This window comes from Dunckerocampus dactyliophorus, chromosome 1, assembly GCF_027744805.1.
Source record: "Dunckerocampus dactyliophorus isolate RoL2022-P2 chromosome 1, RoL_Ddac_1.1, whole genome shotgun sequence".
Classification (NCBI taxonomy): Eukaryota; Metazoa; Chordata; class Actinopteri; order Syngnathiformes; family Syngnathidae; genus Dunckerocampus; species Dunckerocampus dactyliophorus.
This window is the reverse complement of record NC_072819.1, coordinates 25,399,613-25,513,781: the sequence shown is the minus strand read 5'-3', so window position 1 is coordinate 25,513,781 and position 114,169 is coordinate 25,399,613. Positions and strand designations below refer to the sequence as shown.

Genomic DNA, 114,169 nt, shown 5'->3' with positions numbered 1-114,169 from the left:
TGAGATTTTTCTGTCCTGGAGGACCGTACATGTGAGTTTTTGTTTTAAATCGGACACTGTAGAAAAACAATGCATGAAAATCAATATTGCTGACCTACCTTGGGGCCTAATAATAATAATAATAATAATAATAAGCAAATACTCCTTGAACTGTGTTTTTTGTTTTTTCATTTAAGACAGCGGTGGTGGTAACCATACTTGCCTTTAAAAGGTTAAACACCAAAATGTTGTTCATATTTACCAGTAATATGATTTTTTTCTAGTTAAAGGTGGAAAAGAAAGCTGGTATTTTTTGCCATTCATTCGAAGGAACTCCTCAGGGTTTTCTCATATACAGGTATGTGGATTACAGCACATTGGTTTTAACTGAACATCCTCAAGGATTACAGTGAGAACAGGCTCCTCTGGTTTATAGGAGCAATATGGGTGTGTAGCACAAAGTAAAGCGATGATGAAATGATTGAATCACAGCAAACTTTGACCCGATGCCACTGTGGAATTACACTACACTGTCATCCAGCCTTGTCTGTGTCAATGCGGGCAATGCCTTATTTAAAGGTCAAACTGGAGTTCGCTTATCCTAATGGAGATATTCAGTCCTGACGAAAACAAAACACAAGTACCAGATATGCTCCAGGAGCTTGCACTGTGAGTCACAGGCTGTTTTTTAAATGAGTCAACCACCAGTTCACCACTAAGACACAACCCCCGCCTCCCACCCCGTCACCCCACTCCCTCTCAGCCGGGCACGCGCAGCCTATTTTTATTTTTTTTTACCTCACCATGGCATCACTTCCTGCCTCTTAAACCAGCAAGGACACATCTTCAAACAGCCCAGAACGATGGAACTTTATTTTCCTAGTCACGTGACAACAAAAAGCATCGTCAAATTCTACTCACTTGTATACGAGAGAGAGGTTATCTAAAAAGATGGATCTTTTGAATGTTAAGCTGTTACATTTTCCAGTCACATGCTGCTGGGCAAGTGGTGACGTGTGTTGACTTTTCTGCTGAATTAATAGTATAATAATAGTTGTGGCTAGTGGTGAGTCAGCAGGAAATGATGGAGAGGGAGTAAGTAAGGAACTGGAGGAGAGTGGAAGAAAGAAAGGAGAAATACATGGACAAGGGGACTCTCATATCCCAGAATTGTGAACTATGTGCTTGGGAGTGACACATACAGTACATGAAATTATACCATAGTTGCAGTGAAATCACAGACGGTGCCGTCATTTTTCTCCACAATAGAGACATGACACGCTTGTATTAAATAATACGTTGAACCCGACATCCTGAATGATGGTGTGTGTGTAAGTAAAACAGACTTTGACCCAAGAACAAGCTGTAAAAACAAAAGCACAAGCAAATATTGACCATCTGACTGGAAAATATCCCATGGCTTCTTTGAATATGTGGTGGGTCAGTTAAATGTGTTATTTCTCATGGTAAAATCTACTCTAATGTACAGCAGGGATGGGGGGATTCATCCAAATATCGATAGTATCAATATCAGTGGTATCAGTATCAGACAAAGATCTTTTTCAGTTCCCTTCTATGTTTATTTTCACAAATATCTCTTTTTGTTGTGTTGTTCATATTGTTACATTGTTGTATTGTTTACAAACTCAGGGAATGAGTTCTTGGAGGCTTTGCGGGGCAAAAAGCTAAATGGTTTGAGAACTAATAGTCAGTTTTGCTTTTGTTTATGTTTTATTTTGCACTATTGACTATTTTGCTCAAACGAGTGTATGTAATAAAAGGGAATCATTTTATTTTCTTGGTATTGTTACATTGTCTAATATTATATTTGTATATGGTTATTGTTCACAAATAAGTATTTTGTTTGCCTAAAGTCTTTGCCCTGTGTTTTATTCAGACTATAATCATGATCAACAAAGTCAATGATTTTAAAACATTTTCAAGTAAAAAGTATTGGTATCGGCTAAACTGGGTCTGTATTTTCCTACAGTATCGGATGGAGTCATCGTATCGATGACTCTATTGCCATCTTTTAGGGATTACTTGTTCATGTCAGAAAAACAATATCACACATTTTTAGGATTTGTCATCTAAGATGGTTGCCATAGCTGAAGTCTCAGGTCAGCCAGTCTGTTCGGCAAACTTTCAAATATTAGTTTGGATATGATTGATATTTAATGTCATCCAGTTATCTTGGTCAGACATCACATCAATACAGCGGAACCTCCGAAAGTCAGATAATTTGGACTTCAGCCAAGATTTACTGGGACGCTTCAAAGGTCTCTTTTTTTTGTGTGTTTTTCTTTGACTTTTTAGTGATATCACCACAGAAGCACTGCAATTGATTGTCAAAGAGGAAAACTATAACCATTGAACCAGAAAGAGAACTTATTATGATATAAGAACGATCTGGCTGCAATAATTGTGCTAAGCAATTAAATATTAAATTGTATACACAAGCGGATGCTAACATAAGTAGCATGTAATTAAATTGTATACACAAGCGGATGCTAACATAAGTAGCATGTAGCTGAAAGCATAATGGCTAACGACCAGATGACCAGAAATTACATTTTTATTATCAACGACTATCCATTTCCTGTCTTCAAAGAATGCTTAGGTTTATGTTTGTGTATGTCTGGCTCCCAGATGAAGAGACAGAGGACACTGGACTAGCAAGAAGGTCTTTAAATGTAACGCACGCAGAGCAGCAAAAACACAGAAAACAGACTCAAACCAGGATTCACAGAATGAGAGGGCTCGCCATCAAGCTTAAAGCCCCAACTCTCAACTCAATGTCCAGCGCGACTGTTAAGGTGTCAAGAAACGAGGTTTACCAGCGTACTTTCACATAGTTGCGCCAGCTGGCATCCGTTACACTCGCTCCCCTAAATGTCATTCTCATCTGGATCACGGCACCAATGTAATCCACCTGGTTCAGCCAGCTTGGACCAGGACCAGACAAATTGCATTGAAATGGAAAAAAGTAGGACAACTAGACTACAGTAGACATGCAGCTGAAAGCAGAAAACAGGGCATGATAAGAAGCACAAATAATGAATGAAGGAAAATGGACACGAGGACAAAAACTAGTCCATAAGAAAGTGCTACTGGAGGTGCGATGGAGTGCAAGGTAGCCGAGACATCCTGTCACGGGTGACCTAGGCCGGTGTATAGGATTCCACAGTGCAGAGGCGAGTCAATCCGCTACTAAATAACACAAAGCGCTGCTAGCAGGAAAACAATACAACGAGAACAAAACGTGCTGCTGAAAAAAAACAAGAATAGCTTAAGGCACTGCCGAAAACCAGGCAGGCACAAGGTACCATACAAGAACAAAAAGGCACTGCTGAAAACCACGGCAGGCACGGCTAGAGCAAAAATGCAACAAAACTACACCGCTGAACAATGTACTCACAACACCCATTAATAGTGGACCAGAAAGCAAGGAACGAGAAGTCATACGAAGCAGGAAGTAGGGAACACTCTGGCAAGGTGTACAGCAAACAGTACAGCTAAAATAGTCCAGCGATAACTGGCTGCAGGTGTGTACAGGTAGCTCCTCCCAGACCAGTCAGCAGTGTGCTACGACAGATTACAGACAGGCGGCAGCAAAGCAGAACCACAGATCATGACACAGACACTGGAGTGTGGAATACAGTCGTCCCTCATTTATCGGGATTAATTGGTTCCAGACCTGACCGCGATAAGTGAATTTCCACGAAGCAGGAATCCATATTAATAAATGGAATATTTTCTGAATTAGAGCATAATTGGTTATGGCTTTCTAAATACAGTTTTTACCATTATTAGAGCTCTGTAGACATAAAATAACACCCCTAGAGTCACCTTTACACTCCTATTATTCTTTGTTTACACCACATTGCACAACACTGATGGATCACAGGATCACTGCATGGACACAAGAGAGGGCCGCCTTTTATAGCATATAGCAAGATACCGAGCTAACTAGTTAGTCTCTGTATTTATTCTAAACTTAAGAAAAGGTTTCAAAGTGAGTGGGGAAGAATGACAAAGTAAGAAGACAAAAAAATTACCACTTCCACACAGAAAGGGAGAACTTTTTTCACTCTATCATGTTGGACATGCCATGGCTGACTCCATGCAGTGTGATAGTAATGTAATCTAAGGTGATGTCTCATCAATGTAACATTACTGGCACCTAATTACCAGAATATTACATATAACTTGTCTTTCACTGTTTTTTGACTAATAATAGGCCACAGTCAACCACAAAATTCCTTCATTTTTTAAATACCACGATAGACTGATGGAGCAGTATATTTGAACCGCAATGTAGCGAGGGACGACTGCAATACTAAAGGAACAATGTGGGCTCTTAAGTACTTAAGACAAGCACTAAGCATCTGGGGAGGAACCACAAAACAGATAGGCAAGAAATACAAAATAAAAGATAGGAAGAAGAAATGTGGTTTTGCTTTATTTTAGTCTCATTGTACAGTGGCCAGCTTCTCTTTAGGCATGTTCTTTTGTTTCTTACTTTCATCACTGGATCACAATTATTTTCTCTACTAATTAGAAAATGGTGACCCATAAACACAAGAAGTGAACACATCTTTGCAAAAACTACTATTGACTACTATTGATCTCATTCAGATCGTTTGACTTTTTGGCGCAAAGCCCTCCTGTGTGCAATGACTTGTAAGCGATATATAAATATATACAATATGTTTGAATAACACAACTAAAACACACAGACATTTGTGAAAATAATCATAATAATCATAATCATAACCATGTTTGACAGTTGGGAATATTCAAATATGGCTTCAGACGTGCCTATAGAGCCCTGTGATTGGATGACGACCAGTCCAGGCTGTGGTCTGCCTTTTTGCATACAGTCAGCTGAGATAGGCTGCAGCAGTGTAAAATGAATTTGGACTTCCCATTAAGCTAGCAATCAAACGCAAACATCAATCTTCAGCCAGTCCACCTCTGCCTCTTCCTCCTCCTGGTGGCGTTTGATTGTTAGATGACTGAGCTGTATCCCCTCACCAGACGAGGTCAGAGGTCGTGTTGCGAGGCCCACTCAGACATCCGAGGAGGCCGATTCCTTCCTGCTGCCTCCAACTTGCCACGGCCAACCGCAAATCAATTGGAGGATAAAGGATGAAACAATGTTGTGTTTTTCAAATGACGCTTAACTGCCATCAAGAGCAACAACACTGAGAGACTTCTCTGTAGCTTATACTGTAGGGGAAAAGGACAGTGTACTTTGAATAAAGTCACTAAACATTATCGTTCAATGTCAGGCTTAAGGAAGTGGTGGGTGGGAGCACAGCGATAGAAAAAAAGTTGAACATAAGAGTTTCTCTAGTAGGGTTGGATGACGGCACACCTCTAGTTTCACCATTTTAATGCTCACCAGTCACATGACTCATCCACTCAAAGAATAGGTTTATTCACTTTTTTGACTTACACTTATACTTACTTATACTTACTTTTTTTCAAGCATGTCATGTAAGTTCAACCACATGAACAGAGGATTGGGGGGGAATTTGAGAATAGCAGGTACATAGACCACTCTGGCTGTAATTGCTATTACATGTTTGTACACAGCTGGTTCCGCTATAAGTCTATTCCCTGTGACACTGTGTCAGCAAATATACAGACAAAGATGTATTTAACATAGTGAATGTATGTTAACACAAACATTTCTTTACTTCCCCTTGAGATGGAAGGATAATGGACTGGCAATTTGAATGGAAATAGGCATAATCTGTTCCAGGGTCAAACTTGCCATTCAAGATCATGTATTAACTATACAGGCGATGTTTTAAGTAAGACTTTTGCATTCTAACTTAAAGTCCTGCACAGCTGAGGGCCACATGAAAAGGGCCGACAGAAGTGAAGGCACAATCTTTCGTAACATGCACAATTATTAGGAATTTGAAATAATAACAGTCAACTAAAAGTATGTTTGAAAATAAATGCAACTACAAAGAACACTTTTTCCACCACGAAATAATAGCAAAAATAGCATAATAATGTCAAATAATCTGTTCCAAGGTCAAACATGTAACCTTTATTAACTGTACAGGATTGTTTTAACGTTAGTTTATTTCAAGTCTAAACACAAGTTAACCATTTTTGAAGTGTGAAAAGAAGTTAGTAACTGTCATATGAGTGTGAAACAATTAACCATCGTTAACAATATGATGTAAAAACAACACAGCTTTAATGACAGAGGTGTGATGTGAATGTGACTGGCACTTTTGGATATTTTTTTCTTGTCACCCAAGTGTTAAGAGAAGTTAAAAACTGTCATCCAAGTTAAAAATAATTAGAATTATTAATTTAAAAGAAACTATACTGCTTTTATGACAAAGGTATAACGCAAAGGTGATTGCCACTTTTTAACATCCCTTCTTGTCACACAAGTGGAAAAAGAAGTAAAGCAATAAAAAGGTTAAATTAAAGGCAAATGAAAAGGTAAAACAGGTAAAACAACTGTTCAACTCCATACGGTAGGCTGGAGTTTTACTACACTCTATGTATATTCTTCTCTTTGGCCCGTATTTTGGAATACGTGTCACAAAAAGCCAAAGAAAAAGCAAAAAGCCAAAGAAAAAGCAAAATATGTGATTTACGAAATGTTATGTAATGATTTTAGAATTATTTTATGATATGATTTTACTCGTCTTTTCTGTAAAGCACTTTGAATTACCTTGTGTACGAATAGAAATAAGTCTAGAAATAAACTTGCCTTGCCCTACAAAAGTTCATCCTTTATGCTCAATGAATTTGTTCTGAACATGTTGATTGAATTATATGACCTCTTGAGTGTTTGACTTACAACTATGTATAGAATATTTATTAAGTCAACTATCTACAGAATATTTCAAAATATCATCAACAAAAAAAATGCAATTCCAAAATACTAAGCATAAACAAATTTACAGTAGAACATACTGTATATAGCCATGTTTTGACCTCAAGTACCTGAACTAAAAGGTTTCAGAGGTTTGAGGTCCCCAGAATGTTTATGTTCATCAGGCCAAAAAGGAAAAACAGAAAAAGTAACTGTATTAACTCTCTAATCCAGTAGATGGCACGGAAAGGCCCTCGGAAAATATGATTATCAGAGCCAACATTTCGTTGACTGTTCATCTGATGTACTGAAGTTCTGAAACTACGCCCAGCGCTGGGGTTCTTAGAAATGAATACATTACCCTGGAACTATTATAAGTTATACATATTTAACAGTAATGGTCCTCCAAAAGCTCCTGGCATCAAAGTTGTATCATAGCAAACCCCAGATACCAGATTCAGTTAAATATTTTGGAAATGTATGTCACTCATCTTAAACGAGATGCCCTTAAAATGTTTTCTTTGTAGAATAAAATGAATGCGAATGCAGCTGCAAGCCTCTAATTCCAATTCTTGAAAACAATTATTAGTTTTGTTACAGCAACTCCTTCCTTCATGCCTCATATCTCTGAAAGAAAGCACACGAACGAAGGCTTACAAATGTGGGAGTTGGGTTTCTGACTGAACTGACAGCTGTGAGGGACGGAGGGGCTCTCAGAGCAGGAAATGACTTGACCTAACCCCCCCGGACCCCCTGTGAGAGATTGGCCCACCCTGAGAACAACCCCCACAGCTCTGAGCATCCCAGGTCACCACAGCAGGCGCCCACAGAGCAAATGTGCTAGTCTATGTCTCGTGATGGCCTCAGATAACTTGGAAATCCAGATGCCAGACGCTCTGTTAGCCTTCCAAAACACACTTTGACTTTTATTTTTTAGAATGTCATGATTCAGAACAGTCTGTCTAAGGCAGTGCTTCTCAAATAGTGGGGCGGGTTCCCCTGGGGGGGGCGCAGTGAACTGTCAGGGGTGTGAGGCAGGGAAGGCTTTCAATATTAGTGCAGATCATGTCTGAATTTGTCATACTCGGCATTGCAATTTCACTCTTGAATATGCTTGTATGCATCACTGTGTCAGGATTGTGTGCTGCGGTACTGCCTTCTACTGCTTCTCTGTTGCAGCACACTCCTGAGCACCCTGATTGCTGATCATCTTCACCTGTGCCTGATTAGTTGTTCTATTTAAGCTGTGTGCTTACTCACATCCAGTGCCAGATTGTCCCTTTGCTACACCCTGTTCAGCTCCTTCCAGCTTGTCCTTGTGCATTGTGTTTTGGCTTTCTGACCCTCGCTCGGCTTCCCTGTAAGTACCTACCTGCCTGCTTGACGTCTTCAGCAGTAGCTGTATTTTTGGTACTTTCTGCTAGTTTTTTGTTAGCAGCTCTTTTCGTTACTTGTTCGTATTTTTCCCTGCTCAGCTCACCTTGCAAGCAGTGTTTTTTGTTACTATTTCCCGCGACTAGGTCCGGATGTATTTTTGTTGTACTTTGTTTCTTGTGTTGTTTTTGGTACCCTTTTGTTGTCCATTTTTGTATTAAAGACTTTTTCTGTTTCACTTATCCGACTCTGCATTTTTGGATTCCTGTCTCACGGCCTTGGCCGTTCATAACACACTGATCTCCATTTTGTTGCATTTAGTTGGTTTCAGTTTCGAGTTCAGTCTGTACAGATTAAAAAATACATCTTATCCGTTTCTCAATAGTATTTCAAATCAGGGGGTGCGCAAATACATTTCTGTCCCCGAGTGGGGACCTGACAGAAAATAATTGAGAGCCAATGGTGTAAGGCAAGGGGGGAATAGTCTCCCACCACATGGCACTGTGAATTATATTTAATACAGATTCAATGTTTGATTCAAATTTACCTCATGTGTCTGTCTGACTGAAGTATAAATACTGTATAACTGTATAATGTTAATGTTAATCCATCCATCCATTTTCTATGCTGCTTATCGTAATTAGGGTCGCGTGGGTATGCTGGAGCCTATCCCTGCTAACTTCGGGCGAGAGGCGGGGTACACCCTGGAGTGGTCGCCAGCCAATCGCAGGGCACATATAGACAAACAACCATTCACACTCACATTCATACCTATGGACAATTTAGAGTCGCCAATTAACCTAACATGCATGTTTTTGGAATGTGGGAGGAAACCGGAGTACCCGGAAAAAACCCACACACGCACGGGGAGAACATGCAAACTCCACACAGAAATGCCCAACGGAGATTCGAAACCAGGTCTTCCCGATCTCCTGACCATGTGGCCAACATGCTAACCACAAATTAATGTTAATGTTAATGTTAATAGAAATAATCTGTCTCAGGGTCAAATTGTGGCCATCACAAAACAGTCAGTTACCTTCAGGATAATGTTTTAAACAATACTAGAACCTTCTTAACTGCCATATACCTGTAGTGACTGAATGTTGGATATTAATTAAATTTAAAGTATGTCAGACTTCCTGTTCCTGTTCCTGTTGCCGGCATATGCTTATATTTTGCATTGGCCTATGTGACACAAATTCTGCCTAGCAACAGCAATCTGCAGTTTTCCTGGTATAAAGCCTACCTAATATTTTTCCCTGAAGAAACGTGATTGAAAAGCATTTGATGACACAACAGGAAGTGAATGAAATAGCATGTTTGACAAAGTAGAGTAGTAGGAGTGGGATAGTGGGTGATTGCAGCAATAGAAGGACAATACATGTTGTGTTTTACAGGATGCACGTGGGCATAAACCACTCCTTGTTTTATACGTCTTCCTATATGATTTCCTTTTATTGCAGCAGAAAAGTAAAACAAAAATGAATGGAGCAACTGCGTCATTCAGCATAGTTTTGGTTGATGTATTTAATCTGCATTTTAGCGAACACGTGTATAGCACTCTCAGCAAAAGGGCCTGTGTCACCTCGAGCCTTTCATTGTGGAGGCTGCACGCTCTCCTTGTGCTTGTACGGGTTCTCTTCTAGTATTCCAGTGTCCTCTGCACAGTTCAACAGCAATCAGTGTTTGTTTACCTGGGTGAGTAATGAGAACGCCTGTTTTTAAACAATTCCTCATCTAATTAAGTGTACTGATGTACTGATGTAAAGTGACATCACGTGGAATGTAGCTGGTGACGTTTCTAAAGTCAATATAGGCGAACTGAAAACAAGGAGTGTTTGTTGAATGGATGAAGAGAATCGATGCCGATGTGTCATGGCAGCATGTCACCAGTCAGTCACGTACCCAAGCCTCTTATCAAAATACAGATAGTCTTTTCTTTATAGTTGTCCACTGCGCTCCCTTTAAAACCCTCCCACACACACTCTCCACCCACAAAGGTAAAAGCAAACGTATTTAACTTCCTGATGAAGAGGCAATTTCCCCACAACCATTTCACAAGCATCATTGCTCACCTTGTGCACAAGAAACTGTAAACAGAAAGTGGCATTTTCATTGATGAAAACATCTGCATTGTTAATCTTCTGCTCAAAACTGTATGGCTGTGTTTGGATTTGTGTACTTCTGTACTTATACTTATATATATACAGTCGTCCCTCACCACTTCACTGTTTGAATTTCACGGCTTCATTCTATCACATTTTTTCAAAAATACTGTATAATATTCATAAATCATGCTGTTTCGTGGTTGAGTACAGCCTATTATTTGTCAAAACACACCTAAGCCAAAGTTATGTATTTTTCCCTAAATTAAGCATTTAGAAGCATAAAAATGGCTAAATCAACTAAAAGACAAATATAAGGCATTCAAAAGACGCATTCAAAGATGTTGACGTAATATTCTACTAGTCACTAGGTGTCATTAGTAATGTTACTGTCATGTTTGGTGAGACACACAATCACCAGATTTGATTGCCGGAACAACGGACTTTTATTGCAGGTTCCAAATATCTCACAGCAGGCACACTAATCCATAATAAAAATCCCTAACACACTTAAAAACCCGGGATATTTTTGCAGCCGTAACCCACGACAAGAAAATCAAATCTGAAACCCAGATGTCACCTCCAGTCCGCCACTCACTCTACCTACGCAACACATTGATAGCAACACATATAAGTTTTATTTGTCTTCAATGGCTTATTTACTCTTATTATGTCTACAACAGGGTTTGCACGGTGACCTAGTGGTTAGCGTGTGCGTGCTTGGGTTTTCTCTGGGTACTCCGGTTTCCTCCCACATTCCAAAAACATGCATGTTAGGTTAATTGGAGACTCTAAATGGTCCATAGGTATGAATGTGAGCCTGAATGGTTGTTTGGCTATATGTGCCCTGCGATTGACCGGTGATCAGTTCAGGATATACCCCGCCTCTCGCCCGAAGTCAGGCCTGAAGTCTGCTGGGATAGGCTCCAGGATACCCGAGACCCTAGTGAGGATAAGCGGCATAGAACATGTTTGGATGGATGTCTACTATATTGGGTAATTGGGTGTTAGTTCATGGCTGTAATAATGTTTCAAAAAGTATTTAGAAGATTGTAAACAGGTTTTCTATGCTCTAACAACAAAAATATTCAATTTATAAATAAGGAATCCTACTTACTATCCTACCACAGAAATTCACTTATCACTGTCAGGTCTAGACCCAATTAACTGCAAAAAAAGAGGGATTTTACTGTACTATGTACACTGCGTACGTACATCGTTCCAATGTTGTCATTGTAATGCTATCTCAAATCCATTACTGTCATTGGGCACTTACCAGAAATACTGTAACAATCACAATATTTATTTACTTCCTCTTTGTATTCTTCTCTCCTTTTTAATTGTGTATTAGAACCACTGGAGTTAGTCCCTCCCCTTCCGCTACGTAGCCACGATGGCAATGACAACAGCAACCTTTTGGAGAGTGTGGAGTGCAACATCCGAGTACTGATAGCACACTGCATTCTACCTTAAACGTCTCAGTCTGAACACACTCAAAATGGGAAGAGGAAGTGCATGAACGGAAACAGCCCATTTGTGTTTCGTGTATACGGTATTAGCATGTTTTGCTGGCTTAGGGTTAGAGGCATTATATGTAAACAAACAAATATAAGTAATATTTGTTTCAACAAGTGCGGCCAATATTAGTGGGTGTTTGTCCTATGATGTTCATTTTCAACTTCCATAGTGATGGCTTTTCTTTTCCTTGGCACATTTTCACCAGAAGAGCCTGCTTTATGCTTGGGAGATAGGGGTGTCACAAGCTCTCGTGTCACAAGATTTCTCATTTAGAAAAAAATTGTCTTGTGGGAACTGGGCCTGGGACGATAATAAATTAATTAATTAGTTAATCACACAATAAATGAAAGCAAATTCGATAATTTTGCTGGCCTCAATACATTGCCATGTGCATGCGTGTCTGTTTTCCTCGTCTCCAGCCTCCAAACAGTCAGGAAGAGAGTTCACTCCGTGCATTGGTTTCAGCGCCTTGGCGGGTTTGTTCCATCGAATAATGGCATGAACAGAGTGAGCCCTTTTGTCAGTCATACAGTCTCTTTATGCCGGTGTGTGGAGGCGGGGCCGATAGCTTACACACAGAGTGCAACGTGGTAGAAACATAATAGAAATTATATTAATAGACTGCAATGTATTGTCATATATTTTTTAATTGCACTTTTTTTAAAAGCAAAGTTAACCTCTTGTTTTGCCGCATTCTCGTAGAGCCAATCTCGCGTCTCGTCTCCTGACACCCCTATTGGGAGACATAATGAAGTATATATATATATACCTATATATATATATAAGATAATTAATAAACATGTTATCCACGCCGTGTAGCTGTGTATGAGGCACACGAGGCGCATGAGACGAGGCACTGAATCCTTACAGCAAGCTGATCAGACAAGACAAGTTACGCTCACAACGGCTGACTGAGGAGGAGAAATTGACATGCCTCCTCGACAAGTGTAAACATTGTTGTACGCGGAGTCTTTAAATTTAAATGGGTGCCTTTCCCTTTAAGAAGTCGCTGGGCGGGTTTGGAGGGCACGGAGTACATTTATAAGGAGACATGCGTCACTCGGAAAAGCCACATTAAAGTGACTTCAGGCTGGTATTTACACACATGATGGTGCACATGGTTCGGTTCTCGTTCTAGAATGCTGAGTGGGAAGCCTTGTACTACTACAGCAAGTAATCGATAGGCCAAGATGGACGCACTGTTGGTAAGACTGACACACATAAATGGAAAGTTTCAAGAAGTATACATTTGTTTCGAAGTTGGGATTTAAATTATATTACTTTACCCAACTCTAAGTTAAAATGAATCAAACTCAGATTTCTTCGATGTGGTATTTAATTGTGAGTGCTCGGGTTCAGTTAGTCTGTGTGAGTACTGCAATCTGAGTGCTGTTAGCGGGAGATTACTCTCTTGAACCGCTACACGAACGCCTTATATCCGCTAGCCACCCTGTATCAATCCATCTGTCTAGCCACCTATCTGTTCATCTATCGATCGATCGATCTATCTATCTACTGTATCTATCTATCTACTGCAGTGGTTCCCAAACTTTTTACAGTCGCATACCAATTCACACATTTTAGCTGAATCCATGTACCTTCTGCTCCTGGACATTTAAAAAAACAAACCTTTTTATCTTAATTAACTTGAAATATTGAACATAGTTAATTGGTTAATTTATTTGATAGTAATTCCGGGTCAAAAATGTCTTGTGCATGGTCACATTTTGATAAAGTTTCACATGAGTAGTGGTAAATATAGCTAAGTAATCATCCTATATATCTTTTATTCCAGAGTGACGTTGCATCATTCTGTTTGAATGGGTTGAATTTTTTTGTCCACTCACGATAGTCTGGATATTAATTTAATATCAAGTTGAAGGGGAAAGTTTAACAATAATGATAAAGCAGTATCCAAAGAACGAAAATACATCCATAAATACATACATGAAGCCTCATTTTCGGGGGGAATCCCCTCAGTGACAGGTTTTCACCGCTACACGGTGAAATCGGAACGCAAATATTAATAATAATAATAAATTTATAATAATACTAAATGAAATCTTCAATATTAAACACTCTTAATGCACAAAATAATCATCAAACTCGCATATTTGTTCATATAATGCACACAGAGAAATGAACAGCTTCATGCTCTCGCTCTCTCCTTTTTGCTTTCTGCTCCGGTCCCCCTGGCGCCGTGAGGCGTCGAAATTGTGAGTGTTAGACGCCAATTGTTTCGTTTTTAATCATGTACCCACTGTTACAATTGGTGTAAACCCGGGGGTACGCGTGTCCCACTTCGGGAACATCGGATGTATTGCAATTCTTTAGCAGTCTGGCTATCGATCTACAGCAGGGGTGCTCACACTTTTTCAGCCTGCGAGCTCCTTTTAAAATGACTAAGTCCCAAAGATCTACCTTCTATTCTCTATATATTTTCAATAGAGGACATGTATATTTAGTATATTAATAAATGAGTATTTATGTACATGGTACATCTACTGTGTATCGGGGTGCACACACTTTTTCAGCATGCAAGTTACAAGTCACAATGATCTACCTCTTACTATAAAACATGTAACACATACATAACATCTACTATACAAAATACTAATGATTAGTATTTGACATTCAGTTTACAGGTCATCAAAATAGCTGAGATCATTCAATAAAAATAAAAGTCCTCTGTTTAAAGTGAAACACGTCATTTTCATATTAACACTAAACGTATTTAGAAGATTGTAAACAGTCTTTTTATGCCGTAGCTATGAAAATATTCTATTTATAAAGAAATAGGGGTGTAATGATTCATTCACTACATCGATGCATTGATTTATATTCCTGTGATTCAGCTACATTGATCTGGGTTCTCAAGTTTCCATTCAGGACGACATATATATCGATTAAACATTGTTTAAAAGGTAATCAATCGATTGATACTAGGAAATGAAGCATTGGATTTAAGAACGGCAGGCTTTATATGGATGTGTTCTTCTTTAGCACTTTTAATGTTAAAGATGTTAAACGTTACAGTCTGCCTGTCGGTGACGTCATTGTCTTCCAGGTATGTGGTGGTCGTGGGAGTTGTCGGTGTCCGGTGAAATACAGTTGATTCGCTGCTTCTTCTTTTGGTCGGGTTATTAGCTTCTTTCAGTTTCATATTTAACTCATCTGCCCTTATTTGAAACTCCTCTTAAGTGACATTTATGGGGACAATATGCAAAGTAAGGACGTTTTGTATGCCTCTGGATGGTAGTTTACGGTCCAGTAGCAATGATGCTAAGTGACGTCATCATCCAGCGCGGCGTGTCCAGATCAAAACACATATATGTAGGAATGTTACAGATACAATCCCCGTATTTTAGCAATGCAAAAAATTTACATTCGTACACACAAAAATGAAGTCCAACTTTCAGCCTCAAACTCATGGATCTGAGCTTCAGGACAAGATAGGAAGTATGTAGGGTATACATTTGCTTTCATATCTATCTGCAGATGAAATTTCATTCAAATCTGATGGTGCGAAATATGTTCATTTTGTCACGGAATTACTCTGTGTACAAGCAATTTTTGTAGTGTGGCGTGGAAACGAATCCAGCGTGCTGCTGTAGCATTATGACACTTGATTTTCTTCCGTGGACTTTTTGATTATTAAAAAAAATGTAAGGCTACTCTGACTTTTAAAAGACATGTCACAGCCTAAGATATTATATATTTTGTAGTACGGTTGTACTTGCCAAGGTCAGTGGGTCGATCACAGCTTTTGTCTTGACGCATTGTTAAAGCAACGAGAACCAAAGGCACTATTTCCCGCTATGAAATTTGCTTTAACTTCTTAAATACTTGGGGTACAGAAGTGAATGAGGTATCAAATTACAGTTCAAGTCATATTTTATCAGACAGAATTGATCACAGACTTGATTTTACATATTTCAAAATGTTGTAACATTCCTAACATATGTGCACTGCAAAACGTCTCTGATCAGGAGGATTATCAGCCCAAAAAAGCCACTGTTTCCATCGGCCGCACAGGTGAGGAAGTTTCAACACCTTGTTGAACATACCATACCTCATTAATTTGCTGAGGAATTTGCATAATGTCCCTCATTGGGTGCAAAGCGCTGTTTTGGATTGCACTATTTAAAGTAAATAATTCATCATGGAAAGCTATACCACCCTCTGTTCATCCTGATTTTGTATTTTTAACTCATTTTTTTTGTACTCATTGCTATTTTATTCATAAGTTTGTCAGCATTATTAATAATTTATACCTGACTTACAAAAAAAAACGGGAACCTCGGAAACTTCACCTGCACTGTCCAGTTTCCAGTTATTTGTTTCACAGTCCTGGTTGAATTTTTTTGACCAAAAAGTTACTGAATCGCTTTGGATTGTGTCATTCTAAACGAATCAATATCGTCCTTGAATCGTATCGGCAACCACAAATCAGATCGTTATTAAAACGAATCCTTACACCCCTGTAAAGAAGCAATCCTACTTTGTGGAAATTCACTTATCGCGGTGGAGACTGGAACCAATTAACTGCCATAAACGAGGGATTACTGTACTGTATTTGTATTTTAGTTCATTCATCTATTTTATGCATGAAAAAGCTAAATTTGGGCAAAAAATACACACTATTTGCTTAAATATGCATATTTTTTGATTAATAAAACAAACGACGATTATTTATTATTTGAAACTCGCGATAGAGTGAGGGAGCGATGTTCGAATCACGATGTAGCAAGGGACAACTCTATATTTGTGGGTGAAAAGAACAATCATAGCCAACATCCTTAAGACGTAAGAATGGAACGTCCATTTACAACAATTTAGACAATGTCATTGACATGCAATTCATGAATTAAAAATAATTGTCTGAGTAGCGAAAAATCTGTTTTTAAATAGTCAGAGATCCACCACAGTGGCGTTTGTTTTTTTTTCAATGCCTCTGAGAAGAACCAAAGCAGATTTCATTTAAACACACATTAATATATTCCCAACAGAGCGGTGGAAAGTTAATGTTATTCGTTAGACCCGATGCTTCTGCTAGTGACAGCTATTAGCATGTAGCATCCTCTTTATCAACACAGCTAACGAGCTGAAATGACCACAACTCTTTTGGAAGCACACAGCATTTGGCCCAACATCGAATTAAAAAGGGTATGTAAACTGGGACGTCACATAGGATTGTGAAAAATTGAGTTAACGAAACTATGTCGGGAATCTGACTGTTTTAGAGCATGTCAATGTAGTGAGTTAGCCTCCCCTCAGATGATATGAAAAGTGATTTTTGTGGCGCATATTTTCTTGAATTGTTTGCTCACCCCAGACTGTTTTCAATCAAATAATTAATTTAGTCTTTGACTAGGGCCTTTTATAAAATCCATTTTATTTTTTCCCAAATTCCATTTTTTCTGTTTTAATTTTTTTGGATTCCGTTTTTTTACCTTTTACACGTATTTTACCAGCATAGAGTGTGTGCTTTTTGGGTTAGTGAATAAAATGTCCGTTAATTAAATGGAAAAATCCTTACATTTATTGATGCAATACATCATTGGCCAGTTTTGCCAAGTAATTGAGAAATGGATGTAGCTTGGCTAACGTTTCTCAAAGGATGTCATCTCTCTGCACTCTGTGTGAGCTCCTGGGCGGCCCCTCTTCGTGCATGCAAGAGGAGGGAGGAGGGGTGTTCAGTCGAGCAACAGCGTCTGCGGTGGAAGCGTTAGTCAGTATGTGGCCGTAGTACTCCGTCGTAGCTCAGTAATTTGGAGGTACTTCAAATTCAGAGCATAAAAATCTTTTTCACCAACCAATATGAGGAATGTGTGGGGCTGTGCGCCAGCTACACAACTCCTGCCAGAACACAAAGTGGTGTCCTATCACGTTGCTAAAAATATGGTCCCCATTGCAACAGTAGAAAAATGTATTTAAAAGCCTGCTGAAAACAGATTTGCGATGTCCAGCGAGCTTCGCAGTCACAATTATTTAGCACGACAAGCTCTACCGCAAATGTACAAAGAAGTTAGACAGTTGCTAAGCCTGATGCGCTTGACAGGTTGGTGTTCCTGGCACAAAATAAGGAATGTTTCCCTAAAAAATAATACTGTTCAATTTAAAGTATTTTTGAGTTCCTGGACATTTTAAAACTTCCTCTTAAACCGGGCAGTCCTTCATATTTTGTTCTTTGTGCTTTTTTGTTACTAGCTGAGGATTTGACCATAGTTAAAGGTTTCTTATAAAAAAGATTATATTTGACTTTTTCTATATTTATTTAAAAAAAGAGAATGGCCTACTTTATTTTAGCGGCTATATTTATTTATTTATTTATTTATTTATTTATTACTATTATTTTTTTTTACCTCTGTCCTGTCCAGCCTTTAAAGCAGATAGAATTGTAGATCTAAATGCTGTCAAGTGCTCAACAGATTTACTCTGCCAGGGAGAAGTGTGATACAGAACTTATTTGACTTTGATGCTTGTTATTAAGCAATTAGCGGCTATTTTTAGATACAATTTCTTTTTTTTTATGTGCATCTTGCATGAAGTTTTAAAACTTCAAAAAACATCCTCATGTTAAGTATTTATTTGAATAAAACAACTTCATCTTGGCTTTGATTTTGTCTAAATTCACTTTGCAGAAAAAATATTGAGATGTATATTGATATTCAACGTAAATGTATCGGGATATGAGTTTTGTTCCATATCGCCCTACTTGTGATGAAGGAAGATGTGGTCAACGATGTCATTCCAATCGCGTTATTAAAGTAAGATATTTTTATATTGTTTACACAATTAGACACGATGGCGAACAGTGCTCTTATTTTGAAAGCTGGAAGTGTATTGTGTGTGTTGAGAATTTGTCTTGACAGACGAGCTAGGTGCAAGAATAAACGTGCCTCTCTCGTCTTTTTAACCAAGAACCTGCACGTCGTTAGCGGGCATTGTAAAACGCTAGCTTACATTAAAGCAGTAAAACATAACGCGGTATAAACACTCATCCAGCCTGAGTCGCACACATATAGCCCTTGCTATCTGCTAAACTAAGCTAATCCCGCTAGCTTCCATTCACGCTCCGTAAGAGAGGACTTTCCAAGTTTTTTGCTGCCGTTTTGAGCAGGGTTAGTGTTTGTGATGAGATCTGCCACGGTTGAGCGCTCCGCCGAGGAAATACTTCCCCACACGAAATTAATTTCATTCACATTATTTCACTTTCCGTGAGATTCCGTGTTTAACAGTAAATTCTGTTTTTATTTATTGAAAATCACAGGGCCCTATTTGACATAAATGAAGTTAGCTTAGCAGGTTTGAAAGAGATCAGTGTTTACCCTACCGTGTATCAGGGTTTATCCTCCGTCCTCCCAGGAAGGGCAAGTTTATTTGAGACTTTTTTTTTTCTTTGGGATTGGTTAAAGGAGCAAGTCTGCTGTGGCAAACCAAAGACTTAGGAAGAACTTGAAGAGTGAATATGACAAAGTTATGCCTGTCTTCCCACAAGAGTTCCTGGTCACATCAGTTGACACAATTCCTGAGCGGCTTGAGGTTCTGGTAACAAATTCTAGTGTTCATATGGAATTTTAAATAAAACCTCATTCTAAAAGCTTTCCCCTCCTATCCATTTATAGTTAATAAATAAATTTAAAGTATTTTAAAATCAGGAGTTACTTTTCAATCACCCTGTGCGCACCAGATCACAACAGAAGTAATTGAAGGATACCGTTCATATAGAAAATGCATACCTTGTCTTTTTTATGAAACAAACTGAATTGTCTTATTTTTTAATGTTACTTACAGGACAGTATCTCCTTTCTGTCTCAACATGGTCACCCGTTTACAATTTCTCGTCTGGTGTCTGTATCATGCATGGAGGAGCAATGACAATTAAACGACATGTCTTTATTTTGACTTTGTAGATTATTTTGCTCTTGCTTTTTATTATGAAAGGTGGTGGTTATCAAACGTAACCGTCAAGTAGTGATGACAATACAGCTGTAATAGTTTGGTTTTATATATTGGTAGTTGTCACTCAGAAACTCATCACTTTTACATCACTAGAACAAACTGTTTTTCCTGCCCTCTTATTTGTCATTGTAACGCTGCCAGGCCACGTATCCTCCTCGTTAGTACCTTGGCAGTGTGTGGCGGTCTCCATGGTGTCTCCCCTTGTGCCTTCCTCATGGGAGAGTTCATTAGCATCCTGAGACCTCCGGCTTCACTGCAGTGTCACAAAGGCCCATTTTATAGTTGAGTGGCTCCATTCATGCTCGCTGGCGGTACAATTCCTCCATCTCTGACGCTCACGGGGGGGATTTGACAACACAGTGGCTTTTGGAAGGACGACATGAATATTCCAGTAAATGTATGGGAGTCTGTTTTGTGTCTTGTAGGGTGTTTGTCTTGTATTCTATTCTAATATACTGTATGCGTCGTATGGGTGGAAGTCATTGAGTAAATCATATTATAATGACACTGTTGCACAGTATGACAATACAGTCGTTCTGCAATAGCAGTACAGAACATCACATCAGAGGAAAAAGTTATTGTAGACAGTGATTTATTTAATGACTTCAAATATTTTTGAACTTGAATGGTACAATAGTTAATTTATTACTATAAGTATTGCTTTTATTGAGAGTACATAGTTCGAATCATTTATCACAAACACAGAAATACAAAACAAAATACAGCTTTCTCATCACACTGGCACGTGAAACATTTTGAAACTTTGAAAAACTTTATTTTGAGGAGTTCATGGATGTGCCTCAATTATAGTTGACCAAAAACAAACATCTCAGGTGGACATTATTTGTTTAGCACACAGCTGTTTTTCTTCATGTCCAAAACTTTATGTTACAAAATTTGTGTACATTTTACACTGCTCATGATTCCGTTTATGTTAATCTACTGTATATAAATAAACATCATTGCAAAGTCATTGTAGTGTTGTTTTGTAGTGATTTCCTTAAAGGGATAGTTTGTATTTTTTGACATGAAGTTGTATGACATCCCCATCAGCAGTGTAGTCCAATAACAGCAACTTACCCCCCAGTTGGTCTCCTAAGTCCAGTTCTGGTCGGATTTCCATGATAAAGAACGTCGTTCCGCTTAGTTGCTGAGGACATTTAAGGAAAGAGTTTGGCTTCTCAAAACAATATGCGTTCAAAAGAGTAATACATTTGCGTCACAAACATGCCTCCTCAAAAAAATCAGACCTCACAAAACACTCAACCTTATATACTGTATGTCTCTCGCCGTATCCCTGCGCTCTGTCGCCTGTGCATTCATGTGTATTTGATGAAGACACTTGCATCTTCTTCCGCTGTGGGAACACATACGTAAACAAGATGGCCGCGGCACTCCGTCACGGAAGGAGAATGGCATCACCATGAGTGTGTTCATCACATACACATGAATGCACATGCAAGAGTGCGCAGGGATGCGTCGGGAGACGGGATAAAGATGCTATCCTTGAACAGGTGAAAGGATCTGCTCCTATGAAATGGACAGTGATAACTAAGCAGCGAAGTGCTCGCACTATTCAGACTTCCTGCTTCCAATAAGCTTGTTCTCCCTCCCTTGCATTGCCCCTTCCAGTGTGCAAGACAACCACAGGGATAACTGTAAGGAATTGTTTGTTGTTTTTGTTTTTTTAAATTGTTGTATTCAATCTTTTTTTTTGTGTATTGTATGTGTCCTTGTGTTCTGTATACTGTACAGTGCGAGAGACTTTGGTGTTAAAGTGTAAGTTCCGACTTATACTAAAGCTTGATTTGCATCACAGTACGTAGAAATAGAACTCTTACGTAGATCACTTGTATAAATCAACTATACAACTGCCTGAGTCATGTCAAATGTCAGGACCAGGACTTCAGGTGCAGGAATGAATGAGTGTGTGTGTGTGTGTGTGGGGGGGGTGCTTTGGATGTACATTGTTAGTGGTACATCTTATCATTGAGCATCACAGGAATGCTACACAATCAGCCATTGTTGAGGGCGGATACTGCACGCTTTCATGGTGTGGAGGAAGGAGGGCGGTGCCGCCTGTTCTTGGTCCTCCTGCATCTGACCGGGAGGTTGTGCAATTGCCCGCTCGGTTTTTGTTTTTGAGGTAGACAATCCGATGTTATTGGTGTCTTCTATACTTGCATAAGCATGTTGCACTTTAAGAGTGGCTAAAATATACTACATAACTGAATATATTGTTTATGCTAGTGTTTTCACATCAAATAATAAATGACTAACTCCTTAGTTTTGTCTTCTCACGTCCGTATAATTCTGCTGTATCTAATTTTCACACAGTGTCAACACATTAAACTGAGAATCATTACATCCTGAAGGTTTAGTCTGCACACACCCACACTTTTTGTTGTCAAGTGTGTTGCTGTGCTATTGTCTACACCGCGGGCACCAGGTAGCCCCCCTCGACCACATGAGGTGCCCGCAAGCCTGCTTTTCATTCAGGTTTTCAGTTAATAATGTGAGAACACTAGAAAGAAATGTATTCTGAAACATAAAATGTGAGTTGTGGACACCAGCATTTTGTTAGCATATTTGATCTGTTTGGGTTGAAATAAGCTATGAAAATCATTTCTACAAAAGTTTAAGACCATCGCTCAAAAAATAACAAAAAACTCTCCAAACCAGAACAAAAAATGTTCTCAGTAGGACTCAGTAATGAGTAGCTCCACCGTTCTTGATAATCACTTCAAAAATTGGTTTGGGCATGCTTGATGTGAGTGTTTCCAGGAGGCTAGTGGGAACATTGCTCCAAGTGGTGAAGATGGCTTCACGAAGGGCATCAACTGTCTGGAACTGATGGCCATTTTTATAAACTTCCCTTGCCATCCATCCCCAAATGTTCTCTGTGGGATTTAAATGAGGGGAACATGCAGGATGGTCCAAAAGAGTGATATTATTCTCCCTGAAGAAGTCCTTGGTCAAGCGAGCATTGTGAACTGCAGCGTTGTCCTGTTGAAAAACCCAGCTGTTACCACACAGACGAGGGCCCTCAGTTATGAGGGATGCCCGCTGCAACTCACTGAATGGAAAAAGCACCCCAGATCATGATGGACCCCCCTCCACTGTGCCGGGTAGAAAACATCTCAGGTGGGATCTCCTTGTCATGCCAGTAACGTTGGAAGCCATCTGGACCGTCAAGGTTACATTTTTTCTCATCAGAGAATAAAACTTTTTTCCACCTTTCAATGTCCCATGTTTGATGCTCCCTGGCAAAGTCTAAACAGGCAGTTTTGTGGCGTTGAAGGAGACGAGGTCTTTGAATTAGTTTTTTGTTTTTTAAACCCTTTTCCCACAGATGCCATCTGATGGTTATTGTGCTGCAGTCAGCACCAGTAAGGGCCTTAATGTGGGTGGAAGGCCGCCCTGTGTCTTGATGGACAGCCAATCAGATCCTCCGGCTCAGTGCAGGTGTGATTTTTTTTTTTTTTTTTTTTTTTTTTTTTTTTTTGGGTCTACCACTTGACTTTTTTGTTCCATAATGCTCAGGATCTTTCAAAAAATGTAGAATGACTGTCTTACTGCACCCAACCAGCAGCAATGGCACGCTGCGAGAGGCCTTGCTTATGCAGCTCGACAATCCGACCACGTTCAAAAAGAGAAAGCTTCTTAGCTTTAGCCATCAGGAGGGCATGACAGTGTGAATGCCTGACAGAAAATGAAAATTTTGAGCAGATTTTGGCTTTTATAGCCTGTGGGCTTAAACTTTTGATCAGGTGATAAACAACCTATTTCAGTTTTTTTTTTTTTTTTTTTGGTTTAAATTACAAGTTCCAAATGTTTTTTGTCTCACTACCCCTTCTTGTTTTTGCATATTGTAGCGCTGCTTAAAACCTCATTAAGATCCAAATGTGCAAAATGCAAATTCTAGCAATTTTTCAGCTGGTCTTAAGATTTTGATCAGGTCTGTACATCGGTGTAGTGCACAATTGTAAACAGGCGTGTGTGGGGGTGGGAGTTGGGGGGGGGTTAGCGGGATTGTGTAAAAAAAACAAAAACAAAAAAAAACAAATAGGGACAGTCGCGTCGGAATGTGTGTCAGGAAATAAACTTCTAATAGCGGAGAAGGCAGCAGTGGTGTTCCTGCTGTAAATAACGATGGCTAACGATTAGCTTGTTGAGTATCGTGGAGATGGGGATCGGACCATTTCTGAGCCTGGTGATGTCATCATATGCAAATTAGATGAGTGAATTTACTGCCGTCACAAACGTTGGGTTGTACTGATGATTTTGTTTCTCAATTACAGAATGCCTTTAGCCACAACTGTTTGAAATAGTAATATCAAAACTGAATTTTTCTTGGGTTCATTCAGATGTACAATTTGCTACATTGAAGTATGCTGGAAATTACCATAAATTACATGATGTCTTTGAACACAACCCTTCATTGCTCCTAATAACACGGTGTAAAGTGTGATTCAAATGTTCTGTTACGATTAAAGAGACTGGGGTTCAACAAATAGATTTTTTGGACTTGTGTGGTATCTTTTAGCTTGATTGACATATTCACTTCACTTAATACACACAATACTGTATATATCATTCTGTCCTGTCATTGATCTTTCTCTTCATGAAGTACAGTCAAAATGGGTATATTTCACACGTAGTTGCTAATTGTGATGAATCATGATTAGTTTAAAAATTGCGATTCATCTGATTTAAAATTTGTAATCATTTGACAGCTGCAATATATACTGTATATGTTTCCCAACAGTTTGCCACAGATTACGAGGAAGCCATAATGGGTTGAATGGCAAGACCTTCATGCTTTTTAAGAAATCAAGCACCGTGCGGACGCTACGACGACATGAGTCATAACCGCTATTGGGGACAACATGACCTGAGCAGGTACTTCTCTACCATTGCAAACAAAGCATAACATGCAGTATATGACACAGCCAGAGCGCACGACGCTGACATGTAATGACTCACTCATGACAGGTTACCTGCAGAAATGATTGACACACGTGCACAACTGTGTGTCCGTTTTTCCAACCTACGCTGTTTTTGCAGAGTGTGCTTGGGTCTGCCCAGTGGCGACGTGGAACACAACCTGACGGAGCTTCAGCAGCGGCAACAGGACAGAGAATGCAACTGTGAGTCTACTTATCCTTGTTTACGTCTTGCTGGCCTGCATCACGTTTGGATGAATACATCCTTGCTTCAAACACAATTTCTTCTTAACCTGTTCATGCATTCATATTTTTAAAACGGTTCGACTTTGTAATGTGGCATTTTCAAGGTTAGAAAGGGGGGGAAAAAATAGCCTACTGGTTTTAGTTCAAAACAAATGTCTGACTTAGAGGCTTCCTGGTTAGGTGGATAAATAATTACCTTTCCTTTAATTGCACACTCCTTTCTATTTTAATGTTTGTTTTAATTGAAGTAGTTTGTCTTTTATTGGTTTATAGCCTAATACGATTTCTTTTACCGTGAATTTTTAAATATTTATTTTGTTTTATTTTTATATTTAAGATATATATTTGATGAATACAATTTCAAGTATGCACATGTTGTAAGTACAGTTGCATTAAACATTTCAGCCCCTCCCATTTTAAATCACATTTATTTGCAAAGTGTACAAACTTTCAGTTGATGGCCAATAAAAAAATAGTGCCAGTTTGTAAAATTAAAGGTGTTGAGCCACTGCATTTTTATTTGTTTGGTTTATTGTAAACAAATGCACAAACCTTACAAATAAGTCTACTTTACAATGGGGATTTGACTGAATCACATTGAGTGCAACTGTACTTAACTGAACCCAGGAGCTACTTCAACTTTTTAAATAATGATGATAATACACCTAAGCTGTATAAAACCATTGCATTTTGGTAGTTTTCTCTCTTTGCTAATTGGCTGGAAGGAATCCCATTGTTCTACTGCTTTGAATTGAAGTATGGCATCAAGTTACCAGATATTATATGGTTCCCAGTAAACATCTAATGATGATGGCGTGTTATTATAAACGACGATAAAGCCTACTTTATTGTCCTGAACACATATTTACATGTGCTGGCTGATTGGGAAGCTGTGGTTTAGTGTGAAAGTCCTGTAGGCAGGGTTTGGATGGACTAAGCTGTCTAGCAGAGGAGGACCAGAGCGGATGGGAGCCTATCAGCCCCCCTCCCAGGTCACCAGCTGTTCCTGCAGTCTGGGCCACGTCGGATGTTTTCCACAGAGAAAGTTATGGGAAGCTCTGTTAAGATAGTGTCCATTCTGTGTTAATCAGGGTTGTTGTGGCTGATGTTTGACAAAAAGGGTGACAGGTTAAGCGGTTGTTTTCTGTGCCTGCTGGGTCCTCCTCCATCACCTACTCCCCCGAGTGTTTTTGCCCCTCCTGACCAATCATTACACTCTTGATAGTGCTTTTTTTTCCATTGCAGTGCATCTTGTTTTCCACGCTTCTTCGTGTGAGATCTGCTTCCTGCTGTGACGGAAACAACACTGATAGGAAGACCTTGTACTGATAGGTTCTCCATCATTTGGACAATGACATCAATTTGAATCATGTTTCCCCGAACACCACCACAGTAGATTTAAAAGTGAAACAACATTGATTTGATAAACTGACTGATTTAAAGGTCCCGTATTATTGTGTGTTTTCAACAATTTGACAAAGTATTCAAAGTGTGTCGCCCAAAATCTAGCCTTGATGCTGGAATTGACACTACAGCCGTCCTGGGAACACGCAGTTTTGTGTCTGGAGCTTCAACGCTAATGAGTTGTGTTAGCCCATGCCTGTCTCTGACGGTCTGCTTTATTTTTTTTACATACACTGTAGCTGTGAACTTGTCCAATGTAATAGATGGCATATATCACATAGAACAACGTAATATTAAGGAGTGGGGCAGGACGACACAAACGTCACTACACTGCTATAGTCTTTACAGTCGGATGTAAATAGCAACAGTAGCTAGGTTAGCCTGATTGTGGAAGGAATACAAAATGGCCAAACTTACAGCTCCCACATGTGCAGTGTTTGTTGTTTATTGTTGTTGTTGTTGGGTCAGGTTCCTTGTAGCTTGTAGGAAGGAGCTTTCTTTCATGAAGTGGTGAAAACCCGGAACATGACAAAAATCATTTTGGATGATAGGGCACCATTTAAAGACGGTGTTAAAATTGCCAAAAAAAAAAGGTCAATACAGTGAAGTCGGCCATCATAACTATATTTTATCATATAAAAACACTGCTTGGTTTAATTTTTTTTTTCCTTTTCCTTTCCCAGCTAGCATCTTAACACCACAGTCTCCTTGCTACCCCGACTCGTACCACCTCTCCTTGGACAAGACCCTGCGACCTCATGAAGGAGACCAGGTGGTTCCATATTCTGCTACCCAGAGAAGGACCTTGTTTTGGGGCCAGCAGAGAGATTCCAAACCTCTACCGCCATTACCCGGCACGGAGGAGCTCATGTCAGACGAGGCGGCCGACGGTGAGGTGGAGTTCTTCACCAGCGAGCGACGCCCCCTTTTGCCCAAAAGCTGCCCTAAGACTGTGTCCAGAAGCAGAGGTCAGGTAAATCCTGCCTATCACGGTGGTTCATTGCAGCCTGAGAGTGGCGTCCTGGCATTCTCCTGGCCCGGAGGAGAGGACAGACCGGCTATTAAAGGAGCTGATGGCTGGCCACCAATTATATACAGTAAACCTCCAGACTATTCATCCAGCGTCCACCCTGAGAAACCTCAAATTCCTCCCCGCATTCCAATACCGCTAAAAACTACAGATACCGAGGATAAGCCGCCCAAAATCCCTCCGAGGGTCCCACTAGTACCACCCTGCCCGCCCCGCTCTCCGAGCCCCAAAAGCCTACCTATCTACATCAATGGTGTGATGCCGGCCACGCAGAGTTTTGCCACTAACCCGCAATACGTGAGCAAGGCGATACTGAGCGACAGATCGCCACCCACTGAGCAGTCCTCTTCTTGCATCGTTCCCATTTTGAAGGATGGCAGGCAGGCCAGCGCCACGCACTACATCCTCCTTCCACCACGCCAAAGGACCGACAGGCAAGGACGACTCTTGAGTGAACCTACCAGGATGGGAAACCAGTGGCAGAACAGATAATTAAAAAAAAAAGACAAAGAAACAGAGGACAGAACTGTGCATCAAATCATTCCTTTCGACCTGTCCATTAGCGAAGGACTTTAGTTGAATTTAAAATGTAAAAAATCCTTTTGACACCCCATACCAAGTACACCTAAGTTTCCACTCTCTAAAGGTATTTTAGAAGTGTATAAAACATTTCTAATTTAAATTAAATATAAAAATATATATTTTAATTTAAATTAAAAAATATTGTGATCTACCGTTGCAAGTTATTTTTCAGGAATTTTTAAATGAGAAAATATCAATACTTATTAAGCATACAGTATTTGACTATTTTAATCCTTTTAAATCGTCAAATACTGCAGACATAACACTTGTAGGATAGAGGAAAGACTGCTCATAGTGTCACCGGCCTTATCTTTTTCAATGACTGGTTGGTCTTCCCCCCCCAACATCCAATAATATTGACACTGGGAGTGTGTTCCTAACTTAATATTACCAGTGAGTATTAGTGCAGTATTTGCTACAGGTCAACCTGGAAATCCTCTTAACATTCCAGTGTTGTCTTCTCATTCGTTGCAGTGTTAGGTAGCTGCCTTTTTGGGTCTCGAGGAACTTCCTGTTTTCCTTCAGGGCCAGTATTTCATGACTGGGTAATGACAGACATGGTGCAAGCCAAGCAGAGCTGATAGTAGAATGTATCACACGATATGTCATACATTGTGAGCATTGAATTGCTGTAGAAAACAAGCTGGACTTGTGTCAGTCTCCTCATTCCATGTGTAAGTTTTTCAAGATGCTGCTCAACGTTCACAGGGGTTGTTTTTGTGTGTTTTTTTTAAAATTGTAGTTCTGGTTATGCTCTGTGAACTACATGACCAGTTATGTCGTTTTAACAGCTCATATTCTTCTGTGAGAAAATAAACCTGTGAAATGTTCATTTCCAACATGACCTTACAATAGATCACATGACTAAAGGCAATTTTCTCCTGCAAAGTTTAGACTGAAAATGTAATCTTTAATGTATTTCATTCAGATCATTTTCTAGAAAGAAAACATCAGCTTAATGACAATACAGTGTGTTTATGTATGTATGCTTTGGATGTGTTACATTTCCTCTGAGGCTCAGTGCTGTTTACATCCGCTGTTACACTGACAACTTTGACATTCTACACAAGGTTCCACTTTATCCACAGTGAACACTGGAAGTTCAGGAGCTTGTAGTCTTTTGCTTAAAAAGTGATCTTGATCTATTTATAAATAACTTATTAATTTCATTTGTGTGTTGTTCTTTTTTCCCCATCCACGGGCAACAAATACTTAATCACGAATCAAACATTTCCCGGAACTGAAACTTTCAAACTACAGATTTACATAAATATTTGTGAAAATGACAGTGAACTCTGAGTAAAAACCCACATACAAACAATAACCCCTTCTCCACCAACATTTCCAGGAACTTGTATTACCTGGGTAAATGAATTCCAGGTAACGTGTGGTTTGGTTTGCTTTCCCACCGCACCGCAAGTTCATGTAATCTCTAGCAGTGGTTCTCAACTGGTTTGGCGGCGGGGCCCAACCATCACCCCTCAACGACAAGCAGCAACCCAAACTTCTCAAATGCTTAAAGGGACTTTTTGCAACAGTTACGTGGCTGCCTAGGAACGTGTAGCAAGCAAATAACAGACCCCATGATGTTTTTTTCCCCCAAATAACTGCAACCCACCAGTTGAGAATGAGTGATGTAGAGTATATTAGGCTGGTGACATATGGGAGAATGGCACCTCCCTACCAGGTCATTTTGGTGGAAACACGGCAGTGTTTTTCAAACTCCCAGGTAAATGAGAAAAGTCCCTGCGGTACAAAGGGGGCTATTATTGACTACCATGAATAAAAGTTAGTGAACAGGATGAGTCACCACATCCACCCACACTTAGCAGCCGCAGTTCATTTCATCAAATGTTGCTGAGGGCCCACAGTACAAACTGCAAATCTGTGGTGTCACAGGAAATCCTCTGACTCACCGCCATATTTATTATTACTCTGTCAAACAGTTCAATCAACAACAAAAAAAAAGAAATTCAAGTAGTTTCAATTTGTTAGTCACATGTCAACTGTTTCATTCAAACATGGCACAAATACGATGACTTCTCTATGACTTCACTCCTTTTTGCCTGCAAATAAGTTAAACGCATAAAACCTTTATTAATCTTTCTTTTAACACCCATAAACCCCACCATGCAACCCTGCAGTTCCTTACGGGTCTATTTGACCTCTCTGTCTCTTGTGGTCAAATGTGCAGCATCCAGGCTGTCAACAGACGGGTGGGACGCTGACTGACTGCTTTACCGCCACGCCCTATTAAGCAGTTTCACTTCCGCTAGGCGCTTGCTGATCATTGTGGCAAAGAAGAGTGCGAAGAGGACGCTGCTGATCAGCATGTAGTCGTAGTCGTCTTTCAGCACATCGAATTGCTTGGAGGGGTAGACGCGTGTCTGGTAGATGTCCAGTCCATAAGCCACCACCTGGAAGGGGACGGCAAAGTTTAAGTTAATGGTGCCTTGAAACAAATGACTGCACTTTAAGAACCAATGATAAACTGACCAGACATGTGGACTCCAGTCCAGAAGGGGCAGTATAAATTCCTCGGACCCTCGAAACGGTTTGATTGTAGTTGATAAACCACTCAGTGCGGATGAGCAACTCAGGAGCATAAGGGATTAGGTTTTCCTCCCTGGTCATTACAACAAAATATGAAAGGTAGAAATGCAAAGTTCTTCTGGATTTGTACATTCATTCCAATACACAAGTGGATTAAAGCACAGCTAGCGCAAAGGTTTTCAAAATGTGGAAGAATGAACCTTCCCTCAAAGAATATAAAGTGGTTGGAGCCTCCCCAAGTCCCCGAAAATAACAGATTTCCTGGAGTATATTTTGTGGAGTTTTCTTCTCATCTTAGACACTTTACTCTTTCACTGTTGGAACTAAAAATTAATTTTGTTTTAAACACAACGGAAATTAGCTTAACAGGCATAAAAACTGTCATTTTTCTCAAACTGCAGCACTCCCTTGAAATCCATCCATCTTCTATGCCGATGATCCTCACTAGGGACGCGGGTATCCTGGGGCCTATCCCAGCTGACTTCGGGTGAGAGGCGGGGTACACCCTAACTGGTCGCCAGCCAATCGAAGGGCAACAACCATTCACACTCCTCTAAAACCACAATAGTAAAATAGTTTTGTTGACACATCAAACCTTTGGCACAAATATAAGTTTCAAAAAAAGTAATAAATAGCAGAAGACACAATTTTTGGCCAGTTATAAGATTTTAACTGGTGAGGCAAAAATTCAAATGACAGTGACCTATTTCAGTGCCAACCATTGGACAATTTTTTTTTTTTTTTTTTTTAAAAAGGAGTGTACACCTGATTAAAATGTGACGAGATTTCTTGTTCAGAAAAAAAAAAGAAAAAGTCTTGTGCACTTGGCCTGGGACAATAATAAATTAATTAATCGCAAAAAAAAAGGCAACTGAATTTTGAAATACACTGCCATGTGAATGTGTGTCCGTTTTCCTGGCTCCAAACAGGCAGGAAGCGGATTCACTCTGTGCATTGGCTCATTTGTTCCATAGAACAATGGCATGAGCGGAGTGAGCCCTTTTGTCAGTCATACAGGCTCTTTGTGGAGGTGGGGCTGGTAGCATACACAGAGTGTAAAAGAGTGTAACGTAGTAGAAATTAAATTAGATTGCAATATAGTCATATTTTAAATCTTTTTTCATTGTATTTTTCTTAAAAGTAATGTTAAAATCTTGTCATGTCCTTGTAGACCAATGTCTTAAAAAGGGGGACCGGAGGGTGTGTTCCAACTATCGTGGAATCACACTCCTCAGCCTTCCTGGTAAGGGGTTCTGGAGAGAAGGCTGCGCCGGGTAGCTGAATCTCGGATTCAGGAGGAGCAGTGTGGTTTTCGTCGTGGTCGTGGAACTGTGGACCAGCTCTACACTCTCGGCAGGGTGTGTTTTGTGGACTTGGAGAAGGCATTCGACCGTGTTCCTCGATGAATTCTGTGGGGAGTACTCAGAGAGTATGGGGTATCGGACCAGCTAATTCAGGGTGTTGGTTCCCTGTATGACCGGTGTCAAAGTTTGGTTCGCATTGCCAGCAATATGTCGGGCCCGTTTCCAGTGAGACTATGTCTCCCAACTGGCCTGGGAACGCCTGGGGATCTGCCGGGAGGAGCTGGACAAAGTGGCCGGGGAGAGGGAAGTCTGGGCCTCCCTGCTTAGGCTGTTCTCGCGACCCAATCTCGGAAGAACGGTAGAAGATGGATGGATGGATGGAAGTCTCTCCACTTTGCAGAGGTCCCTTTTTTCCCCTTTGTAGGTGCTCTCAGTCTCCTCTTGAATTAAATTTATTTTTTTTAATTTTTTTGTCCTGTCCAGCAATTAGGTCAGATAGTACTGCTGATCTAAATGCCCTTACGTGCTCAACACATCTGCTCTGCCAGGTAAAAGTGTAAGACACTCTTAACCTGTTCCATGGATTTTATTTGATGTTTATTGTTATGCAACTTTGGAGCGGCCAGACCGGAGCAGGGGAGAGAAAAGACAGAGAGGCGAGTGCGAGGACAATAGAGAGATACAAGTACAACAGCAACAACAACAATTGCAATGACAATAACAAAACAACAGAAACAAACAGGACTACATCAGCAAATGTCTGACTGCCATAAAGACCGTAATGGAAATGATACGATAATATCAACAGCCACAGTGATAATACTGTATTGAAACAGTCATAGTTATTAGTGGTAATAGTAGTAATTAAAATATTAACCATAATAGTGAAAAAAATGACAGTAAGTGTAATGCACACAATTGTAATACACTATAAGTAAGTACTATAATCTTATTGCTGACATTACCACCATTGTAATAAAACACTGAGAATGTATGAAAAGAGAGGGACTGCCTCCCACCACCAGGCAAGCCCCGCCCCACACAGCCAGGCTGAGCCCCCACCACCAGAGAGCCGCCAGCCACACGGGGTCGAGCAGAGCCAAGAATGGTCCCCCCAAGAGCGAGCCCACAGAGCCCCCAGGGAAAACAGCAAGGGGCCGCAGAGAGGCAACCCCGACCAGAAACAGGGCGCCGGCAGACCTGGAGGACAGCCAACCCCCGAGACCGGCGAGAGACCACACCCACACCCACACCAGCCCCCTACGGCCAACACAGGATCGTTCCCCACCCCATGGTGGCAGCAGAGGTGGAACACCCAGCACCCGCTCCCATGGCGTCCAGCCCAGTGAACCCCAATAAAAAAAATAAATAAGTAAAGTAAAGTAATAAATAAATGAAAATATATAAATAGATAAAAATAAAGAAATAAATGCACACACACACCAACATCGTGGTCGCCCCCCCGACACCAGGAAGCCGTGTCGCGACACACAGCACAGGGCACCCGAGGCACATAGGGCGTAGGGGACTGGGGTGGGGGAAATAACCAATTCTTAGATGCATTGCGATGTGGACATTGACGATTATTAATCGAGTCATAAATGTCAATCAGTACCAGGGGTGGGAAGCTATGGCCACCTCACCATTCGATGCAATTACGATTCAGAGGCCTGCGATTAGATGATAAAACGATTCTCGATGCATCTGTTATTGTGTCAGTTTGTCAGTTTTTTCATAGTTTTTCATGCATAACTTTTTTCTTTAATTTCTTTTTACTCACTGTGTACTGCTAAAACAAAGCATATTTGTAATGATAATTTACTTCCATTATCTTTTAATAATTGGAAAGTTACATCTACCAACATATTTCCCATTGCACGGAACCAGCTGGAAAAGTAAAGTGCACCAGTAGCAGCATGGATAAAATTAACAAACTTCAGCATATTTTGAGTAATCAACATTAAAAAATCTGCCATTCACAAATAAATAACAGACTTCTGAATTCAAACTAAAATCCTGAGCATAGAATCTGACAAAATAATATTTTTGCTGTATAGCAAAGTCAAAAACAGCTTTCATACAATCTAGATTTTGTACCAGCGGCTCTCATACAAGAAGAATGCTTGTCAGTACATTATGAATAACCAAAAAAACTAGCCTGCCCTTATTCACAATTGCAGTGTCAGCGAAATAACGTTCCGATAGGACAATTGTATCTGGGTTCCAAAGTGCGCCACTAGGAGACCGAGCACCAGAGCCGGGAAGGTGAGACCAGCAACCGGGAGCCAGACCACCCCCGGCCCCAAAACCAACCGTGCACCACGGACGCACCGGAGCGACACCCCCGACAAGGCCGCAGACAGACCGGGGAAAGGCAAAGACAAGGAAAACAGCCCATCAAAGAACTAAGACAGGCATCAACAAACGCCCAAGCACCCAGCCGAGCACCACGCCACCGGCAGACCCGGACCCAAGGCACACCCTCCCCACTCCCCACTCCCCACCCCCCTCCCGCCACACAGGCCCATGGTCCCCGTGAGCGAGACCAGGCCCCGCCCCACCACACAGCCCAGCCCCCCCAGCAGCCACCGCAGTGCAGCAACCCCAACCCACCATTGGGTCATGTAGACCACCAGCAGCACGGATCCCGCACCCCAGAGACTGCCGGACCTAACCCAGGTCAGTCCAAGGGAAGCACCGCTAACCGCTCCCCCGGCGCAAGCCTCAGCATCAACCAGCACCAGCGGGCCCCCCGGGAAGGGCAGGCAAGCCAGACAAAAACATCCCACAAGCCAGGCCACCTCGAGTGAGCCACCGCGCCCCGGTGGTCAGCGGACAGGCCCATAACCGCAGGTCCAGCCCCACCCGGTGGACAGGCGCCACGGAATAGGCAGGAGGCGCCCCGATCCAGCCCGCTCCACCCGTGTGTTATGAGATGGGATTGTGTCTATTATGCAATTAAAAAATAAGTAAATGAAAGAGGACAGCTCTGGAGGGCTGTCCTCTATGTGTCTGAGGGGTGTATGTACAGGGTATATGGTTGGGACATATGTGAGTGATAGCTAATGAGGCAATTACAATTGGGGGACAGCTGAGGTGTGGTGGACCCCTCACCTTCCCAGTCCCCCCATAAAATGAAATTTATAAATACAGCAGACACTCGTTCTCTATTGTCAACTCCGTTGCCCGCGTGTCTAACTGAAGGACTCACCTGCTCTGCTCAGAGATTATCTCAGGTCTCCGAGGGTCGAGGAACATTTTGGGCAGTGACAAAATTCCTCCCGAAGGCAAGCCAACTGGGTAACAGGAAAGAAATGTGTTCAAAAGTTAGAAGTTTCAACCACAAGACTATGGTCATGTGAAAAAAGTGGTGTAACTCTTCTACTCCTGAACCGCTACACACAAAACTGTGACAATTTGCTAAAACATGCACCTGTACTGTGTTGCTTGTAAGATTATTTTCTGACAGTTAGACCAAGGTTTGAGCCCACAAGTCGGATTGACTTGAAATATCTCACAAAGCCTGATGCGCGCTACAAAACACTCACTGTATTCACCACAAAATTGAAAAAAAAAACCTCACAAGGAGCTTGTCAACCCATTGGAAATCGCAAGAGGTCATTACACAAAATAATAGTCTGACTCACTGTGTCATCTTACAAAGAATGCGAAAGTCATCACACAGCAACTTACCTTAAGGTATACCTTATAAATATACAAACATGTACCAATATGAGTTGGGGGGAAAAATGGGGGGAAAACCCCAACATTTTCAAGTTTTCCTGTAATGCATTTCATTTGAGCAAAGCATTTCATTGGAGGACAAGCAGCATAGAAAATGGGATGGATGCACTGCAATGCTGCCTCTGTCCGCCAGAGGAGCCCGGAGCCCGTACAGAGGCTGACGTCATTGCAGCGCCCCAATGAATGCGTTGCTCAGAAGCAATGCATGATGGAAAAACTTTAAGAGGTGTTTTTTCAATTTAAACTCATAGTGGTACATGTTTGTATATTTGTCAGGTATAACTTTTGAGTGTTAAGATGCTGTGTGCTGAATTTAGTGTTCTAAGTAAGATGACACCGTGTGTCAGACTGATATATTGTTATACTGTTATATATAAATGACCTGCAATTTCCAGTAGGTTGACAAGCTCCTTGTGAGTGCTCTAATAGCTCGTGATTGGCTCCTGCCAAAGAAAGAGCTACCGTTTCCTCACTGACTCGCAAGCGGCACAGTATTTAAATAATTAGTAGTAGTAGTTATGAAGTAAAAGATTTCACAAGTTTAGAATTTAGCCATCATTGCGTCGCGCCACTGTATAAGCCGCAGGATTCAAAGTTAAAAAAAAAAAAGTAGCAGCTTATAACCGGAATTTACGGTGGTTGTAGTTAAGTAAGCAAATCATTAAATAAGACTCACTAAGCAGGTGGCGGCTGGTGATGCCCTTCTCGGTCAGAGTGGCTTCCATGGTAGAGATGGCCGAAGGGAAAATGTAAGACTGCTGGAGCACCTGAGGGGCATGCGGCCGATCCAGAGAGCTGAACACGGTGCTGTTGTACAGCTCCATGCCCTCGTACAGTTCAATCACAGAGAACTCATTCCTGCGAGACTTGGTGCTCCAATACTCATACTGCAAATAGACAAAGAGACAATCAATGGTGACAGAACACCATGTGGACAATTAAAAAATACAAGTTAGGACTTACCACCACCCAGTTTTCAGAGTGCACAACACGAACCGGTCCTCTGGTCTTCCTCTGAACGGCCTCATGGATAATTCGACCAGTCACACCATCAATCAGCAAGATGCCAATAAAGCTTCGCTCTTGGTGCAAATCTGTGCTCTCAGTCACAACAGCCAGTAGATTGGGATTCAGGTACTATGTGATGTATGGGGAAACAGGCTTTAGTTAGGGTTCCATATTGCTGGAATATAACCCTTGTCAGTGTTTAATACACACGCTCAGTACTTTATCCTATGAGACTCCTGCTATTTTCTACAAGTACTTGCATTCAGAAAAAAGAATCCAGACAGGTAGCGTTTGGCCCCTCTCCACTATACAGTAGATACTCAGCTAGCCACTCACTTTTGACGCATTTTCACTGGAAATTTCAGGCGCTTATATAATGTGTGTGTTTTTTTTTTTTTTATTGTTAATTTTTTTTAGGCTGCACAGTGGTCTAGTGGTTAGCACGTTGGCCAACACAGTAACAGCTTGGAGATCGGGAAGACCTGGGTTCGATTCTCCCTTGGGCATTTCTGTGTGGAGTTTGCATGTTCTCCCCGTGTGCGTGTGGGTTTTCTCCGGGTACTCCGGCTTCCTCCCACATTCCAAAAACATGCAGGTGAGGTTAATTGGCGACTCTAAATTGCCCATAGGTATGAATGTGAGTGTGAATGGTTGTTTGTCTATATATGCCCTGCGATTGGCTGGCGACCAGTCCAGGGTGTACGCCTGTCGCCCGAAGTCAGCTGGGATAGGCACCAGCATACCCCCGTGACCCTAATGAGGAAGAAGCGGTATAGAAAATGGATGGATGGATGGTTAATTTTTTTAAATTAAAAAATAAAGTACTGTTTCTAGTATCACTGTCATAAGATTGTCACATTTTAAGACACACTGCTAAAATGACATTCGAGTAAGAACAATTAAAGACTCAGGGAGTTTTTGTAGTTCATCCAGTAGTTTACAATACTGAACTTTTTGACATAATCACCAAAATGAATAAGAAATTAAGAAATATAATAAAATTGAACTACTAAACTATTCAAAAATATTCAAATTTATTGAGATGTACCTGTATTTTTTTATTTATAAGTGACCACCCCAAACTGAGGTGTGTAGCGCCAAGTAGGTACTGTGCAGTGAAAAACTGAGTTCCCAAGCTAATATTGAGAGTAGCATTGACTAACTTTATTTGGATTTATGGTCAAGACTGAATGCTTTGTGGTGGAATTCATGGCACTTAAGCAGATCCTGGGTTATTGCTTTCAAAAAGATTGAGAAGGGTTTATGGAGATTCTGTACCTTATAGAGCACACTGCGATCTCCCATTACTCGGCCCTGCGAGTGCACATGCTCGTTTGGCCTTTTCCCTTTGACAGAGACAATTTTCTGAACCTCTGTGGGGATGACTACCTCCCAAATCAGCTCAGTAGACAAATCCTAAAAAGGACACAAAATGATTGGAGTGCCACAATGTTATCAGGAACACAGTGGTTCGCCTTTGTAAACAATTCTTAGCACAGAACTAATGCAGCTATAACACTTGCCGTTCGGAGCCTGTATCCACACAGTCTCCCATGGCTAGAGTCCACAAGGTAAAAGAATATAGATGAGGCCACTTCCTGGAGCTGCTGCAGGACATTCTTTGTGGAGGGGAAGGCAGACACCTGTGGCAAAAAAAAACAAACAGTTTGAATTCACTTTGAATTGACTGCAAATATTCAGCCAGCCTGCACTGACCTTATACTGGTCATCAACAAGAAGCAAGACTTTAGTATAATCCTGGTCCATGAGGGGAAGCATGAGCGACTGAAGTATTGGTTGAGGCAGAGAAGGTGGGGTGACATGGCTCTTCTTCCCAAAGATGGGGTTAAATACATGGAGTGTGGTTAAGCCCGTGTCCTGGTGGGGAAAAACAAAACACTATTGTCAGAAATGACACTTAGTGATCTATTTTACTAAAAGAATTTCTTGTGGGTGAATACCTTGTCTTTGATGAGGAGTGTGCACTGAGGCGGGTGAGGGAAGTGTGCAGTGGTCCGTTGCACCATGAGTTTGAAGGCTGCATTGGATGGGATGTTATCAAGATAGTGCCTCCACAAAATAGTGCCAGTCTTGCTGTCAATGCCAAAGAGCTGAAGAGACACAAATGAGGAAATGTGAGTCAAAATAATTCTTCACAGCAGTGGTCATCAACCTTTTTGAGACCAAGATCCCTGGCTATATAAATATAAAAACATACACACTGTATACATATACACGCACACGCGCGCACGCACAGTACGTATATACAGTATATCAATCCATTTTCCTCCGGTTATCCAAGCCCAGGTTGCGAGGGCAGCAGTCTCAGTAGGAAAGCCCAGACTTCTCAGTCCCCGGCCACCTTCTCCAGTTCCACCGGGAGGACACCAAGGCGTTCCCAGGCCAGCTGTGACACACAATCCTTCCAGTGTGTCCTAGGTCTGCCCCGGGACCTTCCCCAGCTGGGCATGCCCGGCACACCTCACCAGGGAGGCGTCCGGAAAGCATACGGACTAGATGCCCTAGCCCCCTCGACTGGCTCCTCTCAAAGTGAAGGAGCAGCGACTCTACTCTGAGCCCCTCCCGGATGACCGAGCTCCTCACCCTATCTCTTAGGGTGAGTCCAGCCACCGTACGAAAGAAATTCATTTCAGCCACCTGTATCCGCAATCTTGTTCTTTCGGTCACAACCCAAAGCTCATGACCATAGGGGAGGGTGGGAGGGAGCAATCCACCCTTTTTTGACTGAGAACCACGGCCTCCAATTGGGAGGCGCTGAGCCTCATCCCAGAAGCTTCACACTCATATGCAAACCGCCCAAGTAAAAGCTGAAAGTCACAGCCTGATGAGGCCATCAGGACCACATAATCTGCAAATAGCAGAGAGGAGATCCTAAGGCCCCCGAACTGGAGTCCCTCGACGCCTTGCCTGCACCTAGAAATTCAGTCCATGAAAATTATGAACAGAATTGGTGACAAAGGCAGCCTTGGCGGAGGTCAACATTCACTGGAAACAGGCTCGACTTACTGCTGGCAATGCGAACCAGGCTCCTGCTCCGGTTGTAAAAGGACCGAATGGCATGTAGTAGGGCACCACCAATCCTGTACTCCCGGAGCACCCCCCAAGGACACAGCGAGGGACACGGTCGAATGCCTTTTCCAAGTCCACAAACCACATTTAGACCAGCTGGGCAGACTAACATGTACCCTCCAGCACCCTTGCAAGGCTGTAGAGCTGGTCCAGTGTTCCGCGACCGGGACAAAAACCACATTGCACCTCCTGTAGCCGAGGTTCGACGAACGGTCGTACCCTTCTCTCCAGCACCCTGGAATAGACTTTCCCAGGGAGGCTGAGGAGTGTGATCTCCCTATAGTTGGAACACACCCTCCGGTCACCCTTCTTGAAAAAAAGGACCACCACCCCGGTCTGCCAATCAAGAGATGGGGGAGGGCACTGATGTAATAAATAATTTTTTTTCCTAATATTCTCGTGATCGACCGGCAATGTCTCATAGATCGACCAGTAGATCGCGATTGACGGGTTTGTGACCCCTGCTTCACAGAATACTTGCTCATATTGTCCATTTTAACAGTCAAGACTCTTTTAAAAAGCAAAGTATTTATGCACTTTTCATACTATTGCCTGGTTAAGACCACAATGCCTCTCCCTGTGCCACCGTGGCCTGCACTCACACTGCTCCACAGCATTCAGATCCCGTTTACGTGTACCATCGCTGCATAATAGAACACTGTATTATTACAACTTTGCTGACTTTGTGGGTTATTTCGAGTTGTTTGAAATAACAATTTTTTGATTGTTCCAGTATTTCTCTTCATTTCTAATATACAAGGTACAGTTAATAAATGGCAGGAGGAGCAATCACATTAATTATGTGACATGTACATTAAGTTGTGAGTGCATGAGCCTGTACATGAACCAATACACCATGGGATTTGACTTTATAAATCATTGTGAATCTTGCTACTTATTTCTATTATGTAGTGTGGTGGTTATCATTAATAACTGGCAGGGGGAGCACTTAATTATATGACACATCAAAGTTGTTTATGTGCCTGTGCATGAGCGAGCATACCGTTGGCTTAAATTATGTGGATTATTTTGAGTCTTTATAGCTATTTCTATTATGCAAGGTGGTAGTTAATAGTAACTGACAGGAAGAACAATCACATTGATTGGATTGCCTAGTGTGAGTGCACCCTTCTTAAAAGACCACAGCAAAGCCTTTTAAGCATGTACCTTGCCAGATGCAGTAACCATGACCATCATTTTCTGCAAGTTGAATTCGTCTCTGGACAGGGTCTCAATGGTCACTTCGTTTTTAACTTGACTGTGAGGTTTGCGTGCATCGTAGAAGAGCTTCCACAGGTGAGCGATCCAGGCCTGGAGCAGGATAAGTTGAGAGGAGAGGCGCTTCAACACCATGGACATCAGGCCGTCTGGACAGAGCACAGTGAGAACACAGATGGTGTTTAATGGCTCCCCCCTTAAGACCCTCAGTCACAAACACATGTGTGCCTAATCACATGAGCAGGCACTATGTTTTAACATACTGACTAAAGCAGGACAACTCTAGCAATAGGAGAAACTGACTACACGACGGGCTACAGAAAGGTTGTACCAATCAGAAGACGTTTGTTACCTTGAATGGCTGAATCCAAGCATGGCAATAAAAAAAGGAAAAAAGAAAAAGTGAAGCTAAGAAGCAACAAAGTGATTTAGGAACACTGTCGTGTCATGCTGTTTAATACTTAGAAACATTTCACTACAGGGTTCAGTGCTTCAAAGCAGGCAACAGCGTTGACATTTACCAGCCTTTTTGCCAAACTCCCCCTCCAGTTCCGCCTGCGTTCCAGTGAGGGGCAGATCCACCATTTCCATGGTTACCACGTCTGAAAGGGACTCCTCTCTGGTCCACATGACACGTGCTGAAAACAAACACACCCACGGTTGCGCGTCAAAAGGGATGAAAAGCAGCGGTCAAATGTTGGCTGTACTCCTCGAGCTGTGGAATATACAGTACACTCACTGGCCACAAAATTTGGTACACCTATACAATATAACATCTTCCAAAACAAAAAAATCCACCTTCACAGAGATGTTTATGTTTGAGTTTGAATTGACACTGGCAGGAGACGTTCAACTTGTCCGTGGTGGTGATGATGAACAACAGATGTACAGTATCACTGTGGTTGTAGTTTACAGTTACAGCGGATCATTCAGATATGTTAATATTTTTTCACTTTTAGTAGCTATTAACGCAAGTAAAATATTCAAAACACATCTCAGTGTGCTGTAAAGTGGTTCTTGTCCATGTCAAAGTATATATGCATACATTGATACATCTGACAATTTTTTTAGGTAACTGTACGTACAGTAAGCAGTGAAATGTTTAAAAACACCCTCTCATTCAATAGCATCATAAAGTATGTCCAACCTTTCAATTGGTCCTGTGCAAGACTCCCAGCATAGGAAATGAGGTATAAACTGCTTATATAATATGATATATTTGTATTTCCATTAGCTTGTCCGTCGTAACAAAACAGAAGATACAGCATTAGGGCAAACAACAGTAGCCTATGTACTCTTGAAAGCAACAACCATGAGTCATGTATACCTGGCTGCTGTATGAAGCTCAGTGTATGGTCCTCAGTCTGCACCATGACCCTGTAGCCAACAGAGTCGTCTTTCTTCAGGAACGACTGCACATGCATCTGAAAGATAGAATATAAAATCAATAATGCCAACATATTTGAAAAAGTATCATCCAAAAAGTACCAACTGTCAATAAGCACAGATGACTAATAAAAGACTTTTAAGTCAGACTTTCTTGGCTAGACGCTTGCTGGGTAGGGACTCACCAGAACAACATACTACTCACCTTCTCTGCTTTCCCACCATTAGGGTCCATATTATAAATCAAGGTGGTGTCAAGAAGTCTTCGTCCAGTTTCCGCACTGAACAGATTAAGGCTGCAGGCCTAAAATAAGAAAGACAAAGTCATCATTTTAAGTTTCCTCTGTCAAATTTCATGCATATTGTTTTATTATGAAAAAATAGAATATATTGCATATTCCTATGTTACATTAACTCACTGTTTTATTCTTGGGTGACATAACAACAGCAACAGTCTTGTCTCCAGTGGTGGAAAATGAAGCCAACATAGCCTATTATTCAAGACAAAGGTGTCAGCAAAATAGTTTGAGTTTTGTCTTGTGATGCATATTTAATATTGTGTGTCTGTTGGATACGTACAGGCTTGAAGTCTCTCAGTGTCACTATCTGACCATTGTTCAGCTGGAGAAGCTGATAATGATCAGGACTGAGCTGAAGAAAGAACTCCGAAAGAGGGTGCCGGGTCGGATTAGGCTGGGTGGACACCAACACTGGATGGAAGTCAGGTGAAACTTCAAGTCCTAGTAACTGAGAAAGGGAAAGATGTTTTTAACAAAAATTGATTTTGTGCACCAGGAATATAGAGTTTTTTTAATGTAGGTGAATACCTGTAAAGGGATTTGGGTCATCTGTGACTGTGCATGAACATCAACTGTGTAGAGAGATGCTGAGGCAGCATCCACACATGTTAATATTCCCTGCCCAACTACAGCACAGCTAGCCTGTATGTTGGACAGCCAGGGGGCTTCAGCTGAAATCTGAATACAACACAAATAAAGAATCAATCACAAAGGCAAACAACATAGTACATACCTATTCCTCGCATACAGCTTATTTACGAATTCCGTATAGCCTTTACGCTGTATATGAGATATCACTATTGCATAATTGAGGATACCTGCTTGATTATCTCTCCATCTTCCACACTGTATGTGACAATAGCAATGTGGGAATGAGGCAGGACTCCCAGGACATACACTTCCCCATTTCCTCCAGAATACACAAACTGGTAATCCACAGTCTCACTGTAAAGACAAATAAAGAGACAGGTTTTACTTTCCATATTGCCGTCTGTCTTTGTGAGCAAAAACTTTCCTCTTGATATTGCCTGATTCACGTTACTTTAGCGAGGTTAGTTTTAAATAATGCATTATTGGCCGTCATAAAAATATCAATGATTTTGGTGTTTACCTGTCTGGAAGATTCTCAATCCATTTTTGATGACCATTAGAAAGATAATGGAGAGACAAGGCAGTTTTCTTCAGAACAGCCACCTGTTTCACTGTGTCGTGCTGGCCAACTAAACATGCAGCCTGGAAACTGTAATGTTTAACAAAAACTCCATGTTTAGACCAAATTAATGATAAATATATTAATAGACAACTGACCACTCACCTGCCAGAGTCCAGCACAATCTCCCAGTTCAAACCACCAACACTTATATCCCAGCAGCGCAGAATGCGGCCATTCCCCACCACCAGCACCGCATCTAGGAGACAAAAACATTTCTAATGAAAATAATACATCACTACACACACTTGGGAGCTCTGTGTGCCCAACTGGCTTAACAAACTCACCTTGTCCATGATGCAGAAGAGCATCGATGTGTCCCTCTGGCCCAGCCTTATCTACATGTCGCCAAACTGGAACAAGATATTAAATGAAGCCATGATTGAATTTCAACCATTTAGGAGAGCTCAAAAAGGCATGTACAATCCTTGTTAATATATGGTGCAGATATACACTCAACAAAAATGGTCTAATGCACACCTGTGCACTAATCATGGTGTCTAATCAGCATCTTGTTATGGCAAATCTGTGAGGTGGAATGGATTATCTCAGCAAAGGAGAAGTGCTCACTATCACACAGATGTAGACAGATTTGTGAACAATATTTGAGAAAAATGGTGATATTGTGGATGTGGAAAACGTTCTAGATCTTTGAGTTTATCTCATAGAAAATGGGAGCAAAAACAAAAGTGCGTTTATATTTTTGTTGAGTGTATATACAGTGGTGTGAAAGTGTTTGACCCCTTCCTGATTTCTTATTTGTTTGCATGTTTGTCACACTTACATATTTCAGATCATCAAATAATTTTAAATATTAGTCAATGACGACACAACTGAACACAAAATGCAGTTTTTAAATTAGACTTTTTATTATTATTATTATTATTATTTAAAAAAAATCAAAATCTACATGGCCCTGCATGAAAAAGTGATTGCCCTCTACCTCCCTCCCAGAAAGAAAGATCTATCAGTCTGTAAAAGGTTACAAAAGCAATCTCCAAAGCTTTGAAACTCCAGCGAACCACAGTGAGAGCAATTATCCACAAATGGTGAAAACATGGAATTGTGGTGAACCTTACGAGGAGTGGCCGGCCAACCCAATTTACCCCAAGAGTGCAGCAACGACCCATCCAAAAGGTCACAAAAGACCCCACAACATCCAAAGAACTGCAGGCCTCACTTGCCTCAGTTATGGTCAGTGTTGATGACGCCACCATAAGAGACACACTGGGCAAAAACGGCCTGCATGGCAGTTCCAAGACCAAAACTAATGCTGCACAAAAACAACATTAAAGCTCGTCTCAACTTTGCCAGAAAACATCTTGATGAAAATACTCTGTGGTCTGATGAGGCAAATGTTGAACTTTTTGGAAGGTGTGTGTCTCATTACATCTTGTGTAAAAGTAACACCGCATTTCAGAAAAAGAATATCATACCAACAGTAAAATATGGTGGCACTAGTGTGATGGTGCCAAGAGCTAGCTTCTGCAACCAGCTCACCCAGCCACTCTGCACCCAACTCTATTGGCCCCTCTCACAAGTGGAGAGCTCATGGGAGTGAGAAGCCATGTTACTTCTTCGGGCTGTACTCAGCACGCCCGGCCGCCAGACACTCGCCATCGTGCCCCACCTCCAGGCCTGGCTCCAGAGGGGGGCCCCGGTGACCCGCGTCCGGGTGAGGGAAATCTTGGTCCAAAGTTGTGTCTCTTCATTGGGCATGTGATGTGTGATGGTGTGGGGCTGTTTTGCTGCTTCAGGACCTGGAAGACTTGCTGTGATAAAAGGAACAATGAATTCTGCTGTCTACCAAAAAATCCTGAAGTCCGGCCATCTGTTCATCACCACAAGCTGAAACAAACTTGGGTTCTGCAGCAGGAAAATGATCCAAAACACACCAGCAAGTCCACCTCTGAATGGCTGAAGAAAAACAAATGAAGACTTTGGAGTGGCCTAGTCAAAGTCCTGATCTGAATCCTTTTGATTAAAAAGGCAGTTCATGCTGGAAAATCCTCCAATGGCCGGTACTGAAGGGGTTGTCTTTTGAAAAAATGGCTGGGATTGAATGAGTTCAGCGTGACAAATGTAAAAAAAAAAAAATCAGGAAGGGGACAAACACTTTTTCACGCCACTGTGTCTACAGTACATATAATACTTACATAGTTCTCCGGTCCTGGTATTCACTGCAGCAAAGACATTCTTCTCAGTTGCCAGAATCACCTTTTTGGACGACTGCATGTGAGCATCAAAATGGGCAAAGTGGACCTTGCCAACATATTGCTGCCTCCTGTTAATAAAAAAATACAGTCTAATGGGGAACTTTATAAAATTGAAAACACAGTAAAACAATAACAAAAAGTGGATCAAATGCTAGTTTTACAAAAATATATAGTTACGATTTGATTATAGCATATAAAATCAATTGCAGAAATTCAGTACAAAATTAATGGATACTCTAGATACTATAGCTCACTAAACGCTAAAATTTATGGATGCAATTTAAAATTAGGCTGCAAATAATAAATCAGACATTGTGTCCTTTTTCTTCCGCACACCCAGATCACAGCTAACTGGAGCACCATGACAGGTGTTAGCATTAGCATATCCAGTATGGAGGCATTTGATTAAGTACGTCTTTCACCCTTTGCAGGATTTTTTTCCTTACCAGTCAAATTTTCCAACCTGATCCTCAAACACAGCGTCGACGGCGAAGCATACAATATTCAATTTTATGAACTGCAGAATTAGCTTTGCCATTGCAACAGTAGACCTGTCTTGTACACGCAGGGAAAACCGGAAGTTAGATGTAGTCTTTTCCGTTTAAGGTCGTGAGAAGTGCTGCCTCCTGTAGGTTGGGGATGTGCTACTGCTTCATTCCGTTGAAAAAAACTTTTTAAATGGCGGCATTTCAAAACTTAGAATTGCATACACACAAATGAAAACATTGTAAACAGATATAAGTGAGTTTACTGAAAATACCACACAAACGTCAACGACTGCGAATAGCACTTTCGCTTTTCTCGTCCGTTAATGACGTCGACTACAAATGATGACGTGTGGGGTCGTAGTCTTTTGTAATCCTATATTTCAAAAACACTCACAGACAGTAACTTCCTTTAGATTATTAATTTCCCTTTACTTGTCTTCGCGTATAAATTACTGAAGTTATTTATTTGTGACTTGACCCTTTCCCCTTGTAGTTGATAAGCGTTGCTTACATAGCAACAACATGTTGGCAATAAAATAACAAAAATGTAACCTAAGGTTTAAGGGTGGGGCAAAATAAATATTTTAAAAATTAGCCCTAGTAACGCTTGAAGGGCTCAAGGTGAGAGAGGGGTAAGAAATACGATTAGGTTTGTGCAAAATGATCTTAATTAGTTGTGTTTAAGGTTTTTCCTGGGCCAAGAGCGCCCCCTGTGAATTTACGCACTCACTTTCTTCTTGCCGTGACTAGCTTTTTCTATGAGATTTCAAGATGGCGTCTAGCGGAGGAAATGGGGAACACGAATGGACAGCGGCAGTGCGGCCGCTTTTATCAGCTTCGTACACCGCATTCGAAACGAAAGAGCTACCTCATCTTATCGGATCCATTATTAACAGGTAACCGACTGCGTGTCAGCGAGTTGCGGGTCTGTGTTTTCTCGATCCACCCAATGAGTGCACTGGCTTGCTAACATGCTAACGTAGCTTGGCTAGTTGGATGGGGAACGTCACCCGCTTTAGCATTAGCTTTGCTAGCATTAGCGTCGAAGCGGCTATTTGAGCTTACTTGCTGTGGCAGCGAGTCAGCTGCTGGCGTTAGCTAACATGCTAACATAACTACTCTAAATGCTATTAAACGTAACCTTACCTAGTATTTGCACACTGTTTTAATCAAATCACAACACCAAATTGTTGGAAACTATATATTAATGTTTGTGGTAGTTGGCACTTTTGTAACATTATGGTGAAATGTTACAAAAATCTGCTTCATCATTAGCTAGCTAACCCAAACATTTGTAATCAAGCTAGCAAATGGGCCCTCTAAACATAAGGAGCAAAAGTCTAAATACATGACAATGTTCGTAGTAAGAGATTCTAATTGAATGCATACTTACTTTAACGTGTCTGGGTGTAACCGGGTGCCATTTAAGCATGTTATCGTTTCTGTCAGCAATTATCCAAGATTGGCTTGATGGTAGGCGTGCACCCTATACTCTGTACTTTCTGGGCCAAATCATCTTTATTATGATTCACTGGTACATCTTAATTCAGTCCGAATTGCTACATAGATCTGGCTAAACTGATATGCGTCACACAATAGCAATTGAAACAACATTTAACTGGTTAACATTACATGGCGTAGAAAATAATGTTAAGAGAGGGTAATAAACAATGCATTACGCTAATTTCACCACACACACACACACACACACACACACCACAATGGACATTATATGTCACAGTAGTAGTCAGGTTGTCATTTGATAACTTTGTTTGGTGGTCGCCTCAAGTTTCATTAGCAAGTGCATGTTTGTTTTGTGGACTAGTATGTTAATATTATATGTTTGTAGTAGCTGTGTTGTACACCTGGCACGTCATTGGCACTGCTTTGGGCATTGTCTCTGTTTATTATGATATAGCCATACTTTTCCTCTTATTTCTGTCGTCCCTATGTAATTATTGGGCTCATTCTATGTCATACCAGGTTGAAAAAAAAATAAACGCAGCAAACCATCAAAACCATCATCCACAAACCTTATAAGAGACATGAACACACATGACTTTCTCTTTTCTGTGCATTCTAAACATATAAAAGAGGCAGCTAATTAATGCTCGGACACAATGATGCCGCCTACAAAGCCCGCTATTAAAACGCCTCCGACAACGTTTTATCTTTCACATACATGCAGTTACCATGTAGTAACAGGCACATTCATGATGCCATGTAATAGTACAGTATTTTCCCGTATTTTGGTCATTTTAAGCATTACCAAGCAGGGTTGGGCGTCAAGTCTCACGCATTGATGGGAACCAAGAGTAACACTGTGATTCCGTTCAAATGGTTTTATTTAAATTCCTAGTTTCGATGCCCACTTCGCTGACCAGAAGAAATAGCCGCGAACACTGACGAAGAAGAGGCTGGTGACCACCAGCGAAGAAGCGGCTAAAAAGTTTGGCTTAAGTTGGTAAAAAAGAGCGGGGCAATGTTTGCAACACAATGATATCATGCAAAGGAGGTTGCACGATCAACATGATTAATGCTCACATATGCATCCATATTCTGTGCCGCTTATCCTCACAAGGGTTGCGGGTTATGCTGGAGCCAGCTCACTTCGGGCAACAGGTGGGGTACACCCTGGACTGGTCGCCAGCCAATCAAAGGGCACACATAGGCGACTGGTCGCCAGTCAGTCAAAGGGCACAAGCAGACAACCATTCACACTCACATTCATACCTATGGACAATTTAGAGTCGCCAATTAACCTAACATGCATGTTTTTGGAATGTGGGAAGAAACCGGAGTACCCGGAGAAAACCCACGCACGCACGAGGAGAACATGCAAACTCCACACAGAGATGCCCAGTGGAGATTTGAACTCAGATGTTCCAGATCTCCTGACTGTGTGGACCTGTTCACTCATTCATGGTGTAGAAATGAGTACCTCATCCTTGATGTGCTACATCGGACTTTACTCTAAGCAGTCAGAATCAGGGAAGTCAATAAATCCCGTCTGTCTCATGCCAATGTAACTGAGGGTTTCAGGATGCTGATGATGTAGAAGTTCCGTGTATATAAAGGGCGGGAGCTACAGCTAGGCAAGTTTATCATTTACACAGTCCATCTCTGTTAGCAACAGTCAAGGGAGCTTCTCAACTCACACAACACACTTCCAGCCTTCAAAATAAGAGCACTTTTTGCTGTATTGTGTTTACCTGTGTTCACAAACAAGGGCGTCATAAAAAACAAGTTTACAACAACAACGTTTAACTAAAAGATTGAGCATCTTTTAGTTTACTATTTAAAGTGTACTCCTGTAAAAAGAAACTACATAACATTTATATTCATATTGAATGGTTTGATATTTATATACTGGTTGAACATAGCCCTGTGAGAAATTCATAGTCAAGTTGATAAAAAGCTCATGTCATTAAACAATTCATGGAGAAGTTCAGACATTTCATCTAAAGAGAACTCTGGTTAGCACCCTCATTTAAACCGTGCAAACTTTTATGACCGTGCCTTTAACAAAAGCATCAGCGCATTAATTTCTCATAGCAACATGGAAACGAACGCCTACACCTAGCGTTAACTTTTCCAAACTCAAAAACACAGCAGCGGTGGCAGCAGCTCTAATATGTAGTGTTACCTTTCGGTGGTGGCATGAGGCATTGTGAATGCGGCGCTGATGCACTGTGAGCGAGTGTGTGCTGAAGCTAGTGGCTAGCCAACTAGTAGCTAGCCGGTGGGATGTGGCGAGGTGTCACTATGGCAGTAAAGTAGTTCTTTGGCGTAACAATGTTAATAACAAGAATAGTAATGTCCCTGTAGTTTGGTTAATATGCAGTTCACATTATGTAAATGGAGCATTGTTGGCGGTTTTTGGAGTATTTTTTCCAGGAGGCTTTATAGGCGGAATAGGTGCATCTCATCACATGCATTCTTAACTGTCTCTTTTTATACCTTTTAGAACGCACAGAAAGAGAAAGATGTGTGTTCATGTCTGACTGACATAAGGATTGTGGATGATGGGCAAAATTCCACAAAGAAGTGCAGTTTTCCTTTTAGACAAAACACTTTTACTATAGAACAATTATAGTTTTACATGCAGAAAACAATGCGAAATGCATTTAAATGATGAATGAAAGGGATAAATTAGAGATGGTTGAATGGGTGATGATGTCCCATGAAGCTTTGAGGCTTTCCTTCAACTGGCACCGGAACAGATACAGCTTTTTCAGTGAAAGCAATGTTAGCGACATCTGGTGGAAGAGTGAAGGCAAAGCAACCTGTGTCACTAAACAGTGAAACATTGGTCGTCATTACTAACTACAAAAAAACGTGATGCTCTCCTTACAAGCCCTCATTATTCAATAGCTTGTTGGTTAGTGTATACACAAGTCAGTTTCAAGCTGTCAATACGCGCTGTGACATATGACCCTTCCAGTGTAGGTCACATGATATTTTTAGAATGATAACAAAGCACTATTTTAAAGCAGTGTGATCCAGGAAGTCTGACACAAGCTTTGAGGTTTCGGGTGCATTTTACCATCTATAGGATAAAAGAATATTTAATGTCACTTTTACCTTGATTGAAGACTTTTGAGCTATCTTCACACTGCAGGTCAATTCCAATTTTTTTTTGTTCATATGTGACCTGTATCTGATTTTTTTCATGTCGGTGTGAGCAGCACAATTCCGCTTTTTTCAAATGTGACTCAGGCCTCATTCATATGTAGATACAAATCTGATATGTACGCGATGCAACTGCAGCCTCAATGGTCAGGTTGCGTATATGCGACCTATACGTCATTGAAAGGCGTGTGTCGCCCTGCTTACCGAGACTTGGATAAAACTCACCGATGTAGGCAAAAGCTCATCCCAAAATTATTTTTAAGGAGTGTCAGTGAAGCAGCTCACGGCAATGTCCCAGCACCGACGTTGGAACAGACGTCACAGCAACTTCTCCACAACCTGCCATAGTCAAAATTCTTGCCGTCTTTCTTTTTAATCTGCTATGCAGAATAATTTTGTGAAGAAAATATTGACTCCCGTTGCACAAAATCGTTGAAATTGTGATGTGCTTTTGCACATGCACGTTACTTCCCGAAGGCCTTGCATTCACATTGACTAGTCTATTTTTTTTGGTAATATGAACGACCACATAAAAAAAAAGATTTTGTGTTAAAATTGTGCATCATACCCTGCAGTGAGAATGTAGCCTTATTGACGCGAACGGGAGAGGGAGCAGGGGAGAGGAGAGCCACACAGACACTTGAATTCAATAGGGTTTCCCACCTTCTTAATCGAAGTGCTGGCACTTGCTACTTTGGCCCCATGGTGGCTTGTTGTGAAGCCGTACTCAATAAAACAGACTTGTTAGTTAGCAAAGAACTACGGAGTCAACCAGTGATTACATCATAAAAGGGTGATGGAGCTGGGGGAGAATGACTTCTGGGTGGGAGTTGAGGGCACATTTTGTACTAAAGACATGTTAGGAACACAGTTGGATATTAACACGACAAGACTGCGCCACCAACATGTGGTATTCTTCGTTTGGCCACTCGAGTCTCCACAAAGAATGTGCCTTTCAGAAAACCTAGTGTTGTGTAAACTAAGTACTGCAAGATTTGGTGTTGGGTGTGTAATCCAAGATGGCTGAATAAACAAGCAATGCTTGGACTAGTCCATCCACATCTTTAGTAATACCATAATATTCAACCTGCCAAGGAGTAAAATACAACAGTTTGTTACGGGCAATATTTTACGATTACCATACAGTGTACAAGAACTAAGGCAAGATTTTTGGCAGAACTTTTTATTGAAAACAGGGGCGTTCAAAAACTGAATTTCCACTGTTTTGAGTTATTTCACTTGTCATTTGCAGTGAATCGGACATTCTTCATCATGACAAACAGTATGAGCCGTTCTACTCGTCATTCGTGGCGCTCTCTGCACATTACATCACCACAGTATGTGGACAAAGTAAGTAACCAAGTTTTATAATGCAGTGGTTACTACCCTGTATTTACTGTACCGCATTCCTTAACTTATTTGGACAAAAAAAGATTGTTACATTATAATTATTTTTGCTCTCTTCCAGTACCAAGAAATCAGTTGCTCTCAGTTGCCGCGGCATGCAAAGTTTTGATTGAGTTCTCTTTGCTGCGGCTGGAGAACCCAGATGAAGCATGTGCAGTGTCACAGGTGACAATTGTAATTCATTCACTACCAAGACAAAATATTATTGTTTCCACATCATTTGTGGTGTAGATGGATTCTTCTTTAATTCAACCCTCGATTTAAAACAAATGACGCAATAGTTTTTTTTTTTTTTGTCAGAAACACCTGATTCTTCTAATAAAAGGACTTTGCACTGGCAGTAGCAGACTAGACCGCACAGAAATTATTACTTTCACTGCAATGATGAAGTCTGCGAAGCTGCCTCAAACTATTAAGACCCTCTCTGACGGTAAGTATGTTGCAAAACAACTTGTATTTCAACTTGTACATCATTTTCTTCTTTTCATCTGAATTCGGTAATATATTTGGTAATTGTCTTCATTGGGGCTTTAGAAGAAGGGCAATATAATCCCATGGAACAATGTGGAACAAATGATATTGTGCTCTTGTTAAATAGTGGAAGATCAGAAGGAGGTGCCCAGTGCTGTGAACCCAGAGCTGCGACACAAAGAAGTACAGATGAACTTCTTTAATCAGCTGACTTCGGTTTTTAACCCTGACCTTACCACCATATTGGCCTCACCTTCACTGCACGTGCAGGTAACGTTCAAGTATCTCACATAGTTGTATATTGAAAAATGTCTATCTGCTTGGGTAGAAAAGTTGTAGAAAATGGATGTACAGTGTCTTAAACAGTTGGTGGATGCTTGGTGGTTTACATTATGATCATTTATTGCCATGCATTTCTCTTGCTGAATCTGATGTTCTTGTCTTCATAGACTGAGAGTGATTGTGAGGACCAGACCTCTGATCAAGCTGTTCAGGCCAAAATGAAGAATGCTTTTGTCTCTCAGAATGTGTCAAGCTTACAAGAACTGGGTGAGTTTTGATCGAAATGTTTATGAAGCCACAAACAAATAATTAAACTTGGGGTGCACAATATTTATCGGGTCAATATGAGGGAATTATGACATCATACTGATAAATCTGATAACATTAACAGCTCTGATAACTGATAATTTAAAAAAAGAGGTGAGATTATCTGTACTGTGTAGGTGAGCAAATCAAGTATTTTTTTTTTCCCCTGTCTGTGACGTTAACAGTCTGTCGTAACTTCCCCTGAGCTCACTTGTAAGCAAACATTCACTTTCCGAGGAAGACATTTTGCGTCCTTGTTGTACCAAATGCTCTGCGATGAGGGGGGGAAAAAAAATCCATAGAGCACAAAAAAAAGCTTATCAGCCACCTGAAACACCAGCGCCGCGGCATTTGAGAAGTGCGAAAGGCTTGCCAGAGACCTCTGTGGCATCACACTGGCTGCTCGGAGCATGTGCCCGAATACAGTGCACCTTGCTGGGCCACACCAGGTGGCTCCTTCCGCTCTATACTCCGGTTCTCCTGACCTCTGTAGTGGCACACTGGCTGCTCGGAGCGTGTGTCCGACTATAGTGCACTTTGCTGGGCCCAACAGGTGGCTCCCTCCACTCTGTACTTTGGTTCTCCTAATAGTAGTGATGTAGTAGTAGTAGTAGTAATGTCATATTTGATTAGGAGAAATCTACAGGTACAGTTGGTCAAATCCAAATTTGTTCGAGTCCTTATTACCGCCAGGTGTGCACAAACCACAGTTAAATCTAAATTTTAAAAAAGTAAAAAAAAGAAATTGTTATCAGTACCATATTGGTAAGCAGAACGTTATCGGTATTGGTTTGGAAAAAAAGAGAGTGCATCTCTAAATGAAACGTTCTTTACAAATTATTAATCTGTGCAATACAATGTTGTCTTCTCAGGTGGGTCTGAGAAGTTGCTGCGAGTGTGTCTCAACCTGCCCTATTTCCTACGTTACATTAACCGTTTCCAAGATGCCGTGTCAGCAAACTCTTTCTTCATCATGCCCGCCACTGTCGCTGATGCCACGGCTGTCCGCAATGGGTGGGTTGTGTTGTGTATTATTTTAACATTTACGCTCTTAAGTTCATTTCAGTTTCCTGGTGTAAAGTGGCTCCTTAATGTTCTAACGTCCCCCTATGTAGATTTCATTCTCTGGTGATTGACGTAACCATGGCTTTGGACACACTCTCTCTTCCTGTACTGGAGCCATTGACACCAGGCAGACTACTAGATATGACTGTCCTGGCTTTGAGCTGTCTGTATGCTGGTAGGTTGATCTTTCACATGACAAATTGTGACAGCACAATTTAGAAGACACAAGTCATTTGCAAATATCATTTGTTTCTGTTCTCGTTCAGGGCTGTTTTGTTAGCACACGCTGCATATTGATTCCTTCCTCCCTTAATAATGCATACAAGTATAAAGACGTGAATGAAAACAAATGTGTGTTCAGGTGTGAGCGTGGCCACCTGCATGGCCATTCTGCAGGTAGGAAGCGGCCTGCAGCTTCGCTCTGCCTCCACTGGGACTAAAGAGGAGGACTATGAAAATGATGCCGCAACAATAGTGCAGAAATGTGTGAGTATTATTCCTACAATATTTGATTCTTTTGTTGTATGGAGTTTCTGTGGGAAAATAAATGTATATTTTGACTTTGATTCATGTGTTTTGAGTACAAAAATGTGTATTTACTACAGTTGGAGATCTATGAAATGATTGGGCAAGCCATCAGCAATTCTCGTCGAGCTGGAGGGGAGGTGAGAGCAATGCTGTAATTTCGACAGTGCCACTTAAGTAAAGACTAAAGTTTTACTCATTTATTGCTATTGATGTTTTGTCTCATGTAGCATTATCAGAACTTCCAGCTGCTTGGAGCATGGTGCCTTTTAAACAGTCTGTACCTGATTCTTAACTTGAGCCCCACAGCCCTGGCGGACAAGGGCAAAGAGAAGGATCCCTTGGCTGCTTTACGTGTCCGAGATATTACCGTGCGCACCAAGGATGGTGCGGGGTCCCCTAAATTGGGTCCTGGCAAAGGGTAAATAATGACTAGATATGATAGGGTTTTAGATCAGTGTTTCTCAACAGGTGTGGAGCCGTTTTCAGTGGGTTGCGGGGTCCTTGCCAAAATAAAAAGGGTAATGACCCGATGTCCGTAAACGCACCTTGACCGGTGCTATTCCCTTGCTACGCCACCACAAGGTGCATGCTATGTTAATGGCCGACTTGGTCAAGTTTGAGCAGGAGGGGAAAGGACATTGAGTGTGGACTTGAGCGTACTGTCCGTCTGACACACAGATAGCTAGATATCAGCTAGAGGAGAGCGTGATATAAAGCAAAAGCGCATGTATATGGGGGAATTCCGCTCACAGTATGACGGTACTGGTTAATTCTATCTATTGACCCAGGCAGAGGGGTGGTCTATAGAAGGCATGGTCCTCTTATTAATATTAAACGTGCCTACTGGATGTTGAATCAGAGTAACAGGACACACTCGATTTTTAACTTTTTGTTTGGCTTCTCATCCACGTCCATGTGCTAATACCCTGATTCAACTCCCCAGATATAACATGTACTGAAAACCTTTGCACATACTTTTTTAAAAATAATTTATGAATTTGTGGATAAAAACATTGTTGCTGAACTGATCATGAAACACACAGTGTTATTTTGCACTACCTCAAATTCAAACTGCACTTCAGTGTTTTTTCATCCATCGATTCATCCATTTAAGGGGCAATTTGCAGCTGAGTCTAAATGATACCACCAGCACTTAGCAAAGGTGCACATGTGTCTGCTACCTGGGGCGCAGCTTACATGCTTGCAGCAGGAACAGGGTGGGATATAATGCTGGTAATACGTTCAAAGGTTTGCACCGTTTAAGCAGCCATTTAACATTTAAAATTGAGATAAATGTAATTTATTACAGAAATAATATATTTGAGAAGCTTACGTAAAAAAATTCCACAATTTCGGTCGCAACTTGCCATTAAAGGGTGATGATGGGTCCCTGAGCCAAACCTGTTGAGAACCACTGGTTTAGATAGAGTACATGAAAACGAGGGCGGATAATAGTCCGCCGTCATAGCAGTCCACAAGAGTGGCTAAAGTGCATTTTTCATTGTTCATGTAGATATTTAAATGTTTTTTTTGTTGTTTTTTTAAGACATCAAGGTTTTGGAGTTTTGTCAGTAATCTTGGCCAACCACGCCATCAAGCTTTTAACATCGCTCTTCCAAGATTTGCAAGTTGAGGCTTTGCATAGAGTAAGTCGAGAAACAAAGTTGCTTTCATGTCAATGCATGATGCTTTTGTCATGAATATTTAATGTGAACTTCAACCCATTTTCATCATTCACCTATAGGGTTGGGCGAGTGATGGACCACCAGCTGAGCTCAACATCATGGCACAGAGTACTTCCATCCAGAGGGTCCAAAGACTTATTGATTCTGTACCACTGACCAGCCTGCTCTTCACCCTCCTCTCCACTGCCTATAAGAAGGTATTGTCACTGTTGCCTGCCATTCAGGCTCATGATTATGTCAACAGAGCTAATAGAAATATGCTCCTGTGTTTTTTGGCCAAAAAGACAATGAGGGTTTTAAAAAAATGAAGTCAAAGGAGAGGAGTGTTCAGCTGGCTGTTTATCCTCGAAACATGACATTTCTTTTGGCTTGTGTTAGGCTTGTGTTCTCCAGCGTCAGAGAAAAGGCTCAGTCAGCAGTGATGCCAGTGCGTCCACTGATTCCAACACCTACTATGAGGATGACTTCAGCAGCACTGAGGAGGACAGCAGCCAAGGTAGGGAATTGGTTGTGACAAAGCAGTAAGCCTCAGCACTGACACATCCTGCATATCATGTTTCAGGTTTGTAATGCAACAGAAGATGATACCTTTGGCTATTATATTATCTCAGTTAAAATGCTGACAAACCATACAGTATGCCCTGTGCACCTTTTTATTAAAGTTGTATGAAAGTAGTTATTGCGACATTCAAAGAAAAAAGTGTCTGTATGCAGATTCTAATGGAAATGGACATGGGCGTTTAGGTTGCATTTAAAAAAAAAAAAAAAAAAAAAAAATCAGTTTGGGAAATGCTATAAGGTTTTACAGACAGTATTTCAAAAGCTAGCCTCCAACACAGATAATACCGTGCAAAAAGCAAAGTAATCGCCAGGTTTAGTCTTGGAGTTAGTGTCAGTAGGGCAGTCACGTTCATACAAACAGCAGTGAAAAGGGCAAACGCGCAGCACACTCACAAAAATGTCATTAACATTTTTGTCCAGTCATCCTATATGATAGCTCAGTTGACAGTGTCTACTATCTCAGCAGAGAGAAGACAGGAGAAGACATGTGCAGCTTGTGTCTCAGGTCAGCAGTTTTCTGTCCTCAGGTTAAAGACTTGGTGTACACTTCACTGTCCCGCACTCATTTTGTTATTGTATGTCTCACTATGTAGGCTATGAGCTACAGCCACATTAGCTAAGAAAAGAGCCACAGAGGAAGGAGCTTTGGCAAAATGTCAGTTCTATGGAAGGTGCCTTTTTTTCCTGATTGGCTTAATTAAAGTAACCATTTTTGTCAAAGAGGTTCATCTGTGGTTCCGTGTGCTTCAAAGGATAATACCAGTGGTCTTATTATGTGGGTCCTCCATACAGTGTTTCATTTTTTATTATATGCTCACTGAGTGCTGAATGGAAAAGTACGGTACTTCTGATTTATAAGGTCAATGTCTTTCACTGTTAGGAAACTATTGGTAGTGCATTTAAGGTAAGTTATATCGCAGTAACAAGCTATTTTCGTGACACAATCCTGCTTAAGCATATTCCTTATTTTCTTTTGCAAGCAAAAGAAACGTGTGGTAATAGTACCCAATTGTGTCTTCACTATTTGGTCATGGTATATTTTTTTACATGCCTTGTATTATGGGTCATAAATGTCTAAAATGTTGATTGCAAAAACAATAGAACCCACTTGAAATCAGTGGTATTATTCTTGAATATGATAAATTCAAGTTGTGCTTGTACTGTGCGCTTAGGCATACTGTGTTATGTCTCGCTGTCACCTGACAATATATAGTTTTTCTATGTTGCATGCAAATGTGAGTATCTATTTTAACGATGAGTTTGATATGGGCTAGTAGCTATTAAAACATGTTTGTAATTTATCTGTGGACGTATCATCTACTACGCTGAGAAACACATTTTTTCACACTATTGGTCCATTTATAATCCAGTTAGGAGGGACTAAATATTATAAACAGTGGGTCTATAGGACGGATGCTTCATTAAACACACTGAGTCAGTCTTCACCAGATGTGCTGTAGCTATTGTCTGGCAGCTTTCTAGGTCAATTCTAAGAGCCGAACATTGATTTGTGCTGATGCATGTTACTGATGCATGAAAGTAGAATTTGCATTGTTTGCAACACTTTCTGCATAGTGATGCTTGTTATTTTAATTTTATTTGATTTAGCATTTTTGAAACACATTTTATCATACTGGAAGTGGGCATCAATAGTGTTTGTGTCATTTGCCTCTTTTACACAGATTGTGTTACATTGTCTTAAGCGGGTACACCATGTTCTCATGCATGTTTTCATATTAATGCCTGTTAAATATTAACACCGGCATAGCGATACTCAAGCATGTGGATTCATATGGTTATCTGACTTCTTGTAACATTGTCATTTTACAGCGCCATAGACACAGTGCTACTGCTACCTCCTGTATTATGAACATTGCATCAGTGTTAAGTTGCGTTAGACCAGTCAGTTACTGTGCACTTTGAATGTGGAACATTACAGCCTATGTTTTTCATAAATTAGGGCAAGGATAAAATATTCATTAAGAAAATTTTCATTAAATGAATTAATGTTGAAGGCAAATGCTTTCTGAATGCCAGTATTGTAATATTTTTCATCAAGTGATGTTCATCTATAGGAAACCGGTATACAGTGTGTTGAATTATGTTACATTTTGTTGTCCGTGTTGTAAGCGTTAGTAAAGTTTGATGAGTCCACCACAGCCATAAATACAGTACTTGGGGAATCACTGTGAAACACTGTCTCACATCTCATTATAAAATGGTCATACGTAGATGAATGTGTGTTCCGTTGCAGATGATGACAGTGAGCCCATCCTGGGACTTTGGTTTGAAGAGACTATTTCACCTACCAAGGACAAAGTAGCTCCCCCTCCACCTCCACCACCTCCTCCCCTGGAGACCTCTCCCAGACTGAAGAGCCCCAGCAAGCAGAATCCAAGCGAAAATGGCAACATTTTGGCGGGTCGTAAAGATCCAGAGCTTGTAAGTACATATTATTTGCATATAGGGTTTTAAAGTCACAGAGCATATTAACTCTCAATTGCTCCTGTAGTTCCTCAGTTTGGCCTCCAGTATTTTGAACTTGATTACCACCTCCATGCTGAAGTCCAGGAACAACTTCATCCGCAACTACTTGAGTGTATCTCTGACAGAGCAACACATGGCAACGTTGGCCAGCATCATCAAAGATGTGGACAAAGATGTGAAAGGTATACCACGTACATACAGACCCTTTCCAAAAAATTTGAATATCATGGAAAAGTTGTTTAATTTCCATAATTCCATTCAAAAAGTTAAACTTTCATAGATTATAGATTCAGGGCCCACAATTTAAACGATTTCAAGTATTTGTTTATTTTTACATAATTTGGGCTTCCAGCTCATTAAACCCACGAAAACAGGAATTAAAAAAAATAGAAAACTATGAAGAAATCAGCCCAAATTTTGCAGTGCATGAATGTTTTAAACTGAGCGTCACACACTAATCATCTATTAAACTCAAATCACCTGCACAGGTTTCCCCAGGTGTCATTAAATTGCTTCAGTTTGGTTCAATTGTCTCAGTTGGGTTCAATATGGGGAAGACTGCAGACATGACAACTGGCCAGAAGACCATCATTGATACCCTCCATAGGATGGGTAAGCCACAAAAGTTCATAGCTAAGGAAGCTGGTTGTTCACAGAGTGCTGTGTCCAAGCATATCAATGGAAAGTCTAGAGGAAGGGCAAAATGTGGCAGGAGAAGATGCACCAGCAAAAGAGATGACCGTGGGCTTCAGCGGATTATCAAACAGGGAAGATTCAAGAATCTGGCAGAGATCCAGAAAGAGTGGAATGAGGCGGGAGTCACAGCTTCAAAAACCACCACATTCAGACGCATCTGGGAGATGGGCTACAACTGTAGGGTTCCTCGGGTCAAGCCACCTGAGCCAACGTAGGAAGCGTCTCCACTGGGCCAAGGAGAAGAAGGACTGGACTGTTGGCCAGTGGTCCAAGGTCCTCTTTTCCGATCAAAGTAAAGTGTGCCTTTCATTTTGGAATCACAGTCCAAGGGTTTGGAGGAAGACGGGTGAGGAACAGAACCCAAGCTGCCTGAGGTCCAGTGTGAAATATCCACAGTCCGTCATGATTTGGGGTGCAATGTCCGGTGCAGGTGTTGGTAAACTCTGCTTTCTTAAATCCAAGGTCACCGCAACAGTCTACCAGAATGTTTTAGAGGACTTCATGATTCCTTCTGCTGAGGATCTGTATGGAGATGCAGATTTCATCTTCCAGCAGGACCTGGCCCCTGCCCATACCGCCAGAAGCACCAAAACCTGGTTTGATGCCCATGCCATCACAGTGCTTGACTGGCCAGCCAACTCACCAGACCTAAACCCCATTGAGAATCTATGGGGTATTCTCAAGAGGAAAATGAGGGGCACCAGACCCAACAACAAAGAAGAGCTGACAGCAAGCATCAAGGAAATCTGGGCTTCCATAACTCCCAGGCAATGCCACAGGCTGATTGCTTCAATGCCACGTCGCATCAAGGCAGTGATTAAGGCAAAGGGATTCCCAACCAAGTATTGAAGATTGACATATCGTTTTGAAAGTACCATATTTTGATTGATTTGATGTGATCCTAATTTCTTTCTTTTTTTCCTGCAAAAACTGAGAAGTAAATGTATTCAAATTTTTTGAATTCCTGTTTTCGTGGGTTTTATGAGCTGGAATCCCAAATTACGTAAAAATAAACAAATAAACACTTGAAATCGTTTAAATTGTGGGCCCTGAATCTATAATCTATGAAAGTTTAACTTTTTGAATGGAATTATGAAAATTAAGCAACTTTTCCATGATAATCAAATTTTTTGGAAAGGGTCTGTACATAACGTACATGCAGGTTTCCTTTTGTTGGGCTGGACTTCAAGATTGAATACATGTCTTTCATCTTAGCGTCCTCGGATGAAGCATTTTCATTAGCGCTGTATCACTTCAACCACACCCTAGTAACATCAGACTTGCCATCCCCAGCCCTGCAGGTAAGAGGAATTAAATCCTGCAATTACTGTAACATTTTTTATACACATTATAGTGCTGGGTTGCACTTGACGTCATGTCAGGTTGCTATCGTCACAGGCTCAAGCAGATGGGGGTGGGGGCAAATACCGTATTTTGCCGACTTTAAGTATCTGCTACTCCTATCATTCCTGTACCACTGAAAATTTACAATGTAAGCAGCAACTTATTAAGACAACTGAGGGGCCATCACACGGAAACGCTTTCAAGTGAAAACGCTCAAGTACTTTATAATTTCAGCCTCTCATCCACATGGGAACGGCGTTCTTGGTGACCTGAAACGGTCTTATTTGAAAACGGCTTCCAGAGTGAGAAAATCTGAAAGCGCCGGCTTGTCGTTGCCATGTATACAGGCAATACAAAAATGATGACGTCACCACCACTTTGACCAGTCTGAACACTCCATTTGCAGTGAGAAACAACAAGCAAATGTTATATTAAAACAAAGTTTAAAATATTGTTGGAACTCGAAAATTCTCATGGAAATGGGTAATTGCACAAGGTCATTTCCTCACATCGCTTCATCTATGCTCTATACTGTATATACATATAGCGTAATTTCTGGTGTATAAGCTGCTACTTTTTTCTTTTTAAACTTTGAAACCTGCGGCTTATACAGCGGTGCGGCTAATGTACGGCTATGTTCTAATCTCGTGACATCACCTTTACTTCAGAACTACAACTAATCATCTAAATACTGTGCAGCGCGTGAGTCGGTGAGAAAACGGTAGCTATTCATTTGGCAGGAGGCAATCACAAGCTATTAATGAGCTCAGGACACACTTGTCAACCCACTAGAAATCGCAGGAGGTCATTAGTCAATATAAAAGTGTGACTCACTGTGTGATCTTGCAAAGGATGCTGAACTCATCACACTGCAACTTAACACTCAATAGTCATTGGTTATACCTGCCGGGGCGCTGTAATAATGTCAGCCTCCCTCTGGGCTCCTCTGGCTTGTGGTCAGAGGCAGCATTGCAGCGCCTTGGCAGCTAGCCAGTCGGCCATCCATCCACTTTCTATGTCGCTTGTCCTCCAATTAAATGCTTTGCTGGGACAAAATGTATTTTGGGAAAACGTTAAAATAGTTTTTTGTTTGTTTTTAACTCGTATTGGAACTTGTAGATTTCTTAGCTGCATTTTGAGTGTTAAATTGCTGTGTGACGATTTTAGTGTTCGTTCTAAGATGGCACAGTGAGTCAGACTGTTATATTGATTAAGGACCTCCTGCGATTTCCAATGGGTTGACATGCTCTTTTGAGTTTTTTCATAGCTCATGATTGGCTCCTTGCAAAGAGCTGCCTGGTTTTCACGGACACAATATGCCATTTTATGACGTGGACATGTGCATCTGATACACCGGAAATTACACTCTAACTGTAATACGTGCCCAATTATTGAATTAACACGATAAAGATACCACCAAGATTACAATGCCTGCTGTGCTGCATGAACATAACATGGAAAAGTGACATATATATATAAAAGGGGGAGAAAGTCTGCACTCATCATTAACATGAGACTACGAGAGCACACATCTTAAGCTGTTTAAAACAAATATTTCAGGAAATAATATTTGGGTAGAGCCATACGATCTAGTAGCATATGTGGACCACTAATGTCAACTGCAGGCTAGTGGGAAGCAACTTAAGAGGGTTGCAAATGTGTTTACATCAAAATAATTGTTGAATTAAGACCCCCTTGGAAAAAGAGCAAAGCGAAACAATGGATGACACATAAAAGAATGTATTCATGCAGACTGACTTGGTATAAAAACACACATAGACATGTTAGTATATATATATATATATATATATATATATATATATATATATGTGTGTGTGTGTGTGTGTGTGTGTGTGTGTGTATATATACATATTTTCATCTGCTTCTCATTTATGTCTGATTCAGAAGATAAGCTTTCACTGCTGCTTGATCACATTGTTTTCAACGATGTCATGTCTTCATGTAACACACCATTCAACACAATTGCAGCAAATAATTTCAGCAACATGCACCGGTATTCACTTTAATCTGCCAAACATTGTACAAACATACTGGGTGTGTATCTGGTCATATTCGTTGTTTGACCCCCATCCACCACCTCTAGGTCACATGGTTGCAACCCAGCTATAGAGTTTGCACATTAATCCAACTTTAGTACTCACATTACTCCGGGATACATGAAGTGATACAACTTTTACTCTTGTCTGTTTTAGAATACCCTTCTTCAGCAACTAGGTGTTGCGCCCTTCTCAGAAGGCCCGTGGCCTTTATACATTCACCCTCAGTCGCTTTCAGTCCTCTCCAGACTTCTCCTCATATGGCAGCACAAAGCCAGTGTACAAGGAGAGCCAGATGTGCCTGAGTGCATGAAAGTCTGGGAAAGGTACTGTTACGTTACTGTTACTGTACACAGACTAAAGCATTTGCAGTCTTGTTTATTTTCACTTTTTGTTTCTGCTATAGATTTTTGGGAACGTTGAAACAGCACACCATTCAGGGATCTGTTCAGGGAGAGGATGACCTTAATGTGGAGCACCTTCAACTCATGCTACTGCTCTTCCACAATTTGTCGGAGCGTGGCCGATGGACAGTGCTCACCTTGGTCACCCAGGCCATCACTGAAGTGGCACAGAGCAGAGACAGCCAGCTGAAGGCTGTGCCCCTCAACTTGGCTCGCCTGCTCTTGGTTTTTGACTACCTGCTGCGCCACTACTCCAAGGCTCCCCTGTACCTTTTTGAACAGGTACATCCTGTATATCTGATTTATGTATATGTATTTTTTTCATCCCAGGACCATTTAACATGATCATTCCTTAACAGTACCTGCTTATTTGAATGCATATGCCATAATAGGAAATACATTTAGCTTCTCAATATTATTTGTAGGTGCAGTACAACCTCCTCACGCCACCATCAAATGGGCCAAGTTCTCTGCAGGATGGCGGCAAACGCAGCAATCTCCCACTTTACTACGGGTTTAGGGAGGTGGAGGAGAACTGGGCCAAGCATTGCTCAGCCAGTGAGTGGAAATGTTTCACTCACAAGCCAAATGTTCCAAGATGGTTGGAACCCTTAAACTTGATGATGTTGGTACATGACAGATCAAATACGTTTTTGTTCCTTTTCTAGATTCAAATGCTCAGCCCAAATTCTACTGCGTTTTGTCCCCCGAGGCATCCGAAGATGACATCAGCAGACTAGACAGCAAGGTGAGACATCATTCCTTTTTAATATGTATTTGTCTTAAGGTGATGTGACTAAAGCCTTTTAGTGTGCATTATTTTTTCCCCCTTTATAGGTTTTTCCAAAGCTGTTCAACGGAGTGGTGAAATACGATGAACTTTATGCTAGGCTAATCTCACTGCTGGCAGCTGGCTCTCAGTTTGACACAGCAAGAAGGCACGAGAACAAACCCATCACTCCTATGGTGAGAACAAACCCAGAGAAATGTTAAGATGGAATGGAGATGCAAGCTTGCATTTAATCAGGAATGTCTAAAGTTTTTCCATTGAGGGCTGCATACTGAAAAATCTTTTTTTTTTTTTTTTTAATTAATTTTTTTTTTTTTTTTTTTTTTAGATTTTTTGAAAATGTAAAAAGGCTAAAAACATGATATAAAGCTTTGTGTTATTGTTACAAAAGTAGTTATTAGTATCAACATTTCAGCTTTTTGTTTTTACTTCGTGCCTTGTTGCACTATGTTTCCCATTTTTGCTGTATATTATTTTTTGGCTTAATTTTGTTTACACAATTTGCCGCGGCCCAATGAAAACAGGGCCACACTTTGGTCACCTCAGCAATCAATACTAGTGTCAGTGGTTTCCTTTGTGGTACGAATAAACGCAACTCTTGCAGGAGGCCTGTTCCCTTCAGTACTTCTTCCTAGTACTGTGGCGGATCCTGGGGGTTTTACCACCTTCGAAAGCGTACATGGAGCAGCTCAAGTCTGGGTGTGGGGATCCCAGTGAGAGTGACATCCTGCACACTCTACGATGGTCCTCACGTCTCAGAGTGGCCACTTATGTGAATTGGATCAAGGTTTGTTGAAGTATTATATAGAGCACTGTTAATTATTAAAGATTGATATGTGGTAGTGAAATGACTCTTGTCCTTTTTGTTTAATATTGTCCTTTTTGTGCGTGTCATCTTTGGTAGGAACACTTGGTGAAACAGGGAATGAAAGCAGACCAAGCAGCCACTTTAATTGAAATGACTGTAGCTAAGTGCAGCACAGTTAAATATGATGTGGAGCTGGCAGAGGAGTACATTGCCAGACAGGTACCGGTAATCATTGAGAATGAACAGTACGGTCTAAACCAGTTATTGATGGAGCCTTCACTCTCCTATTGCAGATTTCCACCTTCTCCAGCATAGACCCAAATGGTGTTGTTCAGCTCGATCAGCTACCCTCACTACAAGCAATCTACACGCTAGATGCAGTCATCTCTAAAGTGCAGGTGTCCCTGGATGAGCACTTGTCAAAGGTTGCCATTGAAGCAGATGCTCACAAGTCATCTGAAATCACAAAGAACTTGATGTCTGCCACGCTACAACTTGCAGATGTCTACACAGCCTTTACCAGGTGAGCTTTGTGTTTTGGGTCCATGGTAGGAACTACATTTCTAATTTGCATCTTGAGCTGAAAAAGTTTGGTAAACCACGGTAGCCCCGTATTAAAGCTCACAAATTAAAACGCTGAATTGTTTCAGGTCTTATCTACTAATGAACATCCCAGAGGAAGGGGAAAATAAGCTGACAGATGCCAAGCTCCAAGGTTATGCTGCTGTGCTGTCCATTGGCTCCACTCGCTGCAAGGCCAACCTGCTGGGTATGTAGCAGTACCATCAATTAGTGCAGATTTTAGTGCAGAATGCTTAACAGTAAATTAACGTTGCATGTTCATGCACACACTGTCTTAAAAATTAACACTTTCAGGGCCGAATATTATGCACAACTTACCACCAGCTATTCAAACACTATGTGAGACGTGGAACAGCATCCATACCAACGAGTTTCCCAACATTGGTTCTTGGGTATGTGATCAGATCAAAAACATTAGGCCAATGACTAGCATTTCAGTGATCATATCATACATATTTTGGTTTGTTGTCCCTCACAGCGAAATGCATTTGCCAATGATACCATTCCATCAGAGAGTTACATCAGTGCCATCCAAGCAGCACACCTGGGAACTCTTAGCTGCCAGTCTTTGCCTCTGGCATCCTCTCTGAAACACATCCTGCTGTCTTTGGTTCGTCTCACTGGTGACCTTATTGTGTAAGTGACGGAAATATTCAGTAACAAATGTGATCTGTAAATGTATTATCATATGTTTTATATTAAAGGGATAGTTCTGATTTTTTTACATGAACTTGTATGACATTCCCATCAGCAGTGTAGTGTATCAACAGTGACTTACCCTCCACCTTGTTCTATTAGCTGAGTTCTGGTTGGATTTCGGTGAGGAGAAACGTAGTTCCGGTTAGTTGCTGGGGTCACTTAAGTAAAGAGTTGGGCTTCTCAAACCAATATGCGTTCAATTTGCATCACAAAACCATTGTTAACAACAAAGTCAGACTTCTCAGTCGCATGCCATTATTTCTTCTGTTCGTACCACTACGCGCTCTCGCGTGTCCATTGTTGTGTGGACTATCCCTTCAATGTCGTTAATGTTCATGGATGATTTGTTTTGTTAATTTTGCTGCTTGTCTTTCAGCACTGAAGAGTTGAATCCTTCTCAAATTGTGCAAACACTGCTACCCCTTCTCCTGGAGAGCAGCACAGAGAGTGTGGCAGAAATCAGCACGACATCACTGGAGCGTATCCTTGGTCCATCCGAGTCAGACGCATTCCTTGGCCGCATTTATGAACGTTTGGTGACCGGGTGTTATAACATCATTGCAAATCACTCAGACCCCAACAGGTAATTGCTATCATACAGTATAATACAAGGTTCTGAATTCAATTTGTTTAGTATGGTTTATTTTAAGCAATATCTTCTTGACATCTCATGATTCCAGTGGTTTGGATGAGTCCGTCCTTGAGGAATGCCTTCAGTACCTTGAAAAACAGCTGGAGAGCGTTCAGGTCCGCAAGGCCATGGAAGAGTTCTTTTCCTTCAGGTATCTTCTCAACTGATGACACAGGATTATTTTACTGCAAATAAATACAACTTCCTCACTATGTTCTCTTTGCAGTGGTGAGCTTGTCCAAATTATGATGGCAACAGCCAACGAAAACCTGTCAGCTAAATTTTGCAACAGGGTGCTGAAATTCTTCACAAAGCTTTTCCAGCTAAGTAAGTCTGCTGTTGTCAGATTGTAGATTTATACTATATTTATGCTTTGAAAGCAGCAGGTTGTACAGTAAAACTGTACTCTGTCTGTGTACAAAGCCGCTAATCTATATTATTGTTGGATTCAATGAACTTTCTTGGTAATGTCTTTCCCCCCAGCGGAGAAGAGCCCAAACTCCAGTCTGCTCTGTCTTTGCGGCTCCTTGGCACAGCTTGCTTGTGTGGAACCCTCTCGTTTGCAATCCTGGCTGACGCGCATGACGGCCACCCCGCCCAAAGACTCAGAGCAGCTGGAAATAGTGCAAGAAAATCGTCAGCTTTTGCAGCTCCTCACCACTCATATAGTGCGGGACAACAGCCAGGTGGGGGAAGGAGTGTGCACTGTCCTCCTCAGCACACTAATCCCCATGGCAACAGACATGCTGGCCAATGGGGATGGAACAGGATTCCCTGAGCTCATGGTCATCATGGCCACTCTCGCTAGCGCAGGGCAAGGTGCAGGCCACCTGCAACTGCACAGGGCAGTTATTGACTGGCTCGCCAGATGGTAAGATGTCACTGATAATGACTGAGGCCCTTATAATTTTTGTGAAATGGTGGGAAGGGCATGAATTAAAGTGTTCCTAATTTTTTTTTCTGCTACAGCAAAAAGTATTTAACTCAAAAGAATGTTGTGGAAAAAGTGAGCACAAACATGTCCCAGGGAAAGGTATGTTTTTGTAGTTACTTCTTTATCAAGGATTATTATACCAAATGTAAGTCATTATTTTGACTGCTTATTTGATTTCAGCATGCCAGCATGTTGGAATGCTCCTGTCACATCATCTCCTATCTGGCTGATGTGATGAATGCCCTGAGGCAAAGCAATGGTCAAGGTGGCTCAACATTGCTCATGGATGGAGAAGAGAAGGCCATGGAGGTGGACTCAGATTGGGTGGAAGAACTAGCTGTAGAGGAAGATGATTCCCAGGCAGAGGATTCTGTGAGAGCACTTTTGTTTGTACCTGCCCCATCTGGAAGGGGGTCTTATTTTGTCAAGGCACAAATCTGACAAACATGAGGTTAATCATGGGATTCACAATACAGTTTCTGAAAACGTTTTGGTTTTGTTAAAATAAGTAATGTAACCAAATTGAAATAGCAGCATAATATTTTCTTAACAGCACTGTTATTAGGTAATATGCTACTTATGTTCATGCAAATAACTGTTAAGTTGATGCACACTGTTTTCCAAAATTTATAACACTATTTGTCATTGACTGACAGGATGAAGACTCTCTTTGCAACAAACTCTGCACTTTCACCATAACTCAAAAGGAGTTCATGAACCAGCACTGGTAAAGACATTTTTTTTTTTTTAGAAATTTATTGTTGTGATTTTGGTTTCATGCATAATGTTTCAACATATGTCTCAACTTTTTTTTTGCCTGAAAGACAGGAAAAGACATAATTATGAGTAAAACAAAAAAAACTATTTGACTAGCTTTATGAAAGGAACTGTAACAGCTATGTATTACTCAGTTCTTATGGTATGCCTAAAACACGGAAATAGCAGTGACATTGTCAGTACTAAACAGATGCATTATGCATCATCTTGCCCATTTTCATTTTGTAGGTACCACTGTCACACCTGTAAGATGGTGGATGGGGTAGGTGTGTGCACTGTGTGCGCCAAAGTCTGTCATAAAGACCATGAGATCTCCTATGCCAAATATGGCTCTTTCTTCTGTGACTGCGGTGCCAAAGAGGATGGCAGCTGCCAGGTGAGACCGAATACCTCAGGTCATCATGGGAAGAGAACAACAGCGGTAACTTTGGCTTGCAAGTCATTCCCCCATTGACTTCCATCCAGTCATTTCATTTGTTCAGGGCTATATAGCTAGAACGCACATTCCCAGTAAATTACCGCAGTCATGTTACATTGCTTAGCTCATGTACTGGAAAGGCCAGTTTTCTTAGTGAAGCCTAATTGATTGTTTTGTGTGCATGCGATGAGCAAACCATCAACCACATGTTATGTTACTGTGGCTACATCACGTGAATGATAATAGTTTTGCTTAACTTGTAATCAATATTGTTGATGTTGTAGCTTAATGTGTCAGTATACTGTTCTTGCATGCAGCAGCATCATCCTTTTAGCACAGTAATTATTGTGCTAATGCTTTCTGTCTTGTGTGACTTCTTTGAAGGCAATGACATTGGCAATTATTTTACCAAGCTTTCTTTTACTAAGCTATACCTGTTTAAAATGTCCTAATTTGTAAACATAGCCGATGCTCCGAAGTTAGAAACTGTATGATGATTTCCCATATTTTATCATGTGCATGTCAGCGTCTGCCTTTTTGGCTTTCTCATTGGTTTATATTGTGTTGTCAACAGGCCTTAGTGAAACGCAGTCCAAGCAGTGGCATGGGCTCCACTCTCAAGGAATCCTCTGCGTTCCAGAGCGAGCTGCGCATGCCTGAGAGTGCTGGCCGCCACCAGAATGCCTCACCCTCTGATAAAGGCAAGGTGACCATCTGTGATGGCAAACCTGGTGATGAGGACAGACCCAAGAAAAGCAGTGTGTGCAAGAGTATTGAAGGCTGCCAGGAAGAGCTGCTCTCCCAAGTGGTAAGGAAAATATGGAGCATTCCTGGTTCACCCAGTTAGTGCTGGCACATTTGTAGTTTTTAAAAGCTACTCCTAACTGTGTCACTGTTGTTTTGAACTTATCTTATCAACAGAATGCATCGTCTACTGCAGCTGTCATACTGGAGATGCTCATGTTTCTAATGGAAGCCATTCAGACCAACTTCCAGCAGGCATCAGCAGTAGGAAGCAGCAGCCGGGCACAGCAAGCACTCAATGAACTTCACACTCAAGACAAAAGTGTGGAGATGACAGATCAGTTAATGGTAGGGTCATCATTATTGGTTGCATCTCTTAATTCCATGTCATTTATCAAAACCTGATTAGAACTTAAGATGCAGGGACTCTTTTGACTTCACTGATACACTTTCTTGTCAGGTACCCACTCTTGGCTCTCAGGAAGGGGCTTTTGAGAATGTGAGGATGAACTACAGTGGTGACCAGGGACAAACAATACGCCAGCTCATTAGTGCTCATGTGCTGAGGCGTGTTGCCATGTGTGTCTTGTCATCTCCTCATGGCCGCCGCCAACACCTTGCAGTCAGCCATGAAAAGGGAAAGGTGAGCATCACAAACTAGGACACTGACATATTGCTTCACTAAAACTTATTTGGATAAATATTTGTCATATACAACTTAGAAGTCATAGATACATCAAAATTTGTTTGAGCAAAACAAATTTTCTTCTAGCAAGAACAATCCACTACCCAGTTTGTCTCCCTTCCAGATAACTGTTCTGCAGCTGTCCACCCTCCTGAAGCAAGCTGATTCAAGCAAGAGGAAGCTGACGTTAACACGTCTGGCCTCTGCTCCTGTCCCTTTCACTGTCCTCAGTCTTACGGGCAACCCTTGTAATGAAGATTACCTGGCTGTGTGTGGCCTCAAGGTACATTCTTACACATTATTAGCATTTCTTTATATTTTAGGTAAACGCTAAAGAACGAAACGTAACCAGGTTTTTGTATTTGTGTCTTTTGTGCTATCTTATTTTGCAGGACTGCCATGTGCTGACGTTTAGCAGCACAGGCTCTGTGTCAGACCATCTGGTGCTGCACCCACAACTTGCTACAGGCAACTTCATTATCAAAGCCATTTGGTTGCCAGGCTCACAAACAGAGCTAGCAATCATCACTGCTGACTTTGTTAAGGTATGTGTTAGGAAAATAGATTTACTTAACTGTTTTCTTCACTTTCATCTATCTCCCTTTGTGAACAGATTTACGACTTATCAGTGGATGCACTGAGTCCCATGTACTACTTCCTTCTACCAAGTTCCAAGATCCGTGATGCTACGTTCCTTTTCAATGAAGAGGGAAAGAACATCATTGTTATCATGTCTTCAGCTGGTTACATGTACACCCAAGTTATGGATGAATCCAGCAGTGCTCAACATGGCCCTTTCTATGTCACGAACGTGTTAGAGATAAACCATGAAGACTTGAAGGTAAGCGGGGTGCATCCCTGAGACACAGAATTGCTCCAAAAAAATAATCTGTATCGTCATATTCTACTCTAAATACCATAATTTACGGTATTATAAGCAAATTTTTGGCTAAATTCTAATCTCTAATTCTGTCATCTCCTTTACTTCAGAACTACTACAAATTGTTTAAATGCTGTGCCGCTCGCGAGTCAGTGAGGAAACGGTACCGCTTTCTCTGGCAGGAGCCAATCACAAGCTATCAGTGCACTCATGACGAGCTTGTCAACCCATTGGAAATCGCAAGAGATCATTACGCAAAATAACAGTCTGACTCAACTGTGTCATCTTACAAAAATCACTAAGCCCATCAAACAGCAACTTAACACTCAAAAGGTATACCTAGTAAATATACAATTACCAATTTCTGTGTAAAATGAAAAAAAAAACTTTTAAAATTTTCCCATAGTGCATTGTGGTGTTTGCCGGGGCGCTGCAATAATATCAACCTCCCTCAGGGCTCCTCTGGTGGACAGAGGCAGCATTGCAGTGCCATCCATCCATCTATCCATTTTCTATGCCGCTTGTCCTTCAATTAAATGTTTTGCTCAGATGCAATGCTTTATGGTAAAACTTTAAAATAGTTGTTTTTTTCCGTTTTAAACTCGTATTGGTACTGGTTTGTATATTTATTAGGTATACCTTTTGAGTGTTAAGTTTCTGTGTGATGAGTTTAGTGTTCTTTGTAAGATGACACAGTGAGTCAGACTGTTACATAATGACCTCCTGCAATTTCCAATGGCTTGACAAGCTTTTTCATAGCTCATGATTGGCCCCCGTCAAATAAAGAGCTGCCTCGTCCTCACGGACTCTTGTGTGCCATTTTATGTTTTTTTTTCCTCTAAATTGAGTAGGTGTGGCTTATATACCGGAGCGGCTTTATTTACAGTATATCAACAAATATACTGTTTCTTGTTAAGGTCAAACTTGAACTTTCTGAGATTGATTCTATTTGTTATACATTTAGGATAGCAATGGTCAGGTTGCTGGAGGTGGGGTGTCTGTCTATTACTCCCATGTGCTCCAGATGCTTTTCTTCAGCTACAGCCAAGGAAAGTCTTTTGCTGCCACAGTGAGTCGAAGTACCACTGATGTACAGCGACTATTCCCCATCAATGTCAAAGGGTAAAGTTTTTTTTCTCCATTTCACCCAATTATTATGTTTTTTATAGATAGGTGAATGGAATTGACATCTTTTTCCTGCCTTTTTCAGCTCCAATGGCAGCAGCAGTAAAATGTCACCAGCACTTTGCCAGTGGTCTGAGGTCATGAACCACCCAGGGCTGGTATGCTGTGTGCAGCAGACAACAGGCATACCACTGGTTATTATGGTTAAGCCTGACACCTTCCTCATTCAGGAAATTAAAACTTTGCCAGCCAAAGCTAAGGTAAAGTTGTTAAGTCAGCCAATAGGAAAATATTAAATAAAACAGCAATATTACTATATAATGTGCTATTTGCATATAGATAAGAATCATTTTTCTGTCTGTATTGCAACGTAATGGCTCCATAACTTATTTCCTAATGCATGATTTTTTCCTCTTCATCCAGATTCAAGATATGGTAGCAATTCGACATACTGCCAGTAATGAGCAACAGCGCACAACCATGATCCTTCTCTGTGAGGACGGAAGCCTGCGAATCTACATGGCCAATGTAGACAACACTTCCTATTGGCTCCAGCCTTCACTACAGCCTAGCTGTGGCATCAATATCATGAAGCCAGTCCGCAAGCGCAAAGCTGCTGCTACTGGTGAGTTGGATGCGAAGTAAAACATTCACGTTTATGTGATACATGCTCATAATATAGGAGCAAACAACGATTATAATATGGCAGGATAATCTCTAAATACTAATTTTTTAATGTTTTCTCATGTGTTTTAATTTTCAAAATCATCTGGACGGTTCCATTCTGTTTACCTACAACCATGCGTTGATCGTTGAACTGAAATCAACTTTGGGAATTTAATTTTTAATTTTTAATCTGTCTTTAGCAACCCGAACCTCCAGTCAGGTGACATTCCCAGTAGACTTTTTCGAACACAACCAGCAGCTGACAGAGGTGGAGTTTGGTGGCAATGATTTGCTGCAAGTCTACAACGGACAGCAGATCAAACACAGACTCAACTCTACTGGGATGTATGTGGCAAATACCAAGGTAGGCTCTTTTTGTTTTTTATCATACAATATCCACATTGTTTTTCTTAATTTGCAATTTGCACACATACAGTTGAAATACACAAAATGAAATTGTGTGCTTTGCTTCTAGCCTGGGGGATTCACCGTGGAAGCAGTCAACAACAACAGCTCAATGGTGATGACAGGCATGCGGGTGCAAGTGGGCACTCAGGCCATTGAAAGGGCTCCCTCTTATGTGGAGGTCTTTGGCCGTACAATGCAGATAAATCTGACGAGGGCACGCTGGTTTGACTTCCCTTTCACCAGAGAGGAGGCGCTACAGGCTGACAAGAAGCTGTCAATCTTCAGTAAGTGCAAGATTTACACAATGTATTTAAACTTGTAGAAATTTAGCCATTGTTGAAACAGTGGTCCACATTTTGTGACCTTGTTGAACAAGGATACAATATGCATGCATTTTATTATGCACCAAACCTTTCCTGTATTTCCAACTTCCTTTTTTCATGTAAGTTGGAGCATCCGTTGACCCAGCTGGAGTCACCATGCTGGATTCAATCAAGATCTACGGAAAAACAAAAGAGCAGTTTGGTTGGCCTGAGGATCCACCAGAGGACTTCTCCTCAGCCTCGGTTAACAATGTTTGCAGTCCCAACCTCAACCAGGGCAACGGCTCTTCTGATGGCGACATTGCTACACCAACCACCACCAGTGGCACTGTGTTGGAGAGGTATGACTTTCCACATATTTTTTTTATATAGGTCATGGTATTGATGGGTCTCAAGATAGGGCCAATAAATAACCATACTGCAATATCAAGCCTATAAATACACATGTACACATAAAATGAATAGGCACTTGCAGTATCCATCACGAAATGTTGTAAATATTAAGTAATGCCATGGCTTTCATGATTTGATCAAATTGTATTTTGCTGCTATTCCTGTCTGCTAATGTCGGTATATACAATATATATTCAATGTGTATATTAGTCATTTCTTATTCCATGAGTCTAACCTTTTTAGCTGCAGTTGTTTTCAATTAATGGTGGTTGGGTTGTATTTGGAGTAATTAGTGCATGGCTACAGCAAAATCATCTTTCTTGCATGTGTCTCATTTGTGTTTTAGCAGAGTCATTTAATTTCACTTGTTTCTTTCTGTGATCCTCACACTTTTTTTGTTCTTTTTTCTTTTGCTCCCAAATATTCAATAAAAAGTTGTGAAACTGAGTCCTTATCGACCCTGGACCGGTTAGTAACTGCCCTTTCTCTGCTCGTTTTGTGCATGTGTGCCTGTTTGTGTGTCCATGCCTGAGACTTATGAACATGCCATGCACCATCTTTTTTTCCTGACAACAGACTAGAGTAGTTTGACTTTTGCACTTACTACTTTGGTTACTCTCGGTTACCGATAAATCATTTGACTTTCACTCTCTACATTGCAGGTTGGTGGTCAGTGCTCTTGAAGCTCTGGAAAGTTGCTTTGCTGTTGGTTCCTCAAATGAAAAGGTGATACTCAATAAAAACATTTGAATTACACTTGCTGATTCTTTATGAATCAATATTAATATTTAATTTAATATAGGAGAAGAACAAGGCTGCTGCACTGGAACTGGCCACTCTACTCCTGTCCATGCCAACTCCAGCAGGTGTGCAGCAGCAGACTAAGGGACTTCTTGCCAGCTTGCACACCAGTCGCACTGCCTACCACAACCACAAGGTAAACTATCTATCTTCGTATCTATGTATCATATACAGTACGTTTTTGTACTGTATATGATAGAATTATGCCTGAGAAACTAAGTTATGTCCCCTCTTCAGGACCAGTCCCTGCTGAGCAACGCAGTGCAATGTCTGTACAGCTGCAGTCGTGAGGGTAAAGAACTCGACCCTGATGTCTTCCAGAGGCTTGTGATAACCGCCCGCTCTATTGCAATCATGAGGCCCAACAACTTGGTGCATTTTACAGAATCAAAGCTACTTCACCATGATTCCGGTAAGAGGTTGCTACGTACTGTAGATAATGCTCTAAACTGAATTTAATTAAAAAAAAAAATTTGCCTCATAAATCCAGAATCAATAGAAGATGGGCACAAACAGGTGGAAGGCGAAAGCCAAAATTTTATCTCACAGCTGATGAATAACTTTTGGAAGCTGCATTCCCTGAAACCCAAGAATGCCTTTCTCGCTCCTGCTTGCCTGCCTGGTATGTGCAAGCACTCATGTTTTATCGTAGTATTTAAGATGACGACAGTATGTCCAATGTAGGGATGTTTGTCTTTTGCAGGATTAACTCATGTGGAGGCAACTGTAAATGCCCTGGTTGACATTATACATGCATACTGCACCTGTGAGCTGGATTACATCAATGTGGCCTCCAAAATCTACATGCAAATGTTACTCTGCCCTGTAAGTACTAAGTACTATGTACCTAAGTACTAAGTACCTGTAAGTACTATGCAATCAATATTAGTTTAAAATTAGTATTACTGTTTGAATTATTCCTATTTCTTGGCAAAGTAATTTTACGAATACTTAAATTGGTAATTGTAAATGTAAAAAAATAACTGGCCATTTGTAAATACGCCATCTTCTGATTGTTGCCGTGTAGCCTCATTGATACAAATGGTTTTCCTTACATTACAAAAAGAGATGATTTGTTTTATGATATTAATCTAGTTAAAAAAAAATACTCGGAATGGATTTTATTTCAGGACACAGCAGTGAGCTTCGCTTGTAAGCAGGCATTGATCAGAGTGCTTCGACCGAGAAACAAGCGCCGCCATGTAACCCTTCCGTCTCCCCCACGATCTAACACACCCATAGGTATTGAGCTTAGCCTTCACACAATGACTCCCTGCACACACAGGCAGAAAAAGATTGAGTTCCTTTAGACTTAGTGGGTTTATTTCTTTATCAGGAGACAAGGATGATGATGACGACGATGATGCGGAAGACAAAATGCAGTCATCAGTGCTCAATGGTATAGAGGAGGTTAGACCGGATAGTCAGGAGCAGAATGAAGTGGACCATGGTGACTTTGAAATGGTGGTGAGCATAAATGGGCTTAAAACACAGCATCATCATATAGTTCACAAATGAGTTATAGCCCATGGTTATTTGTGCTGCAGTCAGAGTCCATGGTCCTGGAGACACCAGAGAATGTGAACAATGGAAATCCATCTCCCCTGGAAGCATTGCTGGCTGGAGCAGAGGGTTTCCCGCCTATGCTGGACATCCCTCCTGATGCAGACGATGAAACTATGGTTGAGCTAGCCATCGCTCTCAGCCTGCAGCAAGATCAGCAAGGTCAGTTAAAAAAAATAAAATAAAAATAAAAAAGACATACATCAGTGTTTCCCACAGGTCTGCTATTTAATTGTGGCGGTGTGTTCTAGAGGCGGTAATACGACATGTGTAAACATGCGTAATAAGTATTGAGTAGTGATTAAACAGTCGTGTGTGTATGTTGTTGATGAGTATTTTATATGCAATATTGTCAGGGAGTAGCAGCAGTGCCCTTGGCCTTCAAAGCCTTGGCTTGTCGGGTCAAGCCCCAAGCTCCTCGTCACTGGATGCTGGAACGCTATCAGACACCACTGCATCAGGTAATGAGGCCACAAAGAAAATGTTGATTGATGGGGCTAGCACTCATGAGTTTCCTTTCACTTTTGAGTAAGCCACAAGAGTTGTTTCCTCAGAAAAATAAGAAAAAACATGATGTATTTAGAGACGCATTTCATCACATCTTTCTAAAATAAGGTATAAATTAAGGTCATGCGCCCTGGACAGATGGCTGCATTGTATTTACTGTTACAGCTATTGCTATGATTTCAGCCCCGGCATCTGATGACGAGGGCAGTACAGCTGCTACTGATGGCTCAACACTGCGGACCTCCCCAGCTGAGCACGGTGGCAGTGTGGGCTCAGAGAGTGGAGGTTCTGCAATCGACTCTGTTGCAGGGGAGCACAGTGGTGGGTGATTGCAGGGCAAACTACAGACACCCAATCACTACTCGAAATACTACTACTTCACCAATAAACTGGGCCTACTCTTCTTGACACAGTGTCAGGACGCAGTAGTGCATATGGGGACACAACAGTAGAAGGCCATCCTGCAGGTCCAGGCAGTGTGAGCTCTAGCACCGGAGCCATTAGCACCACCACAGCACACCAGGAAGGTGAAGGCTCAGAGGGAGAAGGAGAGACTGAGGGAGACATCCACACAAGCAACAGGTCAAATCTGAAGGCTCTGGTTTAAGCTGGTCAACTTGTTTGCAAAGGAAAAATGTGATTTGTACTACAATTTTGTATTTGTGATTAGGCTTCACATGGTTCGTCTGATGCTACTAGAGCGCCTGCTGCAGAACCTTTCCCAGCTCCACAATGTCGGTGGAGTTCAAGCCATCCCTTACATGCAAGTGATCCTTATGCTGACTTCTGATCTTGACGGGGAGGACGAAAAGGATAAAGGTGCCTTGGATGACCTGCTTGCACAGCTTATTGCTGAGCTGTGCATGCACAAGAAGGTAACCACTAGGGCTGGGAATGTCACGGTACCTCACGATACAATACAATTCATGATACATGGCTCACGTTAATGATAATATCTTGATACGGCGATAGGGTAAAACAAAAACAAACAAAAGAAAAAAATCATAGTTTATATTTGCAGCATAATTTAACCAGAATACAAACTACAATAGTGCAAAAACAATGATACTGTTTTTGTGCTATATAACTGTAAACAGTATTTTATTTTAGTTGTCTAACAGTGACACTATTTCAAACGTATTCAGAAAACACATCTCATGTTGTTCAAGTAGATCAAATCTATTAAGTAGAAGCACAACAAAAATGTTGAGTGTAGTATAGTAGTAATGACATAATCACCGGAAAGAGGGTAAGGTTTGAGCAGCATGAGGACAATATTGACAGTAAAATGATTTTGTCAAATGATTAAAACATTTTTAACCAGATTAATAACTGTTTTTAATCTTACAGAGCAGCTACACATAATAACATGCACAGAAAGCTTTCTAGATCTTCCAGACAGTGCACAACTTCCTGCAGTGTTTCCTGCCTCCCGCCCAATAGGTCTGTGTAATTTACTCCACCCCCCGCCCTCCTCCAGCTACGCCTCCTGCCGAGCACATTCTGCTGTAGTTGGTCACATTCCCAAGTGCTCCCAAGGACTTCCGGACAGCTGCAGAGCCCCCTTTTGTCCGATTACTTATACAAAATAAACAGTTAGGACACTAATAAATTGTTACTTACAGCTTGCTCTCCTAACTCTACATCACGACCAAGTAACGTTGGAAAGGCGTCAGACTTCAGCAACAGTTTGGTAGATAGTCCAGCCTTGTATTGGCCAATGTTCACAAAAACAGTCCCGTGTGAAGTGGCATTGACAGATGAGAATATTTTTATCTTGCTGGCCGGGAACCACTTTTGCCTGATGCTTGCCTCTTTAGATCACACCCGGACAAACATTTCCTGGGAGCCATACGTGCTAACACGGTAAACAGAGCAGAGCGGGGAGCGGGCAGGCCAACAGCGTTTGCCTGGACATGTCCATATAAGGACGTCTGGGTTGCATTGACGTCAATGGAACTCGGTGTTAAAAAACTGTTTAAAACACAGCATGCAGAGCCGTCCAAAACTGCTTTCAGGTCTCACTTCCAAATCCCTAAACCTCATTATCTGACGCCTTGGCATCGTTTAACACAAGAATACAACATTGTAGCAACATTTATAGGTCAGAAAAGAGGAAAAGCATAATACAGTAGGTCCCCTTTAAATTGCAAATTGTACTTCCGAATTAAGAGTTAAGTGAGTGAAAGGAATATCCCCTTGATGTTTTACTAACCTGTTTATTTACACATGCACACACGCATTACAAAGCCGTTTTTGTGATGTTTGGAGTGTCCGTGAATCCATCTTGCGTTCTTGTAATGAGAATGAGGAAGTGTCGTTCCCAGGATGAATGGACTAGAGATGCGTGTGAGTTGGAGATACATACATTTTATGGTGTTGGAATTGTACTGCTGTGGATGTGTTCAGGTCACAATGAAGTTATAAGAGGCAGACTGTGTGGGGACGCTCCACTGTGCTTCATTGTGCTATGTGCTCCACCGTGCTTATGACAATGGATCCGTCTGCCGTCTTAACAGAGAGGCGTGCTTGCTCTAGTGCGCATGCATTATTTACACAAAAAAATGTACGTAATTAATGAAATAAATTAGTTACCGCCCTTAACGTGTTATTTTTGACAGCCCTACAATAAAACTAAGTAAACTATTACCGTGAGAATGAAAAATAACCTGTAAAATGGGGAGTCAATTAACGACAGCCTGTCACTGGCAAAGTCTATCGATGCCAGGGTGTGTGATCACTCACCTTTCCTTGTCATTCGACTTTTCTGGCATCTTTGTTTACACACTGCCTGGCTGTCACACTACCTCATTGGCAGCAGCTAGCTAGTTTGCCCACCTAGTCTAGGGGTTGGCAACCCTTACTATCAAAAGAGCCATATTGCTCCCTCGCCTACTAAACAATTGTAAGGAGCCGCAAAACATGACGGCTTATAAACTTTTAAAAGTCTGTCATTACAACACAATACAACAAACATTTTTTTTCTTTTTTGTCCAGTCCAGCCATTGGGGCAGATGGTATTGTTGATCTAAATCCCCTTGCATGCTAAACAAATTTGCTCTGCCAGGGAAAAGTGTAAGACACTCTTCCTTTATGATATAGATTATATTACACTTTATTTGATGCTTATTGTTGTGCAAATTTGGAGTGGCCAGACCGGCGCAAGAGGGGATAGAGAAGAAAAGAAGACAGAGGGGGGGTGCGATATTTCGTCGCACTCCAAGTAACCAGTCTCTACATGAGGAATCATTTGATATGTCCTTGTCTCACACATTCTTACCGCTTCTGCCTACAGGATGTTGCAAGAAAGAACGATCGCTGCCCTATTAATGAGGTACACCTGGTCATCATGAGACTGCTCAGCGTCTTCATGTCTCGGACAAAATCTGGCTCCAAATCCTCTTCTGAGGTACAAAATTGTTCTGTAATGGCGGACACATGATTTTTATGTTAACGTATTACTTCTTCATCCTCCTTGTAGCTCATACTTCATGTGTGTGCTCATTGTGCCTCTCTCTCCCAGTCATCCTCACTGATATCCAATGCTACTGCGACAGCCTTGCTCAGCCTCGGTGCCATTGAATACTGTCTCCATGTGCTTAAGTCCCTGTTGGAGTTCTGGAAGAGCCAGCAGGGTGAAGAAGAACCTGTGACTACCAGTCAGCTCCTTCGCCCACACACAGCCTCCTCTCCCCCAGACATGAGCCCATTTTTCTTGCGACAATATGTCAAGGTATACTATATAGCCTAGGTTCTCAAAGTGGGATATGCGTACACCAATTGTAATAGGGCAGTGGTTCCCAAACTTTGCAGTCGTATACCCCTTTATGCTCTTTTGCTGTGCTTCGGTCTGCAACAACATGGAAATAATGAGTATCATGCAACTAACGTTACACTTAAATGTAATAATTCTGAAAACAAAGGCACACAACGTACAGAAATCAATAAGGAAATTAGTTCAATATGAGGCTTATTACTGAGCCAAATGGACATGTGAGCACATGTAGCATGAGACTATGCACCAAGCGAAAATGCACAGAAGCACAGAGCTAGCATTATAAAACATTATTAGCATGAACACACAGTATAAACATTTGCGAACAAGGTTGAGGTGAAAGAATAGAAAATAAACATCTGTCTCTGCAGTGTTGGAGAAAGTCATACACGTAAGTCTCAATCTGCGTCACGCATGGTGTGTTCAAGGACTGCCGAACAAAGTGTGACGAAACACCTGAGTAGAGAACATTATTTCTAACATCGTCGGTGCAACCAGTCAACAAATGACAGGCTCAGAAAACACACTAATTAATGCCAGCACCAGGTAAGAAGACCAGCTCTCATTTAGCACACAATACATGATCTTGAAAAATCTTCAAGATGAAACACTTTTAATACACAATGTCATCATACTTATTTTTTACTTAGTAACGCACATAGAACAATGAACAACTTAATACTGTCATTCACATATAAATCTCATAACGTAGTGAAGCCGTTTTTAAGTACCCCACTACTTAGGTAATGGGGGTTACGTGAATAAAAATTAAAAACAATTAGCTTCTGACACTCTTAATCGTGAGTGCGCCTGAAGGCCTCACGGAGCAAGGAGAATGGAGCAGAAAGTAGTCAGAGCATGAAATTGTTCATTGCTCTGTGTGCATCATATGAACAAATTAAGAAAGTTTGATGATTATTTTGTGCATTAAAAGTGTTTCATCTTGAAGATTTCATTTATATTGGTGTTCCAGTCCACGCACGGTGCAAACGGAAGGATGCCAACATCAGACTGTAATAAAAGATATGTAGGATGATTACTTGCCTATTAGTGCTTATGTGAAACTATCAAAATGTGACCATGTAAAATACACATTTTTGACACCGAATTACTGTAAAATTAATTGACAAATTAATTCTGTTCAATATTTCAAGTTAAGAAAAAAAAAAAGGTCTATGTTTAAGTGTGCATGAGTAGGAGGTACATGGCTTCAGGTCACATGTCTGAAGGGTTATATGACTGTAAAAAGTTTGGGAAGCACTGCTATATAATAATTGCTTCCTTCAAATTTAGAAAACTGATGAATATAAAATGTAGATGTGAACTAACTGCATTGTTCCTGCCAATAGGGACATGCTGCTGATGTGTTTGAAGCCTACTCGCAGCTACTCACGGAAATGGTGCTACGGCTGCCATATCAGATCAAAAAGATTGCCGACACCAACCCACGCATCCCACCTCCAGTATTTGACCATTCCTGGTTCTACTATCTCTCTGAAGTAAGCCTTTGGGATGCTATTATTGTTTGTTTTTATTTTGGAAGAATACCTCACCTATTCTCTTTCTGTTCCAGTATCTGATGATCCAACAAACACCGTTTGTCAGGAGGCAGGTCAGAAAGCTGTTGCTGTTTATCTGTGGCTCCAAGGAAAAATATCGTCAGTTGCGGGATCTGCACACACTCGACTCCCATGTGCGCAGCATCAAAAAGCTTTTGGAGGAGCAAGGCATCTTTCTCAGAGCTGGCATTGTTACAGCTTCTTCTGGCTCAGCTCTACAGTATGACACCCTCATCAACCTGGTGAGTTCGATTTTGTGGATGTGTAACATTGGAAAAAAAGTTCTTCACTTTTTGGTTTTAACTTTTTTTTTCTGTCAATGCAGATGGAACACCTGAAAGCTTGTGCTGAAATTGCCACGCAGAGGACAATCAACTGGCAGAAGTTTTGTATGAAAGATGACTGTAAGTCTGATCACTTTTTGTAAATGGAGGTATAAAAACTTGTCAGTGTTCTCTCTCGTATTTATTATTTTCTCTTTTCCAGCTGTCTTGTACTTCCTGCTCCAGGTCAGCTTCCTAGTTGATGAGGGGGTTTCCCCAGTCCTTTTGCAATTGCTGTCATGCGCCCTGTGTGGCAGCAAGGTGCTGGCCAACTCTTCATCCTCAGTCTCTGGAGGTTCATCAAGCAGCGGCCAGGGAGGATCTTCTCAGTCCTCTCAGAGCAAGTCATCCAGTAAAAAGAGCAAAAAAGAGGACAAGGAGAAGGACAGAGAAGGTGAGGCTATGACACAAGCTTCAGAGATATGGGTAAATGACAGCACATGATTCCAGAAATGTTATTTTTCCTGTGTACTGATCACAGGTGAAGGAGTTGGCAGTCAGGAGGATCAGTTGTGCATGGCTCTGGTCAGTCAGCTCAATAAGTTTGCTGACAAGGAGACACTCATCCAGTTTTTACGCTGCTTCTTGCTGGAGTCCAACTCATCAGCTGTGCGCTGGCAAGCCCACTGCTTGGCATTACATATCTACAGGTACTGTAGGAAAAACTCATTTACTCAGACAGCTTAGCTGCTCTCAGTAAAATTATTTTACATATGCTTTTAACATAGCATAGAGCTTAGTTTACAAGACTATATTTACACATGCTATATAGGCATTATTATAATCATGACAATCAGAAGTTCTCCTTAAATATCAAATAATTTGAGCTAATAACTTGCCAAAATATACATTTCTCTTCAGGAATTCAAGTAAATCTCAACAGGAACTGTTGCTTGAACTCACCTGGGCCATCTGGCCAGAGCTCCCAGCTTATGGCCGCAAAGCTGCACAGTTTGTTGATCTTCTCGGTTACTTTTCACTCAAAACCCCACAGACGGAGAAAAAGGTTTGTTTATTGTCCTGTCATGTAACGTAATACATTTAATCGTATTTAGGAATACTTTATTTTGTGTGTTATAACACAAGCACATTATTAGTAACTCAGCAAATAAACCCTTAAAATAGTAGAACATCATAGTTTTGGTGATTCAAGCTTATCACAGGTTTGTTTTCTTTTCTTCCAGCTAAACGAGTATTCTCAGAAGGCGGTGGAAATTCTGCGAACACAAAACCATATCCTGACAAACCACCCAAACTCCAACATCTACAAGTACGTTTTAATCAATCAGCTGTTAAGGCTGCACAAAAATTGTTAGAATAATCGCCATGTCAACTCACACAAACATGCGATAATTTGTAAATGATGGCTATTTTTTAACATTTTAGATATTGAGTGGTATCACAAACAACAGCAATTTTACTCAAGGCCTCATGTGATACTGTCGCTAGCATGACGCCCAACACTTCCTCGTCACACTCCATGTACTCCAGCTCGCCTCGCCAACCAGGGCAGTGGAGTCAACTCTTGGGATAAGCGATCACATTAATTAATTGCCTTTTCTTTTGACCTGTCTTTCTTACATGTATGAATGTACTGTGAAATGAGCGAGCACGCCAGGTTTTCTGACTTGAAGGATTCTGTTTTTTTCTATTCCTTTCTATTTAAAGAATAGTGTCCCCACATCATGCCGTGTATTTGCATTGAGACATGCGAAAATTCGCTAAAATGCTAACAGCTCGCATGCTAGCACCTAGCAAGACAGCGCCAAGTACTGAAAGTGCCAAGGCACTCCTATAGTGTCTACATTATGTCATATGTGATTTTGCAATTAGCCAAGCAGTACCGAACCAAGGCAGACAGCTAGTAATGTGCAGGTCGATACTCAAATACGACACCTCTGATACCAGAGCTTAATGCTCTTAAATGGATTATTAAATCAAAAATATTGATATTTTGATACTTCAGTCATTTGAGGTGATTGCACACACTGCTTCATTTGGAAGATACTACTTTTAAAATCTACCAGACACATGAGATGTATTTGCACAAAGTATTGTAATCGGCATGGCGGATATCAGCATGGATTTAGCTTGGTATCGGATGGGAAAGGAAATCATTGGGGTGGCACATCACTGCAGACAGTACTTTTATTTATTGGGAGAACCCCAAGGAAATGTCAATGCTAAGATTAGTGTAGTGTATTAGGAGGGAGGGGCTGAGAAAAGTAAAGTAATTAACTGTACCTTGTGTCAGCCATTTTGACAGTCATTAGGCACATTCATCATTGAAATGTAGGAAGAAACTTCATGTTGAACAAATGCTTCTTATGGCCAAAAGATTTGTGCTATTGACACCAAAAGACCACTATGAGCGGTGGTCTAAGGCACATGTGTCAAACTCGTGCCCTGGAGGGCCGAGACGCTGCAGGTTTTCTCTCCAACCAGTTTCTTCAGCAGGTGATTTAATTGATGAGCTCCTTCCCCCAAACTGAAGGTGTTGATCATTAAAATCACCTGCTTTAGTGACTGGCTGGAAAGAAAATCTGCAGTGTCTCGGCCCTCCATGGCACGAGTTTGACACCCCTGATCTAGAGTGCGCACCACACAATAATGGCATTTTGCCTGAAATCCTGTTTTTTTTCCACTCACTGTCTTTTGATGACGATAGAACCAAAACAAACATTTTACCCCAAAATTATTCAGCCACAGAGAACGTAGACAAGTGTGTCAACAAAATGAGACATTAATCGTGTTTCTACATGACCGTATGCCTGAGCAACAACTCTTTGAAAAGTAGGCTTGTCCTGCTGTTTCTCCTGGAATTCTGGTGTTTCATAAATAGAACGGGTGTACTTAATCAAGTGGCCAATTATTTTTCTTTCATTAATACCGTCGCCATGGTTAAACGAAATGTTACAAAAAACAAATGCCGCTCTTCTCCCGAACCACACAAATCCGGCAGTGTAACATGTGGGTGACTGACGTTTTTTTCTGCATTATGTGCACAAAAAGTGGACGAATAAGATGATATAATAGCTAAACACAAAGAGGAATAATAATATGGGCTGCTCTGCACCACAGAGCCCCCATTGCAGGCATGCCCATAATAATAATTTTTTTAAAGAAAAGTGTGACAGCGCATGGCTCTGAACATGATGTGCATGTTAAAAAATCATCCCAGAGAATCACAATCTCATTTCTAAGCAAGAAAATTGTGGTTCACATTTTTTGCAGAATCGTGCAGCCTTATCAGCCAGCCATGTTTTATACTGAGACTGTGACGTATAATTGTAGAGTCCACTACTAATTGTTGCCCCCTCCTACAGCACTCTGTCAGGTCTTGTGGAGTTTGATGGGTTTTATCTGGAAAGTGACCCCTGCTTGGTGTGCAATAATCCTGAAGTTCCCTTCTCGGTATGTGTAAAACAGGCTGAATAGCATGGAATACTGTAAGTCATTATTCATAAACATCCTTAACATTATTTTCTGATTTTGCTCCAGAATATCAAGCTGTCATCTATCAAAGTGGACACCCGCTATACCACCACACAGCAGGTTGTCAAGCTCATTGGCAGCCATACCATCAGCAAAGTCACTGTGAAGATTGGTGACCTCAAACGTACCAAAATGGTCCGCACCATCAACCTGTACTACAACAACAGGACTGTTCAAGCCATTGTTGAGCTGAAGAACAAGTATATTCCAAATATCTATTGATTCATTCCCTAATGTTTTATTACTTGGTCAGAATGTAACTCTTCATTGTACTTACTTGTTTTTAGGCCTGCTCGCTGGCATAAAGCCAAGAAAGTACAACTGACCCCAGGTCAAACGGAAGTGAAAATTGACCTGCCCTTACCCATTGTTGCTTCCAATTTGATGATTGAGTTCTCTGATTTTTATGAGAACTACCAGGCCTCTACTGAGACGCTGCAGTGTCCACGCTGCAGTGCCTCTGTGCCCGCCAACCCGGGTGTGTGTGGTAACTGTGGTGAGAATGTCTATCAGTGCCACAAGTGCAGGTGAGCAGCAGATTTCTATGTTGAATTTTGAGGAAAAAGGTACGTTGCATTTAAAAAGGGTGGTTATGTTTGATGATCTAGATCAATCAACTACGATGAAAAGGACCCCTTCCTGTGCAATGCCTGTGGTTTCTGCAAATATGCGAGATTTGATTTCATGCTGTATGCTAAACCTTGCTGTGCTGTGGATCCTATTGAGAATGAGGAGGACAGAAAAAAAGTAAGCACTTATTCATTCACACATATTTTGAGAGATTTCTCACATTAACACTATGTATTTATTTTTAAAACTTGTGTGTTCATTCATGTTTTCCCTGCAGGCTGTGACAAACATTAACACTCTACTGGAAAAAGCTGACCGTGTCTACCATCAGCTGATGGGTCATCGGCCCCAACTGGAGAGCCTTTTGTCTAAAGTCAATGAGGCAGCACCAGAAAAGCCACAGGTAAGTTACATTGTACACGGGATGATGCAAGAGTCAAAGCATATGTGACAGTGTTTTGTAATGATATTTTCTCAAAATTGTCACAGGATGACACTGGAGCAGCTGCAGGTCTTGGTACATCTTCTGCCAATGTGAACAGATACATTCAGCAGCTGGCTCAAGAGTACAGCGGAGACTGTAAAACATCATTTGATGAACTCTCCAAGATAATACAGGTTAGAGACAAAGTACTTGTAACCTTCTAAAGCATTGAAGCATTTGTTTGGGGTCTTTATCCCTGCTTACATCTGCTACTTTATCTGCAGAAAGTGCTTGCATCTCGCAAAGAACTACTAGAGTATGATCTGCAGCAGCGAGAGGCTGCCACAAAGTCATCCCGAAGCAGCAGCAGCCACCAGCCGACCTTCACTGCCAGCCAGTATCGCGCCCTCTCTGTGTTGGGCTGTGGCCACACCTCCTCCACTAAGTGCTATGGATGTGCCTCAGCAGTCACAGGCCATTGTATCACACTGCTGCGGGCACTGGCCACGAACCCAGCTCTCCGACAGATTCTGGTCCTCCAGGGGCTCATCCGCGAACTGTTTGAGTACAACTTGCGGCGAGGTACAGCAGCTATGCGAGAAGAAGTGCGCCAGCTTGTCTGTCTTCTTACCAGGTACAGCTCTCATTCTTATGTGGTAGCAAATTTTCATTTAGTGTGTCTTTAAATTCATTCCAACTACCTTTGTGCAAATTGGAACCGCACATTATTCCTTTCATACCCTTTCCCAGAGATCACGCTGAAGCCACTCAGCAGATGAATGACCTCATCATTGCCAAGGTTTCAGCAGCCCTCAAAGGTCACTGGGCCAATCCTGATCTGGTATGTTTTCTTTTGTCTTCCTGCAGCTCTGTATTTTTTCACTGTGCTTCTGTCTTGAGTTTAACAAGATTGTGTTTGGATTTTTTGCTACAGGTCAGTAATCTGCAATATGAAATGTTGCTGCTGACTGACTCCATCTCAAAGGAGGGAGGATGCTGGGAGTTACGTCTGCGATGTGGTAAAACCCCCTATCATGTTACATTGAAGCATCTACATATTGCAAAAGTTTTCAAGTGCTTTTGATACCGGTTTACATTATGCTCAGCTGTCTTGTTCTTAATGGTATGCTTCTCTCGCAGCCCTCAGTCTGTTCCTCATGTCAGTTAACATCAAAACGCCTGTTGTGGTGGAAAACATCACTTTAATGTGCCTGAGAATCCTGCAGAAGCTAATCAAACCACCTGCCCCCACTAGCAAGAAGAACAAGGTGAATATTGAATAATTCGGTCAGTTAAGATGTGCTGTTGAAGATAATTGGAGGTAATTGTAATGGTGTAATTTTATTTTGAACTTGCATACAGGTTACATTGGAATACTAGCACATGTTCCACATGTCCGAAACAGAGTAAGAAGAAGCAAAGCTTATTTGCCCCTTTGCGTTTTACATCAATTGCTAATTTGTTTGTGCACTTCCTGTATTCAACATGTATCATTTACCAATTTTGAAATAGAAACCACACTGAAATACCGTAAGAAAATAATACGGTAGTATCACAGTGTGTTACAATAGTAGTTAAGGGTTGTGATAGATTGATAACTTATGTAACATTGATAATAAATAATGCTAACTGTATAATAATTAGTGATGAAAAGTTACAAGTTGACAGAAATATAGTTTGTTGTTGAGTACAAACAATGTAATACTTCAAGTAGTCCTAAGAAATGAGAAAAAGTACAAGAGTGATTAGACATGGCAATGTATGTACACAATAGGGGTGGGGGAAATATTCAATTCTTAGATGCATCACCACGCGGACATTGACGATTATTAATCGATTCATAAATGTATATATTTGATGCTGACAGAACAAAAAAACGGAACAAAAGTGGAAGTGCCACCCCGACAGTTTATGGTGGCGCACCTTAGTGTAAGACGCTACCAAGATAGATGAGCGTAAACTCCGACCCGCACCTGCTGGATGTAAAGCGAGTGTTTGGAAGCACTTTGGCTTTCACGTAGTTGAAGGTAAAAATGAGCTGGACAAGAGATAGACAAGCTTTGTCATACAAGCCTAAAATCTTTTGGGAACACGACAAATATGAGAAACCACACGTTTCCACCCGAGCCACAAGGAAAATCGCATCGAATTGTGAGATGGTCAGACATCTGCTTGTACTGTTTCTTGAAATGGCTCATTTTAGTGCATTGTGTGAGTTGTTTGCGCAATCCCTTCCATAATTTATTCCACATAATGATATGCCGAAGGTTTTTAGTGGTGTTTGCGCATGTACTTGTTTTAATTAAAAATTTTCCCCTAAGGTCATATTTCTCTTCTCGTTGAGAATAATTGTATTATGTTTTTGGTAGCAGGTTATTGTTTGCTTCATACATAATTGTAGCTATTTAAAGGTTTACCAGATCAGAACATTTTAATGAATGTGATTTCTCTATAAGCGGCATCATGGATTATCCTAACTGACCTTTTTTATAGCACAGTTATTGAAGTGTACGTTTATTTTTTATTATATTCGTTATTTCGCCATATCTCCACACAGTTAGTTAGATATAGTAAAACCAGAGAACAATAGAGTATGTAATGATTTTTGTTACAGAAGAACTTTGGCTTCATTCACTGTTGACGTATTTATTGCCACTTTGTTGTAGATATCTACCTCAACTTTAGGAGGTAGATGGTTGAAAATGTGATATTGGACTCAAAAAAAGAAATAACGCATTTTGTAAACTGCAGTCTGAATAGCTATGTTTCTTTAATTACACCATGTCAATATTCCTCACCAAGTATTTTGTCTGTTTTAGGATGCTGCGACTGAATCCCTGACCACTGTCAGGCCCTACAGTAATGAAATCCATGCTCAAGCCCAAATGTGGCTAAAGAAGGATCCCAAAGCTTCCTATGAGGCCTGGAAAAAATGCCTCCCTGCAAGATGTAATTGTTGCCTGGACAATTTGTAAACCCTGTCAGAATGCTGATTTTTGTCATAGATCTAACTGTTGTTGCTTTTTTCTCTGTTTAATTTTTCTCCTCAGGCCATGAGATGATGACTAAACCGCCAGGGAAAGCAGAGTTGCGGAAGCAGTATCTGTTAGAGAAGTATGTGTGGAAGTGGAAGCAGTTCATGAGGTCCAGAAGAGGGGAAAGTCTTTTCCCCCGCCTCCTTAAGCTGAGCCACAACAATTGGCTGCGGCAGGTAAAAAATATGTGAAAAAGTGTCTCTCTTGGTTTCAGAAATACACTTATGCATGCTCTTTCTTAGAAATTCCTTTAACTGATATACATTTTTGTTGTTGTTGCAGGTCCTTTTCACACCTGCCACTCAGGCAGCCAGACAGGCAGCTTGCACTATTGTGGAGGCTCTCACCACAATCCCCAGTAGGAAACAGCAGGTCCTGGACCTGCTCACCAGGTAAAACTAACAACCCGACTGTCCACAGTCATTGAAGAATTAAAGCAACACATAAACTGCTGTTATATGACAATCAGTGAAACAGGAAATTACTATGTAATGCCAATAAGAAAGTCTTTCATAGTATAAACATATTTTTTCAGTTATCTGGATGAGTTGAGCTTGGCTGGAGAGTGTGCAGCAGAGTACTTGGGTCTCTACCAAAAGCTGATCAAACCAACACATTGGAAGGTTTACCTGGCTGCAAGGGGAGTCCTGCCGTACATTGGCAACCTCATCACCAAGGTAACCTGTGCCCTCTCTTGTGTATGTGCGTACAGACAAAAATATTCAGACCTAAAAAAAAAAAAAGTGGCATACGCACACATTCACTCAATTTGTGTTTCACCTGCATTTTGTGCTGTCCAAATGTGAGTAGGCAACTCCACCACGTCACGCCCTCTCCACATCTTCATTTTGCCGTAAATGGTCAATGCAAAGTGGCTCATGAATGCGGCGTCCATATTTAATAACCCTTGATTGCATTTCGCTCGGTTCTTCTGAATCATGGCTGCTGAGACGAAGACAAAGAATCAGAACTTCACCGAAACTGAGGTGTAAATCTTAGTTGGAGAGCTGGAGGCTCGTAAAAGCATAATATTTGGGGACACAGCAGTGGCAAAACAAAAGGAAGATGAGCAAATTTGCTGTCAACAGCGTCAGTGGAACGGGGCGTATGATTCTACATTTTTCCTAATTGATACCATATTATAGATGAAAATAAGCTTAGCAGAATTTGTTTAATTTAGAGTTGGATGCAATGACTCAAAACAGGGATGAAGTCATGTCAAATTAATTTCTATAATTCCAGACGTATAGTTTAAAAATATTTAACTTGATGACATTAACACCATCAAAATATGAGGTATATTATAATTATTTTATGAGGAACTAATGTATGTTATTTCAAAGCACAACAAAAGAAAACATAATTTGTGGAAAAGGAAAGAAGTTGTTTACATACACGGCCCTGACACTAGTCACACAAATAAAGGCCTTGCATGGTAAATAAATGTTGCTATTGATGACATACATGACATATGCAAAGAAAAACTGTCGCAATTTTTTGATAAATAAAATGAAGTATTCCAGCGCTGCGTTGTGTTATTTATTTATCTTTTAATGCTTGCCTCTTCAGGAAAGCTAAACAAAATTGGCTTTTTCTCACACCTGAACAAACATTTCCTAGGAGCCATTGCTCAACGTGCTAACACTGTGAAATCTTCGACAACAGAGCGGGGGGAAGGCAGGCCTACAGCGTGGAACTGGGGATGCCCATATAAGGAAGTCCAGGTTGCGTTGACGTCAGTGGAACTAGGTGTTAAAAAAATTTTTTTGTAAAACACAGCGTGCACAGCCATCCAAAACTGCTTTCAGGTTTCACTTCCAAATGCGCAAACTTCATTATCTGACGTGTTGGTGTTTACCAAGAGAATACAACATTGTAAAATGTATAGGTCAGAAAAGAGGAAAAGCATAATAGGTCCCCTTTAAGCCTTTCAAACTCATGGATCGGAGCTTCAGGACAAGATAAAATGTATGTAGGATATAAACCTGACTGGCTACTCTGTGGGCTTTTAAAACAATTGTCACAGCCTACGTATGTTATGATATACAGTATTTTGTAGTACGGTTGTACTGTACGTGCCAAGGTCTGTGGGTCGATCACAGCTTTTGTCTTGACTCAATGTTAAAGCAATGGGAACCAAAGGCACTATTTCCCAGTATGAAATCTGCTCTAACTTCTTTAATACATGTGGTAGAGAAATGAATGAGGTATCAAATTAAAGTTCAAGACATGTAGATCAGAATTAATCAGACTTGATTTAATTCAACCTGTTAATTCATTCATTGTAAATTTAACCTGAAGTGGTGGTTGCACTTGAGTCAAATAAAATGTGAATGCATTTGCCATTAATTGCTGTTTACTTGTTTGTTTCATATCCACAATTAATTTATACCTGATTCCATTACAAAAAAACAACGGGAATCTAGGATCTAGAATCTTCACTTGCGCTGTCCATTATCCAGGTATTTATTTCACAGGTATTTATTTTAGTTTGGGTAAAAAGTTACTGAATTGATTTAAACTTACTGAATCGTTTTGGTTCGTATCGTTCCAAATGAACCAATATCGTCCTTGAATCGTATCGGCAACCATGAATCGTGGTATGAGTGTAATCGTTTTTAAAACTAATCGTTACACCCCTAGCTACAATCATTTGAGCTTAGCAAAGTCCGCTACTTTAAAAGTGATTATGTCAATGTAATTTGTTTTGTTTTTTTGTTCAGGAAATAGCCAACTTGCTTGCCTTGGAAGAGGCAACGCTGAGCACGGATTTGCAGCAAGGCTATGCTCTCAAGAGCTTCACGGGTACTTTTACATACTGTTGTCACAGCATGACATTAGAATGGAGTGTGTTGGATTTAGGATTCATCCCCATAAAACAAATGACACCAAAGCCTTTATGTTCCTTAAAGTTTTTTTTGTTCAACTAAATCAACTAAATTGTATGTGTTTTGTCTTGGCAGGATTACTATCATCGTTTGTGGAGGTGGAGTCCATTAAGCGACATTTTAAAAGCAGGCTGGTTGGCACAGTGCTGAATGGCTATCTATGTCTGAGAAAGCTGGTCGTGCAGCGCACCAAACTCATCGACGAGACTCAGGACATGCTGCTGGAGATGCTCGAGGACATGACCACAGGTTTGCTTCTGAATCCTGTTGTCTTTTATTGTTTGTGATCATACTGTATATAAAATGTAAAATTTGTTATTTTGTGATGTTCAGGTACTGAGTCTGAAACCAAGGCCTTCATGGCAGTATGCATAGAGACTGCAAAGAGATACAATCTGGATGACTACAGAACACCCGTGTTCATCTTTGAGAGACTCTGCAGCATCATTTATCCTGTGAGCCATCGTCACCTTAGATGTTGTCTTGTCGGAAAACCAGTGTGACTCTTGATCCCAATCTTGTCTTCATTAAAGGAGGAAAATGAGGTGACAGAGTTCTTCGTAACCTTGGAAAAGGATCCTCAGCAGGAGGACTTTCTCCAAGGTCGCATGCCCGGAAACCCTTACAGCAGCAACGAGCCTGGCATCGGCCCACTAATGAGAGACATTAAGAACAAGATCTGCCAAGACTGCGACCTCGTGGCACTCCTTGAAGATGATAGTGGCATGGAGGTAACATTTCAATATCGTCATGATTTTTAGCTAACGTGTAGCAAGAAACATTGATTTGCATTTGTTTGCTTCAGCTTCTAGTGAACAACAAAATCATTAGCTTGGATCTGTCTGTAGCAGAAGTCTACAAGAAGGTCTGGTGCCCAACAAATGAGGTGAGGTTCTAAGTCACAGTTAAGGTCAGATAGTCAAAGAAATGATGACTGACCCTTAAAAGTAGATTTGAAATTGTCAGGTTAAAGATGTTTAAAATGTTATTCTGTTCTAAGGGTGAGCCAATGAGAATCATTTATCGAATGAGAGGTCTGCTGGGAGATGCAACAGAGGAGTTCATTGAGTCGCTGGACTCAACCACAGGTTAGATTACTTGTCTGAGATCCAGGTTTAGAATGCAGATGTTAGCCAGTTTTCTCTTACGGTAGATGGAAAAAAACAGTTTCACTTTCATTTTTTTTCCAGATGAAGAAGAGGATGATGAGGAGGTGTACAAGATGGCAGGATTCATGGCACAGTGTGGTGGACTGGAGTGTATGCTCAACCGGCTGTCAGGAATTAAAGATTTTAAACAAGGACGACATCTGCTCACTGTAAGCATTGCATTTTTTTTTAATGGGAATGAGTCAAAGCAAGGTCCCAGTCAAAGTCTTTATCGTTGTTCACTGACTTTACAGTACATTGTAAGGTTTTAATATGGGCAGGACAGGACATAACATGAACCTGAGTTTAATGAACAGGACATGGGGACAAGAAAGGATGTCTGAATGCAAAGCTGACCTGTGTTTTTTTTTTTTTTTAATTTCTAGGTCTTACTAAAGTTGTTCAGTTATTGTGTAAAAGTGAAGATCAACAGGCAGCAGCTAATCAAACCAGAGATGAACACACTTAATGTTATGCTTGGAACTCTGAACCTGGTAAGTTACTTGTTTTGTTGCATTATGGTGATGGATGAAGAGGAAGACGACGCGATGCGTCCTTAACCAACCTTTTATCGTGCACATATTGTGCTTGTGTTTTCCCCTATCAGGCTTTAGTGGCAGAACAGGAGAGTAAGGACAGTGGTGGGGCTTCTATAGCAGAGCAAGTGTTGAGCATCATGGAGATCATTCTGGATGAAGCTAATGCAGAGATATCAGAGGACAAGGTAGGCAGCAACCAGAAACAAGAGCAGTTCCATCCAGATCCAAGGCAACAAAAATATGAGATAGCAAAAACTGTAGCCAGAAGGTTGTACCCAAATAAAGAAAATGAACATCCATATGAAAAAATGCCCTCCTTGGTTGAGATAATAAAAATCCATGTCATTGTTTTTGTAGGGTAACCTGTTGCTTACTGGAGACAAGGATCAGCTGGTCATGTTGCTGGATCAGATCAACACTCCATTTGTGCGCTCCAACCCCAGTGTGCTGCAGGGGCTGCTTCGCATCATCCCATACTTGTCCTTTGGCGAACTGGAGAAGATGAGGATCTTGGTGGAGCGCTTCAAGCCATGTTGCAGCTTTGACAAGTGGGCATTGCTGTTTGTGGTTGCCATTTAAGTGTATACTTGTCCACAGTGTGCTTAACGGTTAATTGTAACTAACTTTTTGTTTTTCTTTAGGTATGATGAGGAGCATAGTGCTGATGACAAAGTGTTTCTGGACTGCTTCTGTAAAATTGCCGCTGGCATAAAAAATAACAGCAATGGCCATCAGCTGAAAGACCTTATTCTGCAAAAATCAATCACACAGAGTGCACTGGACTACATGAAGAAACATATCCCTAATGCCAAAAAGTATGCACTCAGTTGTCGTTGATACCCTACAAAATAGCTTTCAGTGCTTAAACCACCTTTTTGTTTTCACTCATCAGTCTGGATGCAGATGTCTGGAAGAAGTTCCTCTCTCGACCAGCGCTACCTTTTATTCTCAGATTACTCCGTGGTTTGGCTACTCAGCACCCTCCCACGCAGGTAGTCCATATTTTAAGGTGGAATGCAGGCAGTAATGTTGAGGCATGAGGCGCTGAATGAAGACAAACTTATTTCTGGTCCAGGTGCTGATAGGCACGGATTCAATTACCAACCTGCACAAGCTGGAGCAGGTTTCCAGCGATGAAGGCATTGGCACACTGGCAGAGAACCTTCTGGAAGCACTAAGGGAGCATAGCGACGTCAATTTGAAGATAGAGGCGGCTCGTAGGGAGACCCGAGCTGAGAAGAAGCGTATGGCCATGGCTATGAGACAGAAGGCTCTGGGAACTCTCGGCATGACTGTACGCATACTCTTTTTCACACTACATTGCATATTTGGTCTTGGTAACATGCCATCTACTGTATGTGTTGGCCTTTCAGACCAATGAGAAGGGTCAGGTGGTGACCAAGACTTCACTGTTGAAGCAAATGGAGGAGCTGATAGAGGAACCAGGCTTGACTTGTTGTATCTGTAGAGAAGGCTACAAATTCCAGGTACAACAAATTACACCATGTTTTAAGTAAACTACCAGTGGTGAGATACAGTAACATAAGTACTTCCTCTCTTTTTTTGATTTCAGCCCACCAAGGTCCTGGGTATTTATACTTTCACAAAGCGAGTGTCCTTGGAGGAATTTGAAAACAAGCCTCGCAAACAACAGGGCTACAGCACTGTGTCGCACTTTAACATTGTCCACTACGACTGCCATCTGGCAGCTGTCAGGTAGCAACACGATTACTTTTTTCCACTCTTGGCACTATATATACCATCTATTTTCACATTTTTTCCTACTACTGCAGGCTGGCCCGCGGGCGAGAAGAATGGGAGAGTGCTGCTCTCCAGAACGCCAACACCAAGTGCAATGGCTTGCTTCCTGTTTGGGGGCCGCATGTGCCAGAATCAGCATTTGCTACATGCTTAGCAAGGTGCATTAGCGCACAAATAACAGAAAATGCAATATATAGAAGCACTAAAAAGAGGTGTTTCACCACTGAACAGATGGGGGCTTGGATGCCTTCCCTGACAGTTGATCTACTGCCCAAAAGTAGATATGAGCCGTCGAGTGACTCTTGCCTTTTTTTCTATTTTCCCCACTGCCACCCAGACACAACACATATCTGCAGGAGTGCACTGGCCAGCGTGAGCCCACATACCAACTGAACATCCACGACACCAAACTGCTGTTCCTTCGCTTTGCTACCGAACAGTCATTCAGTGTGGACACGGGCGGAGGCGGTCGAGAGAGCAACATCCACCTCATCCCTTACATCATTCACACTGTGCTCTATGTGCTCAACACGTACGTACCGTAAAATCCCTGCACTCCTTCCCCCTAAGTGTGATTGAGAGTATGATTGACAAACTTGCAGAACAAGGGCTACTTCCCGGGAAGAGAAGAATCTGCAAAGTTTCCAGGAGCAGCCTTGCGAGAAATGGGTGGAGAGTTCATATGAGGTGGAAGGGCCACACTACTACACCATCTTGGCCATGCACATCATGCCACCTGAACGCTGGAGGACATCACGGATGTACTTTCTACGCAGACTCCTGGTCAACGCACATGCCCGCAAGGTGTCGGCAAGCAGCACCAACAAGTACGGCCAAGTTTTAAGACCTACTACTACTTAATACATTTGCCTGTTATGTTTAATGCATTTTATTCTAATATGTTTATAAGAATCCTTCATATTTCCTCTCATTCTGTCTTTTCATCAGACTGACAGATAAGTCACCAAAGGAATATGCAGTTTATCGCTCGCCTCTTCTCTTCTGGGGCCTGGTGGATCTCGTCTATGACATGTTCAGGGTAAAAAAAAAAAAAAACACACACACAAAAGTCTTAAACGATTTTGCTTGTTCCCCACTATCTTTGCGATCCTCACAAAGCCTCACTTTTGTCTCGGCCTTTTTATTTGGCTTTACAGAAAGTGCCCACCAGCAACACAGAGGGGGGCTGGTCCTTCTCACTTGCAGAATACGTCCGTCACAATGACATGCCTATCTATGAGGCCTCGGAGCGCGTGCTCAGGGCTTTCCAGGATGAACTCATGCCTGCCGAGTCCTTAGCAGAGTTCTTCGACATTGTAGGTCAGTACGTGTACACACACACACACACACACACAAAACAAGAATTGTAATCAACAGCCATTTTGGCCAGTGATTGCTACGGGCTTTAACTTCTATACTTTTAACACTTAACAAAGACTGACATTACATTATAAAATGCCACACAGTGTCTGTTAAAATTCTCTTGATAAATCGTTAGGGGTGTCAAAAAATCTCGCAAGATTAAAAAGTGACAAGATTTCTCGTTTGGAGAAAAGATGTCTAAGGGCAGGGCAGCCAGAAGCCAATCAGAATGAATTATGGCATTGCTACTATAAATGATAATACTTGTAATATGCAGTGTGCAAGGCATTATTGGAACCGCGCACCAAGTGCTTTACACACACTTTAAACCCTGCAATCCAATCTACCTTGGTGTTCCCAGCGTCAGCAAGTGACGCGTGGATGTTTTTTCATTGGAGTTGAACAGCTGTGGCGCCCTGTTAATATCCAGGCAGAAACTGTCATCATTGTTACCATTAATAATCATCAACATTAATAATGGCGGCACCATGTCTGTTCGGAGCAGGTGTCTGACTACAGTGCACCATGGCGGGAACAGTAGGTGTCTCCCTCCGCTCTATACTTTGGTTCTCCTGACCTCCGGTTCGGCACTGCAGCTTCCCGGAGTGTGTGTCTGACATGAACGCTTACTGTGGCAACCATAACACGCCAATGCATAGAGGAAATCTGTGTTGATAATTTAGCGGTATGGTCGCTATATTTAGCGAGTAGAGGTGCGCATTAAAAATGAAAGACTTCAGTAATTAAATAGAAGCGATCAACAAAGCTGAAGTATCCGCCTCGCAGAATCTCCACCTCTGATTGTGCAGGTCTGAAAGCTCCAAAACCTCCACAATGCAACCAGGCAAAACACGCATGGGTGTCCAAAGTGTGGCACAGGGGCCATCTGTGTAATGTGGCTCTTTGCAGAAGTAAAATAAGATAACAGACGGTACGAGTGAGAAAATATGTGACAAACACCAATTCCGCAACTTGACAGGGTGAAAGATGACATATTAAAGGAAATACTGCATTATTATGATATTTATTATTATTATATATTGTCAGAACAGTGGCTTATTTGGTCTCAAAAAATGTAGACAATATCCTTTAGGGCCAATTTGTAGGACAATAAACATTTTAAAACGCACTTGCATTGTTTTCTGGCTCGGTTAAATAAAAAGTTTGTCAAGTCATATTTTTTCTCAGCACGCACACACACACACACACACACACACATATATATATATATATATATATATATATATATATATATATATATATATAAATGTTCAATACAGTGGAACCTCAGTTAGTGTCATTAATCCATTCCAGAAGGTCTGACTCTAACTGAATAAGTTTTTCCCATAAGAAATAATGTAAATCCAATTAATCAGTTCAGGACACCCAAAATATTAACACAAAACACTTTAAAAAAAAAAATTGTTTTGCAATTATAGTTTTACATGCAAGAAACAATTGGAAATGCATGTTAATGCATATAAATGACAAATGCAAGAGATAAATGAACATTTAATGTCACTTTTGTTGATAAAGACAGCAATGAGGCAGTGAGATCCACATGGACACCACCCTCGTGCTTGAGTTATTTCTTGAATTCAATAGTCTTTGATCTGGGGGACAATGACATCCGGTTCATGTTAACACATTAAAAGAGATGTTTTGTAATAAAAATGTGTTACAAACATAGCTGGACTTACAGTGTCTTAATAACACGACAAGATTCATTGACAGCTCACCGCGAAATGTACTTGAACCAAGGCAAAATTATTATGTACATTTCTGACATAAACCAAAAAATATACTAACCTGGGCATACTGTTACTGAAGTTGCGCTGTAATTACAACATAGCCTTAATGTGAGTTCAATAGTCCATGGCTGGCTGTTTTAACCTGCTCCTCAACGAGTCTGCCGTAACTTCTTAGTGATGTCATTGCAGATTATGTCCAACTATATACAATACGTCCCCAGTTCATCATCTCATTTTCCTCTCTAAAAGCTGCCATGAAACCTTTATGGCTGATTTTCTTCATATATTTATCAAATCGGACAACTCATGAATGATAAATACACCTATATGTTGTCATTGTCATTTAACCATTATTCACTAAGACATTTCCTGTGTCTAAAACGTCCTAAAATGGAACACAAATCATATAAAAAAAAATTAAGAATTCCCTTTCAAAAATGTTGCATTTAAACTTGAGCTTGTGAATTGCGTCAACAGTGTTGAAATATGTTTCAGGTCTCCTCTCGGACATCCCTGACCCGGACCTCTTCCTGCAGGATTTGTTGAACTCTGTGCCCTGATGGCAATCTGATCCAGCCACACCTTTCCAAATCCAAATCCAAATCCGTATCACCAAGAAATACATAATTTACCTCTGTGTACAGCCACACAGGGACACATACTTAACGATACTCACCTTCCTCCATCCCCTCCCATATGTCATGTTCAGTCTAACCTAGAGTCTGATGTGTAATAAAACTCATCACTACTTCAACACCGATCTAAGTAACGCACACACAAACCAACTCTGACATCAGTTTAGCTCAAGTCATGTTTGGCCTTCATTTCCTTGGTGTGACTAACATGTTTGGGGGTTATGGCCCACTACATGATGCGAGTGGCATTTCATTTTACCTTCTTTTGCTTTTTTTTGTTGTTTTAAATTGGTAAAGAGACCCTCACATGGTTGCGATCTAACTTCTTTTCATTCATGTTGGTCCTAACTGGAATTTGAGTGACACAGGCAAACACAAAAACCACAAGTTTTTTGTTTTTTTTTCCATTTAGTGTGTGTGATTATGGTTACTTTTATCAACCTCCAGAAGCATAAAAAAAAGACATATAGGTCAAAGAGTCCCATCTGTTGCTGTGGTATTTTCGACCTGTCGCAATACATAATAAAGCAGTTATATCCTTAATCACATTCAAATGCTTGTTTTTTTATTTTGTCCATAGAAAAAACACTGCAGTTGAGTTGTATTTTCAATAACTGATCAAAAGTGTTAAGTGTGTGTGTGTGTGTGTGCGCGCACACACCTGTTTCACTCACTTTGTTCATTCGCCCGCCCACCCGCTGCTACAGTCGTTCCAAAATGTTGCTGAATGTCTGCTTTTTGAATTTAACCATATGATTAATAAAACTGGTATGATTCCAAATAATTGGGATGTTTGACCATGTGTTCCTTGAACAGCACAGGATCACTTCAGTAAAAATAGAAAGCACCGTTAGTTTCTATATGTTTAGAAAAGGTGTGTCTAAACTTCCACCAAGAGCCGAATACTGAAAAATACTTGAGCCATTTTGATACTTTTTGACTATGTGATACTATTTTAAAAGAAACAACAAATTAAAAAAAGCTTTACACGTTTTTGCTCCTTTTTTAAAAATTTTGCTGTTTTTTTTTAACTAAGTTGATTTCTTTTGTGTGTGTTATTAGTGTCAACATTTCAGCTTTTTCTCTTTACATTGTGCTTTACAGGCCAATAAAATAAGAGAATTCGTGACACACTACGTCCAGCAGGGTGTGTTCTCACACCAAATCTTAACCACTCAGCTGACATGTCTCATTTCTGCCTCACAGACAACGTGATTCTAGTGTCTGTTGGGACTCCTCGAACCAGCGGTCCATCAGCATTATACTAGTGCCACTGCTGTAGAAGTTCAAAGTTTGTCAGCCCTCGAAAGTCTCTAACTGGGCAAAATTCTGCCTTAAGAAATATAATTTTCGTGAAGACATAACATTGTGATGCAGTACTTGCCCTAATTAGAGTGTGAAAGAGTACCTAATGCAGTGGCATCTAGGGAATTACAATTTATCACAAATTACTTGCAGGACAGAGGAGTCCAAATTGCAGCCAGGGGGCCATTTGCGGCCATGCAGATTCTAAAAATACATTTATACAAGAAAATTTAAACACAATGACAGAAAAAAGGTGCAATGTAAGGAGAAAACATTCATGTTAATAATAAGAATACACCTTGCACTGCAAATCCTAGATTTTTCAGTCTGTTGCCCTGAGGTGGAAAAGGTTTGGACACCTGACAAACGTTAAACTCATATTTACTCAACTAAATCATATGGTTTTTATTTGATCTTCATTTTATTTTCTTTCTTTTTATTTATTGTGTTTATTTAATTTTGTTAGCAGTTTATTTTATTATTAATGATATATTTTTTGGGGTAAAATGACCAAATTTGCTTTTTTCGGTCTTTGTAAACATCACCTAAAATATGAATTTATTAAGAGGTTTTTACCTTCTCATCTCTTAATATTCAGATATTAGATTATATATTCATTATGCATAAGTACATACATAAGCATAATATTCCCAATATAAAAATAAAATAAGAGATGGACATGCTTCATTTTTGACATATGCAGTATTTATTCATATGCATTAATTGTAAATGTTTGGAAACTTTTCATTTCCAAAGAGCTTTATTCAGCATCCAAGATAACATCCCACCATCATTTCTTTTTCAAAAAATTCCTGCATCAGCATAAACAAAGCTCCTTTCGATAAGGAATATGGCTGTTTTGTTCACAACAAACCTCGACAATGAAGTCTTTATTGTTTCAGACCCCCGCCAAGGAATAATAAGGCATAAGGTGTAAAAAACACTAAACATGTAAGGCTCACTTGTCCACCAATAATGGTAAACCGTTATTGAATACATTATTTTTGGAGTTAAACCCCCAAATAAAAAAAAATACAAAAAACGTATTTAAAAAAATCACAAACAAAATAATGCTCCATTTGTGAAGCATAATGGTTCCATTTGAGGAAAGTCTTGTCATCACTGGCAGCACAGGGGGGTCACGTCATCAGCGGGTGAGGGGAACAGTCGCAGCGCCTCTCGGGATGATTTAGTGTAGCCGTTGTGGAAGATGAGGGCTTTCTTCACTGTGAAGAAGGACACCGTTTTGTCCCACACGTCCTGTCCCGAGCTGGACATCCCTGCGCTGAGTTGTCTGTGCAGGGCTGAGCGGACCCTCACTGCTCCGTCTGTGCACTTCCTCTCCATCAGCATCACTTTGCACATGCTGAGGGGGAGACAAATTGGACGTTTTAGTATTTAGCATTAGTATTGTCATGACAGTTTTACTATAAGGATTGATGCAATCGGAGACTTACGTTGTGTGTTCCCTCATGCTGCCGTCCACTTTATATAGTCCAAGCTTGACTTGAGGAGGCGTTCAAGAAATTGTCGTACAGCCACCAGTATCTGCACCCCTTTTATATTTTCACATCTCTCCAATGGATTTAATGCAGCACTGGTTCTCACAGCCTTCAGCCAATCACAAAGCAACATTCCAACAATACAACATGGGGATAAATGAGTTGAATTCAGCACATACAAAAGGCCCAAATCCAAACAAACAGGTGGGAGGGGCTCTCGGCCTCTTGTCACCTCGCTGATGTTGCCGGCTCCTTATGGGATAGATGGCCAAGGAGTGATATGTGGTGGGAACATGGAGGGAAAACATCTGCCTCAAGGTGCCTCAAGACCATAAGTTAGGTACACTTGCACTGCAACTGAGACAGACCCAAATGAAATATGAAAATATAGCAATGCTCAGTTTTAATGCATTATTATTGTGCTTGTAGTGGTAGACAACTACTGAGTTCTGGTTCTAATATTTTCATTACCCCATTAAGTCAAAATATAATAATTGTTATATTAACCCTTATTCCCAATATACGATATCGCTCACTTTTAAGGTTAATTGTATGAAGCCAACATTTGTTTTTTTTTATAATTTTATATCAATTACAAGGTGTATAGAAAGGGAGATTTGCGTATATGCCGACATTCTTCACATTTGGTCACATTGACTCCCATTTTAACCACATTTTTGATGCAGTGAAAGTGGTGGCAAAAATGCAACAGATTTCTGTGAGGTGGACAGTTTTGTTTTTCTTCTAAAGCATATACTTATTTGGCACCTTCTTTTAGAGAAAACCGGCATGTTGTGTGTTTTTCCCATTTGGGGAACAAACGCAGGGTTTCTTATGTCAAAAAGGGCATAAAAACATAACACAACACAAAAAACCTTATACTGCATTATGCTTAAATATGAATGTCATCTTGGAACCTCATCCATCCATCCATCCATCTTCTATACCGCTTCTCCTCTTTAGGGTCGCGGGGGTATGCCGGAGCCTATCCCAGCTGACTTCGGGCGACAGGCGGGGTACACCCTGGACTTGTCGCCAGCCAATCACAGGGCACATATAGCCAACCATTCACGCTCACATTCATACCTATGGACAATTTAGAGCCACCAATTAACCTAACATGCATGTTTTTGGAATGTGGGAGGAAACCGGAGTACCCGGAGAAAAACAACACACACACAGGGAGAACATGCAAACTCCACACAGAAATGCCCAAGGGAGAATCAAACCCCAGTCTTCCCAATCCCCAGGATGTTACTGTGTTGGCCAACATGCTAACCACTAGACCACCGTGCGGCCCATCTTGGGACCTAAGCGTAAAAATTTCCTTTTATAGACACTCATTTGCTCCAAACATAATACATCAAAATCAATACTGTTATCAATTACTGACTTAGTCGAGATTGCTATCCAAAATATTCCAAATATTGCCTATTTTTTGTTTTTTCCCTTTTGGGAAAAAAGACAAAAATGGCACAAATCCATAAAAAAAACAACATATCTGTGGTTGGGTCTGAAGTTATTGAAAGAATATGATGCATTGAACAACACACACAAAAAAAACACTTTTTATTACGCTTTTTTTTTTTTTAGAGGGACAGCTTTGTGGTGTTATTAATAAATATATATCAATATTCCACCCCTCCAGGGCAGCTCCACTTAATTCTTGGAAAATCCATCCATCCATCCATTTCCTATACCGCTTCTCCTCATTAGGTTTGTGTTAGAAAAAAAAAATCAATGGGGTTTGATGACAAAAAGGGCATATTATAGTTTAAAAGACGTCTCAAGGGTTAGTGTGTGTAGACCAGGGGTCTCAAACTCAATTTCACCGGGGGCCACTGGAGGTGGTCTGGGTGAGGCTGGGCCGCATCAAGTATTGGGAGTAGGGCTGGGAACCAGGGTGCCTCACGATACGATACAATTTGCGATACATGGTTCACAATAATATCTTGATACGGTGATGGTGTGACACAAAAAAGCGGTATTGTAATGGTAATGGTTTCATTTATTTGAACATGCACACACATTACAGTGGAATACATCACATATTACAATTCACTATTCCGCATGTCCAAAAGCAGTAGGAAGAAGCAAAGCTTATTTAATCCTACCCCAATCCGTTTATAGCTTTTTATATAACTTTCCATTTCACTTCACCAGCCGAGTCGAACATTATTGTGGTTTATTTGTTTTTTCGTCTTCTTTCGTTTCTTCTTCTGTGGTTTCTGGCCAATCTTCTGCCGTTCTGGCGAGAAGCTTCTCCTGGATGACATGTGAAATGGTGACCCGGCTCACTGAGAAGGGACTGCGGTAGAAGTTTATAGCGGCTATATTTTAATAATAATTAAAAAAAACACACACACAAGGCGAGAGCGTATCGATAATACATAGTAGGGTTTAATATTGCGATATTTTGAGATAAAGGTGATTTGTCACACCCCTAATTGGGAGTGATGCGGGCTCCCAGCATGCATTGTGGTAATTGGTTTGTAGAGTTAACATTAAGATTGTTTATTATTCCCCACAGTATGTGTGTTGCTTTATATCTGTTACATGTTAATGTTGTCATTTTGGTTTAGCACCGTGATTGTATGTAGTGTTCTGTCTCGTGACCCCCCCCCTTTCCATATGATAACACCACTGTTCAGTGTTGGTGTTTACTTGCCTCTGCAAGTAACATTGAACTTGCCTGGATGTCGCGTCAAGTCGCGAGCTGAAAAATACAATTCGGCGGGCCGCAAATGGCCCGTGGCCTGTGACTTTGAGACCCCCGGTGTACACAGTGTGAACAGTGAAAACTCAGCATAAAGACTGGCCTGTGCAAGTGTACCCACTCAAGTGTCAAGTCAGTGTCAAATGTGAAATCATTATTATCATCATCATTACTGTTAGGGCCTGGTTTAAGTTTTACCACAACTTTGTGTTGCCAGTGTAGTTTCTACTTGATTTACTATATTTGTAGTAGTAATACTCACGTTTCTCACACACGCACACACCCACTTCAACTTTCAGTGTCTATTTCATCGTCCTGTTCTCACGGTGAAAAACTCCTAAACTGACAATAGCGTAGCATTAGTCCAGATGGTGTGCCTGGAAGCCCTACAGCCCTGTTGACAGTCTTGTGTGTTTGTGTGTGTGCCGGGAGACGAGAGGAGGAGGGGTGTAGTTAGGGGGTGTTCAGTCAATCCTTGTTGAATAGGGCACACTTCCTTTGTGCAAGCCCCGGTGTCATTAATGCTCAAGTGTGGGAAGCTCAGTAGCACAGCGTCTCCCACGTTCAGCTCAAGGCAAAGGGAAAAGAAGCGTGTGACCGAGACGTGGCCAGCTGCAGCTTTGCTCCGAACAGATGTTTTAAAGTGTGTGTGTGTAAGTTAGTGGACTTCTATTTAGAGAGCACCTTTGCTAGACATGCAGAGGCAGGCAGAAGATGCAAAGTAGTAACAGACACACACACACACACACACACACACATGAATGCATCAGATGTTGTGGACCCAATAGTATGTGTTTGAGTGAGGAAGTGTCATGTATTGATAAAACACCTGTTCCCTGCAGTTAAAGTGCTTCATAGGGACAGGTACAGGAAAAGACAACAAATACGGTACAAATAAATACAATAATACACAAAAATAAGGCAAAAATCAAATGTATAAATACAAGTTAGGCCACCATATAAAAACAAAAGGGAAAATGTCAGGATCGGTTAATACATTTTAAGTTAAAAAAAAAAATACAACCACAAAATGACAATAATATATTTTAAAATATATAAACAAAAATAAATAAAAAATCTAAATACAGTACAAATGAGGCTTAAAAATAAATATGGCTTAAACACGAACAAATTAATCGATAATAAAAATTATAAAATGAAATAAAAGTACAAATATCAAAAGGTATATCTGTAAAGTAAATAGAACAAAGGTGAAATGTCAATAAAATCATGTAAATAAGCACAAGGCATATGGAAGCATGTCTCCCAGTTTATGGCCACCAAGTATACTTTGTGGGGACAGGTGTAATATGCAAAATAGTAAAATATTTTTTTCTATAAATGTGGGGAAAAAACTAATCTAACACAAAATGAGAACAAATACTTAAAAATAGACAAATGACTAAACTGGTGAAGAATATAAAATGTTCAAACAAAAGATACTAAATAAAAAGCCAGCAAATGAATCAAAATTGTTTGTATTATTTGAAAATGTGTTCATAAAAACCACCTCTCCTTTTTAACAAAACAAAAAAGTACAAATAAAAGTGTTTAACAAGGGGTTAACACATTCAGAATGTGACTCAGTAAAATAAATTGCAGGGGCCAAGTGATAAGATTCAACATCATAAAAGAATCATTTCAAAAGTGTGACTGAAAATGTGTGTTCCTGAGAAACGTGCAAAATAGAATGAGTCTAGTTAGACATATCGATGTGTTTTAGGGTTTTCCAGAGGCGACAAATGCAGTCAATGAAACGAGGCGCTCAGTTTCATTACAGCAGGATGCAAACGTGTGAGTGCAGCCACAGTGCAGAAGTGTGTCTGGTGGCCGTGGGAACACAGGAGTGTGTCGGATGTGTGAACTTGTGATGGGAGTGTGTGTGGACACTTTTGTGTGTTTTTTACGTCTGCTGTGGAGCGCACGCGAGCTTCAAAGGAATCCACTGACACATTTTAACCGGAGTGCGCAGTTTTCACACTCATTTACGTGCACGGCAAATGGACACTAACATTCTGGTGAAAAAGTACAGTACTGTCTCTGAATAAAAATAAAAACACTTGGTTACTTATGACTCTGAACTAAGATTTGATGGACACACGCTTCAGTGAAAACCCCAAAGATGCTTGCATCAGTTCCGGTTTATTCTACTCAGCTAGTGTGCAACTTCCTGTCTACATTTAATGCATCGATCCGCGTTGGGTAGACATTCTTTCACTAAAGTCTGGTCAGAAACATACCAATGTCATCAAAATGCACTACTGTGAATTTGGTTGAAAAATCATGATATATCAGGTGATTTTATATCTACATTTAAACACAATTTACACACGTGCACCCTGGCATGTCAAATCAGGTTTGATCTAGATTGGGCCCAGACTGATTGCTCGTCTAAACGCAAACAAGGTAAAAATCTAGTTTAACATCCAATTGCAGTGTGCGTTTTTCCCAGATGTCAAACATCGTTAGGATAGGTTGAAATGCTTCGTGCCTCTGTTGGATCTTCATAGCTGGAAGGTATTTAAAATGTCTCCTGGCGCCAAGGAAGCCAACTTTGCATAGAACTCATTACTATGATTTCATAGACACGTGATTCAATGAAAACCTCATTGATGCATGCATTTTTTAGGGTTGTTATGTTTTCATCCATTTCAATTGTATTGTTTTTTCACAACTTCCTGTTTACACATTCTTTTGATGACCCTTAAAATCTTGTATGAAACCCACGGATGACATCATAAAAAAGACTACATCCCCTTTCTTCCAGTACTTATTTTACTCAGGCCCCAAAATAATTACATATCTGCTCATTTTATATCTAAACGTATACAAAATCAGTACACTGTACACTGTAATCCAAATCATGTTTTACCCGGACTGTATCCACATTGATTTAGCATCTAAATACAATGCCAATGATGTCATCATATGTTTAAAATAAATCCCTACTATTTGAATTAGACCAAACAAATATGCAAAATTTTACCTAAACTTAAAAAAAAAGATGTATGTGCATGCCCTGTTATATCAGATCTAGTTTAATCCAGGTTGACACCAGATTGCCTGCACTTCTAAACACAACCAGGAATGAAATCAAACGTAACCTCCATGTGAATGCATTTATCTTACGTCTTCATGTAATTAGAAAAACAAACAAAAAGAGATATCTCTTTATGCTCTCACTGGGTATGTGGATTGTGTACAAAGAGCTTCTTAGTGTGTAAGAAGCTGATGGGCTTCTCTATCCGCCACGTGTGCCCACCGGCCCCCACACTTCATTACGTCATGTTGCAATGACACAGGAGCGCAACGTGCTTCTCTCTGGGGGTCACCACTTTCCCATATCAACACAAGCAATGGGTCAGTCCCACCTTCCCCTCCTACACGGCTTCTTTTCTCTCCCTGTCTATCCCTCCACCTGCTCCCCGGAGACACACTCCATTGTCCCCCGGGGGCCATAAACACTTCATTGAGCATGTGGCGGCCCTTCCCAGCCTCGCCATTGGCTGAGGGAGTGTGAGAACCTCCAGCGAGCCACAGACCCACACATTCATATGGAGATTGGCGGGTATAAATAGAGGGGCTGAGGCTCTGAGGAAGGCACATCAGACTCTCTCGCTCTTCCAAGCATGGCTCCTACTGTTTATGGATCAGCTAACTTCTCCAAGGAACACCTGACTTCATCTCACAAGGTAAACACTGCTCCTCATTTGCACTTATTCATCTACTATTTTGAACTAGCGTCAAAACGTAGAGGATTCAAGTGGATTAAATGTTTTTTGCTCTTTTTTTTTCCTAGCTGAGAAAGCCAATGGTGGAGAAACTGCGGCGAGACCGCATCAACACCAGCATTGAGCAGCTCAAGTCCCTGCTGGGCCCAGAGTTCCTCCGACAGCAGCCCGACTCTAAGCAGGAGAAGGCAGACATCCTGGAGATGGCCGTGTGCTACCTGCGCACCTGGCAGCAGCAAAAAGCTAGCGTGTCATCCTCCGCCAATGACGGCTACGCTCACTGCATGCACCAGGCTGTTGACTTCCTCTCACGTTGCAAGATGCAGACCCCGGTCCAGAGGCGCTTGCTAGGACACTTCCAGGACCTGCAGGTGTCCAGGGGAGCTCCTTGCAGCGTGTCCCCACCGGGATCACCCTTCCAGGGCAGCTCTACTAAGGGAGCCGGCCCAACCGGTGTCACCCTGTGGAGACCCTGGTAGTCACTTACTAGAACCAGAACCACAAGACTCAATGAAGTCAAGTTCTTTTGGGTCACTGTGTGGCCAAATGTAATCCTTTGGGAGGACTCTATGATGTTCATGTGGTCATCATGTGACCTTTATGTGTATGTTTGTCTTGTCTTTGACCATGTCAATTTATTTTCATCACACCCACATTGGGTTTCATTTACTGAAGTGTCTGAGACACACTTTTAAGTAACGTGCTTCTTTGATACCGTGTATCATTTAAATCATCATCCAAACATGCATCCTATGGATTCACTCACGTTGTCAATATATTGATCAATTTATTGATTTAACACTATTGCCACTATCTGTAACCATTATTTGTGGTGTTTTTAATGTGTCGTGTCAATGCAGCTGTGTTGATTTAATGGATGTTTTGTCATCTTCTACGAAATACCTTTTAGAAAGGAATCATGTGCTTCCTAGAGAAGTTTGCTCTGAAAATAAATGAAAAACTTCATATGAAGTTTTTGCAAGTCACACATGCACGTCGTGCCTTTTGATTCGTTTTCAGTCCAGGGAATGATGTTTAAATACTCAGTGAAGTGAATTCATGCTTAAATGTTAGCTTGAGTCAAATACATCACATCATCACAAGGTAATACTGGTAATTATCTGTGTGCCTTTGATTAACTAAACAAGTTGAGGTTATTCCTTAAATCAGAGGTGTCCAAACTTTTTCCACCAAAGGCCGCATATTGAAAAAGCAAAGCATGTTGGGGGCCATTTTTCAGTTTGTTAAAAGAATACTCAAACCAGTCCAATAATCCAATATGCTTATTTATGTTTCTTTGAAATGTTATTAGCGTCAACATTATTTTTTCTCCTTTCGTTATTCTTTTTTTTACTGTAATTGTATTTTTAGAATAAAAATTGAGCAGCGGGCTGCACTTCAAGGCACCCTGCCTTAAATACTTCCACTGTAGCGCATCAAAACATTACAAGAGGGGTGGAAAAAAAAAACAATTTATTAGAATAAAAGAGAATTCAGGAGTGCGTGCAATCAATTTGATGCTACCTGCTTCCATTGCTATCATTCTGCATAACACTGCACATTTTAAAGATTTTAGCATAGATGACCCTTAAATTCTGATAGATGTGAAATTTGCTTGTGCACGGCGCAATGTTTATGAATATGACTGTAGGTCAGTAGTATAACTAATCAATAAATACATATATTCTATCCCATATATTCTTATATAATGAACTCATATTTGCCATGCATCCACTCCTGCCATGCCATTTTTTTTTTGTGTAGGGGCAAATGGACGCCATCCCCCCTGCCTCCCTCCCTCTGTCCACATGTGGTGGGCAGGGGCGTGCTGTGCTGCCTCGTGCTTGAATTATGTGTCAAGTGCCTCTCAAAAAGTCTTTCACAACTATTTGTGTGTGTGTGTGCGCACAACTTGCTGCATTCCTTTCCACGGACTTTCTCAGGGTCTGGCAGGTCGAGCCAGATGGTCCTGCAGGCTCTAGCTGCCCCCGCCTGCCGCCCTGTTCCCAACAAGAGATCAAACAGCGTAGCTAATGTGATGTGTAACTAGACACACTTCCATTGTTCCTGTCCAAGGGACCGCTGAATGGGTTCAGACTGTGGGAAACCACAGAGAACACACTCACAGAGATCATTGCTGACGGGAAGACGCTCTCTGCTGCCACCACCATGATGGGACAACACTTTTTTATGGCAGGAATTCCGGAGCTCTGAGGAGTGGGAGGGGAGCTGGTTTTTGCACACGCGCGCACATACACACACACACACACACGCACACACACACACAGATACAGCATATATACACACAGGCACACTTGTGGACCAAAACATACCCACCCTTCACCCCTCCAGGCCTTGCTCGTAAACATAACATGCAAACAAAGAAATGAAGACGAGCTAAAGAAGCTGACACATAATGAAAATGATTGTGGCTATGGAGAACGCAGACAGGAGGAAAGATGTCTTCATGGCGGGAAAAATCCCTCACAATACAATACAGATACATACCTATTAGGGGTGGGAGAAGTAATCGATTCTTAGATGCATCACGATGCAGACATTGATGATTATTAATCGATTCATAACAGTAATTGATGCTAACGGAACAAAAAAGTTGGAAAGCGTAAGTGCCGCCCGGACAGTTTATGGTGGTGCAACTAAGTGTAAGACGCTACCAAAATGGCTGAGTGTAAACTCCAACACTTAGCCGCTGGATTTAAAGCGAGCGTATGGAAGCACTTTGGCTTTCACGTAGTTGAAGGTAAAAATGAGCTGGACAAGAGCCAGACAATATGCAAGCTTTGTCATACAAGCTTAAAATATATTGGGAACACAACAAATATGAGAAACTACATAGCACGTTTCCACCCGAACCACGAGGAAAAACAGCGAGCTGAAGTTGCTGCCGACCAGAGAACCATCGAGCAGGTGATAACTAATCTTCCACCCAACTCTGAAAAGGCGAAGCGAATCACAAAGTCAATCTCAACTTTTATTGCGAAGGATTTGTGGCCGTATTCGATTGTTGAGAAGCAGGGCTTTCGTGCTTTGTTGCGCACTTTGGAAACCAGATACAACGTCCCATCGCAGCATTATTTCACTGACACTGCAACTGTGAATAAGGGCAGCCTAGTTTTTTTGGTTATTCATAATATACTGTACTGACATCTGCAAGCATTAGTCTTGTATGAGAGCCGCTGGTACAGAAATCTAGATTTTGTATGAAAGCTGTTTTTGACTTTGCTATACAGCAAAAATATTGTTTGTCAGAGATTCTATGCTCAGGATTTCAATTTGAATTTTAATTACGGTATTCAGAATATGCTGAAGTTTGTTAATTTTATACATGCTGCTACTGGTGCACTTTACTTTTCCTGCTGATTCTGTGCAATGGGAAATATGTTGGTAGATGTAACGTTCCAATTATTAAAAGATAATGGAAGTAAATTAATCTGTTTCATGTTTATTTT

The 114,169-nt window shown here is 41.0% G+C and overlaps 4 protein-coding genes across 13 annotated transcripts; 3 read left to right on the top strand and 1 right to left on the bottom strand.

Annotated features, from left to right (window-relative positions):
* Positions 1–12,888: 12,888 nt before the first annotated feature.
* LOC129185187 (ERBB receptor feedback inhibitor 1) lies at positions 12,889–29,174 on the top strand. 2 transcript variants are annotated; one of them, XM_054781966.1, is made up of 4 exons: positions 12,889–13,037; positions 24,566–24,699; positions 24,865–24,947; positions 27,081–29,174. In XM_054781966.1, the coding sequence occupies exons 3-4, from the start codon at positions 24,940–24,942 to the stop codon at positions 27,913–27,915; spliced, it is 843 nt and encodes a 280-aa protein (XP_054637941.1). In that variant the 5' UTR covers positions 12,889–13,037; positions 24,566–24,699; positions 24,865–24,939; the 3' UTR covers positions 27,916–29,174. The 2 variants fall into 2 exon arrangements, with proteins under 2 accessions (XP_054637941.1, XP_054637931.1); XM_054781956.1 differs by having other exon boundaries at positions 27,077–29,174.
* A 734-nt stretch (positions 29,175–29,908) lies between these two features.
* On the bottom strand, positions 29,909–46,619 carry emc1 (ER membrane protein complex subunit 1). Its single transcript, XM_054781942.1, has 22 exons — positions 46,480–46,619; positions 45,974–46,101; positions 44,105–44,170; positions 43,923–44,016; positions 43,719–43,847; positions 43,426–43,552; positions 43,136–43,285; positions 42,888–43,055; positions 42,728–42,799; positions 42,514–42,612; positions 42,250–42,346; positions 41,444–41,560; positions 40,872–41,071; positions 38,576–38,725; positions 38,331–38,492; positions 38,138–38,257; positions 37,893–38,030; positions 36,570–36,743; positions 36,283–36,493; positions 35,074–35,158; positions 30,502–30,631; positions 29,909–30,422 (listed from the first exon to the last, which is right to left on the bottom strand). The coding sequence occupies exons 1-22, from the start codon at positions 46,569–46,571 to the stop codon at positions 30,243–30,245; spliced, it is 2,889 nt and encodes a 962-aa protein (XP_054637917.1). The 5' UTR covers positions 46,572–46,619; the 3' UTR covers positions 29,909–30,242.
* Positions 46,620–47,273: 654 nt separating this feature from the next.
* On the top strand, positions 47,274–102,235 carry ubr4 (ubiquitin protein ligase E3 component n-recognin 4). Of its 9 annotated transcripts, none has more exons than XM_054775066.1 (106): positions 47,274–47,417; positions 52,406–52,503; positions 52,622–52,725; positions 52,861–52,990; positions 53,159–53,301; positions 53,481–53,580; positions 54,492–54,633; positions 54,735–54,859; positions 55,046–55,170; positions 55,290–55,349; positions 55,440–55,630; positions 56,759–56,858; positions 56,957–57,094; positions 57,276–57,393; positions 57,925–57,963; positions 59,713–59,900; positions 59,971–60,127; positions 61,857–61,942; positions 64,199–64,368; positions 64,449–64,728; positions 64,872–65,004; positions 65,115–65,194; positions 65,284–65,412; positions 65,841–66,023; positions 66,141–66,263; positions 66,338–66,567; positions 66,695–66,813; positions 66,921–67,018; positions 67,105–67,262; positions 67,702–67,908; positions 68,006–68,107; positions 68,183–68,283; positions 68,440–68,827; positions 68,926–68,989; positions 69,071–69,262; positions 69,547–69,617; positions 69,896–70,088; positions 70,660–70,893; positions 71,007–71,177; positions 71,290–71,472; positions 71,639–71,797; positions 71,907–72,059; positions 72,128–72,355; positions 73,359–73,516; positions 73,605–73,779; positions 73,943–74,144; positions 74,386–74,549; positions 74,661–74,877; positions 75,041–75,257; positions 75,745–75,777; positions 75,972–76,035; positions 76,112–76,246; positions 76,348–76,522; positions 76,601–76,732; positions 76,814–76,935; positions 77,241–77,352; positions 77,447–77,577; positions 77,658–77,835; positions 78,030–78,134; positions 78,364–78,501; positions 78,594–78,762; positions 78,851–79,055; positions 81,476–81,589; positions 81,704–81,913; positions 83,305–83,454; positions 83,529–83,756; positions 83,840–83,918; positions 84,001–84,231; positions 84,319–84,487; positions 84,699–84,843; positions 85,022–85,107; positions 87,164–87,251; positions 87,339–87,532; positions 87,620–87,859; positions 87,941–88,079; positions 88,180–88,305; positions 88,392–88,520; positions 88,611–88,960; positions 89,077–89,167; positions 89,261–89,345; positions 89,467–89,594; positions 91,146–91,275; positions 91,377–91,537; positions 91,644–91,753; positions 91,897–92,038; positions 94,085–94,166; positions 94,325–94,498; positions 94,583–94,704; positions 94,783–94,980; positions 95,055–95,135; positions 95,250–95,337; positions 95,440–95,567; positions 95,784–95,891; positions 96,005–96,121; positions 96,294–96,484; positions 96,578–96,751; positions 96,829–96,928; positions 97,012–97,230; positions 97,310–97,423; positions 97,510–97,652; positions 97,730–97,855; positions 98,035–98,229; positions 98,300–98,524; positions 98,646–98,736; positions 98,855–99,017; positions 101,306–102,235. In XM_054775066.1, exons 1-106 carry the CDS (start codon positions 47,293–47,295, stop codon positions 101,368–101,370), a joined length of 15,579 nt encoding a protein of 5,192 aa, XP_054631041.1. In that variant the 5' UTR covers positions 47,274–47,292; the 3' UTR covers positions 101,371–102,235. The 9 variants fall into 9 exon arrangements, with proteins under 9 accessions (XP_054631041.1, XP_054631080.1, XP_054631056.1 ...); XM_054775105.1 differs by having other exon boundaries at positions 57,922–57,963; positions 69,896–70,043; XM_054775081.1 differs by having other exon boundaries at positions 57,922–57,963; positions 77,450–77,577.
* An 8,344-nt stretch (positions 102,236–110,579) lies between these two features.
* On the top strand, positions 110,580–111,676 carry LOC129185777 (transcription factor HES-5-like). The gene is made up of 2 exons (XM_054783239.1): positions 110,580–110,660; positions 110,768–111,676. The coding sequence occupies exons 1-2, from the start codon at positions 110,598–110,600 to the stop codon at positions 111,176–111,178; spliced, it is 474 nt and encodes a 157-aa protein (XP_054639214.1). The 5' UTR covers positions 110,580–110,597; the 3' UTR covers positions 111,179–111,676.
* The last annotated feature ends 2,493 nt before the right edge of the window (positions 111,677–114,169 follow it).

Bases quoted from the DNA above. Each gene is read 5' to 3' on its own strand.
- LOC129185187 (XM_054781956.1), top strand. From the start codon at position 24,602: ATGGCAAGACCTTCATGCTTTTTAAGAAATCAAGCACCGTGCGGACGC. The intron at 24,700-24,864 runs GTACTTCTCTAC...CTGTTTTTGCAG, and splicing joins GGACAACATGACCTGAGCAG to AGTGTGCTTGGGTCTGCCCA. The intron at 24,948-27,076 runs GTGAGTCTACTT...TTCCTTTCCCAG, and splicing joins ACAGGACAGAGAATGCAACT to CTAGCATCTTAACACCACAG.
- emc1 (XM_054781942.1), bottom strand. From the start codon at position 46,571: ATGGCAAAGCTAATTCTGCAGTTCATAAAATTGAATATTGTATGCTTC. The intron at 38,258-38,330 runs GTCAGTGCAGGC...TTTTTGCCACAG, and splicing joins TTGTTGATGACCAGTATAAG to GTGTCTGCCTTCCCCTCCAC. The intron at 30,632-35,073 runs GTGAGTCCTTCA...TGTAATGACCAG, and splicing joins ATAATCTCTGAGCAGAGCAG to GGAGGAAAACCTAATCCCTT.
- ubr4 (XM_054775058.1), top strand. From the start codon at position 47,293: ATGGCGTCTAGCGGAGGAAATGGGGAACACGAATGGACAGCGGCAGTG. The intron at 47,418-52,405 runs GTAACCGACTGC...TGTCATTTGCAG, and splicing joins ATCGGATCCATTATTAACAG to TGAATCGGACATTCTTCATC. The intron at 57,394-57,921 runs GTAGGGAATTGG...CTACTATCTCAG, and splicing joins TGAGGAGGACAGCAGCCAAG to CAGAGAGAAGACAGGAGAAG.
- LOC129185777 (XM_054783239.1), top strand. From the start codon at position 110,598: ATGGCTCCTACTGTTTATGGATCAGCTAACTTCTCCAAGGAACACCTG. The intron at 110,661-110,767 runs GTAAACACTGCT...TTTTTTTCCTAG, and splicing joins ACCTGACTTCATCTCACAAG to CTGAGAAAGCCAATGGTGGA.